This window comes from Cupressus sempervirens, chromosome 5 (genome assembly GCF_028749045.1).
Source record: "Cupressus sempervirens isolate cs-2001-9-10 chromosome 5, ASM2874904v1, whole genome shotgun sequence".
Classification (NCBI taxonomy): Eukaryota; Viridiplantae; Streptophyta; class Pinopsida; order Cupressales; family Cupressaceae; genus Cupressus; species Cupressus sempervirens.
The window spans coordinates 896,039,669-896,183,847 of record NC_143122.1 but is presented as its reverse complement, the minus strand read 5'-3'; positions in this window follow the sequence as shown (position 1 = coordinate 896,183,847).

Below are 144,179 nucleotides of genomic sequence, written 5' to 3'. Positions count from 1 at the left end.
GATCCATAGGAAAAATAATTATAACATCTCCATTAATATTGATGGTTGCATCATGAAGGTCTTGTAGGTATTTTTCATTCCAAAATCTATTGCAAATTTCATCTCCTACAACTTAGACTTTTTTGATGATTAGTTTTGATACAAGAAATATATAACATATGTCCAAATATACCCTACAACTAATAGAATCATGTATTGATGTGGTATCATAAAAAAATATACATTTTAAAGTTTGAATTTAAGAATAAATTTATTAAAATAAGTATGAATTCAAAGAATGAATATTTATCTTAGTTTAAATTAATCTTTTTCTATCATATTTATTTTCTCAATGTGTATTGTTAAGTTTTCAATATTTCATTCTAACAATCAAATTGCAATGATATATTCAAGAATTTTTTGTTTCTAGATTATATTTTTTGCAATGAGTAAACAACAAGTGTTAGGTGACTCAATATACCTTAAACATAATTATAGCAAGTGAAAAAAGAAAATCTCATTTTCACTTCTTTAATCTCATTCATATATCTAACTTTTGAATAAAACTCAATCTATCCCTTTTTATAACTTTTTCATATTTCATTCTTCTTCTTTTGTTGATTATAAAATGGATAGAAAGATGGATAGCAAGTGGATCATATGATAATTTTTTATGATATCACAAGTTTAAAGACATGTAAAATTTATTATATTTGACAATATACCAAATGCGTCACACATAGCTATAAAAAATTAAAAATTATATCATGTTGCAAAATTTATTTTATGTGGTAAGTCAACAACAAAAAACATTACTTTGTCTCATCATGACTTGATACCACAAGGATGTCTTCTAGTCATAATTTGCAAAAGCTATGTAAACCATCCTAGTGGCATTAGATTACACTTGACCAACTTGGACATTGGGATAGGTTTAGCTATAACAAAGGGAATCTAGGTTAATATTGCAACGTGAACAAGGACTATGTTTGTAACATGTATGGACTACTAATACCAATATTTATTGAGTTTCTATTTCTTTCACTATGTATTTTGCCTCCTTATTTATGGTCTCTTCTACTTCATCCCTGAAATTGGATAAGATAATTTTAGATTGTGTTCCTTCTTCAAAGTGTCTAGATAATGTGTATCCATGGGAGATCTCCCAAGTAATGACCATTGTACTACTATATTGAGTCTTTCAAACTTTTCTCTTGAGAGATTCATAAGAGACTCAATAAGTATTTTTTTATGGCGACAAAGATATCATTATTCCAAAATCTCCAAATGAAAAATGGAAGATCACTAGAGATAATAGAACAAAGTATGTAAGAATATTTCTTAAGATTATAGATATATCTAAATATGACTTATAAAATACTAACCTTTATGTGCACATATGGATTCATCACTTCTTTGGTAAAGTAATAGTTAAAGAATATATGTTTCATAGATTCAAACAACTTTTAAATAATAGAAATATTAATAATATCAGTTTTCTACAATTCATTTTTAATTATTTAGTTGCCGTGATTTTGATTATGTTAAAAAAAATTGTATCAACATTTTGGATCACACTTTTTGATTCTCTCTTACTAACTTGTAAAAGTACAAAGTTGTGTCACCTTTCAGGCTAGCTTATCAGAATGACTAAATTTGCATATTTCTATCTAATTTTTTTTTTCTTCAAACATATGATCTTGATAATTTTAGTCTAGCTAAGTTATATATGGTCTCACACTTTTCCAACTGGAAATGTCTATTAAATGCATGTTTTATACTAGTTAGTATCCAATTACTAAAGAAATACAATTATTTTAGAAAACTAAAATTTCAATAACTCTTACTATTTATTATAATATTTTTTAATAATATATAAACATCATTTTATAGATCTCAAACTCAAGAATATTCTCAAATAGAGTTCATAGTGTTTTAATTAGATATAGTATATTATAATTAAAAAATTCTACAAGTACATATTTTAACACTTGAGAAGATGTCAATTTTGAGAATGACAAAAATACTAAAATTATATGACATTCTTGAGGAGAGAGTCCTCTTGCAGAATCTATAATTTTACTTTTGGTTGGAATAGATTTATTTTGAAAAATGTGGTGGGAGTTGAAAACTATCAATTTGAATAAGTGAAAATTTCAATTGTTATAAAAGAGAAAATATAGGTCTAAAACCAAGTTTTATTTTTAATTCTTCTAGGTAATGTTGACATATTAGTCAAGTTTGTTATTAGTGACATACACTTATTCAGATTGCAAGCCTCTATCGAGTTTAATAGTTAATAGTGTTTGCGAAGCATTTTAGTTGTTGCCAAGTTCTACAATTGCTACCAAGTCCTTTGGACAAATTCTAGTGTTTATTGAGTAGTTACAATTACTATAAAGATTAGCTGTGTAAATCGAGCATCTCAATGTATGCCAAGTTTACTAGTGCAAGCCAAGTATGCAGTAATTATCGAGTTCATAGTTTATGTGGTGCAAGTCTAGTGTTAACCGAGCTACTCAGTGTTAACCAAGTGACTCAGTTTAGACCGAGCTTGAAGTGATAGTGTTTACTAAGCTATGTAGAGGAAAATAAGTGATTTAATTTATATGATGAGTTTCACAGTATCTACAGAGTCACAGTGTAGACCGAGTTTAGGAATACTTGAAAGTGATCATTATGGACTGAGCTTCTATGTCTACTGTCTGTATGATGATTTTGAGCATTGATAGTGGATGTTGAGTATCAAAACTTCACTGAGTCAATCTTTAGAGCCCAAGTGTCAACACTTGAGCTAACTTTGTACGATTTGTGTAAACTTGTATAGTGGTCGACTTTGTAATTTGTATAATTGGATTGGTGTATATTTAGTGTATTATGTCACATTCAATGTGAGTAGTAATGATGCATATATAATATAATATTAAGAGAAGAGTAGAAAGTGCAAATTACAAAGGATATAGTAGTATAAGGAGCTGCAAATATTCATCTATCATAGCAAGGTGATTTATACACTTAAAAGAATCTCACTCAAAAAATAAAGTTGTAGATTAGAGATTAACTACTACTTCATCTTAATAGGTGGATCAATCAAATCCTTTAACAAGGTAGAAATAATAGTCTTTTGCAAAACTCTTTACTAAGTGCATACTTCATTGTATGTTTGTAAATCCTTTTAAAAGGTGGACCTAGCAGTCCTTATTGCCCCTAATAGGGAAATCATCATAAGTGATCAATGTAAGCCTTAACAAGCCAACTTTATACTACAGTACTAAATCTTGTGGGTATCATCCCCACACCATTTTTACTTTCTATTTGGAAGGTTTCTTGTTCACAAAATCTTTTCGTCAAAGTGTTATGAATGCTTTCATGTCTTCAGTTTCTTATGCATACAATTAGATCAGATTATATTTGAAGAATTAAATGTTAATTAGATTGTTGGACTAAGAGTTGAATTTATTTAAGTTTTAGAATTTACTAATTCACCCCTCCACTCTTAGTAACTTAGCTTTGTTAAGAATATTTCCAATAATTGGTATCAGAGCATTGTGGTTTTCAGAAGAAAGTTTAATAGCTTGAGCAAAGATCAAAGCCATGGAGATATTCAAACTTGACAAAGCTATTGACAATGAGAAGCCAGATTTGAAAATAGCTATTGCCCAACTCTAGTAAGCAAAGGAACAACTCTCTTACTCCCTGAAAAGAAGAAAAGAGCTTCCAATTCAAATGAATGATAATCTCTACATTGAAGAAAATATTGAAGACCTACATTCAAGCAATCCAAATGAAGCAAATGAAGCAATCAAAGAACTTCTAGAAAAGAATGGTTCACTGCAATAAGAAGTAAGAAAACTAAGAAGAGAGCAAGAAATTTAGTCAATAAGGCTATGCAAAGTCATGGAAGAGAAAAAAAAGATAAGAGAAGAGATAGAAGGAAACAACAATGAAATATAGCACCAATCCCTTGAGAAATCATACCTCATTGATCAACTTTCCAATGCAAATGAAGAAATCATGAGCCTAAGATCTAAAAATAAAAGATTGTGAAATGACCTAAACTTTGAAAGACAAATCAATGAAAGAATGATGAAATCCCTAGTAGACATGAATCAATTGAATGAGAAAAATCTCTATAGAAAAAAAAGGAAAAGAAGGAATTGGATATAGAGAAGAAGGAGAATCATCCAAGCATGGAACTTAAAAGAATCAAAGACCTACTTGAAAATCACTGTGGTAAGATAGGTCATACTTTAAACAAATGTTGGAGCAATGGAAAATAAAAATTCAATGGAAAGTGCTACAATTGCAATCAGCATGGTCATAAGGCTAATGAATGCAAAGAAAAACCAAGATTTGAAGGCAAATGTCACAAATGCAAGAAGCATGAGCATAAATCATCAAAATGAAAAACTAAGATATTAAATCTAGTAGAACAAATTGTGAAGGATCACTAATATATTTGTCATCGATTTGCGATGGCTATGTGTCGAAATTATGATAGAAATGTGTCGCCACTGTGACAGTAATAGATGTCATTATTTTTTAGTCACAAATTACGATGTTTATCCTATACCATTGCAATTACGATGCCTATCTGTCACTATGCAACCACTTTATTGTGACATGAACACCATCACAATTCTTGTGGCCGACGTCGCAATTGAAATGAAAACCCCAAAAATTGCAATGATAATTGTTGTCGTAGCTATAGCAACCTCATCACAATTCTTGTGGTGGATGTCACAATTGTGACAGACACCTAAGCAATTGCGACGACAGATGGCATCACCGCTACAACAACCCCATTGTAATGCTTGAGGTAGACATCACAATTGCGACAGATACAAAGTAAAACAAAAAAATAAATTTCCTCAATTATATTTAGTTGTCAATACCTGCCCATACTGACCACCCCTGTCAATCAGTTGTCAATACAGTTATTTTTCCATATAGGCAAGGATTGCTAGGGTAGATTGAATTGAGAAAGAAGGCACTAAAAACACATTACAATAAGAGTTGGAGTGCAAGATTGATAACATAAGAAAAGAAGAGGAGTTATTTGTAGTCTTATCCAACTCACAACTTAGAGCTATTACAATTAGATCCTTCTTCTTCCTCACACACTTTTCACTCATCTCATCACAGTTTCATCCCTTGGGATAGAATCCTCCATCACTGTCCTTTGTATTACCACATGTTCATTCCTTTTCATTTTTCAAAAGTCTTTAGACCTCAATAAATACTTTGCATCATAGATTATATGTTATCTCATCTTTAGAAGGTCTTAGAACTCATCTTGCACTTTGCAATTTCTATCACATCATCTTGCATACCACCCTTAGGTGCATCATCATTTCATGCCACCCACCGCACATCGAAACAAAAATAAAATGAAGAAGAAAGACATGGATTTAAATCCTAGTATTGGTGTGGAAAGTGTTAACCTCATAATGGTTTTTGACACTTGAGTGCCAACACACTTAAACATATTTCACATTGGAAGCCAAGTACATTATGCATGCTGAGTGAAGATCAGCTGCCGAGTAAAAATCAGATATCGAGTAAAGATTAGTTACCGAGTGAAGTATAAGTGCCGAGCAGTACAAGGTGCCGAGTGTTAACAAGTGCCGAGTGGTTACAAGTACCGAGCAACATAAAGTGCCGAGCTACTTAAGGTGCCGAGTAATACAATTTTGTTAAGATTCTGAGCTATCTAGGAAACTACATGTGCTGAGTGTTTGCAATAATTCAAGAGCCGAGTAACTCAGTATATCAACATAAGAGTTTGTAATTGCATAAACTATGATGCAAACAGTTTTTACAGCCGACATAAGGTAAATCTCAAAGGATTTAATGATGAGATCGAATCTTTTATTTTTCCTATGCAATTTGCATGCAACCAATAAAAAAAAAAGCTAAAGGCATGCAACCAATCAGCAAAATATAAGTATTGAACGGAAAATGAAGATTGAATGTGGATCATAGATCCATACCTAACCCTAAACTTTCAAATGTCTTTATAAGGAAGATGAAACTTCATTGTAAAGTGCAATGAAGAATAAGATAAGAGGTGTGAGAAGACATACAAGGGTTCGCAAGGAGTTATATTTTCAGAAGTGAGGATTATTCAGATCGCAAAAAGGATCCAGATCAGAGAAAGCATAACAAGTGCCTGCAATCAGCAATCAAGGATTGTAATCAGTCAGGTTTATTGTACCTAATACTCTCTAGCAATTGTATTAGAATGAAAATCCTATGGTGATAGGTTAGCTTTATAGATATTTTGTAAGAACCTTTTGATTAGGTGATTAAATCCTTTAACCGGGTGACACTTCATGTTAAGTGTTTGCAAATCCTCTAACCAGGTCACTATTAACATAGTGTAAAGCCTTTCATAGGGCAGGCCTTTAACAGGGCAAACCATCAGAAGTGGTTGAACAATATTGTTGCAGTAATTTTTGTGGGTATCATCCCCACCCCATTTTTACCTTCTTATTCCTGGAGGGTTTTTGGGTTACCAAAATTCTTGTGTGTCGAGTTATTGATGCATGTGTTTTGTTACATGTTTATTTGATATGCATGCAATTTACTTTCAGTTAAAATTTTATTGGCTAAAGTTTGATACTTATGATTCACCCCCACTCTCATAAGTACTCTTTCCATATTTGAATATTCCAACAATTGGTATCAGAGCAATTAAGGTTCTCTTAAGGAAAAGCCTAATAGCTTGGAGGAAAAGATCTAAAGATGGAAGCTTTTAAACTTGGAAAGATCATTGAAAATGAGGTCATGGATGTGCAACTTGCCTTGCATAGCTTGGAGGAATTCAGAAACAAGTTGAGAAACTCACTAAAAAAAAAAGAAGGATCTAGCCATAGCTGAAAATGATATACACTACAAGGAGATTGATACCACCAACATATTTTCTAGTGGAGACACAAAAGAGTTTGATGTAGTAATAGAAAAACTGATGGAGAAAAATAAAATTCAAGTAGAAGAAATAAGAACTCTCAAGATGGAACATGAATCACAGGCCATAATGATATGTGAAATTACTGAACAAAAGAAAAGAGTAGTTGATGATAAGGTCATGATGGAAAATGACAAAAGGAATCTTGCAAACAGACTTGAAGAAAAATGTATTGAACTGACAAGGATCTCAAACATGCAAATGGATACACTTGCACAAATGATGAACCTTCATCATGAACTTAATGTAAAGGATATTGAGATCTCTACCTTGAAGATGCAAAATGAACAAATGTAGAATGAATTGAACAGGGAAAAAGAGATAGCAGAGAATCTCAACAAATCAAGTGAAGCAATCAAATATTTTGAACAGTTGTTGAAATCACCAAAATCTACCCATGATACATCAGGACTAGGATACAATAGCACTGAAGTTGGAGAATCATCAAAGAGTGTTGAACAAAGAAGTGATAAAGGTAAGAATTCAAAACTCACTTGTCATTTCTATAATAAGAAGGGACATACAGCTAATGTGTGTAGGAGCAGAATATTCAATCAATCAAACATACCCAAAAGTTTCTGTCACAAGTGCAACATGCAAGGACATATGACACAAAATTGCAGATTCAATGTCTCAAGGACACAAAGATTTGAAGGACATTGTTATAATTGCAAAAAATATGGACATAGGGCAATTGAATGCAGATCAAAACCTATGTGGACATCAAATCAACTAGCAAAAATAGAATGGAATGGAAGTCAATATCATTGGGATTAAAACACCAGGTACAATTGTCATTATTGTCAAGAATATGGACATATACCATAGAACTGTATAAGAACACATTTCAAAGGGAACTACAAAAAATGGTTGAATCAAACTAAGCATGCGGAGTACACAAGACTGATATACAAAGCTATATCATACATCAGTCCCAAGACAAAGAAGCCAAGCAATGTATAAATCTACATGAAACAAGATGTCAAGACAAAAGTAAATGTTGATGTCGAGCTGACTTTGGATGCCAAGTTAAAATACATGCCAAGCTCCCAACAACGATTGAGCTAAGAACCGATGCTGAGTTGAAAAACTCCAATAGAAGCCAAGTAAAGTGAAGAATAGTGGAAGCTGAGTTAGGTCAAAATTTCTTTAGAAGCCAAGTTGGCAGTTGAGCATTTAATGCAATGAAATTAAGGTATATTATCACAATTTTAATCAGATTTTCAAATCACGATTAAGAAGCAAAGGAGAAGAAAGAGAGCTAAGTGACTTCATAGCAAGAATCCAGTATTTCAAGTAGATTGCAACCTCATTCAACATGTTTTTCATCAATCTAAAGGTATTTTCGTCTGTGCCGAGCTACGTAATTTCATACCCATTTTTTTTATAAACCCTAGTTTACAAAAATGGCATCAAGTTCAAAGAAATTTGAAGGAAAAGAGTCATTTGAAGTTCAGTTAGTTTCAAATGAAGTTAAGCAACTAGATTTTCACCCTATCCCCAAAGTTGCTTATAAAAATGATCCAGTCAAAGCTCTTTCCCACATTCCCCCAAAGGTTGTAATGGTCCAAGATGTGAGGAAATGCTACAATTGCAAGATAGGAGCCCTAGGAGACATGGAAATTAGACAAGCTTACGATAAACTGTGTGTAGATGGAGTACTAAAAGAAGAATTTAAAATTGTTGAAAGAAAGGGTTTGACTTGAGTTTTAAGTCTCCCTACCGTATTTAAAAATGAATGGGTTAGACTTGTATTGAGCAGAATCTATGGAGGAAACTTATGGTTAGAAGATATGCCCATCAAATTGACAAAGGAAATTATACATAGAGTAACAGGGTACCCAACCCTAGACCGGTACAAGACCCTAAGAAGGGAATCAAACGAGGTCATCAAAAAGAATACTGGTGCTCAATGGAACAAGAGAGGAATGACAATTCATACTATAAAAGATCCTCTAGTTGAATTTGCTGTTAGAGTCATTGCTCACAAATTTTATCAATCCAGTAGACTCAACAGTGTACCATTCATTGCAGTAGATGTAGGTTACAAATTGGTGAAGAAGGATCATACTTATGATCTTGCAGAACTGCAATTGCAACAGATAAATGAAAATCTAGCTACCATAAGAAGAACAAAGGGCACACAATGCAAATTTGGAGCAATCCTAGTTTGCATATTGTTTTATGTATAGAATGAATTTCCTTCTTTTGGTAAAGTAGCATGGAGGAATGACAGAACCATTATTGCACAAATAAAGGAATATGTTGAGCAAATGGGAGAAAATTTTGATACTTTGATGACAAGCTATTTTGAGGATTTCAAGAAATCCATGAAGCAAAGGTCAAGGATACCAGCATCCTTAGTAGAAAAGCAAACTAATGATATATGTTTCTTAGTCGACATTGATTTCACTTAAATTCAAGCAGTAATACCAAGGGTACAATGACTAAGGCCATTTGGTTATGAAATCAATATTGATGAAGCATCAGCAGCAATAATTGCACTATTGACAGAGGAAGCAGATAAAAATGCACCACATTTTGGCACTTATGATGTGGTAAGATCTAAAATAAATATGGAATTAAAAACTACTTCCACACTGAAGAAGAAAGACAAATTGATCAAGAAGATCAAGAAGAAGTTTGGCAAGGAAATTGAGGCTGAGGCAGAAGAAGAAGAAGATGACAGTGAGGATGAAGATTAGCAGGAACAAGGACCAATGGAGCTAACCCGAGGTCTTGAAGAAGACAAGGAGGAAGGTGCAGAGGAAGGAGAAGCCAAGGAAGCACCTACTGAAGCTGAGCCAAAGAAGAGAAAGGCAGCAGAACAGCCTTCAGCCAAACCCAGAACAAAGAAAGCTGTCGCTCCATCACCTCAAAAGAAAACAACAAGAGCATCAACAAGAGTCTCTACTCAAAAGACTAAAGAGGAAGTTATGAAGAAGAAACAAGTCAAGGAATCACAGGAAGAGCTAAGGAAAAGAGGAAGGTATGTTGCTCAACCTAACACTGATGAAGAAGAGCAAACAGCAACAGAGCAAACAAAAAGAGTAAGCACTTCATCAGTTGATACCTTATGCAAAGAGATTGCAAATGGTGACTTGAATAACTTAAATAAAGTTGATTTTAATAAATTTACAAAAGAAGAACAAAATAAGATAGAAGAAACAGTGTATGGAATGATGGCACAGTTCAAGTACACTCCACTTGAACTAGATGGCCAATTGCCAAAGGACTTGTAAAAATTCATAGAAGACAGATGGCATTTTTGTCTAAAAATGGAGAAGGAGATGAGGGAATCAACCCTAGCCAGTTTATTTATGGATTTGACTAGAGAACAAGTTAGGAAAGCAGTCAAAAGGCATAACAACAGGTTCACACCCAAATACAGGGCATTCTTTATACTTCAAAACATAGTGGAAGAGGTTGTTCAAAGAACAATAAAATCATGGAAGAATTTGTATAAAAGGATTGAAGATTTTATTCAGGAAGAATACAAGGAAGAGGCAGCCATACCAATAGAAGAGAGGAAAAAGAGAAAAGGAGAAGAAGAAAAGAAAGATGGAGAGGAGGAAGAAACACAAAAATAGGATACAATGGCAACAACTGAACAAGAGGAGCAACCAGATCAAAGTGTGCAAGACACATAATTGCCACCCCCTAGCCCTCCACAAGCATCCATCTCACCTGCAGATACAATAACAATTACTGATGTTCTTGACACTTCTGGTCAGAATATCAATCCACTAATTGCAGAAGATCTGAAAAAAATTCTTGACCAATCAACACAACAAGCAATATTGTGTATAGATCCGGTATTGGTCAGTATAGATGAATTACAGAAACTAGTAGAAAATATAGTTAAAGATAAGGTGAATACACAAGAACCACCTTCTATCACAACTACTAGTAGTCAATTTGAAATACCAACAAGTATAATTGATGCTGCAAGACAAAAGAAAAGTGCAGCTATAGAACAAGGAAAAGAACAAACAGGACAGACTATTACATCTGATCCTACAGCACAAACACAAGGTGCACTTCCACAAATAACAATAATTGATTATGGTAGATAGGAGGAGGAGGAAATAGTAAAACCCACTAAAGAACAGGAGGCAATACAAACACTAATAAAATTACCTACCTCGAGGACTCCTTCACACTAGCCATTACAAATTTTTGTACCATCATCAAATACTACCAGAGTTGGAAGGGTACTTCACTATGGAGACCCTGAATTAGATGAAGAGATAGTCATACCAAGTTATGACTCAAAATCAATAACCATTGATCAAATAAATGAAGTGAAGGATGCACTAAATAGAAAGAAAAGACATGAAATACTCAGGAAGGAGTATAAACATAAACACACACTTCATGAGATCAAGGACATCTTTATGGATGCCTTCAGTTTGCAATCACCAGATGAGTCAAAGCATATCACAGAGAAATTAACAGATATTGTTGACCAGGTGACAAATGAAGACTTAGAAACCAATGCAAAACTTATGGAATGGTCAGAAAATAAATTTCAAGGGAGAGTGAACGAGAAAATATCAAGAAAAATCACACTTTCACAAGTAGAATTGGCAAAGCTTATTGATAAGGTCAAGAAGGTACTTGAGAATATACTCTCACTTTACAAAAAGTTATGTGATTTTTCATACTTCACACAGGAGACAAGCCAAAAGATACTGAGCTTGGAAAGAAACTTAGACATTTCAAGCATGCAACTACCAAGTGATTCAGCTCAAAGTGTGAAGCATTTTGCTCAATCACTTCACACAAACAAAGAAATAGCTGTATTAACAGAAGATGAGGCTAATATCAAGGCCAAAGTAATATAACTCCAGTCCTCCATTACCCCACATTTAGAAATACTTCATAAAGAGCAAGTAAATGCTGAAAGTGTACTCAAGAAAGATCTAAATCTTTCTACACTAGATGGACTTATTCATCTTGCTGCTGAGACTGCCATCCAACATAAGTCACTAGAAATTGCTTTGAACAATTGGGATGTAGCTCTCAGAATGATTATGTAGGTAAATAGCACATTCTTGGCCAAATATGGTCTTAACCCTTAAAAATTCTTTGACATAAGTGTCAAAAAGGGGGAGATAAAAAAAAAGGGGGAGTATAGGTTATAATGGAGTTATACAGAAAAGGGGGAGATACAGATACAAAGGAGGAGCACTGATATACAGATAAGACACAATCAACTCAGGGGGAGTTACAAAATTTTTGAGGTATATACTGTAAAACTGTAAGTTAAAAATTTTGATCAAAGTTTTCAATATGTACATACCAATCAGATTAGTAAATGTACTTATAAGATTAGCTAAGTGTTTTTGTCACTCATGTCAAAGGGGGAGATTGTTAACCTCATAATGGTTTTTGACACTTGAGTGCCAACACACTTAAACATATTTCGCATTGGAAGCCAAGTACATCATGCATGCAGAGTCAAAATCAGCTGCCGAGTAAACATCAGATACCAAGTAAAGATCAGTTACCGAGTGAAGTATAAGTGCTGAGCAGTACAAGGTGCCGAGTGTTAACAAGTGCTGAGTGGTTACAAGTACCGAGTAACATAAAGTGCCAAGCTACTTAAGGTGCCGAGTAATACAATTTTTTTAAGATGTTGAGCTATCCAGGAAACAACATGTGCCAAGCATTTGCAATACTTCAGGAGCCGAGTAACTCAGTATATCAACAGAAGAGTTTGTAATTGCACAAACTATGATGCAAACAATTTTTACAGCCGACATAAGGTAAATCTCAAAGGATTTATTGATGAGATCGAATCTTTTATTTTTCCTATGCAATTTGCATGTAGCCAATTAAAAAAAAAGCTAAAGGCATGCAACCAATCAGCAAAAGATAAGTATTGAATGAAAAATGAAGATTGAATGTGGATCATAGATCCATACCTAACCCTAAAATTTCAAATGTCTTTATAAGGAAGACATAAATTCATTGTAAAGTGCAATGAGGAATAAGATAAGAGGTGTGAGAAGACATACAAGGGTTCGCAAGGAGTTATATTTTTAGAAGTGAGGATTATTCAGATTGCAAAAAGGATCTAGATCAGAGAAAGCATAACAAGTGCCTGCAATCAGCAATCAAGGATTGTAATTAGTCAGGTTTATTGTACCTAATACTCTCTAGCAATTTTATTAGAATGAAAATCGTATGGTGATAGGTTAGCTTTACAGCTATTTTGTAAGAACCTTTTGATTAGGTGATTAAATCCTTTAACTGGGTGACACTTCATGTTAAGTGTTTGCAAATCCTCTAACCAGGTCACTATTAACACAGTGTAAAGCCTTTAATAGGGAAAACCATTAGAAGTGGTTGAACAATATTGCTGCAGTATTTTTTGTGGGTATCATCCCCACCCCAATTTTACCTTCTTATTCATGGAGGGTTTCTTGGTTACCAAAATTCTTGTGTTGTGAGTTATTGATGCATATGTTTTGTTACATGTTTATTTGATATGCATGCAATTTACTTTCAGTTAAAATTTTATTGGCTAAAGTTTGATACTTATGATTCACCCCCCCTCTCATAAGTACTCTTTCCATATTTGAATATTCCAATAGAAAGAACAAAACTCAATCCATAGACCATCCTAGTGATATCTGAGCCACCTCCCTAATAGATGAATGAATTGAGACCTATTGCATCAATCTTAGAGGTTTTCATGAACCATCTGAGAAACAAAATCCTTATCAATGTCATTATTTCCACTTGGCCTATGGGGATTACCATGACCAAAAGGGAAGGTGACAACCCTCCCAAGTAGAAATCCCTTCATGCTAATATTCCAAGCACCACAACAACCCCCAACCCTTCCATGAACAAATCATTTTTTGCCCATTACTAGTTATTTTTCCATGCCTCTCCTGTAAAGTAACCAACACATGCTACCATAGCAACAACCACAAATGGGGGAAGTCCCTTATATGAATTACTTTTTGCCATTTAACACCCAAGTACCATCTTGTGTAGGAGCACATTCATTCTATGTTGGATAGAATGTGGCTTCCTAAACCATTTCACTAACATATCAACCCCCGCAACCATAATAAATGTAATCACAATATCAACATATACAAGAACAATCAAAAGGTCACCCACTTATAAAATAATCAAACAACTATCCTCCATAGAAACATCCACAATAGTAGAAGCAATTCACCCTACAAGTGCAACATTATGTCCACCCACCACTTCAGTAACTTCCAACCCCTATCTAGGTAACAAGGAAATCAACATTTCAACCACTACAATACTCACATCCATACTCACCTACTGCATCAAACACATACCATGCATTGAGGGCATCAATATTGGGGGCACCAACTACAACACTTGTAAACCTAGAGTGGCATGAGATGAAGAGCATCCTCAAATCACTAAAAGATAGAATAGATTCTAAAGCCTTCAAGTTTGAAAGTGTATACCCATATCCATTCAACAAGGCTATAACAATGACATGCTTCCCCAAATACTTTTAAATCCAAAAATTTGGCAATTTCAAGGGGAAGGGGGATCTAGTCACACATGAAAGAATTTAACATGCATTTGTAGGAGGTGGTCTACAATGGTATTTTTCTTATATGTCTCTTCCCAAAAAGCCTTGGGGGCCTTACCCTTAAGTGATTCTATTAGATACCCTATGGGATTGTAAATACATTCACATAACTTTTAAAAGTCTATGTTGCACAATATGCTCACCATGTTGAAACATAACTAACATTAATTGATTTAGCCTACACAAAATAGAAAGGACATGAAAGAACCATTGACTTCTTACATAGATGTAAAACCCTCACAACATGAATATCTCACACCTTACCAGAATGACACCTCATCAAGATCTTCATTAGCAACACACACCCTAGGCTCATACATCATATGTACATTAGCTACTTGTAAATGTAAAAAGACACCAAAGAGAAAGGCATGGGCCTAGATCAAGGACTTATTGAAAATGGAGTCATAAATATATATAAGGAAAACACATAAGAGTGGGGTCACTCAAATGATAAAACATGATACTGGAAAAAAGAGAGTAATTGATGGATCCATAGATAAATGACATGTCAATGTGGTTATCGTAATGCCTAACACATCAAACCCACCTTATCAACAAACATTCTAGCAAAAAAAACCTATAAAAGATAAACCATGATTTATCAACAACCATATCAAGAACCTCAACAACAACAATATCAAAAGAAACGCATATATCATTCCACCAAGAACCAACAAATTAAATGAATTCCATAATATTTGTATTTGCGTAAAGGCCATGTATCCATAATAAGCCAAATAGAGTCTATACTCCCTTAGAGGAACCACTTGATGTAATTTTTAACAAATTCATCAAAGACAACCTCATTATCTATCTGTAGACCCAAACATTAGACATTAGTCAACCTAAGGCGACATGGTACAATGAAAATGACTTTTGTGGTTTTCATTGTGTTAAAGGACATCACACCATCAAGTGTATAAAAGTTAGGAAATATGTGAAAAACCTCATAGATTGCAAATAAATAATAGTGGGGGATTAGAAATTTGTTCAAAAAATTATAATAAATTAAATCAAATATAAGATTCCTAAATGGGTCAATACCTGCCCATACTGAGCCAACAGTAGCAGATCAGAAATGCAGATCCCATGTTAGTTTTCCTTTTTCAATTTCTCCAATTTTTGATGTTTTACATTTCTAGAGAGATTTTAAATGTATTTTAATTAGATATTCATTCATAACATTTTTGAAAGAGAAATGCCATTCTAAATACTAGATTTTTCATATTTGGGTTTACATGTATCTAACCAGACTCCTACTAAATATCATTGATAAGGTCTACCTCTTTATGGACTCTTTTGATTTTTCATTTCTTCCTAATTAACTAGAAATTTGGGTACTTATTGTCTTCAATCCATCTTCATACCAGAGTTATCTTCAACCTCCTTCAGAAATATAGAACTATGCATCATGAGTGATCAAACCTTTAATTAGATTTTGGTACTCCTGTGTAACCTCTCTATTCACTTTCAAATGGGCTATTCTAGATGTTGGTATTAGAAATAGTATGGATAGACTAATCTAATGCCCAAATATTACCAATTAACACTACTCAAATAAGAATGAGATTCAATTAAGTCTTACATAGATTTGAAATTACTTGTGAAGAAACTTTGAAGCCCCCCATCTGAAGAAATTACTTGCTGCCCATATTTGACTCGCTGTGATAAAATGCTATGTGCAATACATCCTGCAGTGCAACAAAAACCCATGGGTGAAATTAAAATTCTTAGTTAGGCACAAGAAAATGAGTTACAATGATTACCCAATGTCTACAATCATCAATCCCTTCACCTTAGCTAACATGTCAATTCTTACCCCAAACTCTTTCTCGCCAATGTGTATTTATGCACAGATGGGTATGCCATGACGGTATATGCTTCCTCAAGAGGCAAGGAATATTCCACATGGAAAAACAACCAACCGAGTTCTATGAAGGGAGCACTGAAAAACAAATAATCTAAGTGTTCCTTTAAAAAGCTCACCATCCCTTCCAAAAGCCACACCCTCTAGATTTTGACCTCCCTGTACCTAGCTGGAGAACTGCTCTGTGGGTGGACAACCCTGTTTACATTTATAAAAATTAATTATAAAATTGTTAAGATTGAAACAACATATAATCATTTTTCTGTATGGGCTGAATATGATGATATCAACATATTCTAATACTAAAGTTGTTTGTCAACAACTATATAGCTAACCTAAAAACCTGTGTGAATACTAAATAACCTAAATTCATTCATTGTTGCAACTTACATCATATAAGACAAAGGATCTATTATATGGTAGGACTCAACCTATGAATCATGGAAAAAATTATGCTACTTCATAAACACGATGATGTGAAGGATTTGCATGACATAACATGTCCAATGGCTTGTGCTCGTTATTTACCACTAGTTTATGTGTGCAAGGCCTTTCATACCAATGGTACAAAAGGTTTAACTCTATAATTCTAACTTCTCATATATCAATCACCATTGGACTTGGCATTAATGTAATGCATATGAAAATTTCCATGCTTAAAACTATATGAAATATATCCAGAATAAAAATAGAAATAGTAATAAGCTAAAAAGATAACGAAAACATTGATATTTATGTATATATCCACATTTTATTTTTTATGTAGATAAATGCCGACATCATGCAAGGTCAGTTTGGATGATGGGAAAGCCTCTCTCTGACATGAACTACACTATAAATGCATGTATATTCATGGACGTGTATTTCCCTTTAGTTAGGGGGTCAGAGACCCCAAAGAGAAGCATCATGCATCACATAAAATTACAGTATTGTGATGCTGAGAGTAAGCCAATGCTAGTGAGAGAATGATAATAACCATTAGGTGTTAACTATAAGAATAGGGAGCTCTTCTAGGAGGTTTGCAATAGTCACATTCTTATCCTCATAATTCTTAAGGAAAAGAATCTTAGTAAATGAATTCAATGTAGAGTTTCTATTGGGCTTGAGTAGTCCCATTACATTCAACATTACATATAAATTATAATCCCATAGTATCTCTTTTGACCAAGTACCTTAAGTGAGAAAAAGTGATCCTTTAAGACAACTTTATTTCTAAGCTACAATTATATTTAATTGAGGCAAAGCTTTAACAATTCAATTTTTTATTAGTTTTTCCATATCCTATAATATTGTCAAAACAAAAAAGACAACACAATCAAAGATTTTAAAAATTATGTAAAAATTTTTAGATCATAAATCCACATAGCTTGAAAGGTCTATATATTTTTAAGTATACAGATGATTTTATTGGTATAGCTTTGAAACATACCCATCATGTGGCCATGATGGGATCTGAATACTTGCACACACAATGACCATCACAGTTCCTATAGCCATGCTTTGAGCTGCAAGAAGCATCCATCACTCTCCACTACCCCTAAGAGATGAGATATTTTGCTCAAAAACTGCATTTTGAGATGCCACTGTTTCAGAAATATCAATACCATGAAGTGCGGGAACCTGCCAATCAAACAAGTTAAAAATTGGATGGATCTAAATAAGTACAGATAGAAGTTAAATTCTCTACACAGTTTATGCTTTTAGATCTATTGTTATGTTCTTTAAGGTTCATCAATCTGTGTGATGATATTAACTGCATTGCTAAATAACTAATTGCCATGACTCTTAAAATATTGTGTAAAGCAACAATGTGAAAAACAAGATACAGTGGAGTGATAGCATCATTTTATTTCAGAATTAGCTCATTATTGCAAAATGATGTCTTACTAAAGAATGCATAGAATGAACCACCTTTTGTGCTTCAAGCATGATAAATAGCTTCAATATTCTGTAGCCTTTTTAACATTTCTAACTCCTTAACAATCCCTATAGAATAGTTGAGAATGTTAACAGTTGCCTTGTTTTATATAGTGCATGAGAAAAATATATTAGATGATGACACATGGAATAGTTTTCTTGCTATCCATTTGTATCCTCTAATGCTAAATGAATTTATAGTCTGAAATAGAGTTTAACAACAATGTCACTAACCCAATTGAAGTTGGGTAGCTATCATCAGGTTTCTAAATATGATAGTGCTATTTGCATGTCTTGAAATTCCTTTTTAGCCTAATGATATTGGATGGAGAGCTCATAGCTGACATCAGATCCAACGACACTCAAATAAGGCTTCTCACATATTGCAAAAACTATTGGAGAATATTAAATTAATGTAGGCTAATTTTTAGTTTACAGTTTAGATTAATAAAAAATTAAATAAATTGTTAGTTGCCGGGAAGTTAATTTCCTGTAAGGGACTTTTGGTAGTCATATGGAAAATAATGTCTTTATATAGCCAATGCACATCATTGTAAAATTAATCCATTTGAGTTAATGGTTTGACCACATTCTATCTATCCTGACTCTACCATTTTTAAGATGGTATCAGAGCTTTTATGGTATAAGATCTATGAAGAAGAAATGAAGACTCCTCGCAAAGAAGTGTGCTATGTTATACATTATTTCTTTTCAAATGGCATTTTTCTATATCAATTATACAGTCACAATAAAACTACCACCTATTTTTCATTTCTCAACAAAAACTTAAACTTCAAAATGTCTCAAAAAAAGGATGAAGAGTAAATTATAAATGCACAAATGGTTTAGAAAAGTAATTAGAAGTTTGTGAGTAGACTGAATAGAAGTTCAACATGAATTGGCATTTTTTGACTTCGAGAAAGATTTGGAGGACCAGTTTAAAATAAAACAAAACTTTAATTATCCTTTATCTTGCTTTTAAAGAGCAATAATTACTCTTATGTGCTAGTGAATGTGAGACCAGGTAGATTTGATTGATACGTTTTGGTTTCGTTGGCATCATTATTATTTTTTCTCCAAAGGAAATAATATGATAGATACATTTATATATGAATGTGGAGGATATTATTGAAGCATAGACCAACACTAAATAGGCATGAAGATTGTGCTCAGAAAGGAGGAAACAACAACATGAAAATGCACTAGATTTTTCTTCATCATATCGTGTAACTTTCAACCTTTCATTTGCATAATTTATTGCCATCTGTTTCAAAGAAATAAATATCTTGAAGACAGTATGAGATACAAGTGGTTTGAAATAAAGAATTAGAAAATCAAGTGGTTTTATATTGAAAATCTAAGAATTTATGGTAGGGTTGCAGTCTTCTTTAGAAACAAAAGTTTGAATGGTTTAAAAAAAATTATGTTAAAGATATACCTAAAGTAACTAGATGAAAATATTATTATAAAGGTAATGGTATATGATCATTTGTGAAGTCGTGGAAGGGAGTTATCACAAATTTAAATAATACTATACCAGCTAATAGAGGTTTATTCACTTTTGAGGTCTCTTATCAGATCTTTTGTCAAAATTCAAAATTTCAATATAAAAAATTTTAAGAACTTGTACACATGCATCAATCGTAAGTTGATTGTATGATAATGTAGGGTAGACACGAAAAGGTTTTCTCAAGTGTCATCACAAGTATCTGTACTCTCATTGCCTTTCTATCGTTGCATGAGATCCAATGAAACATAGAGACTCATTGTTTCCCTAGTTAATTATGATAATCATACCATTGGTGATAACACAGTCCCAAGATAGTACTGAGATCCAATGATGCAATAAAAAAGCTACAAGTTTAGAACTTCATGACAGTTCAAAGCATGAAGCCTTAGATGCATAGTACAACAGTCTAAACATAGGACAAAATAGAGAAATCTTTAGTATCTTATTGAGCTTCACTTTGTTTCGAGAATAGTTTAATATTATCTACTAAACCATGTGAAGGTGGAAGCTCATTTGCCCCCACCCCCTTCCCCCTAACATCACTCTACATCCCTCTTTAACATCTAACATTCATTCATTCTTTCAACCATTAATAAAATGTAAAATTCAATCAATATCACATGATAACATTAAATCAATGGGTGACCACAAGAAGTTGGGTCACAATTCTGCAAAAGTCAGATCTACAGAATTGTACTTCTCAGAAATGGGTACCCGATTTTTTAAAAATTGGGTACCCGTTTCTAAAATTAAGCTTTGGGCACCCAAGCCAAATTTTAAAAATTGGGTACCTGATATTTAAAATGGATCAGGTGCCCGAGCCGCTTAACTATTGGGCGCTCGCCTTTTTAAGAATCGGGCCCCCAATTTTTTAAAAATTGGGTACCCGATTGCTTAAAAATTGGGTACTCGATTTGTAAAACTTTTATATAGCACTTTTTTGGCATTTTCGAGGTCATTTTCATGACCTCAAAAATGGGAGCCCGATTAGAGACGCATACGAGAGCCCGTTTCTCAGCCTTACCGACTACCCCCTTGCTGCTAGTTTTTGATACACATGTATTTTAATATGTTTTATACTATTTTACTTTATTTTTTTCAATTTTCAATTTAATATGTATGTTAATTTATTGTTTTTTCACTTTTCACATGTACGTAAAATTGCAAATTTACATTGTTAATGAACTTAAATGTTTAAATTTTTGTATTTGTTAGTTAAAATATAGTTTCGTAAATGTTTATTTAAAAAAAATTATCTTAGATGTTTTGAAATGTATTTAATTTATGTATTTATTACAATTTTGAATGATTAGATTAGATGTAAATTTATTGTTTAAACATGTAATTTTACAAATAAATATAACCTCGACCTAAAACCATATAACCTCGACCTTGTTTAAACTATTTAACCTCCACCTAAAACCATATAACCTCGACCTTGTTTTAACTATAACCTCGACCTAAATTTATTATTTAAACTATAATGTCGACCTAACCATATAAATAAAACCCTAAACATATTATAAAATACTTAATCACATAACAACCGGCCAAGGGATCCAAACAAAAAACTTAAAATGATTTTACTTAAATTGTATTGTACTTTTTTTCATGGATCGAAAATGGATGATGTAAACTATTTTATAAATGTATATTCTTTCAGCCTTTCATACCCTGCAACATGTACAGTGGATGATTGTGCATTCTGAATTAATTTGCCAAGTGGCATTCAGAACAAATGTATATAAATTATTTAAATGGATTGAATTGAAGTAGTTAATATGAACTTTCATGTGGACACATTATTTATTTTACTTATAGTAGTTTATAATTATTTAAAAATGAAATGTAAATGTGCTCATTAAGGAATGCAATCTCTTATGTCTTTTATAAATGTAAATTATTGTGTGTATGTTATTGCTTGCTTGGTAAAATTTTTGATTAGTTCTTTGGATCCCTTGGCTGGGCGTCATTTAGGATTAGTTCTATAATGTCAATTTGTATTGAATTTAACTCTAATCATAACCCTTACTAACAATCTTAGCCTAAGTAATCTTAATTTTCTAAAACCTACACCAGGTAATATATAAATAATTAAATAACTTTCATATCTTACCTTGAGTACTAATTTTATAAACGTCAAACCCTAAGATTGAAAGGTAACCCTGGCCCTTAACTAATTAATATTATACTTATAAACCAAATTGAATTAAACCATGATCATAAACCTAATTATATATCCCAAATTAAGAGTAGAAACCTTGAATTTAACCTTAAAAATCCTTTCCCCAACCATTAACCAAATTGAACCATTACCCTAGAAGATTGAACCAAGTTAAACGTTGACCTTAAGACTAAACCAAATCACCCTAAACTAGAACTCAATAATATATTGAACACTTCAAAGAAAAATTCAAACATAAATTTTTTGAATTAATGTTGGTTTTTCATCTAAAATCTCTATCTATAATTCTATATCTAAAACCAAATTTAGCACTTTAAAACTTAATTCAATTTATTAACTCTTGTCCTAATTGAAACCTAAGCATATAAACCTAATCAAACAATACAAACCAAATTGAACCCTAATCCTAAAACTAATTAAACATTGATATCAAGGTCTCAAAATGATACATCATAAAAAAATTAGAATAGACTTGAACAAATCAGGCATCTAATTAAGTAACCCTCCCTGACCATCAAGAGGTGGAGGTGTCCACATAAGTGCGAGTACGAGCCCGAACTAGACCCTTGGATGGGTAGCCTAAATGTTTATTACCTTTGCAGAATGGAAGGCCACATAACAAAATATTGCCTTATTCTATAAAAAGAAATACCCACCTCCTAGTGATATATATAGTGAGATCTTTTTCCTAATTTTACTATCAATTTTTCTGGTTAGAAGATGATGATAGTTCAAAATGATTTAGAAGATAGGGATAAAATGAGAACCATCATTCCTAGAATGAAGTTGCATTATTCCAAGTGATAAACCCATTTCTATCATAAATCAACTCCTCCATCCAAAAAATTAGTAATGAGAAATCCCTACGTTAAGTAATCAATGGAGGGCTCATAAAATTGATCAAGTGATCAACATAGGGCTCATAAAATCCCTAGGTCAAGTAATCAATTTATCCCCAAGGGGAGATAAGAATCTCATTAAAAATTAGAGACATGACACTCCTAAATGCGTATCATACAAAATAATTATTGCCAAGGTCTTAGCCTCTAGACTAGAAGATATCCTACCCAAGATCATTAACCCTACACAAAAGTGTTTTGTTAAGGATATTTATGCATATTGGAGAAATTGATAGCCTATTGGAAAACTTTTGATTGAGAAACATTTCTAGGATAGAGTGTAGGAATGCTCAAGTAATTGATTATGAAAATGTGTACAAAAGGGTGGAATGGAGTTTCACTATGATGATGTTGCAAGCCCTCCATCCAATATTAAATGTCAAATGGTGTCCTCTCTTATGATTGGTGTCAAGGTTTTAGTAAAGAAATTAATGGGGTTAGATCATAATTTTTAGGACTCTCTAGATCAATTATGAAAGGGTGTCCTCTTGCATCCTCTTTATTTTTTATTGTTGAACATTGACTCATTACATTATCTCCTTAGAGATAACCAGTTGTCTCTAAAAGTTAAAGGATCTACTCTCCAAATAATTAATAAGTATCTAATGTACATAGTTTGTTGATAATATATTTTTATTCTTTTTAAGCTAGAAGAGTGCAACATGAGTCATTTAATGATCAAATTGGACCTCTTTTCTTTGTATCTGGTAGTAAGATTTATGTCTCTACATCTATCTTATTGGGGCTAAATATTGAGTCCCTTAGCTTGTGTAGTAAATATGGTATTGGATGGAGATTTCATAATTAAGTGGTTAGGTACCTAGGGATTCCATCTGTAGTAAACCCTAACATATAAATGAAATGTGTCTTTATATCAACAAGAAAATCTTTGGAAAACTCAACAACTGGAACTCTAATTATCTCACTTTGGTTGGTAGAATTCAAGTATGTTAAAAGATTCTCTCCTTGAATATTGGGTGTAAGTTTTTCTTCTTCCTGCTCATTTTATTTAAATCAATTTGGTCTTCCATATAAATCTATTAGGACCATTTCATGGATAGCCAAGGGATTACTTTGGCAATAAAATGGATAGCCAAAGCTTCATAAGGTAATGAATTATGGATTATGATTAGAATTAGGATTATTATACATGGTTAGGGATAGGGTTCACATGTAAATTAGTTCATTACCTGACATGATCTACACTTATAGTTTGCAAGAAGGTTTTCAACTTGGTGCCATACTCTATTTTTGAGATCTTATGAAATTTCTTTTGTAAGAGATGTTTATCTCAATACCTGTATATGTACATAATATGATGGTGCTTCCCCATACATATATACTCAATAAACTTTACACATTATATGCAACTTCTTATATTTTCACCTTTACATCTTTTCCCCCTTTCTAATGTAAATCCCAAAGGTGAATTTTACATGGTTATTCCAAAATGTGACAAGAAGTCAGAACATACCTTTAGAATTAGTGCCATTGTCTTGTCCCAATTTTCTTGTAACATCCTGTTTGTGTGCAATGTAATCTAAACTTCTGCTGATAATTCTATCATCTGATCAACAATGGAGAAATTGTTAGCATGTGCTCTATGACATGAGTGTTTTAGACACCTTTCTAGAGACTACTTTTATTAGCCAACTACTTTTTGTAGAACTTCATATGACCAGGTTTACAACAATGATGCATGAGTTAAGTTTTAGATCTTGATTCTTTGAAGAATCATGAAGTTTTTCGTATCCTTTCTATATAGTAGAATTGTCCCCTCATTCCCAAAAGCCCCAAAATTCCCCTCATCCCTAAGTGACTTAGTTAATGGGGATGCCTATTTTAAGTGTTGAGATTTGTACTTGAGCATTTTTTACACCTTTCCAAGAACAATTTTTTACCAGCCAACTTCTTTTGTAGAATTTCATATGACCTACTTTACAAAAATAATGTCATGTGATAGATTTTAGATTCTTTGAAGAATTGTGAAGTTTGTTCCATCCTTTCTATATATAGCATAATTGTCTTTGCCTTTGTCCTTGGTATTTAATGTTTTTTCATGTTGGAGGTGTCATTGTTGATAGAAAACTACTTATGTTAAAAAGCAGATAATAGTTAGGATTCAAACTACAATCATAAATATTTTTTAATCAATTCATAATTCTATCTCTAAGCTTTCATTAGATAATTGTAACCTTAACTCTCGTCTTAGGACCATAATAAATATCCGATATAGGTAAATATAATTGTAACTAAAACCATAATCCTAGGTAAGTTCCCTAACATTAAAGGATCACAATCATTATAATAATCTTAAGCTTAGCCATCATGAAAACTGTTAACAGTACAAAATTGTAAACCATAACCTTGTCATAATCTTAACCTTGTTTCATCCTGACACATGAACATGTATAATCCATAATGAGTTCATACTTAAAAATTTAGTATTTAATGTTTAATTAGACTTAGGTGTTTAACTTTATAATTTAATTGATATAATTTTAATAAAGATATGCGCATTTATATAGATCTAGTTGATAAATTTTAGATTTAAGTTTTATCAAATAGTAATTTTGTCATATATGTATTATGTTGTGATGTATTTTTGATGTGTTTTATGTTTTATGTTGTTTAAATATATATGCAGATTATATTTGATGGACCCACCGCCACCCCCTCCCCTTCCCATACCCCCACCTTTTCCACCTCCATCTCCACCTCCACCTCCACCTCCACTCCCACCCACACCTCCACCACCCACTGCAGATGAGCTCTGCGAGACCATGAGACGTAACCTCAACGACCTCATGAGTGATATAGAGGCTATCCGACATGAGAGGCACCCCCCCCCACCCCCCCCCCTCTCACCTACTACGTCTTGCAGATAGCATGCAAGGCATTGTTGACTCCATTCATCATTTTGATTTAGACATTGATTCATTTAGATCATGGAGGGAAAGCATGTGTGCCTTCTACTCTGATGGCTTATCATATAGAGAGGTTTATAACCTACATATAGGTAAAGGAAATTTTCAACATTATTTTTTAAACCCTAAGATGGGTGAACCAATTAGTGAGAAGAAGCCTCACATTTCCATTAGGTGGTGTACACATCCGTGCATAGCTGCACATTTTTGGGAGTGGTGGTGGATGGTATTTGACCATCCACCACACGCTAATCATGAGGTGACCATGTACTTCCTTAGGAATTTATGGGCTGATTTTGAGTTGGGTTTGAAACCCAACTATTTTGATATGAAAGCATTTCAGGGGGTTGGTAGAGGGCTACCTCAGGATAGGCCTGGGGCAAAGCTAAGTGATAGAATGAGAAATCGCAGGCGACCTAAGGCCCTTGTACCTCTTCCTGCGTCTGTTGTGCCTGCTCCTCACCATCATCATGTGATTTGATCTGCTTTTACCCATTTGAGTGCCCTTTTGGGAAATTTAATACAGCAGTGGATGCAGGCAGTACATGCTCCTCCACTTGGACATGTTTGTACTAGCTGTGGAGGCATATGCATAGGCCCCCAGAGCGATCTTGGTGCAGAACACGATGGCCATTATGCTGAGGGTGCAAATTTTGATGATGATGTATACGTTGCCTGTGGTGATGGTAGTGATGAGATAGATGTGTCATCATTTGTTCACCTCATGTAGCAGGGAGAGCCTGGAGAGAGTCAAGAGCAACAGGTAAAATTTCAATTTCAATATAAATATAAAGTACACATAATTATTTACTTTCTAAATATATGTGTAATTGTATTAACTATATTAATTTGTACTTTTCAAATAACAGAGGATGGATGACATTGTTCCTCCTTGGAGGCAGTATAGTCTTTTTTCGAGACCTACAGATGTTGGCGTCCCTTATACGGTATGAAATTTGAATTACACTGTAAAAATGTACATTCAAATTAAAATTTAATAACATGTGCTCATATGTTCTTTTTATTTCATTTTGTAGGGATTGTCTGCATCAACAGATACTGATGTTAGTACAAGTCCTACTCCAGTTACCACTGAGGCACAGCCTCAAATACACGCGGTATGAACTTTTGACTGAAGAAAAATAATTTGTATTATTTTTATGTATGTACATTATTATTAACTTATAATTTGAACAATTTTGACTCACATGTATATATATTTTATGTGTTTTGATTTTACGAACAGGAGCATGGATATCATACTCATCCATATAGGCCTCGGTATAGTCTATTTTTGACTCCATCTTATGATTATCGTGCTAGCATACCTATAGACACATCTGTGACATTGGCCGCCACTCAATTATGATATATACATTATATATACATGTTTAATTTATAGTGTATAAAATATGTAGTGTACAAATTATGTACTTTGTAATTATATTCATGTATATTTAATTTTGACTAAATGTTTATGTATCCATAATTTTAGGAGTACGTCACCACGAGTGTTGCTAAGAGCATGGGACTTAGCCAGATGGAGGTATCTACATCGTCATTTGAGGTCAGTATTGTGATTTATGTACATAATGTATAGTTCATTATGCTCTAAAATCAAATTAAAAAAAGTATGTTTTGTAAATTACAGGACCTCACCATTGCTGCATTTGTAGTTTTGACAGTGCACCTCCTCTCGTTACTGAGCAACACCCATCTCATGTGGTATAATTTATTTCATTATGTAGTGAATATTTAATTTATTTCGAAGCTAGATTTTGAGACCCATTTCAATTAAGCAAATACACGATGAGACATGCCTCCTATTACATAGGGTGATACATCTACCTCACAGGGTGTCCGACATGACGAGACAACTCATATTACACATGATTATCCATTTGAGTCCACTTTGCATGGAGCAAAGAGGAAATTTGATTAGATAGATTAGGTCTTGTTGGCACCTATAGATTTTGTTTTTATGATGTATATATATATATATATATATATATTATTTATGATGTATGTACACTTTGTGTTAGGATAGTTAAAACTATATGTTAGACCATGTATTTTTTCACTTCATAGATCATGTTATGATGTATGTTAGACCATGTACTATTTTTTTATGATTTCTTATCATGCTTGTGTATGTAGTACATATATTACTATGTTTCACCATGTTTTAAGTATATTCAAACCATTTTCTTTATTCTGACATATTTTATTCATGAACATATGACACATTTTGTAACTATATATGCAAGATGAACAATAATTTTAACTATCTATAGAGCATTATTGGATAAATATCACATCAAATTTATGCATTGAGACAATTTATACAAATAAAATTGACCTGCTCCATTAAAAAATGTATTGATAATGTACCTAACAATGTATCATAAGTGATCTTAATGTGTTGTTTGGTAATTCAAGACTCATTATCACCTAATAAGACCTATTATGTGGTAGTAAACATATGAATACCTATCATAACATATAACAGACATAATGACTTATTAGGACTCCCATGTCCCCTTAAGACACACATGTATGGATAACGTACCTATCAATGTACATCATGTAAGTGATCTTAATGTGTTGTTTGGTAATGAAAGATATAATCAATAAAATGAATACAATGAGTAATGATCTTTAAATTATCATGTGCAAGTCACTTGTTTTTAATATTACAATCAATAGTAATTTGAAACTTCAAACCAACATTAATTTAAACATGCTTGAATGTAAAAGTACTAGAACAAAATAGGATGTCATTACTTAAATTGACAATTAATTTATAATAATTTATCAAGTGCACATACCTTTAACTTTCAAATAGAAGTAAACTCTCATTTTTGAATTAGTTTGTACAACATATTTCACAATATATGTAAGACAATGTCAATGATATATTTATAGTTCACTGAACTCATTTGAAACATAAAATTGGTTGAACGCATCTCTTCAAATGAGGTCCTATAAAATAAAAATGTAAAAAAAAAACACACATTTTAATAAAAACATAAATTAATATTCAAGGTATCTGAACTATTTAAATATATGTGTAATTTGTATGTACTTACTATGTGAAATTGCACAAGATGTTGATGTTTGATCCACTTTAACACTTAAATTTGCATAAATTGTAATTGAGACCTGAATAAGAGGTATATAAGTTCTCTAAATTGGTATTGACAACACAAACATACATGTAATTAAATTATATAAGTACATATATATAAAAATAATACAATAATGAAAAAACTTACATGTGTTTGATTTAAATGTAGTCATCCCACTGTACCATCTACATCCTCTCTCTTTTGCAATGCATCTATGATTTTCTCGTGCTCATCCATTGAAATTGTCCATAATACCTTATTGGTGGGTCTCCCTTTGTACCTTTCTAATTTGATATTTGTTGCCACAACCAAATGAGAATAGTGTAAAATCTTCTTTTCGGTTTGGTAGTCTTCAAATGTTGGCAAACTATGTCTTCTTGTTAGGTATCTATGTAGCTAGGTGCTAGCTACAACAACAGACCCGATTGGATACTCAAAACCATCATCGTCTACTTGATGACATGTCTTTTTTTTCTTAGGTTCCACACATCTAGCTAGCCAATACTCAGTCTATTCATCATTATCACTAGGTGCAACAATAGCATAAACATGTCCTACAAGATAAGATAAAGTATAGAAACACTTTAATCACTCGTGTACATATGAAAATTATATAAATTGAAGCATGGGATCACAAAAGTCTAATTAGATTGTGCATACCAGGTTCTATGAGGTCTGAAATATGATCATAGTCTTCTGATGCAAAAGTAACATTCTGACCTTCATTTACTATATCATCTTCAAAATGCATGTCAGTAGGTGCTAATGATCTTTGTTGCCAATCTTCAACCCATTCTGTATTCTCACATTCTTCCCATTCACCCGCAAGACAAAATTGACAAAAACAAGCAAGCTCCCTAATCCATATAGTCCAAGTGTTAGAATTTGAACTCCTAAATGAATGCCATTTAGCTGAACCCCTAATTGTATCACAATCATATCTCGAAGGGATATTATTTTCTTCAACTAGCTAGAAGAAACATTTGATTGTAGAGTTTTGACTTGATCCTATGTATAAATATTTGTTACACCATTCAACAATCTCATGTGCATTTTTGAATTTAGCTCTTTCCTCAAATTTTAATTGCTCTTTACTAAGGGCTCTCTTCACACATGCACCAACACCATCATGTTCTCATTTACCATGTCCAGCCTAAAAAAAACTCCACACATGTTGGATGCTAGTTTGCTTATGTGTCCTACTCAACCAATAGAACATTCTAGCATTCTTGAATTGTCCTGTACAATTATCTGACCATATCTAATGTTGTGTCATTTGAATTTGTCTCTCTTTTAAATTATCATAAAAGACCTTGAAACAATATTGGACAAACTTAGATGAATGGAGTTTATTATCACTTAAATAAAAATGGCACTCTCTCAATTATTTTTGATCCTCCTCTGTACTATCAGGTGCATGCCTATAAACTATATGAACATAAATTGTTACTTGCACTAAATTGTAATATTGTGGTTGTACCTCTTCTTGCGGTGCAAGTGTGTAGTTCTCTGCAAAGTCAACAACTGAAAGTATAGTACCAATTGGAAATGTATTCTTACATATGTGAAATTATCCATCAAGCCATCTAGAATATTGAGAGTGTTTAACATATTTTTGTATGATCACACTCTTAAACTCATCCATAAATGCATGACAACTAACTTTATCTATAACTAGATCACACCTTCTTCCAAACTTCCCATCCTTCAATGGATATTCAATAGTTTTGAATCTTTTTACCTCAACTAATTGTTGTCCAAAACTAGTCAAATCATTTTCATGCAAACATTCATCTAACAAAGAAAGATTGTCGCACATATCACATGTACTAGAAAGACATGCATTGAAAAAAAAGTATTGATCATTAGGTGGCTTACAAAAAAAATCTGATATGAAATCTTTTATAGTTTGAGGTGGTATTTTTATACCACATTCTTATAATATTTCTTTACTATGCATGGTACCACATATAGATTGAAATACATCATAATGGTAACGAAATTGAATATGAGTTTTACAAAAACATGTGATTCTTTCCTTGTTAATCCTTACATACCATGGTTTACTCTTTTCAAAAGATGTTTGACTAATGGTAATATTTAATACCTTACCATCTACAAATTTTTTAAACAATTCAGTTTGAGTCATGTCCAAAAGGTGTTTAGGATGTGGATCACGTATTTTTGACCCAATTCTCAATTTAAGAACATCTCTTGAATTAGGTGATACTCTTGTATTATCATGCCAAAAATTTTCAATCAAACTTTTGATTTCACTAGTACGTTTCATATCACATCTCGGGAGTCTACCACTAGAAGTCCATAAAATATTTGCTAGATCACATTCAAACTTAACCCTTCTCTTTACAGCTCTTTCTAAAGTCTTATGATTCACATTAAGATATCAGCTTATGTTGGTAATCAATCTTTTGTCAGATGTTGATTTGTTAACTAAAGCTGTTGTTATTGCTCGTCGTGTTGCATTCTTATCTTTAGACCGAATTCTCTTTCCGATAACATCAAAGGCACTAGCAACAGTGGATACAACTTGTTTTAAAGACTCATTTTTATTCTTGGGTTTTGCATACATTCCCAACCTTCTCATTAATTTTTGCATTTTAGACATTTTAATTAGTCGCAACATTAGCTGACATTGAAACCCAAATTTCTTATTATAAAAAAAATGCCTATACAATCTATTAGCATGTGTCCTAATTTGTCTCCATGAAACCAATCCCTCAAGATTATCTAACACATCATTAGGAATATGAAAATTATGTTCAGACACTTTACTATCATCCTGACATGTTTGTTCAGTAGTTGGTGTTTCTATGTCTACATTCATGCAATTTTTATTTTTAGACACTTTACTATTTTCACTATTATTTTGGATTTGAATATCATTTTCAAATTTTCTTCGCATTTCTTTTGGGGCAGGCATTTCAATTGGAGTGTTTTGTGCATGATCGTTTGACAATTGCTTCTCATGAAGAAAATCTAAATCGTTTAAATCATAACTTGCTTCTAAAAAATCATCAATTTCATCATGAGAGAAAATTTGAGGGTTTGGAGATACACCTGTATTGAACGCATAATTAGAATGTGCACTTGAATTTTCTTGTATTGGGTTCTCTTCTTTGACTTCTTCATCCATTGTGGTATCTTCAATGTCTTTTTCCTTTGAAACATTGTTCAAGTCTCTAATTCTCTATCTTCTCTCTCATTGACATTGTGCTTCATTCTCTTTATTTGTTGCAATCTCCTCATCTGTCAGAACTCTTTCTTTCTTCTTTCTTCATTGTTTTGATCCCATGTTTGCACCAGTTTTGAATTTGAATCAATAGCCTACAAATTGTATAAGAGGACAATAAAATAGAATAAGTGTGACAAAATTCGGTGTTGCAAGTCGAAACTATTGTTCAGTCATTTCAATCATTGAAATTGGTTTGATGGGGCAGCTTTTGGGACCCAACAAGTACATCGAAAACGGGCACCTGATTTCTTAAAAATTGGGCACTTGATTTTTTAAAACTTGGGTACCCATTTACAAATCGGGTGCCTAATTTTAAAAAAGTCAGTATAACGGTGTAAAGAAATTGAGCACCCGATTTATGAATTACAAATCAAGTGCCCGATTCATGAGACATGAGTGGGAATTTGGCATGGCTCCCGACTTTTGCATGGGGTTTTGCCTTGGGGAAAGGCATGGCATTGTGTAGAAGGATTGTCAGGCTGCATTCCAACATCCTACACATTATTATCATTGCTTACTTAAAATAGATATACTCACTTTATATTGGAACTTAACATCAAATAGACTAATTGGTAAAGTATTAAATTTGAAATAAATTTCATTTAGCTTATTTACTTATGGCTCAGATGCATCATTGTTAGAACATTCCACATTGATTTCAGCTCATAGTCATTCAGCCACAGCTCTATAGCCTTGTTGGAAGCCAATTCTCTTATCCTCTTCTGTGAGGCATCTCTTGAACTCTGAGCCCTACATTTTTGCATGGTATGGTGAATTTTACTTGCATTGTTTCATCAACCAATGGAGGGTAGTTAAAATATCAAAAGGAAATGGAAAATAGTTAGCAGGGTTTCCAACCCTTGTTACACCTTATTTTGGTCATGTTGGAGTTGTTATAAACTATCTTTGGTGTTTGGGAGTCCTAGAGGATCCAATTGCACTCTTGGTTGGGTGTGTAGAATAAAGGTCAAGTGTTGCAATCTGCCCTGTGACTGGTAACAACAAGTTTTCCTTAGACTTCATTTGTTTTGGGTTCTATTGATGTTTTACTTGGTTTCCATTTATGTTAGAGGGTTGGAGTTGTCCAAAACACGTGGTGTCAAGGTTGGGTGTATGAGGCCTTGAATGGTATAAGGGAGAAGTAACTAGTATGTAGCCTTATGTGATGAGTTGGGTCCATGAATTAAAGGAGCAGTTGTAATAGTAGATTAGTTCCTTTTTTGAAGGTGAATCAAGCCTTGAATGTTCTTGTGGAGAACAAAGGATTGGGGTGATAACTTGAATTTCTTAGTTGTTCCAAGGTGCTAGGAGTTTTTTGGTGCTTCCAAAGCATGTTACTCTGCATCATATATTGGTGTGAAGGAACACTGATATCCAAGTTGAGAATTAGGAGCATAGACAAGCTAGTCTATTCTAGCATTTCCCATCACATTATATAAAAAATTTGATACAATTTTTCATTTACTAATACTTACAACTCTTGGTTGAAGTTTCAAAAAATCACTAGAGCCGAGCTTGTGTGTCTAGTGCTTTTCTAGTCTTGCCTTTGTTGCCTTTGATGTGTCAGGAAATCTATGAAAAGTTTGAAATATGTTAGATAGTATAAATATAGAGGTTAATTAGTACATAATTAGATTCTCAATAGTATCACATACCTTGATGTACTCTCCACTAGTGTAATATTATTTTTCTTGTCATCTTTATACTTTCCATCCAAAATTAGAGCCTGCCACTCAGCCTCAAGAACATAGGGTAGACGCTCGTACCTGGGGTTATCTTGTAAATTTTTTATGTACTGGTCCCTATAATACTTCAAACATAAACTAGCTTTTTCAAGGAGCTTGTTTCTCTTGAATGCACGAGGTCCAAAGTGTTGGGTCATGCTCTCTAGAAGATCATCCTTCAATGGTTTGTCTTGGTTATTCCACCTTTTATGTAAAAAGAAACATGTTAGACTCATAAATGAAGTGAAGCTACCTTTAATATAGTTCAAGAAATGGATGAAAAGGAAAACTATTCTAGCAATGATATGAAATCAAAATACTGGTTTGGGGTTTTAGTTAGGATATGATGTTCCAATAGGTACACAGGGTGGGCCCGAATATTCGCAAACACTCATCACCAAGTTTTCTCCAAAAAAAATCATTCCCTACAAAAAAATCATGGGATCATTAGTCAATGAAGAGTGATCAAAAACTAAATTACTATAATATCACTATCAAATAATAATAACTTTAAAGTACCTGGAACTTTGGCTACTTTCAATGGAATGCCTTCATCGTTGCTGACGATCAATATGACATCCTTCACCATTCTCGTACTAGGAACATAAGAACATCTAGGAAATGATGTTGCAACTCCTACTGCAAAAAGTTTCATAAGTTTCATAAGTCTTTATCACGAAGTATAAAAGAACAAATGATAATTGATGTTAAAAAGTTATAAAAAAAAATTGTTTGTTGCTGTCATAAGAGAGAAAAAGAGGGATTTGTGTACCAGTAGATGGTACAATAGTCGATGCTTGTAAGCTGCATGTTGTCGCCTCAACAGTCGAAAAGATATTTGTGGTTGTCCTGGATGGAGGCGGCGTCATCATAGGATTCAATTGATTTGAAGTTGAAGAATAAAATTGTTAGAGCATGCATAAATATAGAATGTGTGGACTAGCATGGATAAGATTGTTAGAGCATTAAAAAAAAGGATTGTTTGAGCATGTATTGTCAATGATTATGAGCATTCCTATATATATTCAACGGAAAACACAAGTGTGGAATGGAACATGAGATCTACCTGAACCACCTGTAGCACCCTTATCATTGGAATGGGGCTTGAAATCATGCAAAAAACTCTGTAAAGACAATGCATTGATATTTTAATTAATGCCATAAGAGAGCATAACATAAAAACCATTATTGAACTCTTGTTATAATTAAAAATTTCATTAATACTTACTTTTAAGGTTTCAGAGGTGTGCAACAATTCAGACCCCCTATATTTTATTTCTTGAGTAGTAGGCTTTATGGTTGCCAAACGTATAATTTCTCTGCCAATTTTCTTTAGCAACTTTTAAATCAAACCGATCGGGTCATCAGTCTCTACTAAATCAATATAGAAAGGGTCCTCCTTAGGGGGGCCTACTGATTATGAACTATAGGTTCCTTTCCCTCCCTCCGACTACAGGCCCTTTGTGACAACAATAGTATTAGTATTATCAAAATTACTCCAAAATAATGAAGAAAATAACATTTTGCTTCTATCTAGTTTGCACAATTACAATGAGTTTTACCTGCTCATGTGTAGATGAGCCAGGAACATCACCAGCATCCCCTCCGGGTGGTTGCTCCATATTTTTCCCTTGTGTCAAAGATCAAGTATAAAAATGTTAGCCAATTTTTTTTTGACTAAATGGTATGTTTGAGTCATTGATTAGAAGTTGGTTTAATAGTATGTACCACCCCCATGATAGTAGCCTCATTTGTATCTATGTAGTTGAAATTGTAATCAATAAGAAGCTCTTCCCCTGCACATATTGATTTTATTGCATAGATGAATACACGATTTCCCTCGCATGCCTCAAATATGCAATTGGGTTGCTTTATAGTTGACCCAGGTCATGTACTATTTATAAAACCCGCAATATTCCCTATTGCTTTTGGCCTTCCATCAATGTATATAACCACACTTTTACTTTTATTATTGTCTTGCTGTTGTATATAATTTTTCGAGAGGGCATACCTACGCATACTTTTTTTATATTGAACAATATGCATCCAACTTTTGTAATTGTAACATGGTCCAACATAATCTATCAATTCAAAAACTTTGTTGTAAGACAACTTTATGTCATCCATAGAAAATAGGTCCAAACCATGTAATGATGATGGTGCTATACAATATATCCTCTCGTTAACATAAAAATCAGTGTTTATTGGAGGAAGTTCCTTGGGTACCCAATGTTTCTGTAGATGTTGGTACCTCAAGGGCACCTCGATGTCGCCTTCCATCTCATCATCATAAGAAAATGACCCCCCTTGAGCAAGGAAAAATTTCATGCATTTATTGAATTTCCTTCTAGTCCTTTGACATCTAGTTAATCTCCCTGTTCTAGATAAACTGCATGTCTCACTTTCCTCTTCTATTCCTATATTTCCCTCACTCGAGGAAGACACTTCTAACAAATACCTATTCGCTGGTACTTGCAAATGGGAGAGATCTTAGAAGGCATCAATCTTACTATTGTTAAGTGTATTAAATAGACTTTCTATAAGGAGTATTGACTTATACTTGTCGATCCATGAGACTGTGCAGGATGCTCTTGAAAGGGGTTCAATTTCCTGCAAATTTAATTCAATTATCATAAGTATAATCACATCATAATCATAATCACATCCATCATAAGAATCACATAAAAATTACAAACATTAAAAGGTACACAATATAACACTTAAATCAGGCTCACATTATAATCCTACTAGAGAAGTAGACCTAGTGAAGGGCTAAAATTGAGTTTTTGTATTAGCTAATGAGTTGAGGGCTTAGTCACCTTAGAGAAATGCTATTTGAAGTTGTTTGATGTGTGTGGATGTGGAGGAAACACCTAGTTAAGGTGAAGTCAAGTTTGGCGCCTATTGAGGCATTGTGAGCATTTGATAGTTTGTTTATTAGATTGCTTCGTTGAATCCATTGGATGGATTGAGGGACATTCATGGGATTATTCCAAAGATGTAGAACCTAAGGTGGCATAAGGATTTGGTGTGCACTTTGATAGGTTATGGAGTTGGCTTGGATCAAGGAGAGGGATCTTATGAAGATGCTTGGTTGGTGTTGTGAGAACACTATGGAAGTCCCTCTTGTTATCAATGATTGCAAGTCCACCTAGGGTCTCTACATCACCTATAGAGGCAGAATTATTAACCAACAAATTGGGTAAGCACTTATATTATGTTTTCCCTATGAATTTTATTCTAGGTACAACTCCCTTTTATAGATATTTAATGAATTCCCTTTTCTAAACTAAACACTTACAAATGCTTTTGACCTGAAAGAAAATAAGGCTCAATACATTCATGCATCAATATGTGTTTTAAATAGTTTTATTTAATTAATTTAGATTAATAGTTAATTTAGATTAATAGTTAATTTAGATTAGCAATATTCTATTTGTAGTTGAAACTTGTAGCTTTTAAATAGATAATGAATAAAATATGTAACCATATATATAAGGCAAACATATTTCTATCAAGAAACGAATATTAAATAGATTAAGGATTGATGGCATACCTCTAAGTTCCATCATCATCATCCTCATTTTCATCGTTGTCATCATCATCATCATCATCATTGTCATCATCATCATCATCCTCGCCATCATCATCGTCATCGTTGTCATCGTCGTCATTGTCATCATCAACATCATCATCATCAACATCAACATCATCTTCATCATCATCATCAGTAGCAGCATCATCATCATCATCTTCTTGTTCTTCTTCATGAAAATTTTTGTCAGGAACATCAGCCAATAACTGTCGATCGTGATCACCATCTACATCATCTTCTACTTCTTCGGTATCTTCTTCTTCCATCGCATTATACTTTATTGGCCTTCCTCTTGGTTCATGTCTAACAATAAATGACCAACCCAATTTATGTATAACCTCTAAGTAAAATACCTGCTCACATTGGCTTGGAAGAACATAGGGCTCATCCCCAACTGGCTCAAATGACCTTGTATTAACCATTGTAAATCCATTACCATGTTCAATAATAGTTCTATCAGGATCATTTGGATTAAGTCGTAGCCTGTACCATTTGACAATAAAGAGTACTAATTTGAAGGAACTAAAGTCACACTCAAGTATATCATCCAAAATGCCATAGTATTGATTTTTAGACTCTCGAGGATGTAAGTCATTTCTAGATAAATAGTAGTCACTTGAAAGACTACAATTATTCTTGAATCACAAGTTTTCTTTGTGTCATCCAACACTTTGACGCAAAATTTTTGACTATTACAAAACATAGCTTTGTGGTGTTTAACCTGCAATAATATGTGAAATATGTCAAAATTATTGTATCGTGAGTTGATAAACATACGGGTGATTAATAAATTTCTACGTACTTAGAAATCTCTTGAACCACGTGCTAAATCTATTTCCCTTTGCATAACATTGGAATCTCCATTACAATGATCTTCTTTAACCAATGAAGATACACCTTCCCATGTTAATGTGCGACCAAAATGTTGACATCGTTCAATGCATACCGTCATCCAATCAAGATTGTTTGCAATATACAAATGTAGTGAATCTCACTCTCGAGCACCTGTACAAAAAAAAATACAACTTACAACTGATTTATTTTGAAGATTAAGAAATAATTTATTACAATAACATCTTATAATTTATTACTTCTCACTTTCCTCAATGTACCTTTCCCCATCAAGTACTCCCCTTCTAATTTTTTTAAAGGCTTGAGATCCCAAATGCGATCTACATGGATATTTGATGCAAACTTAGGAAGATATTCAGTAATGTACACCATAGTCTGGTATACCATATATTCCTCTACCATAGAACCCTCAGGATGTGCTCTTTTTCAAACCAAAGCCTTCAAAGATTTCAAGTGCCTCTCAACCATCCACATTGACCTAGTGTGTACAGGTCCACACAATTCAATCTCCTCAACTAGGTGTATGGGGTAGTGTTCTTGCGCATTGAAAAAAGTTGGAGGTAGACACTTTTGCATTTCACATAGTAAATGAGGAATTCTTCTCTTCTAATAGTTTATATCTTCTTTATGGATTTATTTAGATGACAACTACCTACATTAAGAGATTCTAGTCACAAAAAAGATATAGATATGAGACTTTACAAAATAATATACAATAGATTACATAGCAAGAAAAACAAATCGTGAATATAATAAATATATACAACAAATTGAACAGATATTACTGCTTACCTCATGTATTCTCCAAGATTGTATATCACTTGTTTGATGTTATTGTTGAAGTGCTCTTGGAGAGATAGAGGAAGCACATACTGCAATAATTATAAACCAATCATTTCATTGTTTTCTAGCATAACATAGTGAATAGTACACGTAGTTTATGAATATATTGTAAATACAGAAGAACATAACTTACCTTGATGAAAGTATGCCAATCATGCATTTTGAGCCCTGGCCCAAATTCACTTTTTTTTTTATATGAGATTGTTTATGTTCACAACAAATCCTGTGGAAAATCAAATTTTTCGCATGACTTCTTTTATGGCATCACTTTGCTGCTCCGTTAATAACCAAGGAAGGGCACTTATATTAATCTAATCTCTATTGCAATTTGAGTGAATGAAATCCTTCAATGCATGATTAGATTCATGAATGCCATTACAAATTTTGACAATTTTTTCTTTTTCATGCCTTCCATCCTGTTATATTCTTTCCAATATGCATAGTATCAAAGAAATGCACAATTTGTAAGCGCTTGTAGTAGGGTAACCTACTAAATTCTCTGGTATAGCTTTTTAGTCCCTTTGGAAGGTTTTCAGTACTACCTTGATGACCTTCACTATCATCAATTACACAATTAGTAAATAAACATCACAATAGAAATATATAAATTACAAACATAAACCATTAGGTGGAATGACATTACCTCGACAATTAATTCTATTATATTCCAACTTCCATAGGCGAGGTGTCATTCTTCGTGGTTTTGATGTAGTCTCTTATTTCCCATTGAAAAGATGTTTTTCTGTACTTCAATACTTATGATTCCTATGGAGGAAGTGTCTACACTCATCAAACACCTGCTGTCCTAAACTTTTTGAATTATGAGATTTCATCTTTGGACCACAAACTGGACATGCAAATTTTCCCCTTGTTTGAAGACCTACAAGATAATGATATAATTGGATTATTAAATATGTTGATTTTTATAATTAGAATTATCATGTGCAACTTGAATTCACTATAACATACCACAAAAATGTGTTAGCCCTAGGGCATCATGTATTGTCCATGCAAGTATTGCATGGAGTTGAAATTGTCTTCGTCCTATTGGTCTAGACACATCATACACAGTGACACCATTCCATAACTCCACCAACTCATCAATAAGAGGCTCAATGTATACATTAATATCTTTTACTTGATATTTACCTAATTGAATGAATAGTAACATTATATAATTATTGTGGCTATTTTACTGCAAGATTTGTAAGTACATGTAATTAATAACTATCAAATGATAAGATACTTGGAACAATCATTGCTAACATAATGTGATCCCTCTTTATTGACATCCAAGTAGGAATTTTATTGTTGATAACAAAAATAGGCCACACCGAGTAAACATATCTCATCTCTCCAAATGGATTGACATCGTCTGCTGCCAATGAAAGCCTAAGATTAAGAGGTTCTTCTTTGAAGTGTTGCCACTTTTTCTCTATGTGCATAAATGTTGAACCATCCACAGGGATTCAAATAATGTCAGCTCGACTTCTATTGCTTGCATGATAATCCATAAATTGAGCCAAGCTACTACAACTGAATAATTGTCACATTCATGGAATAACGAGGATGTAACGAAGAACCTTTTGAGGCACCTTTTTTGTTAGTCGATTTGTTTGATATCTACTCGTATGACATATAGGGCATTGTGTTGCAAATTCATGTTCTTTATAATATATAATATGATCATTGGGACAAGCATGTATTGCTTCATACTCCATTCCAATATCTTTCATAACAGTAGATAATTCTCGATATGAGCGAGGTAGAATATTCGATGGTGGTAACAGAAACTCACCTATCAATCTACAACAAAAAATATAAGTTTTTAATATAAAAAATATTAGTGGTACATTATTCACCCTTTTTTAACTATAAAGACATATATGACATACCTTAACATACTTGACATTGTTATGTTGGATAAACCATTCATAACCTTCAAGTTCAACAACAACAATACAGTAGAGAGAAGAGTTGTTTGAAAGTCTTTGTATAGGGGCTCATATGCCTTCTCAAGTAGAGGTACATCGAGGCTATCATCATCATCATGATAAGATACGCTTGGACTAAATGTGTCATGGATCAATGTATTTATACCATCATCTTCAATTGTGTTTTCTGGTGCATGATCATCATCTTCCATGCGATCATTATCTTCACCTTGGATATTCACACCTCCATGTTCCTCCACTTCAAAAACCATATTCTTTGAATTGTTGTGGTTCATATCATGTACTTCCCTGGGGAGATCAACCTATATAAAATTGATTAACATAAATAAACCATGATAATCAACTCATCATCAAGTGATTTCACATGTATATAAATTGTTAAAATGATATAATGAACAACTTACTAGTGGATGATAATCATGCCCCCCTTCAATGTGACCATTCTCCCTACAATGTCTCTTAACTATTTTGATTAGCAGTCTTCTACGATTTAAGCCCTCATAAATTTTTCAAGGACAATAACATTTTCCATCACCTTTTCTTTTCAATTTAGACCACAATCTAGCGATTGTCTCCCTATTTTGTTCTTCACTTATATTATTGACATGATTGTTCTTCGCAAGAAGCAAAAATTGGGCTATGAAAACTTCAGTCTACAACTTTCACAAACTAAGCAATACTGTCAAAAGTACAAAAATCTTCTTAGACCTAGCTAAATACTTTAATATTTTAAAAATACTTTCTTTGACTTTATTCCTAAGACATTTTACCCAATCACCTTTTATAACATTCAGTCAATTGCTCTAGGCAAATTCGTCGATAATTTTATTTGTAAAACTTTGACCAACTACTTGAAGGTCTTATTTCAGGAGACCTTACAACATTAAGCCAGTAAAAGTAATTTCAAAACATATAAGCTAAAAGTCTTGTTAAAATATACATTAGATTAAAAAATATACAATTTTCATACCCAAGTGCACAACTATAACTTGTGCAATGGTCTTCTTGCTTAACTATAGAAGCTCTCCAACAATCAAATTATACAAGCTACAAGGCCTAACAGAAATTTCAAAACATATAAGCGACAAGGAAAGACATATTACATGACATGGCAAAAGGAACAAAATTTACAAGCTTTAGCAAGACATATTAAATGACATCATAGTGCTAGAGAGATCACAATTATATGAGTCAAACATAGTCATGAAAAAGCACATAAATTAGTTATTATATGCAATTAAAAGATATATAGTTGGATAGGGACATCCATAGGGCATATTGACACTTGACAAAATAGTTGCTTGACACATCTTAAGTTGCTTTATCTTATGTATTATCTTTATAGACTTATACCAAAACCAACTATACCTAGGAAACAATCAACATGGCGAACTAATATCAACCATTTTGTAAAACTAATTAATTCCGATGTTGATTCAGACATTGTGTGTTGTATTAGACCTTCATTACCCATTCACGCTTGGACCATAAATCTCTCCATTCCCAAATAATCTTGGTACAAATTGCCTCATTCCCCTTGATTGTTAATGTTTTGCCTAGAAGTAAAGATAAATAGAAACAAAGAACACAAAAAAGGTACAACAGACACAAGACATTTATTCTGGGAGAACACTTTGGCTTGAAGGGAAAGACCCAACCACACTAGGCAAATATATCTTTTATTGATATAAAAATGTTCAAGTACAATGCTTTCAACTTGATACGTTATCTCAACACACAAAGCAATCACATATATATAATTGAGAGACTCTTCATATCACAACCAATGTTCTCTTCAATTTCCAAATACAAGTCTCTTCATATTTCCAAATGCATGACACATGTCACTTCATATAATATTATCTCAAATATCCAACTATAAACATAATCCTTAGGTATTATCTCAATTTCAATACATAGAGATAAATCAGAGATAAATATTTCTATCACAGCTAAAACCTTTAACATTGCTGACGCCAGAGTTCATTGCAAGAAAAAACAAGTGTGTGATATAGTTTTTTTAAGGTCAGGTGCATTAATAAGTACAAAAAAATTACATAAAAAAAGCCAAGAGATTGCAATAAATTGGGAGGAAGAAGAAACCAATGAATGCGTACAATTTTATTTGTGAGCATTTACAATAGGTTGCTAGGAGTAACTTAAACCTCACCATTCATCTCTATTGGGATTATGCAAATGCCTATTAATTTCAACAATACCTCTTAATTTCCACTTGCAATAATATTCTTCCTTATGGAGAAACTTGGTTTCTTCTAAATCAATTTGGTATTTTGTATTGAAACAATGCTTAAAAGTGCATATTAGTTTATGTATTCATGTGTAATGTCAACATTATGTTCTTTATTCTTGACAGCAATAAAGTGGATAGTTTCTCCAATATTAAGGGAACCATATGAACAATCAATTCTATACACAACTAAATTGAAAATTCACAAGTGGTTCTCTCTAGACTATAATCATTCATAGCAAAGATCACATTCCTAATCATCTAGTGAATTAGGCATTATATTGATGTTTTTTCTTAGTCCAATTCTCTAAACTCTACATTGTCACTATTACAGATAAGTTATTGTTATTATATAATCTTGTGATGGTGTCTGTTAAATCATAGAAAAAATTGAAAGACTTATACTACATTGACTAATACTATTGTATTTGCAAGAATCTAATTCTCCTTTGCAATTAGAGATTACCTGTAATGGGGCAGACCATCAAGGTTTTAAAATGATGGCTCACCTTCCCGATCAGACACAACTTGCTATTGCACCTCCATTTGTTATTCCTGTGTGACCATCTCGTATAGATACCCCAATCGAACATTTTCAAGAATATTCCCATGGGATTCTAGCAGTTAAATAGTTTGTACCTCAAACTCTTAATAGTATAGAATCTAATATTCAAGGTTCTCCAATTCGAGAAGAAGGTGAAGTTCCTCAATCAAAACTAGATCCTGATACAAGAAGGTGACTTTTTATACTACAACATGGCCAAGATACTAGGAAACATAATTCAATTGATCCTCCTATACCTATTAGACCATTGCAAATTCTAGTACCTCCAAATCAAGTGCCTGGTGGATGGCTTGGAGCAGAAGAAGAAATGAGTCCCAGGAAACTTACAAGGCCAACTCAAGGACTAATTGTTCAGTTTGATTCTCTTTCTTTAGAAAAAAAATTCAATAGCCTTCTTTCAATCATGGTGTAGAGAATTCTCCTGCCATTGATAGGTGTCTACGCGAGGCTAAAAGGTGACTTTCTAAGGAGGTGGGCATTTTAATTGTTGCTACATTCATGTATTGACTAGTATGTATTTCCAATTTATCTAAAAGTGAATTTGTTTGTAAGGGACTTGCTTATTAAAATTTCCTTTTAAGTAGGGAATTTTTGGAGATGACAGAGTAAAAGGTAATCATATGGTTCTAGATTCATTTTCCCATTCAGGTATTTATTTTGTAGGAAAGATTTTAATATTTGCCCAAATATAGAAAAGTTCTTCTTCTAATAACTATCATTTTGATTGCTATTATTTAGTAACTTTATTCTTTATATTTATATTTTTATTCCCATGTATCCATGCATGTATATTGGATGTGAAGCATGTGGCTAATTTTGACATCCTCTAATAACTTGGCTCAACCTTTAAATTAATATTTTTGAGAGCTTGGTAACATAACTGCTCTTAAGAAGAAAAATATCTATGTTAATCAAGCAGTGCAAGAATATGCACACCCTCTTTACTGGAGATCTCTAGTTGGAGTTTGGATTGGGGTAAGGTTGTACAACATGGTGAACAATAGATAAACGAAATATCCCCTTGTGGACTCCTGCAAAGGGGGTCTCTCCCCCAAATTGGTGTTTCATGAGGAAATGACCATAAAAAGCTACACAAAATCAATTGGTGCCAAGCTTGACATAAATTAGGTGTCAAAAATTTAGAAAAAATGTCAGATGAAATGTGAAGCAAAAATTTAGTGGAATTGCGAGTTTTGCAAAATTTATCTGTTATTTTCAGAGAGAGAGATTTGACAAACTTAAGTTAATGTATATCCAATTATAATGCAAATTCTAGTTCTGACTGGTATATGGAAATGCTGGTGGATTTTTTAAACTAAAGGTCTTATTTTGATTGAGCTAATCAGAAGATGAAGAATCTTCCATGAACAAAGTGCCAACTAATAGCAATCCAGGAGGAGGTAACATACTCAATGCTTCGAATGTTGTGGGAGTTTTACAAGAAATTGCAATGAAATGTGGAACAAAGGTATTCAAGTGGGATTTGTCACACTATCATTTGCTTTGTATCATGATTGTCTTTGTATCTTGTCTGCTGCTAGATTTCTAATTAGCTATTTCTCAGGTGGAATTTAATTCTCTTTTGGATAAGACAATGGAGCTCCAATTTACTGTGGAGGTTAGTTTTCTTGGTTGCTGGTCTTTATAGAAGGAAAATAGTGCATAATAAATGAATTGGTTCTAATTACATCCCCATGGAAGTTATATTAATTTTAATTTAAAGATAATGTGCTCAATACTGCAAATTGATTAAATTAGTGCTGACATTATTTATATTTGTTACAACAATTCTTATTGAGTTCAAGTCTTGTTTAGTGGAGAAAAGGTAGGAGTAGGTATAGGTAGAACAAAGAAGGAAGCACAACATCGAGCATCTGAGGAGGCTCTTAGATACATGGCAAGTAAGTAGCAAAGTTTCAAAGCATTTGAAGAAAGAAGCACACACTCAACATCTGGAGATGCAAGTCAATGTAATTTGGAAATTCTAGAAATCTTTTCTCTATATATTTACAATATTCATAGCATGTGCTGAATGGTTCTTGTAAACTCGGTCCAAGCTTCTAAAGAATAAGGGATAGCCAGATTATTTTATTTTAGATTTGGTAATTTAGCAAGTAGCTATCAAAATTGCAAGGTGATTGTCTCCTATGATGTTGCTAAATTTATATACCTTATGTAATAATATTTCAAAAAAAATAGTATTGTTATCTACAAGTAATCTATATCCTGATCAAGGATTAATTTTCAGATTGAGTGTAACCTTTTCTAATAAAAAGGAATAGCCGCATATTTCATTTTAGATTTGTTAAATAAACAAGGATCTATTGCAATTGTCAAGCTACAGGCCTTAACATATTCTATTTTTTGGTTAAAAAATTCATACCTTATAACTTTTAAAATTTAAAATAGTATTCTTATCTGAAATGCAATGCATATCTTGATCATGTTTCAATTTTCACATCTAGTTGAAGCATTTCCAAGAAAAGGAATAACCTTATTATCTCATTCTAGATTTGTTAAATAAATAAGGATAAAATAGTATTCTTGTCTAGAGAAGCAATTTATATTTTGATCATGGGTCAATTTTCATATTTTTTTATGCAAGAGGTTACTCAAAGCTCTCAACATGGCTACATAGACTTAAATTTAAATTTAGTTGTATATTATTCTTTGGTGGTCAATTTCCTAGTATTGGTGCTTGAAGCCCTTTCACAAAGTGATATAGTTGTATTTATTAGGTTTGATCAATGTCTTTCCAGCAAAATGTTCTGTTTTCTTTTTCTGGTTAATATTTGTGTGGTGAAGCTTTTGACATGATTTAAATCAACTAAAAGAATATGTCAAATTCGCTTATAGACTTGAAGCAACCTTAGAATTCTATTGTTTGAGATAGTGCTTGACTAACTGGTTAGAGGACAATAGTACAAGGAAAAACCATAATAAATGAAGTTTTCCTCGTAAAAGTGAAAATTCTTTTGTATGACTTGTGACAAGGGAAGTGTGGATACTCACAAAATAATACAAGACCTATGGAGCAAAACTGAGCAAACCCTATGGGGGGTTGGCCTGGGAGGCTTTCCACTCTATCTACTTCTTTAGTGGCTCCATTGCTCCCCTTCACCAGCAAAACCAAAGCCACCTCAGTTCGAAAATGGCCTCACCTCAAAACCAAAGCCACCTCACCTCAAACTTGCCCTTGCCTCCATCCATTGACATTGCATCTGGTAGCAGAACGGGTTCATGTTGTATAAAAAATGAGCAACATTTTCCTTTTTTTTTCTCTTATATCCTGTTAGTGTCGCAATTGTGATATCATCAGGCTATAATTAAAAAAAAAACCCAAAAACACATTACATTTTCCTGCCGCCGCAAATTGACCCCTAATGTATTAATGGATATATTGGTTGGGACTACAACACTTGGTGTAGATGTCATTATTGTGGAGAATTGGACACATTGGAATGACTTGTGTAAAGCATCATTTGAGAAAAAGAGATACTACTAAAAGATGTTTCATTTGTACAAAACTTGGTCATCTTGACAAAAATTGCACAAATACTAGTAGAATTGAGGATGAGAAGAAGAGAAAAGCTGATAACATCCAAAAATAGATGAGATAGCAATGGGTTCCAAAGTCTACTAAGAATGAAAGTTCAAGCAATGATGAACAAGTCACTCAAGAATTGAGTGTCTCCACAATCTCTACTTTATTTCTCTAGGGAGAACTAGGACTAGGTTACCAAAGAAGACATTCAAATTAGTACCAAACTGAAAGGATAGAAGATCCATATCTATATTCAAAATACAAAGAGATCACCAAGTGAAAAGGGTACTAGTCACTACTGAGTTACCTTCTTTAATGAGTGAGGTTGGGTCACAGACTCTACCAAGCAAGGTTGGGAGTAAATAAAATTTCATATGGCTACCGAATGATGGAAGACTTTGCCAAGTAATCAATGCAAAGAAGTGGATGAAAGTCTATCAAACTTAATCTATCATTCATACTAAGCATTTATGGAAATTTTTGATAAAAGGAATGAAATTGAATCCATTTTCACCATGAATTTTCAAGACATATTGTATTGTATGATCTTCAAAGCTTCCAAGCAATTTGAGTGAATTGTTACGAAAAGATTTCAAATTTTCTCAAACCCTATCGAGCAAAGATGGCATCCAGCAACAACAAAGCAAAGTGAGGTTCTAACATGCTAGTTCATGGTGAATGAAAAGCTCCAAATTTCAAACTCACCCCTGCAATTGCCAAAACCCAGATCCAAGTGGAGCATAGTCTCAAATCCCTCTAAAGGTACTATTGATAAATGATATGCATTCTCACTTTAATTGCACAATATAGGATTTTGGCACTTTGGAAATGGATGAAGCCCTAGGATAGTTGTGTGTTAATAGTGTCTTAAAACCCTAGCATCAACAAATGGAGACAAAATGGTTAACACAGATTCGTCATATGCCCTATAAATTTCAAGTAAAATGGATTAGGTATATTCTCAGTTGGGTGCACAATCGTCAGTTATGGTTGGAGCAGCCAATTTTAATCACGAAGAAGATGATCCATAGAATCACTAGCCTCCCAATGTTTTCTAAGGCTAAAACAACCAAAACCCTAGGTTACGCTAAACTTGAGAAGAAAACCCTAATAAAATGGGATGGTAGAGGCATGAAGATAAGTGGTGTGACTAATATGGAACTAAAATTCAGCATTCATATCATAGCACATAAGATCTATAGCTCTAGCTGGTTGAATAGTGTGTGTTGTGAAGTAGTTGACCTTGCTTACAAGGTGGTCAAAAATAATCTTTCACTTGACCTTGTCGAGCTTCTAGTGAAATAGTTCAACAAGAACATGGAAAGCATTCAGATGTCAAAGAAAAACCTGTGCAAGTTTGGTTCTCTATTGACTTGTTTATTATTTTATGTTCAAAATTCTTTCCCTTCAAAAGGATCAATTGTATGGAGAAAAGATTTGCCAGTTCTCTACCAAATTAATGATTATATTGCTGAGATAGGAGAGAACTATAATAGTATCATGGATAACTATTTTGATGCATTTAGAGAGAAAATGAATAATAGATTCAAGATTCAAAATAAGTTAGTTAAACATTACAAGGATGATGTATGTTTCATGGTAGATAGTGATAAGGTATACATCCAGACAGTGAGGCCTAGAATATCATGGGTTGGAACCTCTTGGATATGAGGTTAATATTGATGAAACTAAGGATATCATTGAGGAACTTATAAATGAACCAGTTGATCCCAAGGCTACATATTTTGGTACTTATGATGAAGCAAAAGCTAGGATAGAGCTAGAGATCAAGCTCTCTCAGGCGGTAAACAAAGGAAAGAAAAGAATTGCTAAATTAAAAACAAGCTCCACCCTTTTGCTGACCAAAGGAAAAGGTGAGGATGAGGAATCAAAGGATCAAGAAGAATCTAAGGAAGAATAACCATTAAAGAAGAAGGGCAAGGTAATTACCACCAAGCCTGCCAAGACATCCACTACTATATTTACAAGAAGATCTTCAAGAAAGAAAGTTGATAAGGAAAGAGGAGATGTAATATTCAGGAAACCTCCACCCACCTTCCAAGATAGACTAAAAGAACTATAGGAAGGAGTAGGTATAAAAAATTTCAAAGCATTAAAGTATGAAAATAGGACAGAGGAAGAAAAGAAGTAGATCAAAGACCTAGTGATGGAAAAAATGGGTAAGTAGAAATACTCACCAGACCAACTTAATTCTCAACTCCCTAATAGTTTTTGGATAAGATTAAGCCAAGATGGGAATTTTTGATGCAGATTGTAAAGGATATATATGGGAAAATCCTGAAGCATCTTATTCCAAGCTTAACAAACAAGGAGATTAAGGAATCTCTAAAGAAAAATGAGGAAAAATTAACTCTAAAGTTTAATGTTTTTCTGGTTTTGATAAAAGATATTGAGCATGTTGTAAGGAATGGAAAACATACATGGAAGAACATATATCTTCTTCATAAACTAAGTGATTTTGTTATTGAAATAAAAGATGATGATGATGATAATGATAAAGAGACAAAAGATGAAGAGGAAAATGTTGAAGAAGCAACTCATTTTGACAACATTGATGATGAAGAGGACTAGGAGCAAGAGGGCACCAAAGGAGAAGAACAAGATGATGAGGAAACCAACTCAATCAAGATTGCTACAGGGGTTATAACCTCACTTCCTCATTCTCCAAGAAAGGTATTGACCACATCAAGCATGAAGACGACCTTTGCAGGATTGATTGCGACAAGCACTCAAAGAACAACTAGCCAATCAATTTTTGCACCAACTTAGCTACATACTTCATTGACCAAAGTGACCTCTACTTCATCTACCAAGTTGTAAACTCTTCCATCTTCTATTTTTTTTGCAACATCAGTTTTGAATTCATCAATTTTGGCTACTGCAGGTATTACTTTAGGTATTTCTACATTAAGAGTAGTATCAAGTTTTACACCTAGTCCTAGTATGTCTACTATTGTCTCTATTTTGGATACACACATAATAAGTGCAAGGAAAGTTGAGACCAAGGCTCAATCGAACACAAAATTTTTGGTCAAAGGAAAGGAGATGGTGGAAGAAATAGACCTAGATGAGGAATTTGTAATCCTAAATGCAGACATTTGGTGAACTCCTCCAAAAGAAAGCAAAGTAGTAGAGGCTTAGAGAAGAAAGAGATAAGGAATTTAAAATCATTGAGGATGCCAAGAATATTTTGGCATAGGTAGCAGGTATAGAGGTTGATTCTTCACAACCAATTTTGTACCAAATGGAAAAGGTAGTTCAAAAGTTCAATGAAGATATAGATGGACAAGATAAGTTACTATGGAAGGCAAAAAATAAGTTTGAGAATAAAGTGTTGGAGCACATTGCTCAACAAATTTCTTTTTATCCAGTAGAAATTTCTACCATTTTGGGTTCACTGGAAACTTCATGTACAAATGTATCAATACTTTTTGGAAAATTGTGTGATGTTACAAATTTTACTACTAAAATAATGGAGAAATTGTCCAAGATAGATGAAGACCTCAAGGAAAGTGCTCAACAACTACAACTTGACCCTAGTTCAAGCTTTGTACATTTCAATAAGATTAAATTTTTGACTGAGTTACAGGTAGAATTGCGTAAGGAAGAGGTCAAAATTAGATCTACCTTAGCAGATATTCATAACATGATTCTTCCCAACATGGATGCACTTTAGAAACCTATTGCACATTTGAAAACCCTTATCCCTGACAATAACTTCTCCATAGCAGACCACATGATTGAGTTGTTAGCATAAGCCTAGATTGCACTACAAACATGTAAGGTCTTGCAAGACAATTGGGAAAAAAAATTGGCGATAATACTCAAGGTACATTCAAACCTTTTGTCTCATTTTGGTATTAACATGTAAATATATAGAATAAATCTTTGGCATTAATGTCAAAAGGGGGGAGTATATACTATGAATAAGAAGATACAGAGATGATATGGAAATAATAAGTTATGGGGGAGAAAATTCTTTGTAGAATTGATACATAAGTTGTAAAGGAAATGAAGGAGATAGATGTGTATAGAAATATACATTCTATTTAGCAAGGAAATGTATTCAAATGTATAGTATACTATATAGGAGCCTTACCATGTAGAAATATATATCTTACAAAACCAATTTTGAAAAAATCTCTAAAATAGTATACTCTATTGAGCTAAGAATCATTAGGTGATGGATAAAGTTATTTAAGAAACTTTTTAAATTTAGTTTTGGCTAATAAGTGTTTTTGTCACTAATGCCAAAGAGGGAGATTGTTGAAATATCAGTCAAGTTTGTTATTAGTGACATACACTTATTCAGATTGTAAGTATCTACCAAGCTTATTGTACAGTTAATAGTGTTTTCCAAGCATTTTAGTTGTTGTCGAGTTCTACAATTGCTACCGAGTCCTTTGGACAAAATCTAGTGTTTACCAAGCAGTTACAGTTACTGTGAAGATCACCAATGTGAATTGAGCATCTCAGATATGCCGAGTTTACTAGTGCAAGCCAACTTGTGTAGTGATTACCAAGTTCATAGTTTATGTGATGTGAGTCTAGTGTTAACTGAGCTACTTAATGTTAAACAAGTGACTTGATTTATATCAAGCATGACGCGATAGTGTTTACTGAGTTATGCATAGGTAAACAAGTAATTCAATTTATATGACAAGTGTTACAGTATCTACCGATTCATTAGTGTAGACCAAGTTCAAGACTACTTGAAATTGATAAGCATGGAATGAGCTTCTACACCTACCAAGTGCATGATGATGTTGAGCATTGACAGTGGATGTTAAGTATCAGAACTTCACTGAGTTAGCATTTAGAGCCCGAGTGTCTACACTTGAGCCAACTTTGTAATATTTCTATAAACTTGTATAGTAGCCAACTTTGTAATTTGTATAATTGGATTGGTATATATGTATTGTATTGTATCACATCCAATGTGAGTAGTAACAATGGATATGTAATGTAATCTTAAGAGAAGAGAAAAAGTTCAAATTACAAAGGATATGACAGTGTAAGGATCTGCAAAGATTCATCTATCACAACAAGGTGATTTATACACTTAAAGGAATCTTACTCAACAAATCAAGTTGTAGATCAGAGATCAGCTATTGCTTCATCTTAATACGTGGATCAATCAAATCCTTTAACAAGATAGACTTAACAGTCTTTTGTAAAACTCTTTACCGAGTGCATACTTCATTATATGTTTGTAAATCCTTTCACAAGGTGGACCTAGTAGTCCTTATTGCCCCTAACAGGGTAGATCATCATAAGTGATCAATGTAAGCCTTAAGAGGCCAACTTTATACTATGGTACTAAAGCTTTTGGGTATCATCCCCAACCTAGTTTTACTTTCTATTTAGAAGGTTTCGAGGTCACCAAATCTTTGTGTCAAAGTATTATGAATACTTTCATGTCTTCAGTTTCTTATTCATGGAATTAGATTACATTATATGTGAAGAATTAAATGCTAATTAGACTATTGGATTAAGAGTTAAAATTATAGAACTTTTAGAAGTTACTACGTAAAAGCACAGATCTATGTCACCATTTGTGATACCAAAACATGTTTTGGTCAAATCTCATTTCTGTATCAAAACTCAATTTTTTTGAAAAACTAAAAATACCCTTTTATAGATCTCAGATTCAATATCATCATTATATAAATTTTTGAGTGTTTTGATTAGTTATAATATGTTATAATCTCAAAGTATTATAAGTTGATATTTCAACATTTCAAAAGATGCTCCCTCAAAAAAGGAAAAAAAATAGTAAATCATATCAAAAAAATTAAAAAATTAAATTTATCTCTAGAGGAGAGAATCCTCTTCATGAATATGTAATTTTTTTCAAAAATGTATAGATTTGATAGGAAAGTTTTGACAGGAGGAAAAAACTGTTGGATTCTGATAAGGTCAAACTTGAGTACTTATAACAAAGAAAATATACATAATATATATATATATTTTGTGCACTAGCTATACATGTCATCTATAAGATATTTTTAAATCAGAACAAAAAAAGATGATTTGCATATACTTGTTTGACGGGAACTACACCCTATATTTTTAACAGTTAAAAAAGGGACTTCAAAATAAAATGAAATGAATAAATTCCTACTCAAAAAAATTATAAAAATTATAGGCGTAAAATTCATCCAATTCTACACATTTCATCAATTTACATCATCTTCATATTTTAAACACAAATACCATTTTTTTTGTCACTAATGTTGAACTGTCACATTCTGATATAACGTTTCTTTACAAAAGGTGACATAGGTTTGTGCTTTTACCCTCTCAATAACATAGCTTTGTTAAGAATATTTCCAACAAGTACATATGTTATCTATAACATAATCTAAGATCATAAGGAAATACGTTTATATCCATGTAGTTTTGTGGTGGGAACTAGAGCCCTAATTTCTAGCATTTTTCAGCAATTAAATGTTATCTTTAAAAAATAGGAAAATATATAATTTCTTGTTCAAAATAATTAATAAAATTTATAAACCTAAACTTTATCAATTTCTACACATTTCATTAGTGTACTTCATTTTCAAATTCTAAATAATAATAATAGTTTTATGTAAATGAAGGTGAACAACTGTACTTTTGTCAGATTCCTTGGTTCCTGCAAAGGCGAATATGTGATCTACACTTGCACAGAGATTTCCAAAGAGAAAGATCTTCAAAAAGAAACCAGTTTTTGATATTTGTGAAGGTGCTCCTCTCGATTTATATGTCCAAATGCAATCTACCCAGATGCAAAATAGCGTGATTCAACATAATTTAGATTTGAGAATTCATAGAGCCCCCTTCATACCAAAAAAGATTTGGAGAAAGAAAACTCAAGGTAAATTAGATCCTAGCCTTCCAAATTTTGCACCTAATCCGTTGTATGACATTAGTCAAGAGAAATATCATAATTTTTTGGATCAAGATCCTTTGAATCCTTCTCAACAATAGTTGCATGTTACTTTTTCAAATCAAATGTTGCAAAGCTCAATCTCTACTCTTTAGAAGATAGCTCTCATAGGTAAGTTTTCTATTGCTTCTTTATCTTTTATGGATAGCAAGAATTGGGCTTTCACATGTTAGTTTGGACTTAAAGATATTTTTTATCATGACTCCATCTCCAATTTCTTTATTGCTATTTTTAATTTGAAAGATGAAAGAGATACTATTAATAAGCAAAAGGGTTGGTTTTGTCAAGGAGTGGGGTTTTACACCATGTTGTGGATTCCAATCTTAATCCAAGAGATATTAATATCCAATTCTTTCCACATTAGATTTATTTTCCTTCCTTGCCTTTGGAATATCGTGATCCTGATATTGTGGAAATTATAGCTAACAAGTTGAGTTTTTTTTGAAACATGATTTGATTCCATATAAGTGCCCTCAAATGGAAGTCAAGGTTTGTTTATTGAGTAATATGCATATACCATTTCCTAAATCTATTGCTCTCATATCCAAATGGGGGAAATGGATATAATCAATTAAGGTGCAGGATTCCTCTATGATTCACAAATTTCAACATAAACTTGATCACTTCAATTTTATGTGCCAAACTGGCCAAGAGGATGTTTTACAAGTTTGTCTCGATCAATGTTCAGACCCCAATATTCGCTCTCAGAAATTTTCTTTGATGGACTGTCACACTTTTGAGGCCAATAAAATTCTCTCCATGTTAGGAGATCAAGATAATACATCAGATAGCTTGCACAATATGCACGCAGCGAACATGCATATCGGTGAATTTATGCCAATCTCATTCATGGTTTATCTTCAACAATTTCTTTAGATTATGGCTTTCTTCTAGTGTGCGTGCTTCAATAGTAAAATATTTTTTCTGAAGTTTGTCCCTTCATGTTCAATGGATTCATCTAAAGATGTGAGATCCAAGTTACTCCCTTTGATAGACTTTCAATGTTGTCTACCTCCAAAGTCATTCAATTTGATCAATTTTCAGAACATAAGTTTTTCACTTTCATTGCTAGGGTGGCCTATTTGGTGCCTCTCTATTCATCCTTCTCCTATGATAGTGACTTTTATTTGTGATCAAATTTTGTCTAAAATCACCACTTCTATTATTTTTTATATTGCCAAAGAAGAAGGTTTGCAAGTTGAGGATTACAATTCACCTTTGATTGACTCCCTGCTTCAAGAATTTCAAATTTGGAATAAATTGATCCCAAGTCAAGCATTTGAAAATTAGATAGTTCTTAACCAATTTCCTTAGGATTTTGGCACAGGAAATGTAGATTTAATGGCAGAAGATCCCTTGGGACTAGAGGCTAATCTCTATCAGCTAGTGCAAAAGTCTACGGTATCATTTCCTAAAGAACCTCAGTCTCACGATCTTCATGATCTAGATAATTTAAAATTCAGCCTCTATCAATTTTGCAATCTTTGTCTACAATACTTCCTACTGCTAAAACACCCAAGGCATGAGGTAGACCAAAGGGTTCTAAGATAAGAACAGAAATTGCTACAGGTATTCAAACAACTTTGGACAATAGCTTCACTGTTATTAAAAGATCAACAAGGAGAACTAGGAGTTCTCCTTGTCTCCAATGAAAATCATTTCTTGGAATGTCAGAGGTTTAAATTCCTTTGACAAGAGGCAAAGAATCAAACAAGTTATTGATTCTTTGTAGGCAGATATTATTTTATTACAGGAAACTAAATTGTCCCAAAATAACTTTGATAAAATAGTTGCTAGTTGGAAAAAATGGAATTCTTTTCATATGCAAGGATTGGGTGCTTCTAGAGGTTTAACAGTCCTTTGGAATCCTCTTATAACTAATTCAAAGCTCCTCCAAAAAGAAAACAATTGGCAGATGCCTCATATAACTATGTTTGATATATCTTTTATCCTCATTAATGTTTATGGACCTGCTTCATCTAAGGATAAAGTATATTTATGAGATTCTATCACATGCTCTCTTCAACTACAAGAGCATCTGCAAGTGGTTATTGGAGGTGATTTTAATGCTTTACTGTCTCAATCTAAGAAAAATGGAGGTATTATCCCTCCTCCTAAAATCATACAAGATTTTAATGCTTTTGTGGATAACAATAATATGATGGATGTTCACCCAAATAATGGCTTATTTACCTGGACTAATAAGAGATCTAGATTTGCTAATATTGTTGCTCGTCTAGATAGATTTCTCTTATCAAATGATTAGCAGTTGAATCGTTCAAATATTTCCTCAAAAATCCTTACACTGCCAGGATCTAATCATTTTCCTATATCTTTAAGCCTCATTTGCAACAACAAATGTTTGGAGCAACACTTTCACTCTTCATTTAAATTTGAAAGTATGTGGCTCAGACATCCAAAGTTTCTGCATAGTATCCAATAGTGGTGGAATGAAGTTCCTATGGAACATCTTAAAATGCATCAGCTTGCTATGAAACTTAAATATGTCAAATCCCAAATTAGGCTCTGGAATCAAAAGGTTTTCAAAAATGTGTTCTACCAAAAAGAAGAAGTCAAGGAACAGTTAGAAGAAGTATATAATCAGATCATCCAATAGAGAATGAATGAAGAAACATATTCTTCTCAAAAGAATCTACAACTACAATGGGAGGACCTATGTGCTAAAGAAGAGATTTACTAGAGACAAAAATCTCAAGAATTATGGCTCTAGGATGGAGATAGAGATACAAAGTTTTTCCATTCCTCAGCTAAGAAAAAAAGAATTAATAGTACAACTTTCTATATCAAAGATGCTACCTCTGGTGATCTCCTCTCCAATGAAAATCTTATTAGAAATGAAGGTGTCAAATTTTTTAAAAACCTTCTTGTGCCTGACGTTTTGCCTAATCCTTCTATGTCACGATTGGATGAACTTCTTGCCTCTATTCCTAAACTAATTTTAGATCAGGACAATGATATTATGATGGCTCCCTTCACTATTCAATAAATTTGAAAGGTTGTATTTTCATTTCCGCCTGAAAAAGCACTAGGTCGAGATGGTTTTACTACATTGTTCTACCAAAGTTGCTAAATATAATTGGATGGAATTTATAGGCGGTTGTTGAAGAATCTAGAAGATCTAAACTTATGTTGAAATATTTTAACACTACCAATATTTCTATTATTCCAAAAATTAAGGATCCCCAAACTCTTCCAAATTTTTGACCAATTTCTTTATCCAATTTATCCTATAAGATTATCACTAAAGCTATATATCTTAGGATTTAGCATCTTATTCCACATATTATTTCTCTAGAACAAGGTGGATTTGTCTCGGGAAGGGAAACCATGGAAGGGGCACTTGTGGCTCATGGAGTTCTCCACTCTATTAATTCAAGAAATTTTTCAAACTTTGTTATTAAACTAGATATAACGAAAGCTTATGATAGAGTTTGCTGGAAATTTTTGCTTCAAGTTCTTGCTAAAATGGGTTTTTCAAAAAATTGGTGCAAATGGATTAAGGCATGTATTTCAGCAGCTTGGTTTTCACTGTTCATTAATGGTAAGCCTGTGGGTTTTTTTCCTTCTAAACAAGGGATTAGACAAGGGGATCCTTTATCCCTAGCCTTATTTATTATTATGGCTGAAGTGTTTAGTAGGGCCATTTCACATCAACACATGTTACAGAAATGGAAAGGAGCTCTTATTTCAGGTACAAACATATATATTACACATTCTCTTTTTATGACTGACACTCTTTTGTTTGGATTTTCAGATGTCTAGGAAGCTCACCATATTCTTTATACCCTTGATATCTATTTAGCTATGTCTGGTCAAGCTATTAATGCTTAGAAATCCAAGATTTATTTCTTCAATACTAAGAAACTAGTTTTTGACAAAATTAAACTGATATTGGGTTTTTCAGAAGACTTTCTTCACTCAGTATATTTGGGTATTCCTTTCTTCATGGGTTCAAATAAATCTTCATATTGGTCCTTGGTTATTCAACATATTCAGAGTAGAATTGCATCTTGGAAAGTTAGATGGTTGTCACTGGCAAGAATAATTTTTTTGATCAAATCAGTTCTAGTTGCAATTCCTAATTATTTCATTTCTATCCTCAAGATTCCACCTAAAGTGTTACTTACAATTCAAAAATTGATTAAGGGTTTTCTTTGGTCAGGTAATATGAATGAATCTCGTAAGATTCCACTTATTTCATTACAAGATATGTCATAGATTTCAATTGTTGGAGGGGCGGGTATTTTTTATCTATGTATTATAATTGAAGCATTTGGTGGGAACTTGATTTGGAACATGTATTGTAAGTTTCAGTCTACGTTGTGGAAAATTATGTAGCAAAAATATCTAGATAACAATGATCCTTCTAGAATCCTTACTATTTCAAATCCTCCTAAAGGCTTGGTCATTTGGGACTTCATGATAGCTTCGCACAAAATCATAGTAGACTACATCTCTTGGGAAGTCAATAATGGCTTAAGTATTAATTTTTGGAATGACTCCTAGAATGGTCAAATTCCACCTTCTAAGAGTGGAATCTCATTGAAAGTTATCCAAGTTGCTGAGCTTCACTAGGGATCCCAATTTAATCATTATGTGGAATTTATCTGTGAATTTTCAAAGAAAATAGTTTGGAAGGATCCTAATAAATTACCTCTGTCACAGTAGGAAATCATTCAATTTCAAAATATTTTGAATTCAAGGAAAGTATTTCTTTCTAAAGCCCATGATAGGATTTTTTGGGCTCCAGCTAAGGATGGAAATTATTCAGTGAAAGAGGGGTACAAAATTTTAAAACTGAATGGTTTGAATAAACCTACCTCTAAAGCTTTTTCATTTTGTTGGAATCCAGTTGTTCTTTCTAAAGCAGGTTGTTTCTCATGGCTAGCACTTAAACACAAGATTTTAACAGGTGATAGATTGAATAGACTACATATTGCTCCTCCTTTTAAATGTACTCTTTGTGAGGAACAAGAAGAAATTGTGGATCACCTATTTGTTACATGTTCATTTTCTTATCAATGTTGGTACTTCATTTTGAGTAAACTTAATTACTTTACTCCTTTGCCAAACAATCTTTGGGATCTCTTTCAAGCCTGGCCACTTCTTTATCAAAAAGTACTATTTGCAAATCTCTGGAAATGCATACCAGCCTTGGTAGTTTTGGCTATCTGGTGGGAATTTAATAAGTGTATTTTTAGAAAGGAATCCCAAACATTAGACATTCTTTTGATTGGTATTGAAAAATCAATCTTGGAAGTGACTAATTCTAGTCTAAAAGTGATTAAATTCAACCCAATTGTGACCCATTGGGATTCCCAAATTGTCCAACAATGGTAACAATTATTCATACCAAATGGGTGGAAAATTAGCCACTCACCCACATATCTCTTACCTAGAGAGAATTTTTGGAGACCCCCTTCATATGGTTTTTGGAAGTTGAATTTTGATGGAGCTTCAAGAGGAAATCCAAGTCCATTGGGTTTTGGAGCATATATTAGAAATTCTTTTGATCAGGTTGTGGCTATCATAGTTTTTCCTTTGCCCATTGATACTAATAATGTAGAGAAGGCCATGCCCTATTGGTTGGGCTTATTTTAGCTAAACGAGGTTGTTTCCATAGGTTACATATAGAAGGGGATTCTTCAATTATTATTGATGCTTGTATCCATAGGTGCATCATTTCTTGGAAGCTAAATTATGTTCTTAACCAAATTAGGAGACTTCTTGATGAATTTTTAGATATTTTCATTTTGCATATTTATTGAGAAGGGAATAAAGTTGCAGATTTTTTTTTATCAAATTTGGGTTGTGATGGGGTTACTGCCTCTACTTTTTATCCTTTACCTTTTATTGAGAAATATAAGGTTCTACAAAATCTCATTCAAGATGACTCAGAAGCCTCTATCCGCTCAACATATGAATTTAATTCTTCAAGTGCTGAGTAGATGCCGAGTCCAATAAGAAGATAATTGATGCTGAGTAATGTAGATTAATATCAGATGTCGAGAAAGTATCTAGGTGCCAAGCTGAGTAAGTTACATTCTAGTGCTCAGTTAGCTATGTTTTGGCATTGAGTAAAGTAGAACTATAGAATGTACTGAGTTGGTCAGTTCACATAGTTGGTTGTGGAGTTCATCAAGTAGGTAATTGAAGTATCCACTCGACATCTAAAGTTCATGCTTTAGGTGCCAAGTAGATGTCGAGTCCAATAAGAAGATAATTGATGCTGAGTAATGTAGATTAATATTAGATGCTGAGAAATTCTTTAGGTGTTGAGATGAGAAAGTTATACTCTAGTGCCGAGTTACCCATGTTCTGATGCCAAGTAAAGAAAAATTATATTAGGTGCCAAGTTGGTTTGTTCACATAGTTGGTTGTTGAGTTCATCAATTAGGTAATTGAAGTGGAGTAATACTGATAAGTATCAGATGCCTACATTTAGGTGATGAGTAAAAATAACAGGTGCTGAGAATATTTGATATCCTTCAGGTGCCAAGTTAAGTTGCCGAGTTTAGGTGTTGATCTTGTTCTACTTTGAATGTGATATATGCCAACTGAAAAATAATAGGTGCCAAGAACATTTGATATCCTTCAAGTGCCGAGTTTAGGTGCTGAGAGAGTCTTTAGGTGCTCAGCTGAGCAAGTTATATTCCAGTGGTGTGTAAGCTATGTTCTGGAGCCGAGAAAAGTAGAATTGTATCAAGTGTCGAGTTGGTCAGAACACATAGTTGGTTGCTAAGTTCAACAAAAGGGTAATTGGAGTGGAGTAATTCTGATAAGCATCAGATGCCTATGTTCAGGTGCCGAGTGAAGTAGAATTGTATTAGGTGTTGAATTGTCTAGAAAGCATGGTTGATCTTGTTCTAGTTTGTATGCGATATATGTCGAGTGAAAATAACAGGTGTCGAGTGGTGTCGAGTTAAGGTGCCAAATTTAGCAGGATTGTTTCAAGTATCGACCAGAGTTCTTGGTTGCAAAATTCAACAAGAAGGTAATTGAAGCGGAGTATTGCTGATTTAGTTGCCAATTTTCAGGATTTAATTGATGAGGTTAACTCGGATTTGGATTGGATTCATGGAAATTCAGAGTTTTGTTCTAGCTGGGGCCCTATTCTTGGTGGGCTTGGGTCAATTAAAGGTGGTTTTGTGTCTGATTGGGGAGATTTGTAAGATGAGTGCTAAGTGCTAATTGCTAGGTTAAGTTTTTCATGAAGATAGTGCTTGGAAAAGTCTAAAGAAATAATTGTCTAGGTACTCTTTGGTTCACCATTTGGTGGTAGTTGATACACCCCTTGTAATTATTTGCTTAAACTATATAAATCTATGCTATATTAGGGATGATGTTGGGTTTTCTTCACTGATTCTTTCCTAGTTGACCTCGTTGAATCAGTCTTAATAAAATATTATAGTGGCTTGCCACTTTTTCCTAAAAAAAAGAAAACTATACTTTTGTTAGCCTTTTCCTTTGTAAAAGGGTGACACAAGTTTGTGCAGCTCCTAATGTATCCTAATGATTGATCACAATTTGTGATCTAAAATGTTGATTCAAGATATTTCACACAATAGAAACAAGAAGCACTAAACATAAATATAAATTTTTACATATCCAAATTAGGTCTTAAGATATATATTATACAAATAAGAAGGCTCCAAATGAAGATTTTTTTCCCTCAGCTTAATGGTCCTTGTCCACAAGTTGTTTAGGATAACCTTCCAAGGAGATGAATCACCCACAATATTCTAGTGGCAAAAAATATAGGATACCATGTAAACTTATCTATTAATTGAGAATGTATTGTTCAAACTTTGACAATCAAAAGGGGAGATCCATCAAACTAGAAAGAAAGATTAAGCATTCTTCATTTACAATGTAGTTTGCATGAATAAACAAGGCTACACAAGCCTCCATCAATACTATGAATGTCCTCAATTGATTTTGGGAGATCTCACATTTGGAGGCTAATTAATTCCAAGATAAAAATTGACCATATTGTAATATATCACTAAGAGCCTTAATGCCATTTTTAGCAGAAGTTCTAGTTGAACATCCTTGAAGGAGTGAAAGTGATTTTTTTTGCAATTTACATTCCAAAAAATTGATTTTTCTTGAGGCACTTTATTAATCTTAGAAATAAATTTTTAATAATAAATGTATCATCTTCAATAGTCACATACCTTCCAAAATTGATATAAACACAGTTGACCTAGTTGGCTTGGCATTAAATTGCCTAGAGATGTGATCATTGATTGGAAGACCTCCCTAATTAGGTCTTTAATTAGGAACATAATTAGACATTTTTGTATAACTAATTTCTTTCATGGTTCATTTCATTGTAGGTAATTGAAAAACCTTTTTTTTCTTCCAATGAGATACCTTCCAGGATCATGTCCTTCAACTCCAATCATCTCCTAGTTTTTGACATAGTGCACTAGACCTATATCAACACAATTTTGTTTCCCTTACCATTACCAGTAGACCATAAAAAATATCTTTTTTTCTTCTATATTTGGTTGAATTTATAATTATTGAAGAGACAAGAATAAGAGAAATAATTTTTTTATAAAAAGATGATGTTTTCTAACAAATCTAAATTCTACCTTCCACTATGAGGTACTGGTTATTCAAAATTTTGAAGGTCTTGTAAAATATTTTCTTTAGTTAGTTCCATATTTCCTTAATATTTGGTTTACTATAAAAGAAATGTATTCCTAGATACTTCACTTGATACTCTATGCCTTCGTACATTAAAGGGTATTTAGTGAACTAGGAATAAGGGTGACCATGTAATAACCAAGCATTGAAGGTTCAGATGGGGAGATATTTCTCCTAGATGCTTCATAAAATAAATTACTTTTCTCATCTAGGCTGCTAGATTGTGTTTATCAAGTTCAACCAAAATTGTAGCATTATTAAGAAAATTTGAAGATTACATAAATGCTCCACATATTCTCCATTTTAGGAAGAGTCATGATTTTAACCTTTGGAAATATAAACTCATCAAACTTGAAATATAATATATAACGTCAACAATAATGATAAATAAGGCATGTGCAAGTGAAAAACCCAATCTTATTGATCTAGTAAGAGCAAACCTCTCTAATTTGAATCATTTAACATCTACCATTGCCTAATAATTCTACACCAAGTTTTGACCATTAGAAATATTGATTTGGAAATCCAAGGCCCACAAGTATTATGAAGATAAAGTTCCATTCAATATGGTCCTAATATTTTTTTAAAATAATTTAAGCATCTAGAAATAGATTTCTTTGATTTTTTATCCTAATTCATAGCATCTCAATAAGTGAACATATATATATATATATATATATATATAACTTTCAAAATTGTAATTTTTAAGGAGTTAACAACATTGGAGACAACATTTCTTTTTGGATAAAATCTTTATAAATATCTTATAGGATACTTTGCAAGGGTGATGAGGGTCCAATTTTGAAAAGGGATATATACAAACATCTTTTGGTATTAGGGGTTTGAGGAAATAATCAATTTTCTCCCTGAGAGTTCTCTCATTTATTGTTTCTTTAAAAATTATAAATAATTCTTCCCCAATCAACACTATATTCTATTTTTTAAAATTTTTGTAGTCCAACCTAATATTTGATGGTATTTTCACCATACAAAATATACTCAATAGTTTTGTTGACTTCCTTTCTCTTAAGGATCTAGAAAAAATGCTTGAGTACCTTATCCATATGGTCAAGTTGGTTCATTATAAACTCTTGTTTTAAGACTGATAATCCTTGTATTTTAAACCCCTTAAGGCATCTTTGGCATAAAAAAGTAGCTTCTTTAGTATTAACATTGGAAGATTTTTCTTATGTATCCTCCTCATACTTGAGCTCACTATGAAGATTTATTTCCAAGTTTTTTAGGTTAATATTAAAATTTCAAAAAATAATGTGAATTTTTTTTTGAAAGAGTGGTTTTGCATTAATGATCCATCATTTTATTTTTTTAAATTTAATATAACAATAATTATTATAATTGCATGTTTATTTACTTTATCTCATTGATACTTAATAATATATTCACTTTTGAAATTGAGTAAATAGGTCATTAGTTTAGCATAAATAGGTCATTATTTTAGCTATATATAAAAGAAAAGTTTTAAATTTCACGAGTCTTAATTAAATAAATGTCATTTTTCAATTTTACATATACCTAAAAAGATTAGTAGTTCACTAGTAAATATCATGATATCATCTATTTCATTGATAATTAATAATATGTTAAGTTTTTATATTGAGTAGCCATTTAGAAAAACAACAAGTTATATAATGATAAATAATTTACCTTAAATGGGTTGTTCATTTAGCCAAGTGCATCTCAACATAAGTTTGTGTTGGTGTAAATAGGTATTTACTATTTACACTTTACTTAAGTTTACTTAGGTTAGTGCATTATTTTATTATTTTACATTATCTTATTATTTATTTTTATGAGACACTTAGGAGTTTGCACAACTTCTCGAGTTGTCATGTTGAAAACACAGAAGTACACAACTCTAATTATGCACATGGTGTCTACAACATAGGAGTTTGCATCATTCACTAAGTTGTCATGTAGACAACATAGTTAAATTCACACTCCTAATTTAGCACATATTGTCTACAACACTGATTTGCATGTCACACCATTGTAGGCTTATCCTCTTATCATCACACTTACTTTCGTGCTTAATGGAGGATAATTCATATTTGGTGGACATGTGCCTAGTTGTAGGACTTATCGTGATACTGATTCCAAGGCATTCTAGATGCATCTCAGAGGCCTTTATATTCAGGCACTCCTAGTGTACTTGCACATAGTATTGAATACTATATAGTTATTCTGATCATACTCTAGTCTAATTTGTGCTTATGTTTTGAGTTCCTTAGTCTTGGGTAAATTTTTCTCTAAGGCAGATTCTTACATAGTATCAAAGCTAAGGGAGATAATCATCACATAGCCATTGGAGAACTCATTGCTTCATCTCTCTAAGGGACCTGATTAAGATCCAAAGAATCAGCAACAATTAGGAGCATCTAAAGCCGCAATAGACCTTGCCATTGCATCTTGAGTGATGATTCATTGAAAATTGACTATAAGTTTGACTATTTTAGGCCATAGTCAACCAGGAGGCAAAATTGTTTTGTAAATAAAAAATTGAAGGCTCGATTTGCAAAGCTGAGTATGATTTTTTTCGATCTGATAAATTCATTATTTGAATCTATTAATTCTATTTTTTCCTACATTTTTTGGAATATTTTTTGAAATTATTGGCCAAGTAGAGAAAATCTTTTTGCCCAGGCACCAGGCAATCACACCCCGACCCTAAGAAATATGAAATATTATATAGGTCACAGGAATATTTTAATTTAGTAGCAGGCTTATTTATTAAATTCTAGCATAGTAGTGTTCATACACTACCCTCGGTGGTTAACAGATTAATGGTTGAGCCTTTTAAACTCACCAACGGGCAGGCCTTCTTAAATAGGTAGTTTTTGTTAATTGTTATACCTACACAGTCCTATTTAAAACTAGGAGGGCTCTCTTTCCCCACACATGTGGGATAAAAGAACACAGTCCCTACTAATTTTATAAATACTCCAACGAGTTAAAAAAAAATTGGTGGCCACAAAATCAAACAATCAGGCGTTAAGTTTCACCTATACATATGGCAAGCAAAGCTTTTTCCACACATCAAAAACCTACCCTACACGGATCAACTTCCCTCCACATGTCTGAAGATAGGTGGGTCCCCTTCATTGTGCCACGAGACATTTTTATTTGCTCACTCAACAAGCCTCCTATCCTGGCACATGTCAGACTCTACCAGCTATATGACACATCAGCCACTGACACAAATAGTCGACATGTGGTAGATGCATAGCCACCCGTGACATGTTAATCACGTTGAATCAATCGACGACTAGTCAGCAGAGCTGTACAACGTGCACAGTCATCCTGCCATGCAAGCATTTTTCATATAATTTGGTACAATTTTTGTACTCTCCATATATGCCACATCATCTGTATAGGGTGATGTCATCAAGGCTTACACTGATGTTGATGTTAGCAAATCATGAGCCTAAATTTGACAATTGTGTGACCGTCATTCTAGGGTATTTTTGAACTGCTACGATAGCTATTTGACTATCAAATTTAACACAGTGTTTTCCTCTGTAGATCCCTCTTCAAATGTAGTTTTGATTTGGCAACTCGACTTCAAATGACCATAACTTAGTCATCTAGAATCCAAATCAGGTGTGATGTTTTTTGATTTTGAGTAAAATTTTTAGAATTTTTTAGTGGTACAGTTGTTTTCTAGTTTTGGTACACAGATGTGTTAGAATAAGCATTTTTTTGGTGATTGTACCTAGCTAATCCTACTTTTTGCAACTTCAAATGCATCGTATAGGCTCATCTAGACTCCTTTTTAGGTTCCATTTTTTTGAAAGTGTATTTTAAAACTATAGTTAGACTGTAGTCTTATTTGGACAAAAGTATCACTTTTAGAGATAGGTCTTGTTTTGCATTGTATTGCTTCACAATTTTTGTAATTTTGAGCTACATTGTAATAATCCAGATTTGTACTCTATACAAAGGTTGTAATCAGCAAAATCAGAAAGTGCACTTTGTCCATTTTGGCAAGTGGCCCATTGTAAATGCATTATATATAAAGTGCCAAAATCATTTATTTGGGAGGGGATTTTTTGATTGAGTGAAAATGGGGGGTGTGTATTGTGTACTATTCTCCTTGATCTTGTATTATTGCATTATGGGTTCTTTTTCAAAGTTAACTCCACATAATTATGCTACTTGGAAAGAAAACATTAAAGAGCCATTGGTAGAAAAAGTTTTATTTTGTTATGTCACTAGTGCAACAAAGAAACCTCCTGTTGATGCTGATGAAGCTTGGAAAGAAGACCGGGAATCTAAACAAGAGGTAGTCCTAGGAACCTTGTTGAAAAATATCTCTGATCCTGTCAAATTTCACATTAGGAAGCTTACCAATCCTATAGAGGTTTGGGCTAAACTTGAAGCTTTGTATGGGATAGTAGATCTAGACATGGCTTACACTATAGAGGATAAACTTCTCAAGTTGGATCCTAGAAATTTTGACACCTTCTTGAGGACTATCTTACCCAAGTAGAAATGTATAGGGCACAAATTAAGGATTGTGGTGAACCCATCAAGGATGGAAAGATGATCAAACACATCATGACTCATCTTCCACCTGAATATGCTCCTTTTGTTTCTAGCTTCAATACACATAAATTAACAATGGTTAGTGCCTATGTTAATTCTTCATTCAAGAAATTCTCATAAATGTTGATCTTAGAACATGACAATCTAGTGGGTATGGGAATTATCAAGTCTTCAAAAACCAAAGCCTTGGTAGCAAATGAAGGTAATTGACGTGGTAGAAACTCCAACAAAAAGCAGAAGCAGTGGAAGGCTAAGCCAAAAGATGACACACAATAGTCCTCCTCAAAACAACAATCTTCCTCAAATCAATCTTCTTCTACTCAACATTCTTCTTCACAATAAGGAAAATCTTCTTCCAAAAATAATCAAAAGGGGAACAATTCCAAAAAAAAGGAGAAGAAAACTTGTTCCTATTGTAAGAGGAATGGTTATGATGAACATGAGTGCAAGGATAAGAAGATTGATGAATTGGTCAACATTATGAGGAAACACAAAATTGATGTTCCAAATGCATACAAGGATAATGGATCTTCATCCACTTCAAAGGGGAAGGGAAAACTTTAGTTGTAAGTAAAAAAAATGTTGAGGAATGGGTTCTTGATTCAAGAGCAACACATCATATGGGTGCTCCAAGAGAGCAGTTTTTCTCTTTAAAACCATCAAATGTACCTTACATCTATGTGGGCAATGATACTCAAGTTGAAGTAGAAGGTAAAGGAAATGTTGAGTTGGAAAATGGAGTCTTCAAGGATGTACTATGGGTAAAAGCATAGATCTGTGTCACCATTTATGATACCAAAACCTATTTTGGCCAAATCTCATCTCTCTATCAAAACTCAATTTTTTTTCAAAAACTAAAAATACCCTTTTATAGATCTTAGATTCAATATCAACATTATATAAATTTTTGAGTGTTTTGATTAGTTATAATATGTTGTAATCTCAAAATATTATAATTTGATATTTCAACATTTCAAAAGATGCTCCCTTAGAAAAGGAAAAAAAAAATAGTAAATAATATCAAGAAAATTAAAAAATCATATTTATTTCTAGAGGAGAGAATCATCTTTACAAATATGTAATTTTTTTTAAGAAGGTATAAATTTGATAGGGATGTTTTGACGAGAGGAAAAAATTATTGGATTTTGATAAGGTCAAACTTGAGTACTTATAACAAAGAAAATATACATAAAAAATAATTATTTCTTTTTTTGTGCGCTAGCTATACATGTTGTCTCTAAGATATTTGAAAATTAGAACAAAAGAAGATGATTTCCATATACTTGTTTGATGGGAACTACACCCTATTTTTTTTATAGTTAAAAAAGGGACTTCAAAATAAAATAAAATGAAAAAATTCTTACCCAAAAAAATTGTAAAAATTATAGGCATAAAATTCATCCAATTCTACACATTTCATCAGTTTACATCATCTTCATATTCTAAATACAAATACCATCTTTTTTGCCATTACTATTGAACTGTCACATTCTAATATCCTGTTTCTTTATAAAAGGTGACACAAGTTTGTGTTTTTCCCCTACTTGTTCCTAATCTTAGCACCAACCTTCTTTCCATCTATCAAATAACTCACTATGGGTGTGGCAACAAAGTAGAGTTCCTCTCCGACATAGTTGTGGTGAAAAATCTCAAAGATGATTCAATGGTGGCGGTTGGAAAGGAAAACCATGAGACTAGACTTTATTCTTTCTCACATTTTGTGCCTAAGTCCACATCTCTTGCCTTGTTGACTCATTCAAACACACAAAGTAAACTATGGCATGAAAGATTTGGACACCTTAATTATCACTACCTTCAGCAACTCAGTAGGAAGGAAATGGTCATTGCTCTACCTCAAGTCAAGTTTTTAGAGGGTGTATGTCTAGGTTGTGAAGTAGGCAAGCATCCCAAAGAGAAATATGACAAGGGGAAGTCTTGGAAGACAATTGTTGTTCTAGAATTAGTTCATAGTGATGTAGCTAGCCCTTTTCTAGTACCATCCTTTGGTAAGGTCCTCTATGTTCTCACATTTATTGATGACTTTTCAAGGTACACTTGGGTTTTCTTTCTTGGTCATAAGAGTGAAGTCTTTGACAACTTTATCACATTCAAAGCTCACGTTGATAAAAAATTAGGGAAAGCCATCAAGATCCTAAGGATAGATAATGGCAAAGAATATGACAACTCTAGACTTATAGACTTTTGCACACATGAGGGGATAGATCTTCAACATTTAGTTGCATACATGCCATAGAAAAATGCTATAGCTGAAAGAAAGAATAGAACCCTTAAGGAAATGACTACTTGCATGCTTCAACACATGTCTCTAGATCAACTATTTTGGGTTGAAGCCATATGTTGTGCCAACTATATCTAGAATAGAAGTTTGCATAAGGCCTTAGATGGAATAATACCTTTTGAGGCTTGGTGTAGCAGGAAACCAAGTGCTAAGAACTTCAAAGTTTTTGGTTGTCCAACATGGGCAAGGATACCTCCACAAAAGCGAAAGGCATTAGAACCGCAAAGTAAACCATGCATATTTGTTGGGTATCTTGACCACCTCGAGGCATACAAACTAATGGATCTAGAGACTCATGAAATATTTTATGAGAGGAGTTTTCATTTCAAAGAGACATGTCCAAGTTTGGCTTCTTCAACTCCTCCTTCTTCCTCCTTCGTGGATAGTGATCATAGTGATGACAATGACTCGGAAGATGAGATTCCTCCAACTTTTACTTGTAGGACACCACCTTCACAGGGTCAAAAAATAGTTGAGGACATTCCTCCTTTTTCTTCTACTAAACCTCGTTGGGCACAACAAACTCTTGATGCAACAAGTTCATTGGTGGGAAATCCTTCAGACACTCAATGGACTAGGTCACAACACAAGTCATTTCCACATGCATATATAGCCATTGCTTCAGATCCACAGTCTTTTAAGGAAGCATTAGGGATTCCAAAATGGGATAAGGCTATGGAGGAAGAATATAATTCTTTGATGAACAATAACACATGGGACTTAGTTCACCTTCCTAAGGGAAGAAAAGTGGTTCAATGTAAATGGATCTATCAAACCAAATTTGCAGAAGATGTGGATAAATATAAGGCTAGACTAGTTGCGAAAGGTTTCTCACAGGTTCCAGGTATTGACTATATATAGACTTTCACACTAGTTGTCAAGATGAATTCCATTTTCCTGACACTAGCAATTGTTGCAGCTCAAGGTTGGGTTGTACACTAGATGGATGTTAAGAGCACTTTTTTGAATGGTGATCTTCATGAGGAAATTTATATGGAGCAGCCATAGGGGTTCGTACAGGATTCTACTATGGTTTGTACATTGAAGAAATCTATTTATTGTCTTAAGAAGGCTCCTCGAGCTTGGTATTCCAAAATGGATTCCTTCCTCCTCTCAGCAGGTTTCACTAGATGTCACTTTGATTCGAATTTCTACATTCTTCAGAAAGATGAGTCACACTTAATACTAGTGCTTTACATTGATGACTTGATCATCATAGGGAGCACTTCATCCATTATTTCCAGTGTTAAGACCTCTCTATAAGATATATTTGCCATGACAAACTTGGGTTTGCTACATTACTTCCTTGGCATTGAGATCACATAGTCTTCAGAAGGGATTTCACTTTCACAACCCAATTATGCTCTTGACTTGCTTTCTCAATTTCACATGAGTGATTGCAAGCCTACTCCTACTCCCTTCCTATCAGATATCAAACTAGAGGCTAAGTGTACCACTCCACTTGTTGATGCTAAATTATACATATAGTTAGTTGGGAGCCTTATCTACTTGACACATACATGCCCTGATATTGCTTTTGTAGTTGGTATGGTTTCACGCTCTATGCAAGAACTACATGAGCTTCATTGGAAGGCTACCAAGCGCATTTTGCACTACATCAAGGGTACAGATACACATGGGATACATGATGCAATAGGTACATGACTTCAATTGGTTGGATACATAGAATCAGACAATGCAGGAGACTTAGATTCTCGCAAGTCTACTTCAGGGTACATATTTCGCCTTGGTTCTGACCCTATTTGTTGGAAAAGTAAGAAGCAAAAAAAGTTGCTCTTTCTTCCACAGAGGCTAAGTATCTAGGAGCTGTCAATGTAGCCATAGAGGCTCTTTGGTTACAACACATCCTAGAGCAGTTTGGATTTGATCTACCTAAGCCGACAGTTATTCATTGTGACAATTAGAGTGTCATTGAAATATCTAAGCATCCAGTTCAACATTAGTAGACTAGGCACATTGAGGCTCATATGCACTACATTAGAGAGCTTATACATGAGTAGATCATTACACTATAGTATTGTCATATAATAGAGTAGGTTACTGATATATTCACCAAACCCTTCACCAAGGTCAAGTATACTCATTTGCAAGATCTCTTGGGGGTGTAGGATGTTGCAGAAAGGGAAGTCCCTTGAGTTCTTTCTTCTTCTTCTTCTGGGAGGAATTTTTTCCTCATATGAGGTCTTCTTCTCTCTCATCTTCTTTGTTGTACTCATCTCTCTTTTTGGAGAAGGGTTTTTCGCATGAGGTTTTCCCTCTTTCTCTACTTTATGAGAGATTGCATTGCATCATTCTATAGCATTGCTTTTGTACATGGGTACCTAACATGGCCTTGTAGCTGGACCACATCTTGCATTAGTGAGCTTAAGTGCATTCCCCTAAGTTGCACTTAAAGGGGGTGTTGGTGTAAACAAGTATTTACTATTTACACTTTACTTAAGTTTACTTAGGTTAGTGCATTATTTTATTATTTATTTTTATGAGACACTTAGGAGTTCACACATCTTCTTGAGTTGTCATGTTGACAAGACAGAAGTACACAACTCTATTTATGCACATAGTGTCTACAACACATGAGTTTGCATCATTCACTAAGTTGTCATGTAAACAACATAGTTATTTGCACTCCTAATTTAGCACATGTTGTCTGCAAAACTAATTTGCATGTCACACCATTGTCAGCTTATCCTCACATCATTGCACTTACTTCCATTCTTAATGGAGGATAACCCATATTTGGTGTACATGTCCCTAGTTTTAGGACTTATCATGATGCTGATTTCGAGGCATTCTAGATACATCTCAAAGCCCTTTATATTCAGGCACTCCTAGTGTACTTGCACATGGCATTGAATACTATACAGTTATTCTAATCATACTCTGGTCTAATTTGTGCTTGTGTTTTGAGTTCCTTGGTCTTGGATAAATTCTGCTTTAAGGTAGATTCTTACAGTTTGAGATGTTGTAAATCAATTATGATGTAATGGGTCCTAATTATAATTACACTTTATTTTTCAATTTTCATAAGATTGATAGCTCGCTAGAAAATATCATGATATACATGTTCTATTATGTTTTATGTTTCATCTATTTATTAGCATTTCAAGAAAAGGTACACTATGGCTAATTTTCATGTATTATTATGTTGCCACTACATGTACATGTTGGTAATAGTTTTGCTAAAGAAAAATGGCTAAACATTGTGTCATAATCATTGTTGAATAATACAAATGGGCTTTCTTTTAGAGAATGGTTTTCTTTTTTCAAAGGCATTATTTATATAAAATTTGTGTTGTAGTATAGTTTCTTGTGAATTCAATTTTAAAGCTATAAAATCAATTTTACATAAATAGGCCTCTTTGTAAATCACTATTGTAAAGATTGTTTGTCCCATACTAAATTTAGTAGATGGTAGATAGTCCTACCATCATAATTATTGATATATTTCATGTTTTTGATTAAGAAAAGTAGTAAGAGGGTGTTGATCCATGGTACAATAGTAGACAATAAGTGCTATTGAATAACAATAACAACACCTAGTGCCAGACATCCATAAACCCAATCATCAGAGGGCTGCATCTAGACCTACCTCTTTCAAAGACAAAGGTCTAAAAGAGACTATAAACAATGTCAATATTGACAAAGGTCAACTTGGGACAAACCCATCCAAAAATTGTAAAATTTAACCAAAAACAATAACAAAAGACCTGGGTTTGTCATTTAAAACTTCCAGCATACATCCGACCACAGGAAGAAAAGAGTGAAAAAGACACTTTCATCACCATAAGATTTCATAACCAAACTCAAGCAAAAAACTAGTTGTCCATTCTTCTCTATTAGAAATAAAGATCCATAACCATCTAGACCCCTTGTTTAGGTCAACACTGTCAAAGATCTTTCAACCCATTGTAGTCTCATTTTCCACATTAATAGTAAAAGGGTCCACCTCAATAGAAATAGGGGGAAGATAGATCAAAATATCATGGCTAGGGTAGTGATGCCACCATCCCCCAGCCCATTCACAAGTGGTAGCCCTAGAAATCTTCCCCTCAATAGGAGTCTAGTCCACTTCCAAAATATCGCACCTTCTCTCCACCTCAATATGAGAAAGCTTCACCTCCATAGAAGCCATGCAAGAAGTGAACACAAATATCCAAGTCCACCACTTGTATAATTGTACATTTCTCATAACCAGAGAACTCTCGAGAGCCTATGAATAGGAGAACCAACACTCAGAGATAAGAACCTAAAACAAGAGAGCTAGAACCTGGTAGGAACCCTAGCAACTAACCAAAGTCCAACGAGGCACCCAGGGCAAATAAAAACATAATTACAGCTAATAACCAACAAAACTATAACTGTCATAACAGTATATAAAGTCTTTGGATCCATGGACCCCATAACTGAACAGAATTAAAAAAAGACTTAGATTTATTTTTTCCCTTTTCCTCTTGCATGAAGAAGAATTTGGGCCCAGTCGTCAGCAAGGAACTTAAAGAGTAATTTATTGTCCTCCATGTCCAAGCCAGCTTCCTCCTTCTCCCATGCTAGCAATTGGAGGGTAGTTGCAGCAACATGAGTAACTTTAAGTCCAAACTTGGAGAAGGTGAAAAACCCCTCCTCCAAAGCTTTGACTCTTTCCTCTAGGTTTCTGTAATGCTCCTCCACCATCACCGTCTCCTCTTTATGCTCCTTGACCTTTTTAGCAGCAACCTCCTTCATTTTCTATCCCTTTTGTTTATACTCATACTTGCTATTAATTTAATGTCTAATATTTATTTTGCAAAATTTTAGCAGCAATTATAATTTTTTTTAATGTTGTTATTTGTTAGGATGACTACCCATAATTAAATGGCATATCCTATTAACTAATCATGTTATGCCACACAACTATATAAGTATGCCCCTCTCTTACTTGTTAATTTAATATCTAATGTTTAAAGTAAAATTTTACCCATAATAACAATTTTAAAGTTGTTATTGATTGTGCTGACTACCCATAATTGAATGAAATATATCTTTTATTTTGAAAAGCAATCAATCATGTGATGCCATATCATCTATAGAAGAATAGGGTGTCTCTTACTAGTGTTTTAAGATGTTTTGAATACCTTTGATGTGACCTTATATTTGATTTTTGGACGTAAAACTTTCTCCATAAAGAAAGGACTTGTTAAGTAAGGCAATGTAAAAAAAAAAGGAACAATTTGAAATCTTTAAATAAGATTTTAAAAAAGATACTTAATTAAGATCTTCAACTAATAGATCTTAAGATCTCTCTTATATATTTTTAAGAAGAGTTATATATTGAATATTTAAAAAGTAAAATATAAATATTTTTATAGTATTGATACGATGCGAATAGATCATTTATTTTAGACTTTAAAACCACCCATATAGACATGTACGCATGTAAAGTGAAGGATTAATAGAATCCAACTATGAGTCACAATGTAATGTAGAGTTGGTGAATAGGTATGGATCACTAATATTGTGGTTGAATACTCCAAAATATAGGTACCTATCAATAACAAGTGCCACATTGTGGAATGTACTTGCCGTTATAGTAAACTGTAATACAAATAGAGATGTAAGATTAGTAATAGAAACAAATTAACTATCATACCTAATTATGTCAAGCATTATAACCTAGAAATGAATACAAAAAATAGATGGCTTTCTTCGGTATCCCTAATTGTCTCAAGCAATAGTAATGAGAAATGAATAAAAACTTTGTATTAGAAGAGACACAACTAAGTTAGAAGTACATAATTATATAGTAATATAATTTCTTTTAACTAAATAATTAACAAATTTATGCTCAACTTTTACTTATAATAATATTGATATACTTCAAATTTTAGTAACTTCAACTTAAACAACATTAAGATAAATATATTAATTAAAAAATTACAAATGTTAAAATAAAAACTAAATGTTAAAATTTTTATTTAATTTTGTATATTTATATTTATATTATAAGTAGTCAAATTTTACATAAGAAAACCTTTCTAATATTATTTTTAGATCATGTTGATAGTCATGTTAAATTAATAAAAAATACAAGAAAAATTGGAAGTATAAAATTTATGTGAGTTATTTAAATCTTAGAAATATTTTCAACAAACCAAAACAATCATTCAAATATAAATAACTATAAATGTTTAAATGCACTAAAATTTAGGTGAAAAAATGCATTATGGAGATTGTCCAAGAAAAGCATCCCTATAACACAAATTTGTGTGAAACAATCACATTTGAAATAAATAATATTTTTATTTAATAAAATTATAAAATATAAATTATAACATATGAAAAACTATGATCATTTTTAAAATGCAAAAAATAATGCATTTTGATTGCTTCATGTTAATCGAATAGTTCACACAAAATGCAATAGTATTTGCCTACGACAAGCACAATAATGAGGTTCAATATAAAAAGTACCTATTTCTTACATAAACATGCTTTATTCTTCACATGTATTATTATGCGACACTTTTTAGTGTCCATGGCAGGCATTCAATTTATATGCCTTTTTTTATATATATTATTTGTCGGCAGGATTTGTGTTAAGGGAAATGCATTGTCACTCATTTTTTTCCTAGAAGAAGTTCCTAAAAATATAGCATATGTACTAATAGTTCACACATGTACTATAGTTCATCATTTTGCTTATTGGTCCATTTGTGCAAAAAGTATTTTTTTGTGAACTATGTAAATCTAGGAAGCCAAAACATTATCTTTAAGCTCTTCAACTTATAGAGGTTCACCAAAAAATTGACAATTTTTTGATGAATCAACCTTTCCATTCACTTATAATATTAAGATAAATATTCACAAATTTCAAATTAGAAGATTAGATTGTTTTCCTAAAGAGATGGTTGTAGATTCTTTTCATTTTATTTTAATTTAATAATAAAGTATTTTAAGTAGGCCTTATTGAAACGAAGGCTTAAATACTTGGTTGGTTTTTCATGTATGGTTTTTTTTTTTATATTTTATGTTTTTGATAATATTTTATCATATTAAAAATTTAGGTAGACCTTATTTTCTTATGTTTATTATGAAGAAAAGTATTTAGCTAAGTGAAAATTTCATTTATTTGTGTTAATTATATTTTTCATAAATCATCGTTACCTACAATAATTAATCCTTACTAATTTTACTAGATTACATTATGACACCTCCCAAAGTTCATTTTAGAAGTTGTAAATGGGGTGAATGTATTGTTCTTGATGTACTTTCACAACTTTTTATTTTGATAATATACACAAATTTTTAAATGATCTTGCATAGCGAAATATTTTATTGGAGGAACCTTGTAGTGCTATAAGCCTTCCAAATTTTTATTTATTTTTTTTCCCCTATAAATCATGCTCAAACATATAGGGTCTACAAAGAAATTGTTCAAAAATTCATTTTAACATCTCACTTCTATCTAAAGAAAAATCTTACAATATTTAATAACACACTTCTATCTAAAGAAAGAATTTGCAAAAACTATTTCCTAGCAAGGCTCATGTTATATTTGTAGTTCTTTGTTTATCTTTTCCCATAGTCATGAGCATGTGTTGCTAAATTGGACCATGCTAATATACTCTTAAAGCTTGAGTTAATTTTCTTAGACTTCTTTTATCTCTTTAGTATTCTCTTAATAGTACTATGACCTCTTCAAGCCATTCTATATATTAAGACCACAAACCAAAATAAGGTGCTCTTCCCAAAGGAACATGTTTGGTGGCCCATGGCCACAAAACAAGGTATAAGTTGATTTTCTTGAATTGAATAAGTTATTTTGTTTCTTGGTGTGGTCTGCCTCTTCAAGAGATTCTAAATTATTTCCATTTTTGCAAGAGCCATGCATGTTGGCATTATGTTATATTTTTCATTAGTCACAACACTTACTCAATTTTGAATTCTTACTGTGTTGGGTGATGCAATGCGCTCCCCTACCCACAGGTGGTTAATTATGTGGTGTTCCATGTTCACTAATAGTCATGGCTTTTGGTGCAATGAAAAATGGGCCCTACAAGTGGTATCCGAGTGAGGTTGTCTTTTAGTTATCCTCTGTAGGAAAGTCTCATGGTTAAATGGGAGTCTCATGGTTGAGTGGGAGCGATGGTAGATGAGGGTAAGCTGAGGGTTGACAGGTTTAATGGGCAGAACTTCTAGTTATGGAAGATTCAAATGGAAGACTATCTATATCAGAAGGATTTATGGAAGCTGTTGGAAGGCAAAGGCAAGAATCAGGGAACTATGTCAAAGGCTGAATGAGATCTTTTGGACAGAAAGACACTCAGAAGCATTCGGTTATGCTTGGCACCATTGGTGGCATTTAATATTACAAAAGCAAAGATGATAGAAGATTTGATGAAAACCCTAGCGACACTGTATGAAAAGCCCTCCGCTTCAAACAAGGTATTTCTCATGAAGCATTTATTTAATATGAAAATGGTACAAGGTGGATCTGTTGCAGATCATTTAAATGAGTTTAATACTATTACTAGTCAGTTATCTTCTATGGGTATCAATTTTGATGAAGAAATTAGGGCTCTCTTGATTTTGTGTTCTTTGCCTGAAAGCTAGAATGGCTTGGTAATGGCAGTGAGTAATTTTGTTCCTGGATCTAGTACCCTAAAATATGATGATGTGATTGGTGTTGTTTTGAGTGAGGAAACTCATAGGAAATCCTCATGTGGATCTACATCAGGAAGTGCTTTGAATGCACAAAGTAGGGGAAAAATGACTAAAAGAGGAAGTAACTCTGGAAATCATGAGAAATCAAGAGGAAAGTCAAAGGGGAAGAGGTCTCAATCGAGAGGACCAAATGATTGCTGGTACTATGGGAAACCAGGTCACAAAAAGAAAGATTGTTGGAATCGAAAGAAAATTGAAGGAGATAAAGCAGATGGAGACAAGCAGGAAAATGTGGTAGGTAACAAATCCAAAGAGGATGCTTTGCTTCTATCTTTAGAGAGTGTTGATGATTCATGGGTTTTAGATTCTGGTGCTTCATTTCATGCTACACCTCATAGAGGTTATTTCATTGATTATGTCCAAGGGGATTTTGGGCTTGTTTATTTGGGGGATAATGAACCCTGTCAGATTGTTGGAAAGGGAAAAATTAAGATTAAGTTATAGAATGGGAATCATTGGCTCCTACATGAGGTCAGACATGTTCCAAAACTAAGTAGGAATTTAATTTCAGCAGGGCAACTCCATGATGAGGGTTGTGTAGTTACTTTTAATGATAAAAATTGGAAGGTTTCAAAAAGTTCCCTTGTAGTAGCAAAAGGTGTGAAAGTAGGCACCTTATATCTTTGTACAAGTCATATTGTTCCTACTACTTTGATTGTTCTAGAGAAAAATGAATGTTTAGGAACAATTGTTGCAGTTGAGCAGGAAGAACAAATAGCTGTTGTAGATTTTGATACAACGCTGTGGCACAACAGACTTGGGCACATGAGTGAGAAAGGTATGAAAGTACTTCATTCAAAGAAAGTTTTACCAGGTCTGAAATGTGTTAATATGGATTTTTGTAAAATTTGTGTGTATAGAAAACAAAAGAGAGTGAGTTTTGTAAAGACTAGGAAGGAAAAGAAAAAGAAGAAATTAGAGCTTGTGCATATAGATGTATGGGGACGAGCTCAGGTATCTTCCCTTGGTGGATCTCATTATTATGTTACATTTATTGATGATGCAACTAGAAAAGTATGGGTTTATTTCCTTAGATAGAAATCTGATGTATTTCAAACTTTTAAGAAATGGAAATGCTTGGTTGAAAATGAGACTGGTAAGAAATTAAAATGTCTCAGATTTGATAATGGTGGTGAGTATTGCAGTCATGAATTTGAAGATTATTGCTCCACTAATGGTGTTCGTAGATAGAAAACTTTTCCAAGGACTCCACAAGAAAATGGAGTCGCTGAATGCATGAACAGGACTATAATGGAGCGCGCAAGGAGCATGAGGTTGCATGCTGGGTTGCCCTTACACATGTGGGTGAAGGCTATCAATATTGCAATATATTTGATTAATAGAGGTCCCTCTACTCCTTTGGACTGTGGTATTCCAGAGGAAGCATGGACTGGTAAGAAGGCGAGTTATTCTTTTCTCAAGAACTTCAGTTGTGAAGCTTTTGCTCATATAGACTCTGAAAATAGAACTAAGCTAGAAGCTAAATCAAAGAAATGTGTCTTTTTTGGATATGACATTAATGAATTTGGTTATAGGCTTTGGGATTTTGAAAATCTTAAAATTGTTAGAAGTCAGGATGTCATATTCAATGAGAAAGTGTTGTACAAAGATCTGTTGTAGCAACATGAGAAGAAAGAAGATGATTATGTAGTGCTGGATAATACTAAAAAAGCTGATGTTCCAGCCATTCCTCATGATGTGCGACAACTGGAACAAAAAATACCACACACACCAGTGAATGTTAGACGATCAACGAGGCAAATTAGACCTCCACAAAGATTTTATCCCTCTTTGTATTATATTTTACTTACTGATGCTGGTGAACCTAAAAGTTATGATGAAGTCATGCAGGTGGATACTAAGATTTAGTGGGAGTCTGCAATGAAAGATGAAATGGACTCTTTGCTACAGAATAAGACATGCGATCTATGCAAGTTGCCTATAGGTAAAAAGGCTTTATAGAATAAGTGGGTTTATAGGTTGAAAGAAGAGGAAGGAGGTAAGAAAAGATTTAAGGCCAGGTTAGTTGTAAAAGGATTTGCATAGAAAAAGGGAAATTATTTTGATGAGATATTTTCTCCTGTTGTTAAAATGACTTCTATTCGTATTGTTTTAAGTCTTGTGGCTACTAAAGATTTACATTTAGAGCAGTTGGATGTTAAAACAACCTTTCTTCATGGTGATTTGGATGCAGAAATATATATGGCTTAGCGACAGGGTTTTGAGGTCAAAGGTAAGGAGAACTTAGTGTGCAAATTGAAGAAAAGTTTATATGGCTCGAAGCAAGCACCTCGGCAATGGTATCTAAAATTTGACAGTTTTATGCATGACCATGGATATAACAGGTGTCATTCAGATTAATGTGTTTATTTCAAGAGGTTGGATGATGATAGCTACATTATTTTATGTTTATATGTTGATGATATGCTTATAGCTAGGTCTAACATGGATCATATTAAGGGGCTAAATCGCTAGTTAGCACATGCATTTGCTATGAAGGATTTGGGGGCAGCAAAACAAATCCTTGGTATGAAGATTTGCAGAGATAGGAAGAACAAAACATTGATGCTATCTCAAGCTGATTATGTTGAGAATGTGTTGCAACATTTCTCTATGGAGAATGCTAATGCTGTCAGCACACCTATACCTGGTCATTTGAAATTGACTAAAGAGATGTGTCCAAAGACATAGGAAGAGGAGAATAAGATGTCCAAGGTACCCTATGCTTCAGCTGTAGGAAGCTTGATGTATGCTATGGTATGCACTAGGCCAGATATTGCACATGCAGTGGGAGTTGTTAGCAAGTATATGAGTCATCCAAGATTTGAGCATTGGAATGCTGTCAAGTGGATTCTCAGATATTTGAGAGGAACATCCAATAAGTGTTTACACTTTGGGGGCTCTACTACTGATTTACAGGGCTATGTTGACTTAGATTTGGCTGGGGATATTGATACCAGGCGGAGTACTACAGGTTATGTCTTTACTTTTTGTGGGGCAGCCATGACCTGGGTTTCTAGGTTACAAAATATTAATGCTCTATCCACTACAGAGGCAGACTATGTTGCTACTACAGAGGCAACCAAGGAGATGATATGGCTTTAGTTCTTCTTGGAAGAATTGGGACATCCTTAGAAGGATAATTATTTGTTCACCGATAGTTAGAGTGCCATTCATCTTGCAAAGAATTTAGCTCTGCATTATAAGACTGAACACATACAATTCTGGTACCATTTCATTCGATCAGTTTTGAAGGATGGAAAGTTAAAGCTGGAGAAGATAAATACCAATGAAATTTCAGCAGATATTTTGACAAAGGTTGTAACACGGGAGAAGCTGAACTCCTCTTCAGCTTCGGTTAGTCTTTTAGACTGAACATGAATAAAAGAAAAATAGAGTCCAGGGTGGTTTGATCTAGTGGGAGCCCCATGTGGTAATAGTGTTGGTATAGGATCAGTCTCCAAGTGGGAGATTGTTGTTTAGTGTGGAGCCTGATCAGTCTCCAAGTGGGAGATTGTTAGATTGTGGTGACTTATCAGGAAAGTATTGTACATACTTCATAAATAGTGGGGTTCGGGGCCGTGGCCGACATGGTAGCTGACATATTATGGCCGACATATGGCCAACATGTTATAACCCTAAAGCAGTTTAATACTTGTATAAAAGGGCTTAGGGTTGGGTATTTTTTCATTATTGTGATGCAAAATTGGTTCTTGCAGTGGTATTGAGCTATAAGGGATTACAAATTATAATCAGGTTGTAATCAATGGATTCTAATAAGATCAAACTTGCTATTTGGTGGACGTAGCCCAGGGGATTAGGTGAACCACATTAAATCTTGGTGCTTTGTGTTCATTTCTATGTGATCTATTATTTTATGCTATTGGTTATATTTGCATGTAGTTTTTTATTTCTGTCCATGGTTTATCCTAACAAGTTGGTATCAGAGCTTGATTTTGGCCTAGTCATGGGTTCAAATCTCCTTGGTGCCTTCCTGACCCGCGTAAGCACCTATTATGCACGTCAAGGGGGAGATTTTTGGGTGATGCAATGTGCTCCCCTACCCACAGGTGGTTAATTATGTGGTGCTCCATGTTCACTAACAGTCATGGCTTTTGGTGCAACAGAAAATGGGCCCTACATACTGAGCATCCAATGGTTACCTTGTAAGCTTAGCAATTATATAGTTTACACTAAGCATTCCTAAGGGTACCGAGTACATGTAGGAAATATGAAGATCAGTAGTGTCTACTCAGTTTCTTAGTATCTACCGTGCTTCATAGTGTCTACCGAGCACTAAGTTTGTGTCATGAAGATTTAGAGAAAATCGAGTGTTGGAAGAAATAATGTTTGTTGAGTAAAGCAAGGTAAACTTAGTTTGCAGTATCTACCGAGTGACACTACATCTATCGAGTCACCAATGGCTACCAAGTTTAGAACTACATTGAGTGATTAGTATGCACCGAGCCCTCACTTCTACTAAGTGCATGACAATGCCGAGTAATGCAGTGAACGCCATGTATTAGAAGGTCACCAAGTTAGTTCAGTGAACTTGAGTTATTTACTATTGGGCTAACTTTGTAATATATTTATTCACTTGTATTTTGGCTGACCTTGTAATTTTGTAAATTTGAAAGGTATATATGTAAAATGTGTTGTAAGACATCAAAGATTAAGGAACAATGAAGTAATGTGAAGCAATTTTGAAGAGTATCTGTGAGGGATTTTCAACAGCAGTTCAAGGAATACAGCAAGGTCAATACAAAGGCAGAAATGTTATATTCATCACATAAGGTGATCAATGCATAAAGGATCTTATCAACAATCTTTTGTAAGTATATCCACTGTATCATCTTAATTGGTGAATCAATCTTCTAAATCGTCTAATAAGGTAGACTTAACAATATTTGTATCTCCTAACTGAGTTCATACTTCATTGTATGTTTATAAATCCTCTAACAAGGTGGACCTAGTAATCCTTTATACTCCTAACAGGGAAGATCACTAGAAGTGGTCAATGTAATCCTTAACAGGCCAACTTTATGTTGTAGTATTGAAGTTTTTTGGGTATCATCCCCACCCTAGTTTTACTTTCTAGTTGGAAGGTTTTTGGGTCACCAAAATATTGTGTTCTCTTGTGCAATGAATGTTTTATATTTTAGAACTAATGTATGCAATAGCATAGATGTATATGTGGTAAATATAAAGGAAGGTTTTTAAAGTTACTGATTCACCCCTCCCCTCTCAGTAACTTGTCATTTCTTGAATATTTCCAACAATTGGTATCATTGTTGTGTGGTTCTTAGAATAAAATTTTGGCAACTTGAGCAAAAATCTAAAAGACAAATGGAGATTTTTAGACTTGACAAGGCATTTAAAAATGAAAAGTTAGATCTAGAGATGGCCATAGCTCAACTCAAAGAAGCAAAGAAGCATCTTTCCCAATCCCTAAAAAGAAGGAAGGAACTTGCAAGACAAATGAATGAACATTAGTATGTTGAAGAAAAGATTGAAGACCTTTTACCATCAAGAAACTCATATGAAGCTAATGAGGCAATCAAGGAACTCCTAGGAAAGAATGGCTCTCTACAGGAAGAAGTAAGAAAACTCAAAAGAGAACAAGAAATTCAATCAATCAGGCTATGTGAAATTTTGGAACAAAGGAATAAGGAAAATGAAGACTTGGAGGCAAGAAACAACGAAGAACAGAATCAATCCAATCAGCATGAAGACCTCATTGATCAAGTCACTAGAGCAAATGAAGAAATCAAGATTCTCAAAGCACAGAATGAAAGAATAAGAAGTGATCTAAATTATGAAAGGGAAATTAATCAAAGAATATTGAGAGAACTGAGATGTGAAAAGAAAATTGTTGAAAAATTAAAGAATGATCTAAATACTGAAAAACAAATCAATGAAAGAATATTGAAATCACAAAAAGACATGAATCAACTAATTTAGCAAAATTAGCAGAATCTTATTAAGCAACAAGGTAAAGTAGGAATTGGATACAATAAAGAGCAAGGTGAATCTTCCAAGCAAGGTGCAAAAAGGAATCTAAAACTCTCATGCAATCATTGTGGAAAAATTGGTCATACATCAAACAAAAGCTCGAGCAATGGAAAAAGAAAATTCAATGGAAAATGCTATAACTTTAATAAGCATGGTCACAAAGCCAATGAATTCAAGGAGAAACCAAAATTTGAAGGTAATTGTCAAAAATTCAAAAAGCATGGTCACAAGGCATTTCAATGTAGATCCAAATCATTCAATCTAGCTGAACAACTTGTAAAGGCAATATTTGGATGGGACTACAATACCTGGTGCATATGACATTATTGTGGAGAATATGGACACACTGGTATAAATTGTGCAAGGCATCACCTAAGAAACAAGGAAACTACTACAAGGTGTTACACGTGCACTAAACTTGGTCATATAGCCAAAAATTGCATGAATATAGGAAAAATTGAAGATGAAAAGAAAGCAAGGGCTAACAACATAAGGAAACAAATGAAGCAGAAATGTATCCCCAAATCCATTGAAGACACAAGCTCAAATCATGAAAGTGAAGTCACTCAAGGAGTGGGTGACTCCGTACCCTCAAACTAAATTCCTAAGAATGCATTGAAGTTGTACTCAACAAGAAAATCATAAGAAGTTCCAAGAGATATGAGGAATGCAAATGATCCAATCAGTATTCCAATTACACCAAGATCATAGAAATTTTATCTTTCACCAAGTTGCATCAGACTCTGCTAAGGAAAGTAATCAAAGACCTTACTAAGGAAGGTCGGGAGTAAAAGGAATTTGGTTTGTCTGTCAAATTGATGCTCTTGTTGAGTTAGGTCAATAGATGAAAATCTGTCATGCACTACAATAGTATGGTACCTAGCATTAATGGCAAAATTTTCATCAAAATGGGCAAAAATCATCTTCAATTTTCATCATATCCTCAGAGAAAAGATTTCTCCAAGTGCATCTCAAGCGATTCCAAGTGATTTTGAGAAAATTTGTAGTTAGGAAATTTGTTTGAAGATTTCCATCACTTACCAAGTAGCAATGGCATTTAGAAGTACCAACAACAGTAAGATGCAAAGAGGATCAGAGATGTTGGTGAAGGGTGTAGAATGGAAAGCACCAAATTTCAAGTTAGTTCCTGTAGTGGTGAAGGCACTCGACCCTAATGGAACAAAATCACAAATTCCACCAAAGGTACTTCTAATTAACGATATCCACACTCATTTTAAATGTTCAATTCAAGAGATAGGAACCCTAGAATTGGATAGTGCTTTAGAAGAAATGCGTGTTGATGGCTCACTAAAACTTGAGCACAAGAATTTGGAAACAAAAGGGTTGACACACATATCCCACCTACCAAGAAGATTTTCAGATAAAATGGATCAAGTATATTCTTAGCCATGTTCACAAGGTTAGCTATGGTTGGAATAGCCTGTATTGATCACCAAAAAGATGATTCACAAGATTGCTAACCTTCCTATTCTAAGAAAAGATAAATCCACCAAAACCCTAGGTCGAGATGAACTCCAAAAGAAAACCCTAGTCATGTGGAACAGTAGAGGCTTGAAAATTAGCACCATTATTGACGTAGAGCTAAGATTTAAAATTCATGTAATTGCTCACAAGATTTACAGTTCTAGTGATCTGAACATTGTACTATGTTAGGCAATAGACTTAGCATTCAAAGTTGTGAAATTTTTTTTTGAATTTGACCTGGAAGAACTGGTACTAAGGTAACTAAACAAGAATATGGATAGCATCATGTCATCAAAGAAAAATCCCTGCAAATTTGGTTCTTTCTTAACATGTCTTTTCTTTTATGTGCAAAAGTTCTTTTCATCCAAAGGTTCTGTTGTATGGAGAAAAGATGTTCCCATTTTGTATCAGATAAATGAGTTCATAGTAGAAATGGGTGTAAACTTTGATAGTGTAATGGATAATTATTTTGAAGGCTTCAAAGAAAGAATGAACAATAGGTTCAAGATTTCTCCTTAACTTGTTGAGGACTATAAAGATGATGTATGTTTCATGGTAGACTGCAATAGAGTATACATTCAGGTAGTCAAGCCCCGAGTTGCATGGGTGAAACCTCTCCCTTATGAGGTCAATATTGATGAAACTAGGGACATCATTGAACCACTGGTAAATGAGCTTGTAGATCCCAAGCAACCAGTCTTTGGTACTTATGATGAGGCAAAAGCTAGAATTGAATTAGAAATTAAGCTACCTGAAGCAATCAACAAAGGTAAGAGAAAGATTGCTAAGATGAAAACCGTCACTAGTCCCTTAATGCTTACCAAGGGAAAAGGAGAGGATGAAGAAGAGGATCAAGAACAAGAACAAGAAGAAGAGAAAGAATCAAAGAAAGAGGTAGAGCCAACAAAGAAGAAATGGAAGGTTACCATTACTAAACCTCCAAAGGCCTCCACAACTATTTTCACTAGGAGAGGCAAAGGAAAAATTAAAGGTGAAGTAGTATTCAACAAGCCCCAACTTACCTTCCAAGAAAGGTTGAAATATATGGAAGAAGGAGATGGCATTATAAACTTCAAATCTTTAAAGTTTGAAACCATAACTGATGCAAAGAAGATGCAGATTAAGGAGTTGGTACTCACCAAAATGGGAAAGTGGAAGTATTCCCTAGACTAGATTGCTCCTTGGATCTCAAAAGAATTATTAGTAAGATTACAACTGAGGTGGGAATCAGTCACTCAGAAAACAAAAGACATCTATGAACAATCCTTGAAGAATCTATTACCAAATCTCATTGAGGCAGAAGTAGAGGTAGCCATGAAGAATAATGAAGGTAAAATGATGATTAGATTTTACACATGTTTGATTCTAATTAAGGACATTGAACATTTTGTAAGAGATTCAACAAACATGTGGAAGAATATCTATCATTTGCATAAGCCTAGTGATGATCTAGTTGTGATGAAGGATGATGATGATGATAGTGATGATGAAGAAGATGACAACACTCCATGTGATACTGATGATATTGAAGATTATCAAGCACTAAGGGTTGATGATGAAGAGAAAGGGGAAGAAGCTAAAGAGGAAGACAAGGAGGAAGAACATGAAGAAGAATACCCAATGAATATTGCAGCAAAAGGCATTGCTTCCCTTCCTCACTCTCCACCTAAGTCGGCAACATCATCAGGGTTGGAGACAACTTCAGTAATATTGATTGCATATACATTAGAAATATCATCTACTCCTACCACCCCTCAACTCCAAGCATCTCCTATGGAAGTATCAATTACCTCATCTATCGAGCTACAACCCTCTTCATCAACACTCGAGCAATCAATCACAACATCATCAACTGTGCCAACTTCTTCTGCTCCATGTATAGTAAGTGCACCGAACCATTCTACAATTTTGTCTACAATAGCTCAAACTACACCAATCTTTGTTAGTACTTCAATTATAAATATTCTAGTCGATACATTACCCATTGGTACATCATTTTTGGGAAGCACATCAATTTTGGATACAGTTGGTACTTCTCTTAGTGTTCCTCTAGTTGGACCAATTCAAGCCTTTTCTACTAGTCCATCTATATCAACTATTGTTTCTATTTCTAAATCCAAGGAAGTAAGCACTGAAGTAAAACCTAAGACTCCTCTAAAACTTCTACTTACTGGTAAGGTAATTGATGAAGATTTAGACTTGGATAAAGAAATTATTATTCCTAAGATAGATTTGGACACTGCCTCAGCCAACTAAATGAGAATGGTCAGTTAGCTTTTAGAGCAAAAGGCAAGGCAGAAGTAGCTAAGAGAAGAGAGGGACAGAGAATACACAATAATAGAGAATGCCAAAAATATAATTACTGAAACTAGTTGTGTTGATGTTGATCCATCTCAACACATTTTGTTACAATTAGAATAAGCTATAAATAAGTTCAATGAGGACACCTCTGGGCAAGAGAAGCTCATTGAAAAGGTAGAGAAGAAATTTGACAATAAGGTGCTTGAGCACATTGCTTAGCACATTGTAATAAAGTAGGTAGAATTATCCACAATTTTGAGCAATCTTTTACAAATGTAACATTACTTTTTGGCAAGCTCTGTGATGTTACAGAGTACACCAAGGATGTTAAAGAAAAATTAAATAAGATAGATGTGGAAATGAAGGATAGTGCTCAAAATTTTTAGCTTGACCATAGTTCAAGCTCTTCACATCACATGAAGGTGAAATTTTTGTTAGAAAAGAAAGAAAAGTTACTTAGAGAAGAAGCTAGGATCAGATCTACACTAATTGACATCTAGAATATAATCCTTGCAGTCATGGACCAAATGTAGAAACATGTTGCCTATTCCAAAACATTGATTCACGATAACAATTTTTCTATAGCAGATCATATGATTGAACTTTCTATAGAAGTTCAATTGGCTCTCTCCACCTACAAAATTTTCCAAGATAATTGGGATAAGACATTGTCTCTTATTCTCAACATACACTCCAAATTTATCTTTCATTTTAGTATCTCTATTTGAATTTATTGTATATATTCTTTGGCATTATTGTCAAAAAGGGGGAGTGTGAGATGAACAAGAGAGAAAGGGGAGTAAAAAGGACTTGTGAAGAAATAAAATAGATTGACATATGTACAAATAAAAGCTATATATGCCATATGTATGTGGAGACATGTAAGATATGTATAGATAGTAGATTTACAAAGATCAACTTTGGTAAATCAAAATTAGAATATCAGTTAACATAAGGTTTGGTTCATAAGTGTTTTTCTCACTAATGCCAAAGGGGGAGATTGTTGGCATTATGTTATATTTATCATTAGTGAAAACACTTACTCAATTCTGAATGCTTACCGAGCATCTAGTGGTTACCTTGTAAGCTTAGCAATTATACAATTTACTCTGAGCATTCTTGAGGCTACCGAGTAAATACAAGCAATGTGAAGACCAATAGTGTCTACTGAGTTTCTCAGTATCTACCATGCTGCACTGTTTCTACTGAGCAATAAGTTTTTATAATAAAGATTCAGAGAAAACCAAGTGTTGGAAGAAATAGTGTTTGCAAAGTAAAGCAAGGTAAACTCAGTGTGCAGTATCTATCGAGTCACCAATGGTTACTAAGTTCATAACTACATCGAGTGATTAGTATGGACTGAGCCTTCACTTCTACAGAGTGCATGATGATGCCGAGTAATGCAGTGAATGCTGTGTATCAGAAGGTCACCATGTATTGGGCCGACTTTGTAATATATTTATTCACTTGTATTTTGGCCAACCTTGTAATTTTGTAAATTTGAAAGCTATATATGTAAAATGTGTTTTAATATATCAAATATTAAGGAACATTGAAGTAATGTGAAGTAATTTTGAAGAGTATCTGTGAAGGATTTTCAACAGCAATTGAAGGAATATAGCAAGGTCAATATAGAGGCAAAAATATTATATTCATCACATAAGATGATCAGTGCATAAAGGATCTTATTAGCAATCTATTCTAAGTAGATCCATTGTTTCATTTTAATTGGTGAATCAGTCTTCTAAATCCTCAAACAAGGTAGACTTAACAATCTTTGTATAAATCTCCAAACCGAGTGCATACTTCATTGTATGTTTGTAAATCCTCTAACAATGTGGACCTAGTAGTCCTTTGTGCTTCTAATAGGAAAGATCACCAAAAGTGGTCAATGTAATCCTTAACAGGCCAACTTTATGCTATAGTATTGAAGTTTTGTGGGTATCATCCCCACCCTAGTTTTACGTTCTATTTGGAAGGTTTCTGGGTCACCAAAATATTGTGTTCTCTTGTGCGATGAATGTTTTATATTTCAGAACTAATGTATGCAGTAGCATAGATGTATGTGTGTTAAATATAAAGGAAAGTTTTTAAAGTTACCAATTCACCCCTCCCCTCTCAGTAACTTGTCATATCTTGAATATTTCCAACATGCATCCCCACGCAGAGCCATTCTTGGGACTCAAAAATGCAAAAGATTTTTGAGTGCCTAGTAAAAAACTTTTGCAAATATAACCCCTATAACACTTTTGTGCATGTGTACTTGATTGTCATTTTGAGGCCTATGACATGTTTTAGGTGTTCCACACATTGTATTGAGTATATACATACATATCAAGTTGTTAGGTTGCAATTTTGAATCATTTCATGAGGTGTCATTTGGAGCATGTGAGAAATTTGCATTTATGCCTAAGTGTCAAACAATATTTGGAGTCCTAGTTTGATAGTGAATATTTTATGACTCATTGAGTATTTTGAAGAAATGGTAATGTCATTGCATTGTAGTCATAAATGGCATTCTATGTCGTCAATTCGAAGACATGATGAATCCATTTGATAGGATTTCCAAGCTGATTCCATTTTCAAAAACATAAAGCTATCCAATTGTCATTTGTGACGGATAATCTGAAGTCTGATTTGATTGATTACAATATTGACCCAGTTGACTAAAATGTGAAAATTCCTCCACCTTTGTATTCTAAGGGTCAAATACATGTTATGTTTTAAATTTGAACTCCTAGATAATCCATTTGATCAGTTCTCAAATGTGATTCTATTGCAATTTTAACATGTTAATGTAGATTGAATGTGCAGATTGATTAGTAAGCCTGCTTGTGATGCTATAACTTTGAATCTGTGATAGATGAGCATGAACTAATTACACCACTATAATATATACTAAAAATACTCCATGTATGCCAACTTTTAACTCTTGACAAATCTATTTGCACACTTTCTCACGTCCATTCCATATGCAAGTACCTTTATTTTATTATTATATGTAGCCCTATAATTTTTGGAGGCCAACTTTATGTGCTTGGAAATTGTGCCCACTTTTTCATCATGAGATAAAAATGCACTTGCATAATCTCCATATCAAAATCTACTAGTGCCTCATGATTTAGATTCCCAAGTGACTATTTGACTTGTTTTTGAAGTCAAATCCAAATGCAATTTTTCTTTCTAACTTGTTCACTTGCAGTAGAATTTTAAAGTCTGCAACTTTGATGATTCAAATCTTTTGACCAGAATACTGTCATGAGGTGAAATATTTTAGGCGTGATGTATGTGGACTAGAGAAAAAATGTGCCAAGTGTTAGCCTTCGGTGAGGTGGTTTAGTCAATGTTTAAGGATAGTTTGAGGTCTCCATGGCTTGAAAATGGATAGTTCATGGAAAAGGGAGAAAATAAGTGTTAATGATGAACTAGTGATCAATTCTCAATCCAATGAGCCAAATGGACTAGTTTGAAAATTCAAGTGTTTATGTTCAATTTTTCTTTAGTGGGACCATCTCTGGGGCCAGATTGATGTCATCAGATTGCTAATATAATGTTTATGAAACAAAGATGCCTTAAGAAGCTATAAATTAATATGATCATTAGAAGCATTCAATATGCATGTATCATCATTTGAGATAAAATAGAATTCATTGGCTATACATATGGTAAACATAAAGGAGGGAGTGAGCACACCAGTGAGATTTTAAGGCTCACAAATATTAAAGTATACTTCACCAATAATCATTTAAGTGGAAGTGACATCTAGAACCTTTCTCCATTGATAACTTGTTATAAACCTCTTATAAATTGGATGGAATCCAATTTTGGAATAAGGGGCACTCAAGCAAATGAATCAAACCAATGTTTTATTATAAGCTCTTTGTCAATGAAAAATTATGCAATACCTTATTTTGATATTGACCAAACTGGAAGCCCACCATTGTTGGATTCTCTCCCAAGTCCATGCACAACTATAAAAACTTGCAAATGGATTGTTCCAACATGCCCGATCTAATAGATGTGTACTAAATCTTTTATCAAATCTAATATGCATGGTTTGTGGGGGATGTGCATTGACTTGCTTAATGTGAATTAGAGAAAGAACAAGCCAATGAATTTATAGGGCCAATAAATTAATTGGCTGATTAATTTTTTTGCAAAATAGTCAATGGAGATTATGTCTGCAGAAGTAATGGTTGCAAAAATGTGTTGCAGGTTAAACTCAAAATGAATTATGCATCACTGATATCATGATTATGAAATGGTGTTTAGAGCATCCTATACTATCACCTAAAGAGGATTCTCCCCAAGCTTGGTGCATACATAATTCATTGAATGGGAAGTTGAATGACAATTTCATGGGGAGCCATCCATTTAAAATTCCCTTTCAATCTAGGTATAGAAACATGCTAAAATAAGTTGATCACTTAAACTACACTCCACATAGGTTGTGGTAGCCCAACTTGATATGCCTTGAGTTTTTTCTATTTGAGACAGAGGAGGAACTTTTCCTCATAGTAAATTTGCATACAAATGATTGTAGCTTTGATTGGACAAAGGATATGACTATTGTGTGTGTTATGTGTGTAAAGAAAATGAAGTAGAGTTATATTAGAAAACCTCTGTTATATCCTTGTTGCAATAGTGACAAGTCATGTTAGCCATGCATGTAAGAATTGTCTGCAAGTAGTTGAAACGTTTAATGCAACATTTGACTTAGTGAAGGTTCCATATGTTGGCATGCATTTTGATATTTCAAATTGGTTTCTGGTGCCCTCTTTAACTAACTCTTGTATTTTAAACATTGTATGTATCATTTGTAAATGTGAGATTGAAAGTTGAAGCTATAGAGTGTTGCTGGTGATTAATCAATAAAACTCAAAAAAACAAAAAAAAAAATCAATTGCATTTTGTGTATTCTCCATTACTAGCGTTTGATTATTATTTGCTTTGTTTCTCTTACTCTATTTTAGTTTTTTTTCTCTTCTGTTTCCCAATAACTAGTATTAGAGTTAAAGGCTGGAGATCTAGGATAACCAAGGGTTTGGTAGCTATAAGAATTTGTTGTAGGAAAAGTGAGAAGAGCATGAGGAAGGAATTGACTGAAAGAGATTGATTGTTTTAGGAAAACAAGTAGTGTTTGTGATCATATCTTGTAGAGAAAAAGGGAAAACTTTTCATGTTCATGTCTTGCAGATACAAAGGGATAACTAGTCATGTCTAACAAGAAAAGGAAAAATAGGAAAAAGTGAAGTGATGCTAGACAATAGTTAAATTGTAAGCACCAAGAAAATTGTAAGGAGTTTGCTAAAGGGTTTCATTTAGGTTAAGTGGAGTCAGCAATAGTCAGTGACATGGAGAAGTTAAAGAGGGCTAACTTTTCCTTATGGAAATCCCAAATGGAAGACATATTTATCTTGAAAGATCAATACTTTTCAATTGAAGTAGTGTAAAAAAACCCCACAATAATGATAGATGAAGATTGGAAGAAGCTGGATAGAAAGGTTATTGCATCCATCCATCAATAACTAGCCAAGAATGTGTATTTTTAGTGTTGCTAAAGAGAAGACAATAGAGGATTTATGGAAAAAGTTACATGATTTGTATGAGAAGAACATAGCTTTAAATACATTTTTCTTGATGACAAAACTATATAATGTGAAGAAAAATGATTTCAACATAATCATCGACGAACTTGCCTTCGTTAAAATTTCTTTGGATGATGGGATTAGAGCTATTCTACTAATGTGCTTCATGCCAAATAGCTGGGGGAGTCTTACTATAGAAATCATCACTTTTACAACAACTAAAAACTTGAAGTTTGATGATGTTTACAATAGCCTAATGAATTAGGAGTTAAGAAGAAAGACAACCACAAAAGGTAAGGGAGGAGAATCCTTAACTACAACTGATCATGGTAGGAAAATGGAAAGAAGCCATCAAGGGCATTCAAGGTCAAGAGACAGATCAAAGTCTAGAAGGGGTAAGATGACATGTTTTCATTGTGGAAAGACAAGACACATGAAAAGGGATTGTAAAATCTTGAAAAAAGTGCAAAAGGAGCAAAAATTTGAAAAAAAAAAAAAAAATTACCCAACAAAAATGAAGGTGAGACCAGAGCTGTAGTTTTAGAAAATGATGTTTTAATTACTATTTTAATGAAAGAGGTAGGCTTATATAACTCTAGCTATAGTGTTGATTGGATTATTGATTCTGGAGCATCTCATCATGTAACCTCAAATTAGGATAATTTTATTATGTATAATTCTAATAATAATGGTAGAGTGCACTTGGGAGACAATCATTTTTGTAATATTGTTGGAGTGGGAGATGTTTAAATGAAGACAAAGGATGGGAAAAATATTTTCCTGAGACAAGGTGCATTCCGAAGATGCATATGAGTTTAATCTCTATGGGATAGTTGGGTGATGAAGGCTACTCCACAAGTTTTGGAAAGAGTGATTGGAAAATTAGTAAAGGGGCACTTCTCATGGTTAAAGGGTGAAAGATAGGAACTATGTATAGTTTAAGTGCAATTACAAAGAAATCCAATGTTGTTGTTACTACTGCAAAAGAAGAGATTTCAGTAGATTTGTGGCATAAGTGTTTGGGGCATATGAGTGAGAAAGGCCTAAAAATCCTCATGAACAAGAATTTTCTACCAAGTTTCAAAATATTATAACCTTGATCTTTGTGAGTATTGTATTTATATGGTAAGCAACAAAGAGTTTCATTTCTTAGAGATGGTCATGAGAGAAAAACACATTTTTTAGAATTGATACAGTCTAATGTATTTGTTCCAGTAAACATTAAATCATTAGGAGAGGCCTCATATTTTGTCAAATTCATAGATGACGCATCTAGGAAGGTTTGGGCTTATACTATGAAAGGTAAAGATGAAGTATTTAATATATTTTAAAAGTTTCATTTTTTGTTTAAAGAGAGACCACTAAATTGTTGAAGTGTTTAAGAGATGACAATGATGAAGATTATTGTTCTAATGCATTCAACAAGTATTGTAATAGATTTTACATGAAGCATGAGAAAATAATTCAACCAATAAATTGTTGAAGTGTTTTAGAGCTAATAGTGGTGAAGATTATTTTTCTAATGCATTCAAGGAGCATTGTAATAGATTTTACATGAAGCATGAGAAAATAGTTCCTTAAGTGATCCTCAACAAAATGAGTTTTCTGAAAGATTGAACCACACTATCTTGGAAACGGTGAGGAGTATGTTGTCAAACTCTGGATGAGAAAAAAAGTTTAGGGTAGAAACATTTATGACAACTTGTTATCTCATAAACTAGTATCCTACTACAACATTGGATGGTGGCATTCCTAAAGAAGTTTGGATTGGTAAGAAATTAAATTACTCTCATTTAAAAATATTTGGATGTCAATAATTTGTGTGTATTCACAAAGAGAGTATAACTAAGTTAGATGATAAATCTATAAAATGTATTTTCTTGGGATATGTGAATGGTGAACTTGGTTATAGATTATGGGATCCTATCAAACATAAAAATTTTAGAAGAAAAGATGTTATATTTAATGAGTCTAAGATGTTCAAGATGGTTGCAATAAGTGTGGAGGTAAAGAAATTTTTTTATAGGATTGAAGGAAAAAAAAGGGAATATCCCACCAATGCAAGAAATTCAGCAACAAAATCATGATAATGATGGACAAAAAGAGGAAAATGTTGAACAACATCAAGAGATCTTGCAAGAGCCATTAAAAGAAAATTGGCCTAAATAAAAATTGGTGTGTAGATCAGCTAGAATTCATAAGTCTTCATAGAAGTTTATAACCTTCCAATTATATCTTGGTAAGTGAGGAAGGTGAACCTGCTGATTTTCAACAAGCATGTGAAGATGAGAATAGTAAAGAATGGAAGAATGCAATGAAGGAAGAAATGAGGTCATTTCTAAAAAATATAACTTGGGATTTGGTTAAGCTTCCAAAAAGAAGAAGAGATCTACAAGACAAATGGGTATACAAGATCAAGCATGAGGGTGACAAGAAAAAGAAAAGATACAAAGCAAGGATGCTAGTGAAGGGATTTGCACAAAAGGAAGGTATAGATTACACTAAAATTTTCTCACCCATTCTTGAAAATTCACCCATTAGAATTAATCTTTCTCTTGCTGTTGCTTTAGATTTAAAATGTGATGTTGGAATTCTTTTAGAATAATTGAGAGTGGGGGTTGGGGGGGGGCGATGTGAATTAGCTCTTCAAGGTCCTAATGTACAAAAGAAAACTTTTCACAACTCAGTGAACCCTTAAAACAATCTCAACCATGCATGCATTCATTATGTGTTAACCAAAACTAATATGTTGCTATAACATTAACATGCAAAAGTATAAAGCATAAAACTTAATATACCCATCAATACACTTGGCACAATGATTTAACATGGAAATCCAATTTGGAAAAAACCACAAGTAACATGCTACTCATTTTTCACTCTTCTAAAGTGATGCTCTATTAAAAGCCAATCCTATTAATTGTTACACCACACACTGTTAAATGTGACTTGATTAAGGGATCTCAATCACCCTATTAAAAGTGAGCCTTGTTAGAGGACTTTAGGTCATTCACTTGGGATGACACCCTATTAAAGGATTTTCTAATGAATATTAAGTCAAACTTTCTTCAAAGGATTTACCCAATCTAAAACAATTGTTAGAAAGTAACAATATAGGTTTGATCTAATACAACTTACAACCTTACTTGCAGATTATAGATCACTATTCACTCCTCAACTCTTCTTGGCTTCCAATCTTTGTAGCTCTGACAGGTTGTTCACCCTTCAAGCATTCATCGTCTTCTATCCTTCTTTCTTAACTCACCATTTTAGACTTCTTCTCTTGTGTCACGTAATGAAGCAAACCATCTTCCTTCTCCTTGTTATATTTTCATATTCAAAACTCTCCAACTTCTGACCCTTATCTCACTTTGCTTCATGACTAGACATCCCTACATATATGAAATTAGAACTCCTTTCCCGCTCATTCTCCATCTCAAAAATTATGGTTTTAGATGAATTAGGTAAGATACAATATATCTACCCCATATCTTGTCTTTTATAGAAGCTTCTCCTAGAATCCATTTGAATTCACCTTCAAAATGGTTTACATAAGATTCTATGCCTCCAGCTCATCAATCTTATCTTCCTCCTAATTTACAAGTTCCAAGAAAATAAACTTGTTAGCTTTTAATTAGTGAATCTTTGATCTTTTTCATAATGCAATAGTTCAGTATTATCAATTTGCTGATGCTCAACACATACTGCATTGCTCAACATGTACTGTAAAATCACTTAGCATTAATTGGATTTTACTAGTGCTTGACATCAACTGAAAATCACTTAGCATCAACTAACTTGCTTGACACCTATTAGTTTACTCAGCAACCACTAGAAATTACTTTCACTCGGTTCCAACTGACTTTTTGCTCAACTTACACTAACTTTGTTTAGCATCTTCTAACAACTTGGTCAACCTTAGCAAATTAAATTTGTCCAACCTTCTTCTTTTGAACTTTCTAAGTGTAGCCAATCATTTTATAACCTCAAAGTAGATCATCAACACATTATGTTACCACTGTCTTAACTGATTGTTACAATTCAATACATAAACATAATTGAACCTTTCTCTAGATACTTTTGTTACATCTCATTGATCAAATTTTCCTCATCTATCAACTAAGTGATAGTGCATGAAACATTTAAGCAATTATCTTACTTCATGTAGCAGGTTTGACATCAATGACAAGACAATGATTGAAAGAACACTATATTCTTTCAGCAATCTTTCCATTCAAATGATCTTTTCAATCATATACCAATAATCTCCCTCTTTGGCATTGATGGCAAACCAAACTGATCAGCCAATCAAACAAATGATGAACACCTTGTTCTATCAAACTAACTAGGTTAAAACAATAATGCAATACCAAAAAGAAAGCTTGTGAATAAAAATTCTCCCTCTATCACCAACTCCTTCTTAGATTACGAAATATAACACACAAATTCTCCCTCTAATTCTATCATGGATTATCAGAACATATGAATATCAATATCTCTCTCTTTCATTTTCCACTTTCTTTCTATTTATTGCTTTGTCCCTTGACTTTTAGCTTTTATCAAGTCTTTGATCCTTCTAATTTTCTCCTTCTTGATTAGTATGCACTTGATCAGTATGCACTTCTCCCTCTTTGACAACAATGACAAAGACATATACTCAACTCTTCACATCTTGATATATGCTGATATAAGCTTTTATAGGCTTTTCAATTTTCTCCCTCTATCATCTTGCTTGTGATTGATTTTGGAATTCCAACTCTTGTGATTATTTTAGACAATTTCCTAAAGTAAATCCACTGCATCAATGTGTATGAAATGAGTGTCAGCTTGTTTGATGCAAGATACTATTACCTCTGGTTTTACCACCAAGGATTTAGATTCAAACGCACGGTTTATTCAACGGTTAGTCTCAAAGTAAGTGTTTTAATGTTACAACCTGCAAGTTTCTGGCCGTCATATCTAAGCAGACCAACGGTTCGCGCCATCGCGCTATAAGGGAAATGTATGATATTTATTATAGCGCGATGATGCCCTGATGACACGTTGCAGGGGTGGGTCTGACATTTTGCGGGTCAGAAAAGGTTCCCTATGCCCTTGGCACTATGTCGCTATCGCATATCGGCCATAAAATCTCCATAGCGACATAGCGCCCGGTGGAAATATTCATAGCAGCGAGTTTCAACAACCAGCAAAATCAGGTGTTGCGGTGAAAAATCAGAAGGAACCACGTGTGCCAGGTCAGAGTTCCTCTCGGCATGGCTAACATAGTCGAGGCTTACGTTCACGACCATTGGATCAACTCGGTTCAACGGTAAGCACCATCGCGCTATGGAGGAGTTGCGTGAGGGTTATGACAGCGACATCGTGCCCTGGTGACGCGTGTCAGGTGGGGCCGTGTCTCAAGGCAATGCCAGGTGTATCGACATGGAGGGCAGAAGCATGAGGTACGATGAGTCCTCACGATCGTCGAATTTGGTCGCATCAATGGATGGCGCCATCTCGCTATGGCGAAGATGTGCGGATTTTATCATAGTGACATGGCGACCACCCACCACGTAGATCGATAGGACCAGGTCTCACCAAGGATCGCCAGGTGTTGTCCAAGGTGTGGTGCAGTTACAAATATGGTAATGAGTGGGATGGGTCCAGTCGTAGGTCGTAGAGTACAGTAGGTCAGAGGTTTCATGGCAGCAGGCAGACAGGTTCACGGCCTAGAGGTTTCAAAAACATAGCAAGGCGCTATGGCGCCAACGGAAAACCCATGCATTTTCTGATAGCGACATAGCGCCCAAGCGAAAAGTTCACCATGGCAAGAAATGATCAGACAAGGGGTCCCAGCGAGTACTGTGCAAGCGCAGTCAGCATGGCGAATCAGATGGGGACACACATAAATCTCAGGGCACACTGTCAGTGGGTGCTATGGCGCTATGGGAATTTGGCCTCGATTTCCGCATAGCGACATGGCGCCTAGCAGACACGTGGTCACTCTGTAGATCAGGTCTTGGGTTGCCAGCTAGTCTTCATCGAACCAAATAAGGAGGTGCCATGTGTATGAGTCAATGCACGGCATACAATGGGCCCAGTAGTCTCAGCACGAATGGTGAGTCTTCACAATCATCAGATTCGCAGGGATCTACGACTAGCGTTGTCTCGCTATCAAAGAACTGCTCGAGAGCTAACATCGGCGACATAGCGCCCATGCACCACGTCTCCTGGTGGGGCCACATTCCATGCTGCCGGTGCAGTTAGATTTAAGTGACCAACAGACCAACAAGGAGACGCCACATATCAACGGGCCCAGTGAATCACAAAAAAAGGAGGATCACAGGAGGGAGAGTTTTGTGACTATCGGATTGCAAAGGATCGACGGTAGGCACCATCTTGCCATGGCGAAGCTGCGAGTTTTTTAGCATAGCGACTTGGCGCCCTTTTGCCACGTGTCGGTGGGGTCAAGTCTCACCAGGATGCATCGCCGAGGTGGTGCCAAACAGGATGGGCCCAGTTGCGGATTGGAGGGTCCATGGCGAATCAGGAATTGCCACATATGCCAGGTCAGGGCATGGACATATCGTGGGACCAGTTTCTTGATGCAACCAACACGTTGCAGAGGTGGGTTCTACACCATCAGATCTACAGGGATTAACAGTGGGCGCTATCTCGCCATCGAGAAACTGCATGAATTTCATGATAGCGAGTTAGCGCCCGTGCGCCACGTGTCTTGGTGGAACCATGTTTCATATAGCTGGCGCAGTAAGGACTAAGCGATTGTCAGACCAATGAGGAAGTGCCACATGTGTCGTGGGCCTAGTGATTTACAAGGGAAGAGGTTGTAGAATGACAAGTCTCCATGATCGTTGGATCGAGGCCGATCGACGGTAGGCACCATCGTGCTATGGCGGAGATGTGCGAGGGTTATGTTGGCGACACAACGCCTTGTCGACACGCGTCCTGTCGGCATAGTCTAGGATGGCGGTTGGTGGTTAGTGTAACTGTCACCATCATGATAGTATTCAGGGTGGTGCAGTTAGTCTAATGAAGGGTGGTCGACCGTAGGAGGACCTCTAGGTGGCGAAATAAAGAAATGCAATTGGCCCGCGCAGCCTAGTTGATGCATAGGGAGCCCGGTTGACCTTTTGACCTCGATGAATTCATGAACCAGGAGGTGAGGATAATCAATTTTGTCGTGCGATCTGATCTCCATGATCAATCTTGACCTACCAGAGTAAATGTAAAACACAGAATGACACTCCACCTACCCGTTGATCCATCTACCAGGTTGGAGCGTAGTTATGACACTGTTTTCAGTCTTCTCAAGACATTATTTGCGAAAGAGATCAAATTTTTTGGAGATTTTTTCCATGATTGTCTTCCATGGTACTCAATGGCAGGTAGTTGCAGGGTCATTTCAGCCAAAAAGATCTTAGTTACGCCTGAACTATAAAGGCAGATTTTGTACATTTTGTAAGGGTCGACTCTCCCTAATTTTCTCTGCTACTGCTTGCAGACTTGCAGGGTAAAAATCCCTTTGTCTTTGAGCTAGATAAGCATCCTGTATCATCTCTTTTAGCCATTAATGTCTATGTGTATCGTTTTACCTCTCATTGACGTATTGTTGAGATCAGTGGTCTGCATACTGTATCTATCTTTGGCCTATTGAATAATATACAAGTGAAATCTTCTGTTCCTGGTGTTATTTAGTTGGTTTCCTAATCTATATGTGGTTATTGGTCGATATAAGTCCGAATGAATGTATGAATTTGGATGTTACCCTAGTTCCGTAGTGCATATATGGGCAGAAATGAGTCTGAACACTCCGTTTTGGTGCATCATCGCCTTAGATTAGACTAGGTAGATTTGCTTTAGTGCTCTCTTTCTCCCTTTTCCTTTTTAGAATAGATAGGCACGCCCTAACAGTAAGAGGAAGCCGACCTTCTCCGGAGACTCAACCTTGTAGTTCAAGTCCCACAGCTTGGAGGTTGTTTCTATGTTTTACTAGGTTGTCCTCGCGCATAGGCCTTGGACAAGGGTGAAAACCTAAGTGACAACAGATACTTCCTCTATCTTTTACATAGCCTTTGATAGGGGTATCACCCCTAATTTACGTTTCAAATACTCATAAGCATCCTTAGGTAATGCTTTGGTGAAAATATCAACAGTTTGCTCCTTTGTGTTAATATATTCCATCTTCGCCTCTTTGTCTTGAACCAATTCCCTTACATAATGATACTCTATTAAAATGTGCTTTTTCTTTGTATGCATTACAAGATTCTTTGATATATTTATAGCACTTGTATTATCACAAAAAAGTGTCACTGGTTCAATGATCTCTTCCTCCATTCCTTTTAGTAGGTATTTGATCCATACAATATTTGTGCAATTAATAGTAGTAGCAACATACTTTACTTCAACAGTAGATTGGGAAGTACAACTCTGCTTCTTGCTAGTCCATGTAACAAGTCTTCTGCCTAAGAAGAATGCTCCTCCATTGGTGCTCTTTCTATCATCAATATTTCTAGCCTAGTTAGCATCAATGTAGGCTTTTAGTTCAAAGTTTTCATTCTTCTTATAGTATAAACCATACTATTCTGTTCCGTTTAAGTATCTCATTATTCTTTGCACGACCATCAAATGATTCTCTCTAGGATCAGTAGAGAACCTAGCAACTATCTCCATAGCTAATGCAATATTAGGTCTACTATGTACTACACATTGCAATTTTCTAATCATGGATTTGTATAATGTTTGATTGACCTCAACTAAATCATCATTCTTTGATATCTTGAGTATTGTTTCCATAGGTGTACTTACTAGTTTTGAATCCTCAAGTCCAAATGTCTTCAATATCTCCTTGAAATATTTTGACTAAGTGATATATACACTATATTTCATTTGATAAACTTGTAATCCCACAAAGAATTTGATCTCACCAAACATTGACATTTCAAACTCTTGCTTCATCTTATTTGCAAAGTCTTTACATAGAGCATCTTTTCCTCCAAATATGATGTCATCAAAAAATATTTTAGATAACACTATACCTTTTTCTTTATCTATCTTCATGTACAAATTTTCATTATCATCCGTCCTTTCAAATCCAATCTTAACAAGATAAGTATGAAGTCTCTCACACCATGCTCTTGGTGCTTGTTTCAATCCATATAGGGCTTTGTACAGTCTACATACCATGTTATTATTTTTTTTATCCACAAACCCTTTTGGTTGTTCTATATAAACCTCTTCTTCTAATATACCATTCATAAATGTAGACTTAACATCCATCTGATAAACTTTGAAACCTTTATTTGTAGTATAAGCAAGAAGAATTCTTACTCCATTCTTGCAACAAGGGCAAATGTTTTCACCATAGTCCATTCCTTCTTCTTGTGCATACTCTTTGCAAACTAATCTTTCTTTGTTTCTTATCACTTTTCCCTTCTCATATAACTTGTTCTTGAATACCCACTTTGTGCCAATAATATTCTTGTCTTCTGGTTTAGGAACTAGGCTCCAAGTTTTGTTCTTGTCTATCTGCTGAATTTCCTCTTCCATAGCCTTGTACCAATCATCATCTTCGAATGCATCTCTTACTATCTTAGGTTCCTTCATGCTTAACATACAAGATTCACTTCTCAACCTATTTCTTTTCACTAGTCTTGCATCTTTGTTTCCTATGATTTGATCTATAGGATGGTGTCTTTTGACATATTTAAATAGTCTTGGCTCAGTTCTTGTAACTGCATTCTATCTCTCAGCTTCAACATCTCTATCAAGTGCTTTAGCATCTCTTTCATGTGTGCTAATTTCAGAGTCAAATTTTACATTCTCTTCATTTTGTAACTCGACATCTGAATGCAACTTGACATTCATAGGATGTGACTCGAAAATTGTTGAAACTTGCTGCTAGTTTGTTGTATGATTTGTAGCATCTTCTTCAATAGGCATTCCTTCATAATAGTATACAAATATCTTGTAATCCTTTGGTTCTTTTGTAGTTTTAGCCTCATGTGCTTCTGTAAACTCATCAAAATTCACATTTGCACTTTCCACAATTTGTGAATGTTAGTAATCAAACACTTATAAGCTTTACTTCTTGTGGAGTAACCAAAGAATATACCTTCCTTTCTCTTTGCAAATAGCTTAAAATATTTTACATTAGGTGGATGACCGTACCATAGCTCAAAAGGTGTTGAGTAAGTATCTTTCTTTACTTCCACATGTTTCAAGGTGTATACTATAGTACTTACATCTTCTCTCCAGTATTTTAGAGAAACATTTTTCTCAATCATGAGTGTTCTAGTACAATCCATTACAGACATATTTCTTCTTTCAGCAATTCCATTTTGTGGAGGGGTCCTAGGTGCTGATGTCTATCTCTTGATTCATCTATCATTGTAGAACATCTCAAACTCATGTGAAGTGAATTGACCTCCTCTATCTGATCTCAAGAATTTGAAGATCTTACATATTTCTTTCTCAACTCTTGCTAGATACCATTTAAACATTTGAAAAGCATCTAATTTTTTTTTCTAAAGCATGATTGCCATCATTCTATATTAATCATCAACAAGAAACATTATATACCTATCTCCTTTGTAGCTTTGCACTTTAATAGGTTCACACAAGTTAGTATGAACAATTTCAAGTATTTCCTTAGAGGTATAAGTTTTACTTTTAAAGCTTGAATTTGTCATCTTGCTTAGCTGACATTGTTTGCACATTATATTTTCTAGTTTCTTCAACTTAGGAAATCCTCTAACTCTTTTCATGTTGCTGATACTAACTAGATTATCAAAGTTAACATGGCATAATATTTTGTGTCAAAGCCATACATCATCAAATTTTGCAATAACACAAGTAGTATCTTCTATATCCAAATAAAATAGATTACTGCTAGGTTGATCTCCTTTTCCAATCAAGTTTCCATTAATATCATATATCTTGGCTAATTTATTTTCAAACTCAAATTTGCATCCCAAATTATTCAATTGTGACACACTCAACAAGTTATAATTCAATCCTTCAACATAATAAGCATTGTCACATGAAATCTTGTCTTTGAGTTTGATGGACCCTTTTCCTTTTATTAAAAATGGTGCATCATTACAAAATATTATACTATTTCAATAATAAAAGGTTAAGGTAATGAACTTACTATTGTTACCAGTCGTGATGTGAGCATCCACTATCAATGACCCATTTTTCATTCTTGTTCACACAAATCATAAGTACAGTAGCCTCATCCTCATCTAATTCATCCTTCCTTGCAACATATACCACTTCATCATCATTTTCATCAGAGTTATGTTCATCAATAATGTAGCATGACTTCTTGTCTTTATCTCTATAATCTCTTCCATCATCTTCTCTTCTATTTTTGTGCTTGTTCCCCTCTTTCAAGTTCTTCTTCTATATACATATTGTTGTAATATGGCCAACTTCATTGAAATTAATTAATATGATAGGCAACTTACCTTTGAATTTACCTTTTCCTCTGTGAAATCTTCTTGCCATCAACATTTCCAATTGTTCAATGTCTTCCTCATCTATTTTGCTGTCAATGGTTGCATATTTTTTTTTTCTTTTTTTCTTCTTTGACTTTACATCCTTAGAATCTTTTAGTAGTAATTTTTCTTTAAAAGCTGATTCAATCCTCTTTAGCCTATAGTTATCAAAATTAGATAACTCAAAAGCAGTGAGTCTTCTTGCTAGACCTTCAATGGTTAGATCATTTCCTGGCATACATCTTAATTCTTGGATTGCAAACACTCTGATGGCATACACAGGCAATAGTGTTCTCAAGACTCCACTTAATATAGTATCATCATCTATTTTACTAGTAGCACCTTCTATTGCACTAACAACTTCTTTTATTCTAGAAATATATTGAGCAATGTTTTCACCTTCTTCCATTCTCATGTCATCAAACTTACCTTTGAGGCTCTCTGAATTGGCTCTTTGAACATTTTTTTCTCCTCCATAGATGATGTGTAGGGCATCCCACATCTGCTTTGCACTTTTCAGGTCTTTTATATCATCAAACTCAACATAGCTTAGGGTAGAGGCAATTTCCAACATTGCCTGATTGTGCTCTTTCTTTTTCTTCAAATCTTCAATAGTAAGGGCTCCTACTAGAACAACATGTTCTACTAAAATGAAAGATTGTGTATAAACCCCAAGTCCTCCATGGTGTAGCTTCACCAAACCTTTCCAAGTAGAGAAGTTATCTCTATTCAGCTTGGGTACCTTTCTTTTTGACATCCTAATCTTTATGCTTTTATTACCTTAAAACTAATCCTGTTAAGCAACTGTGCTCTGATACCAATTCTTGGAATTCTTTTAGAATAACTATAAAGTGTGTGTGGGGGGGGGGGGGGGTGTGTGAATTAGTTATACAAGGTCTAGATGTACAAAAGAAAACTTTTCACAATTCAGTCAACCCTTAAAACTTTCTCAACCATGCATGCATTCATTATGTGTTAACCTAAACTAATATGTTGTTGTAACATTAACATGCAAAAGTATAAAGCATAAAACATAACATATCCATTAGTATACTTTACACAATGATTTAATGTGGAAACCAAATTTGGGAAAAATCACCAGTAACATGCTACTCCTTTTTCACTCTTATGATGTGTTGCCCTGTTAAAGGCCAACCTTGTTAAAGGTTACAACACACACTATTAAATGTGACCTAGTTAATAGATTTTAATCACCCTATTAAAAATGAGGCTTGTTAGAGGACTTTAGGTCATTCACTTGGAATGCTACCCTGTTAAAGAATTTTTCAATGACTGTTAAGTCAACCTCTCTTTAAAGGGTTTATCCAAATCTAATACAATTGTTAGAAAGTAATAGTATATGTTTGATCTGATACAACTTACAACCTTACATGTAGATTATAGATCATTATTTAGTCCTCAACTCTTCTTGGCTTCTGTTGGTGTTCTTTTTGGTAAAGAACATACCAAGTAGATTTAAAACTAATACCAAGAAACAAAGACTAGGAATATGACTAAGGACGAGCTAAATCCTATATTCAACAAGGCTAAATCTTAGTTCTAGGCCAATTAACAGAGTCATATCAGGACTCACTTCACTTTAGGCTCTGCAAAGCCAAGGTGGGCAAACCTGAGGGATTTGTCTAATTTATCTTGATACTTCATTACAAGACTACCCTCTATAGCAGATATGGTCAATATTCTTCTTCAATTTGCTAGTAAATCTCCTGATCACAGTAGCTAATAATAACCAAGGAAAGTAACCACAAATAAGCCATGGCCTACACTTATAGTTCTTCAAAACATAAAATGGGAAAATAATATTCATTTTGATTTGATTTCTCAGCACAACTAGGTATGCAATAACAAAGAACATGCATCCTTCAAGCTGACTAGTCCCTTATCCATTGGGCACTAACTGAATATTCACATACAGATGGATACCTAAAATATGCTCATATATTCAGGTATATGGTCTATCTTCTTGACTTGCGAACAAACATCAATATTCATTAAAACTCTCGTACTTATGGTGATATCCTTTTGGTGTAACCTGCAATCCTATTAGTATAAACAAGCATTTACTTGGAGCTTTGTTCCAACAACAAATCTATTCTGATATACAACCTTAAGGGGATGTAACTAGGTTCAATCTCTTAGTTCTTAAACACAGAACATTACAAATAACAACAACAGGAGATGAGAATCATAATGAAACTAAAAGATGAGGCTCTTTGTATTAATTTCATTGAAAAGAATACAACATCTGTATACAAAAACTCAAAAGATACACATAGAATGACTGTGTAATACAAAATGCCTCAAAAGGAATACAATATGTTGTTCATAATAGGAAGAATCACTGAGAAAAATGGTATCAAAGATCTGAGAGAACTCAAGATTGGAACCATGAATGGTCTCTCAGTCATAAAAAGATGGAACCCCTCAAATGAGAAAGAAAGGGAAAGATATAGACAAGGACGAATTCCTAGATTGAATCTGAAATTGACATCTGTCCACTGGGAATTCAATCTCTCTCAACTGAATCACCTCTTTCATCTCTCTACCCATCTGATATGATCTTGTTTCATCATTACACTCTAACTGATTGGAAAATATCTTTGTTCAAATGATGAAAGCCTTTTGATTCACTAAAATATCTGATTTGCCTCAATGAAATACTAATGAAATTGAGATTCAACTGATTTGAAAATGGTTAAAATCACCTCAAACTTCATTTTCACCGCCTTTTAACCGTATTCAGGTCATTTCCATGCTAAAATCCAAACTAAACTCTCATTTGAAAATGGTTGCAATTGAGGTACCTAATAGAAAACCTCGTGTAACTTGAACCGAAGGATTTTTGTGTAGAAACTAACCTTGGAATCAAAAAATTTTGACTTTCACAATTTCGACGATATATGATAAGGCATATCTAGCCTTCCAGAAACTCATGTTATCTCAATTTGAAAAATGCCTTCCTAGCATGGCATTCCCTTGGTCTACACTTCTGATACTTTAAATTTTGAAAAATTGAAAGATTCTAAAGTTTAACTTTAGCATTAAAAACTTTGAAAACTAAAATTAACGTGGCCCCATGCTTTTTAGGAAAAAATAAAATATTTTTATTTTTTCACTCTCAATCTTTTCTTTTCTTTTTTGGGCCCACTTGGTGCCACCCGGACTGCCACGTGGCAATGCTTGATTGGTCGGCCAATTTCTTTATCACCCACTTACCTCACCCTTGGCCCAGCCACGTCACCTATCTTGTCATCGCTGAGCAAGCCCTCCTGCCACTTGTCAAAAATGCGCTTCCCCGCATTACTTAACTACCTACAACTTCATAATGCGAAGATGTGCGCTTCCCTACATTACTTAACTACCTACAACTTCATAATGCGAGGATATGCACGTCGTCGAATGCAGCCATGTGGTGCAATCTATTGCAATTTGAGTTTTAGCACCATGTCATTGTGAGCATTACTTAACTACCTAAAACTTCATAATGCGAGGATATGCACGTCGTCGAATGCAGCCATGTGGTGCAATCTATTGCAATTTGAGTTTTAGCACCATGTCATTGTGAGCACAGCTTCGTTTGAAATTTTGCTTATGTCATTAAATTTGATGTCATTTATCCAACCATGGGCCCCACCCTCTGACCTGCGGCTTCTCAAAAGCCTCTGCCTTCAATTCACATTTTATGGAGCGTGCTTTACTATTTAAAAAAACTTAAATTCTTCCCACTCAAACAATGTGGGACAAACTTTTTTCCTCTGTTTAACTGTCGCTTACTGGCGTGTCTCCTTTGAATTGATAAAGGTAGCCGTAGAATCGTCGTCAAAGAGAAAGGCATGCTATCCCACCACTTCCAAAACCAAGTGACCTCTTTCATTCCCCACCACATGCACAAATCCCCTCTTCTTGCCCCTGATATCACTCGTCTCCTCCACTGTGCTGCATTTTTTCTATGGCTGCATGGCTATTTTGTCTTTCACCTATGGCTTTTCTTTGTTATATTGCAGTCTTTCTTTTTTATTGCGTGGAGAGTTTTGAAAATGTTGGAGCACCTTTTTAATGGCGTGATCTGCCATGTCTACCTCTGGTCTACCTTCCTCAGCGGCTCTATTTTCTTTTCATGCGTTGGATGGCTTACCTCTTTCTTTTATGGCACAAGCTCCTTTGTATATGCTGTGATTTTTTTTTATGCCTTCACACATTTTTTCTACGTGTTCCTTTGTGTCGGTGTCCGACTGCGACATTGTATGGCATGGATTTGTTTTTGTATGCATGGGAGAGTTCCTCTAATGCGTGGATTTCACTTTCTGCTATGCTATCAGCTTGGACTACCTTCCCCTCTCTTCCTTTGAACATGCCTCTTACAACCTGAACCTCATCATCCTGTACGCTATTTGATTGCTTTAAACTCTGCATGAGTCTCCACTGTTTCTTTTTTCAATGTTGCTCTAGCTTGTTTGGTAATCTTCTATGACATGGTGCAGCACATCCCTGATGCCTTCCTACTTCCTTCAGCACTACCTTGGACTCTTGTGTCTTGTACAATGTGGCTAGGCTCTCCATTTTTATTGCATGGACAATGGTCTGTCTGTCCAAGACTGCATGAGTTCTGCCTAAATGAGTTGGTCTATATGAGGATATCTGCTCTTTTTTTATGTCACTGACTTCACTTGCTTTTAACTGCGTGATCCTTTTAATGGATGGCTTTCTTTTGTGATCCGCTGAGCGTCTTCTTTTAATATCGCTGAATGCCTGCAAATGCATCTTCCCTTCTCATTTGCGTGGATTGTCTTTGTCGATCCTGCACTTTGAATCCTTATGGGCATGTCTCCTTTTTTATATTAGCAGTCTCTATTAACTTGCCTACGATTTTTTTTGATTTTTGTAGCCTCTTCCTTGATGTGGACACCTTATTCTTTCATGAAGTCCCATTTAACTCCAGCCCCTGCCCTTACATATCGATCATCATCCAAACGTCGATTACCCAATTGCAAATTTGATGTGTAATAGTGTTCATCATTCTCTTCAACCACATCCTTAAATTTAATTGGAACAGGCTTGAATCAAGCAGCTCTCAATAGTAGGCACACACTCTCCTCGGACATTTTATCATGCACACTGCCATCCAATGCCTTGTAGACACAAAGGAAAGAAAAAAGGAAGCTTGCATTGGGGATACCAATCTGGAAGAAGATAAAGATATCCCACTATTAAGTTTATCTCAAAAGGAACATGAAAGATTATCCAAGTGATTTATAAGAGCATCCACATTTAGTATTTGACCTATGGCGTTTATAACCTTATAACCTTTGGAACATGAGTGATCCTCATTTCTCACAAAGATGTCTGAAAACAAGTCCACCTATATTTTGATTTAAGAAAGCCAAAAATTCAGATCACAATGTGAGAAAATAAAAACTTCCCTTTTGTTTCAGATCTTCAAACATAATCAAGGAAAGACCAATTCAATCCCCAAAACGTCTTATGAATCTGATCAATCGGACCCCAAAAGCGGGTCGGGCTAAATTTTTTTTTTTTCTATGGACAACTGATCTGTAGACTGATCCACAGACCCTCTCAAATTGACTGGAATCAAATTTGACCACAAATTGATCATTAAAAACACATTTATTCTGGTCTTTGAGAACTTGTGACTTTCTAATGATAGGGCCTATAGGCTGGTCTTAAGAACTAATTCAAACATCTGACAGAACACTAAAACTCAAGATATATCATCTCTTTGACACATTCAATACTCCTGTCAGATCTCGTAGCATAACAACATCGAGGTCAAAAGATATCGACCCCCAAAGTTGCCAACTTAAATTCACTTGTAAATAAACACGTCAAAAAGCTAGAAATGGGTTTGGATTTGGCTTTGAAAACTAGGCAAATGAGCACATGGGGAAATAAAAACTGGGGCATTCATTCTCTATCATGAGGACATTATGAATATGTGATTTGGGCTCATGACAAATAACTGGGCACAAATGACAGGCGTTCAAAGCAGGCTACTCAGAATTTTGCAGACTGAAACAATGGCAGAAAATGATTTTTTTTTTTTTTTGCAAATGTAATTGACCTGGAAAAGTGTGCAAATGGATTCGTCAAAGCTTGCAAATTGACACACTTGAAGAATTTTCAGTGGACAACACAGGGGTACAATCCATTCGATTAAACCAATCACAGATTGGGAGTTATAACATCACGAACAGGGCTTTTGATAAATCTGCAAATGCTGACACTAGTAAAACTTTAGAAATTCCATTTGGAATCACATTTGAAAACTAGTCAAATGGATTCTTCAAGACTTGAACATTGAAGCATAGGAAGTGTCTGATGTCTACAATGTAATGCAAAAGGAATTTTGGCATTTTAGTCAACTGGTCAAAAGTTACAACATGTCAAACAGGGATTCAAAACCTAGTCAAACAAACTCGAAATGGCTCAAAATCTGAAACATAGGCTCTCAGGTATGGATACTAGACATTCCCAAAGCAATGAGTCCTAGCACATTTTTGGGTACAAGTTATTCGATGACAAACACAACCTCCTGTCACTGTTTGACACAGGGTAAAAATGCAGATTTGACACAAGCTTAAAACGAGACTTCACCAAATGATTCAGAATGATGATTTGACCTCATGGAATAGGTAGACAGGCTTAATGGAAGGTGTTAGAAACATTAAACACCATTTATGCATTAACTCAACAGTGAGGTATATAGGCTTCACAAAGCATCTATAGGCCTGAATTTCTCAATGGTGCTCAAAATTGACCATGCAATTTTGAGCGCCAATAGCTTCCAATCTTTGCAACTCGAATAGCTTGTTCAGCCTTCAAGCATTCATCCTCTTCTGGCTTTCTTGCTTAGCTTGCCATTGTAGGGTCACTTAATGAAGCAAACCCTCTTCCTTCTCCTTGTTTGATATTCACATTCAAAACTCTCCAACTTTTGACCCTTATCTCACTTTTCTTCATGACCAAACACTCCTACATATAGGAAATTAGAAATCCTCTCCCACTCAGTATCTATCTCAAAAATTAGGGTTCTAGATGGATTAAGTAAGATACAATGTATCTACCCCATATCTTGTATTTTCTAGAAACTTCTCATAGAATCCATTTGAATTTGCGTTCAAAATGATGTACATAAGATTATGTGCCTCTAGATCATCAATATTATCTTCCTCCTAATTTACAAGTTCCAAGAAAATAAACTTTTTGGCTTTTAATTAGCAAATCTTTGATCTTTTTCATAATGTAGTAGCTTAGCATTATCAATTTACTGATGCTCGACACATATTGTGTTGCTTGGCATCTACTATAAAATGGCTTGGCATCAATTGGATTTTACTAGTGCTCGGCATGAACTTAAAATTACTTGGCATCAACTAACTTTCTTGACACCTATTAGCTTAGTCAATAACCACTAGAAATTGCTTTCACTCGTCTCCCGCTGACTTATTGCTTAGCTGGCACTAACTTTGCTTGGCGCCTTCTATCAACTTGGTCAATCTTAGCAAATGAACTTTGTCCAACCTTTTTCTTCTGAACTTTCTTAATGTACCCATTCATTTTATAACCTCAAAGTAAATCATCAATATATTATGTTACCACTGTCTTAACTAATTCTTACACTTCAATACATAATAATAACTCTCTCTAGGTACTTTATTTACATCTTGTTGATCGAATCCTCCTCATCAATCAAGTGATAGTGCTTGAAACATTTAAGAAACTATCTTACTATCATGTAGCAGTTTTGATATCAATGACAAAATAGTGATTGAAAAAAAACTGTCTTGTTTTAGCAATCTTTCAATTCAAATGATCTTTTCAATCATATACTAACATGTGAGCCATTAGATGGTAAGAAAACCTTTCTTCATGGGGAGTTGGAGGAACAGATTTATATGGAGTAGATAGAAGGATTCAATGAAAAAGGTAAAGAGAATTTGGTTTGTAGGTTGAAGAAGAGCCTCTATAGGATGAAATGATTGACATTATGGTCAAGTTTCTTTATTAGTGATTCACACTTAGTCAAATGGTTAGTAGGTACTAAGCTTATCTTGAAATTTATAGTATTAGCCAAGTAATCTAATTTATATCAAGTTCTATAGTTGCTACAAAGTTCTAGAATGAGTATTTAGTTCACATTGAGTAGTATCTATTGAGTTGATAAGTAACAATACAAATCGAGCTTCATAGTATTAATCGAGTTGCACAGTGTCAATCATGGTCTCCTGTGTTTACCAAGTTTGCAATATTAGTGATGTGAATCCATTGTTGACAGAGCCAAGAAGTGTCAACCAAGTGATTTATTTTATATTGAGCTCATAGTATTAGTGTTGATCAAGCCATGCAATGTCAACAAAGTGATTAAGTTTATATGCCAAGTTTCATAGTATTCATCTAGCCACTAGTGTTGACCAAGTTTAGAATACTTGAAATTGATTAGTATGAACCAAGATTTTACATCTACTGAGAGCATGATGATACTGAGTCTTTAAAATGGTTGTTGAGTATCAAAACCCCACTCAGTCTATCTTTAGAACTTGAGTGCCAACAGTTGAGTCGACTTTGTGTATTTTGGTGAAACTTGTGTTGTAGCCAACTTTGATGAATTGTAGTTTGGATTGATATATATGTAATGTATTGTATCACATCAAAACATTATAAGAACAAAAAATAGAAAGAAATCATATGAGTAGAAGTGTGAATTAAGAAGGCTACAAGCATTATAAGGAGCATCAAAGATTTATCTATCACATCAAGGTGATCATTATACTTCAAAGCAATCTCAACCAGCAAATCAAAGTTGTAGATCAAAGATCAACCACTAGTTCATCCTAATAGGTGTATCTCTTTATCAAGTGCATAGTTCATTGTATGTTTTTTGAATCCTTTAACAAGGTGGACCTAGTAGTCCTTATTTCTCATAATAGGGAAAATCATCAGAAGTGATCAGTTATAAGCCCTAACTAGCCAACTTTATACTATAGTACTAAAGCTTGTGGGTATCATCCCCACCCCAATTTTGCTTTCCATTTGGAAGGATTTTGGGTCACCATAGCTATCTAGACTACAAAATGTTGTGACCCTCTAAAAAAAAAACACTAAATATGTAGCTACGACAGAAGCTCACAAAGAGATGTTATGGATATAGTTCTTCCTTAAAGACTTAGGAGTAAAACAAGATAAATATGCATTATATTTCGATGGCTAGAGTGCCAATCATTTGGAAAAAAATATAGCATTTTATTCACAAACCAAGCACATTGACTCGAGGTACAATTGGATCAGGAAAGTGCTAGAGGAAGAAAAATTGCACTTGGATAAGATCCATACTGATGAGAATCTAGATGACATACTCACAAAAATCTTGCCACGAGAAACGCATGAGCTGTGTAGAGATTTAGTAGGTCTAGGGTAATTATATTGTTGTTTGGTGGACATAGCCCAGGGATTGGGTGAACCACGTTAGCTCTTGGTGCATTGTGTTCATTTCTGTGTGATCTATTATTTTTCTATTATTGGTTATATTTGCATGTAGATTTTATTTATTTCCATGGTTTAATCCTAACAAGTGGTACCAGAGCAAGGTTGTCTTTTAGTTATCCTTTGTAGGAAAGTCTTACAGTTAAGTGGGAGTCTCACAGTTGAGTGGGAGCGATGGCAGATGAGGGTAAGCTAAGGGTTGATAGGTTTAATGGGTAGAACTTCTAGTTATGGAAGATACAAATGTAAGACTATTTGTATCAGAAGGATTTATGGAAGCTGTTGGAAGGCAAAGCCAAGAATCAGGGAAATATGTCAAATGACGAATGGGATATTTTGGATAGAAAGGAACTTGGAATCATTTGGTTATGTCTGGCACCATCAGTGGCATTTAATATTACAAAAGCGAAGATGAAAGAAGAGTTGATGAAAACCCTAGCAACATTGTATGAAAAGCCCTCTGCTTCAAACAAGGTATTTCTCATGAAGTGTTTATTTAATATGAAAATTTCTGAAGGTAGATCTATTGTAGATCATTTAAACGAGTTTAATACTATTACTAGTCAGTTATCTTCTGTGGGTATAAATTTTGATGAAAACATTAGGGCTCTCTTGATTTTGTGTTATTTTCCTGAAAGATGGAATGGCTTGGTAATGGCTATGAGTAATTTTGTTCCTAGATATAGTACCCTAAAATATGATGACGTGATCAATGTTATTTTAAGTGAGGAAACTCATAGGAAAACCTCACGACCGGATCTACATCAGGAAATGCTCTAAATGCACAAAGTAGGGGCGAAATGACTGAGAGAGGAAGTAATTTTGGAAATCGTGGGAAATCAAGAGGAAAGTCAAAGGGGAAGAGGTCTCAATCGAGAGGACTGAATGATTGCTGGTACTGTGGGAAACCGAGGAACAAAAAGACAGATTGTTGGAATCGAAAGCAAAATGAAGGAGATAAATCAGATGGAGATAAGGAGGCAGATGTGGTAAATAACAAATTTGAAGAGAATGCTTTGCTTCTCTCTTTAGAAAGTGTTGATGATTCATGGGTATTAGATTCTAGTGCTTCATTTCATGCTACACCTAATAATGGTTATTTCATTGATTATGTCCAAGGGCATTTTGGGCTTGTTTATTTGGGGGTCAATGAACCTTGTCAAATTGTTCGAAAGGGTAAAATTATGATTAAGTTGCAGAATGGGAATCATTGGCTACTACATGAGGTAAGACATGTTCAAAGGCAGAGTAAGAATTTAATTTCAGTAGGGCAACTCAGTGATGAGGGTTGTGTAGTTATTTTTAATGATAAAAATTGGAAGCTTTCAAAAGGTTAGGTTGTAGTAGAAAAAGGTGTGAAAGTAGGAACCTAATATCTTTGTATAGGTCATATTGTTCCTTCTACTTTGATTGTTTTAGAGAAAAATGAATGTTCAGGAACAATTGTTGTAGTTGGGCAGGGAGAACAAATAGCTAATGTAGATTCTGATACAACGTTGTGGCGTAATAGACTTGGGCACATGAGTGAGAAAGTTATCAAAGTAATTCATTCAAAGAAAGTTTTACGAGGTTTGAAATGTGTTAATAGGGATTTCTATGAAAGTTGTGTGTATGGAAAACAAAAGAGAGTGAGTTTTGTGAAGACTGGGGAGGAAAACAAAAAGGAGAAATTAGAGCTTGTGCATAGAGATGTATGGGGATTGGCTTAGGTATCTTCCCTTGGTGCCTCTCATTATTATGTTACATTTATTGATGACGCAACTAGAAAAGTATGGGTTTATTTCCTTAGACCAAAATTTGATGTATTACAAACTTTTAAGAAATAGAAATGCTTGGTTGAAAATGAGACTGGTAAGAAATTAAAATATCCTAGATTTGATAATGGTGGTGAGTATTATAGTCATGAATTTGAAGATTATTGCTCCACTAATGGTATTCGTAGATAGAAACATGTTTCAAGGACTCCACAAGAAAATGGAGTGGTTGAATGTTTGAACAAGACTATAATGGAGTGCGCAAGGAGCATGAGGTTGCATGTTGGGTTGCCCTTATACATGTGGGCGGAGGTTGTCAATACTACTATATATTTGATTAATAGAGGTCCCTCTACTCCTTTGGGCTGTGGTATTCCAGAGGAGGCATAGATTGGTAAGATGGTGAGTTATTCTTTTCTATAAACCTTTGGTTGTGAAGCATTTACTCACATAGATTCTGAAAATATTACCAAGCTAGAAGCTAAGTCAAAGAAATGTGTATTTTTTGGATATGGCATTAATGAATTTGGTTATAGGCTTTGGGATTTTGAAAATTAGAAAATTGTAAGAACTAGGGATGTCATATTCAATGAGAAAGTGTTGTATAAAGATCTATTGCAGCAACATGAGAAGAAAAAAGATGATTATGTAGTGCTGGATCATACTCCAAAAGCTAATGTTCTAGCCATTCCTCATCATGGGCAACAACCAGAACAACAAATACCACATACATCGGTAAATGTTAGATGGTCAACAAGGAAAAGTAGACCTCCACACAGATTTTCTCCATCTTTGTATTCTATTTTACTTACTGATGCTGGTGAACCTGAAAGTTATGATGAAGCTGTGTAGATGGATACTAAGATTTAGTGGAAGTCTACAATAAAAGATGAAATGGACTCTTTGTAGAAAAATAAGACATGGGATTTAAGCAATTTTCCTATAGGGAAAAAGGCTTTATAGAATAAGTGGGTTTATAGGTTGAAAGAAGAGGAAGAAGGTAAGAAAAGATTTAAAGCCAGGTTACTTGTAAAAGAATTTACACATAAAAAGGGAATTGATTTTGATGAGATATTTTCTCATATTGTTAAAATGACTTCTATCCGTACTATTTTAAGTCTTGTGGCTACTCAAGATTTGCATTTAGAGTAGCTTGATGTTAGAACAACCTTTCTTCATGGTGATTTGGATGAAGTAATATATATGGCTCAACCATAGGGTTTTGAGGTCAAAGGTAAGGAGAACTTAGTGTGCAAATTGAAGAAAAGTTTATATGGCTTGAAGCGAGCACCTCGGCAATGGTATCTAAAATTTTATAGTTTTATGCATGAGCATGGATATAATAGGTGTCATTCATATTACTATGTTTATTTTAAGAGTTAGGATTCAATGATAGCTTCATTATTTTATGTTTATATGTTGATGATATGTTTGTAGCTGGGTCTAACATGGATCATATTAAGGGGCTGAGATGCCAATTAGCACATGCATTTTCTATGAAGGATTTGGGGGCAGGAAAAAAAATCCTTGGTATGAACAGTTCCAGAAATAGGAAAAATAGAATATTGATGCTATCTCAGGCTGATTATGTTGAGAAGGTGTTGCAACATTTCTCTATGGAGAATGCTAAAGCTGTTAGAACACCTTTACTTGGTCATTTGAAATTGACTAAGGAGATGTTTCCTAAGACACAGGAAGAGGAGGATAAGATTTCCAAGGTACCCTATGCTTCAGCTGTAGGAAGCTTGATCTATGCTATGGTATGCACTAGACCCGATATTGCACATGTAGTGGAAGTCATTAGTAGGTATATGAGTCATCCTAGATTTGAGTATTGGAATGTTGTCAAGTGGATTCTCAGATATTTGAGAGGAACATCAAATAATTGTTTACACTTTGGTGGCTCTACTACTAATTTATAGGGCTATGTTGGCTTAGATTTGGTAGGGGATATTGATACCAAGTGGAGTACTATAGGTTATGTCTTTACTGTTGGTGGAGTAGCCATGATTTTGGTTTCTAGGTTACAAAAGATTAATGCTCTATCCACTATAGAGGCAGAATATGTTGCTACTATAGAGGAAACCAAGGAGATGATATGGCTTTAGTTCTTCTTAGAAGAATTGGGACATCCTCAAAAGGATAATTATTTGTTCACAGATAGTCAGAGTGCCATTCATCTTGCAAAGAATTCAACTCTGCAGGATGGACAGTTAAACCTGGAGAAGATACATACAAATGACAATCTAGCAGATATGTTGACAAAGGTTGTAACAAGGGAGAAGTTGAACTCCTCTTTAATTTTGATTGGTCTTCTAGATTGAACATGAATAAAAGAATAGTAGAGGCCAGGGTGGTTTGAACCATTGGGAGCCCCAAGTGGGAGATTGTTAGATTATGGTGACTGATTAGGAAATTATTGTACATACTCCATAATTTAATCGAGATTTTATTGAGATTTTGGGCTGACATGTAATTATTAATTATACCCTAAAATGGAAAATAATACTTGTATAAAAGGGTTTAGGGTTAGGTATTTTATTATTATGTTGTAATGCAAAATTGGTTCTTATGGCGGTATTGAGCGGTAAGGGATTACAAATTGTAATCAGGTTGTAATAACTGGATTGTAACAAGATTAGACTTGCTGTTTGGTGGAAGTAGCCCAGGGATTGGGTGAACCATGTTAAATCTTGGTGCCTTGTGTTCATTTTTGTGTAATCTATTATTTTTCTATTATTGGTTATATTTGTATTTAGTTTTTATTTCTGTCTGTGGTTTCATCTTAAAATATATTACTACTATTGAAGTTGTGAGTGTTGCTGGTGATTAATCAATAAAACTCAACCAATTTTTGTGAAGTACATTTTGTGTTTTTTCCAATGCTAGCGTTTGATTATTATTTTCTCTATTTCTCTTGCTTTATTTTAGTTTTTTTTCTCTTCTATTTCCTAACAAAGTGAGAAAAAGAAACACTCATTAAATGTTGTCAATCTTGTTGGGGTGATTTCTAAATAGATAAGTTTTCATTTTCAATGCATTGGCAAGATTATCTTCGCTCAAGATAGTGATACCTAAGCATCATTTCCAAATACATCTTCTAAGGTTGGTAATTTGGAAAAAGATTAGCAAAATGGTGAGAAGTAGTTTGCAGGGCTTGATCCACATTAGAAATCATTGTCCAATCAAAGAGCATATTATTGCTTTTCTCATGCCAATAGATGACTAGAAGCACAATATGAAATTGCATTTCTTCTAATATAGTTAAGGTTACAAGTATAAATTTTGCAAGGGAAGTAATAAGAAAAGCCCACACCCGCTAGATTTATGTAGATAAAATAAAGGGCATATATCTCACATTCATTGTCAGTTGGTTTTTACCTACATTTTTATACCAATGTAGAGCACTTGAAGATAGAGAAAGTCTTGTAGAGTGGGTTCGAGTATAGTTGGAGGGTGATGATAACATAATTTTGACCAAGGAAGCATTGGCATGGCAATAATGTATGCAAACTGAAGACCGATAAGAAGGTGCTACATAGCACACCAACCAAGAAGGTCACTTGGTAGGAGAATACATGTGGTGAGTGGTTGCAATGTCACTATCAATGTGGTAGATCAAAGTTTTCATCATGACACCATGATGGGTTTCCATGTGGTAGTGCAAACCAAGAGATGATGAAGAAAATATTGACACATGGCACAGATTGAATGATTATCTCTATGTTGCAATAAAAACTTTCTCGATTGTTAACCATTACAAAATTGCATAATGTTGACATGTTCCATAGTCTAGGTGCAAAGTGGTGAGGTGGTTAATCTGTGAATGAATTAGAGTGTGCCAAATGATAGTGATGTGGTAGGTGCCAAGATGGATGATGACAAAGTTGCTAATGAGGATAGATGACCCAATAAGAATGTAAGACATGTCCTTTTTAGTTTTGCAAAGGTTTGACTAGGTCAAAAATTGTAGGGAAAAAGCCTAGCTAGTATTAAATATTGAGTATAAATTAAATATCATCATATATGTGCGTGCTTGAAGAAAAATAAAATTTAAGGGGGATTATTAAAAGGGTATTAAAGGAAGTGGGACCAACATGCAAGATAAGTCTGGCTAGTTAGATTCAAATGGAGTATTAAATTCCAAATGGGATTTGAGCGCACACATATAGTCAGCAACTTCAAATGAGTACCTAGGACATAGTTTTCATCCAAATATAGGACTATTATATACCATCAAAAAGGTCTCAGAGTGTAGATTCTATTTTTATCAATCAAAATATGTGAAGGTATCATTCATTGAAAGTTATTCTTAGATTTTTTTACAATAAGAACCTTCTCAAACTATTTTCTTGTTTCTTCCATAATAGTTTAGATTCAATTTGTGTGAAAATGATGATTTGAGTTGTCTCTAAACTTGGAAAGAATCATGCTACCACAATTAATTTTCCTTGCGAATCATTGGTTGGAATTTTGGCAATGATTTTGTAAGAAGATAGGTGTTCCATTCAAAGGGATTTTCTCATCATTTTAGAGAGATATTTGACAAGTTTGTTGAGCCAAATAATGGGATTTGTTTTGGTTTTTAGTTGTGTATAGATGAGAGATTCTTTAGGAAAAAGAGAAAAAGAAAATGAAGGTGACAATTGACATCCAACAATCAGATCTGACCATATTCATTTCCCTATATCTTTGATGTAGATAGTCTAGGGTTCCAAAAAAATGAACACCTAATTAAGGTCCTAATCTTGAATCATCCAATGGTTCTTATTTCTTGTCCTTTCAAACAATCCAAGCCTCCAAGGCTCTTCCCCCAACTTGCCTCCTAGGTGTAGTTGATCTGGTGTAGACTTAATCTCCCACTAAGCACTAGACCTACTTTCCCTTCTCTCTTCTAGAACTCTAATCATCACTTAGGATCTTGTCCCTTCACTCCCTTGGAGTCCACTATTATTTTAGGTACCCTCCATAACCTTCTTGACCTTATTCCATACTTTGGTCACAACAAAAACCAAATAAAACTCACTTTCTTCACATAGGGGTAATTAAGCCTCGTGGCTTCTACGTCTAGTAACCTATTTTGCACCCATAATTTAAATTCTTACAAAAAATGCCATGATTAATCTCGAGAATCTAAAATATATCCCATATCACTCCTAGATTCCAAATTTTTAGAGCTTCAAAACACCCACAACCCTGAATTTCCTTAAGCCCTAGTTTCTAGCCTAACTTCTAGGCATCCAAACTAGTCAACACTAAAATGCTTCTAACTTCTTCCAAACTAAAAATCAACCTTCTAGTCTACTTACAAATTTGAGGTAGCATACTATTAATTATAGGAACACCATTTTTTAGACCAATCTTGATCATGGGTGTGCCTTGTAACAACTTCCACAAACTGTACTGGCTCACATACTCCTAGTAGTTAGCCTAGGGCATCAAACCATAGCTTGGAAGCCAACCTTAAAAATGAAAAGAAAAAAAAAAGGCTATATACAAGGTATAACCTAACATCATACCATGTTTCATGCATTTTCCACCATGGATGTTTAGGTTAGAGCCATTAATGCGAAAAACAACCCTGTGAAGAAAGTTCTCAATTTAGATAGCAAGAAAATGTTGCAACTTGAAAGCTTGATAATTTAAATCCAAGTCTTAATATGAAATAGAAAAAGGAAAATTTAAACTAAAATAATCATAAGCTTGACCTCCTATACCAATCCGTACACAACTGTACTACACCATTAAGCAATGACAAACTCAAGAAATTATTTGTATAGTAGTCACACATGTGCATAATCTGATGTTAAATCTTCCAACCTTTCCAAATATGATCTTCCATGGTCATATACCTGAGCATGGTAGTTATAATCTCCAAAACTACCATTTACAATTTCTTGCAAAAATTACAAAAGTTGCTCAAGCAACTTTGCAACTTTTGAGCATTTTTTGCTCCTTAGGACTTTTGGCCAAATGGGTCCACCTAGGACCATTATAGGACCCTAGATAAGATATCTATGACATATTTAGGAAATCAACAACCTTAGTTACTCAAGCCTAATCAAATTTGACCTATTGAATAAATTTTGAGCAACCTAGGACCTAGTGAGCAACTTGGCTCTTACATTTGGACTAGTTGCACTCCAAGGACTTTTGGAACTTATTAAATGCACACACACACATGCTTGCATGTGCACACACACAAAAAAACACACACACACACACACACACACACAAACACACACTTAACTAACCCCTAACAACTCCAAAAACCAAAATTAGGGAGGTAGCCTACACCATACTCCCCTACGACAAAGAACTCAAGTCCCTTGAGTTAGGAAGTCTTCAAGGGTGACCCAATGCTTTAATATATTAGCTTTAGTCATCTAGATCGCCTCGGCATTAGGTAATACCTTCCATTTCATGAAATAAATCTTATAGGTGCCCTTTATACTCTTCTTGATCACCTTAGAATCCACAATGTTGTCTAGTTGCAAGGGTTGGGAAGTTGGCAAGTCTTGAACCCAATCTCCCCTTCCAAGTCTACAAGAGTGTGTTGATCAGTACTTACATGAGTACCTTTGTAGGGAAATAAGTCACATACATTAAAAATAGGTGATATCCCTATGTTAGGAGGGAGTTCAACTTCATAGGCATTGTTGCCTAACTTGTGTAGAACTTTCAAGGGCCCTATCTTCTTCATCAACAACTTGGTGGGATGTCCCTTTGGTAGTATTTATTTCCTAAGATTAGAAAGCACCAAATCCCATACTTTGAATTGCAAGTCTCTCCTTGCTTTTTCTTTCTTGGTCTTGTACTTTTCCACTTTGTTTAATAATGCCTTCCTAATTTGGTTATGTAGATCTACAAATTACTCTCCTTGTGCACTCCTCTTGTCATATAGAAAGAGATCACTTAATTCTAGAATTCCCTTAGGGTGAGTCCTGTATACAATTTCAAATGGGCTCTTTCTAATGCTCCCCTTAATAGAGTTATTATCTGCATACTCTGCCTACCCTATTATATGATCACATGATTGACCATGATATTTGGTCAAAAATCTTAATAGGTTGCCCAAAGATCTATTCACTACCTTAGTTTTCCCTTCAGACCGAGGGTGGTAAGCTAAAGAAAATGACAAGTTGGTTCCTAGCATCTTCCAAAGGGTCCTCAAAAAATGCCCTATGAATTTACTATCCCTATCACTCACTATGTTGAGTGGAAAACAATGTATTTTATAAGGATTGTGATAAGAAGTGCAAACCATGAATATTGGTAGAGAATGTTGTAAGAAAACAAATCTTATATTTCATTCTTATCTCAATTATTTTATGCAATGTCTTTCTTCTCATGACACCATTACCCAAAGAGGATAAGACATTGATCTTAGCTATACAATATTACAATTTCTTTCTATTTGATTCAAGGGTCTTGATGAAATTATTCTTTAATCAAAGTGACCATTTTACTTTTATGTTTGTAGATATGAAAGGAAGACCCTCACTGAGCTTGTGAATTCATAGTTTTTGTAACTAGCTATTACATACTTCTTACATATAGAAGAATAAGGGTATTACATTCTTTGTTAGATTCAGATTTATGTTTGAACACTAGTGACATTAATGAATCTAAGGTTTACCCACCTAGACATTATTTTTTCATAAGATTCCTAAAACCATCCAAAATTTTAGAATGACATCGCCTTACAAGAAGATCAACCCCCTTTCCTCAAAAAAATACTCTCCACCCTGTAGAAAAAAGTGTGCAATAACATAGGAGTTCAAAAAATTTGAGATTGCTAAACCAAAGAGCTCAACAATATTCCATCTCTCATCCAAACAAGTAGAAAAAAGAGAAGACTAAATAAGGTTTCTTAAGCCCTTTCAGAAGCAAGTTACTACCTCCATAATGGGTCACTTCAACCTCAATAAAAAGTGCAAAAGAGAAATAAGCGAATAGAATGAGACCTTAACCCTCTCAATAGCTATCAAAACACACCACACCTCAAAAGGGAAAAAATAATCCTCCATTGGAGCTTAAATGAGAGTAATCCATAAACAAGATATGAAGCCAACATACTAGAAAAGAGAAACTAGACATGGGCTTCAAGAAGGGAGAGCACATCCCCAAAACTAGCACCGATTCTTAATAAGAAAAACCATAAGCTAGAATATTTCCTTGAAAATTAATAGTACATGTTTAGCCATCATGAAAAGAAAAAAACAATATCCTTAACAAAAAATATATATATGTATGTATATATATATATATATATAATGTAATCCAACAATGTAAGAAATTGCTGCACGGTCCAACCCCAGATGAGAAAAAATTCCCATCATCTAAAATGTGTACACGCACCATATTCTGACTAAAAATCATAAGAAAACTACAAAAGAATGTTGGTAGATGTGAAGACTTAAACACATGACATGGTGATGAAAAATAAAATGTTTAGCATTCATGAGAATTGGGGAAAATTCCTTAATATAGGCCACCTTAAGACCTCTCATTTCATGAACCTATGAAAATTAGAGAAGTATAAATTAAATCATCATGATGGGGGAATAACACTCCAATGAAACATTCTATTATTATAGTCCACCACATCTTTGGTCACCATAAATCCATGATTTGAAATAGTGTAGTTCAAACTTTTGTCTCATAATCTACAATGAACACACATCCTAGGAGAGGCCAATTGAACCTTTGTAGAGAAATAATAGCGACACATGATAAAAATGGTTATACAAGAGAAAACCCAAAACCACTTTTTGACCAAAGAATTGTTAGATTGTGGTGATTGATCAGGAAAGTACTATACATAAAAAAAAATTGGGCCCTATTTTATTGGGATTTTGGGCTAACATGTAATTATTTATTATAACCCCAAAACAACATAAAATAATTATATAAAAGGGTTTATGGTTAAGTATTTTATTATTATGTTGTGATGTAAAATTGGTTCTTGTAGTGGTATTGAGTTGTAAGGGATTATGGATTGTAATCAGGTTGTAATCATTGGATTGTAATAAGATTGGACTTTCTATTTGGTGGACGTAGCCCAGGGATTGGGTGAACCACATTAAATCTTGGTGCCTTGTGTTCATTTATATGTGATCTATTATTTTTCTATTATTGGTTATATTTGCATGTAGTTTTTACAATTGTTAATGCTTTAATCCTAACAATTAGTATTAAAGCCTAGTTGTTTTTCAGTTATCCTCTATAGGAAAGTTTCATGGTTGAGTGGGAGTCTCACGATTGAGTGCGAGTCTCATGGTTGAGTGGGAGAAAAGGTAGATGAGGGTAAGTTGAGGGTTGATAAGTTTAATGGGCAAAACTTCCACTTATGGAAGATGCAAATGGAAGACTATCTATATCAAAAGGATTTATGGAAGCCATTGGAAGGAAAAGCTAAGAATTAGGGAACTATGTCAAATGATGAATGGGATCTTTTGGATAGAAAGGAACTTGGAAACATTTGATTATGCCTAGCTTCATTGATGGCATTTAATATTACAATAGCAAAGACGATAAAAGAATTGATGAAAACCCTAGTGACACTGTATGAAAAGCCCTTTGCTTCAAACAAGGTATTTCTCATTAAGCGTTTATTTAATATGAAATTGGTAGAAGGTGGATCTATTGCAGATCATTTAAATGAGCTTAATACTATTACTAGACAATTATCTTCTATGGGTATCAATTTCGATGAAGAAATTAGTGCTCTCTTGATTTTGTGTTCTTTGCCTGAAAGCTGGAATGGCTTGGTAATGGCGGCGAGTAATTTTTTTCCTAGATCTAGTACCCTAAAATATGATGATGTGATTAGTGTTGTTTTAAGTGAGGAAACACGTAGGAAAACCTTAGGTGGATCTACATCAAGAAGTGATTTGAATTCACAAAGTAGGTGCAGAAAGACTAAGAGAGGAAGTAGCTCTAGAAATCGTGGGAAATCAATAGGAAAGTTAAAGGGGAAGAGGTCTCAATCAAGAGGACCAAATGATTGATGGTACTGTGGGAAACTAGGTCATAAAAAGAAATATTGCTCGAATTAAAAGAAAAATGAAGGAGATAAATCAGATGGAGACAAGGAGGCAAATGTGGTAAGTAACAAATCTGAAGAGGATGCTTTGCTTCTATCTTTAGAAAGTGTTGATGATTCATGGGTATTAGATTCTGGTGCTTCATTTCATGCTACACCTGAGAGAGGTTATTTCATTGATTATGTCCAAGGGGATTTTGGGCTTTTTTATTTGGGGGATAGTGAACCTTGTCAAATTGTTGGAAAGGGTAAAATTAAGATGAAGTTGTAGAATGAGAGCCATTGGCTACTACATGAAGTAAGAAATGTTCCAAGGTTGAGTAGAAATTTAGTTTCAGCAGGTGAACTCAATGATGAGGGTTGTGTAGTTACTTTTAATGATAAAAATTGGAAGTTTTCAAAAGGTTCCCTTGTAGTAGCAAAAGGTGTGAACATAGGAAACTTATATCTTTGTATAGGTCATATTGTTCCTTCTACTTTGATTGTTTCAGAGAAAAATGAATGTTTAGGAACAATTACTATTGTTCAGTAGGGAGAACAAATAGCTGATGTAGATTCTGATACAGCACTGTGGCACAACACACTTGGGCACATGAGTGAGAAAGGTATGAAAGTACTTCATTCAAAGAAAGTTTTACTAGGTCTAAAATGTGTTAATATGGATTTTTGTGAAAGTTGTGTGTATGGAAAATAAAAGAGAGTGAGTTTTGCAAAGATTGGGAAGGAAAACAAAAAGGAGAAATTAGAGCTTGTGCAAACAAATGTATCAAAACCGGCTCATGTATCTTCCCTTGGTGGCTCTCATTATTATGTTACATTTATTGATGATGCAACTGGAAAAGTATGGGTTTATTTCCTTAGAAAAAAATTTGATGTATTTCAAACTTTTAGGAAATGGAACTGCTTGGTTGAAAATGAGACTAGTAAGAAATTAAAATGTCTCAAATCTAATAATGGTGGTGAGTATTGCAGTCATGAATTTGAAGATTATTGCTCCACTAATGGTATTCATAGATAGAAAAATATTCCAAGGACTGCATAGGAAAATGGAGTGGCTAAACACATAAACATGACTATAATGGAGAGCACAAGGAGCATGAGGTTGCATGTTGGTTTGCCCTTATACATGTGGGTGGAGGCTATCAATACTATTGTATATTTGATTAATAGAGGTCCCTCTACTCCTTTGGGTTGTGGTATTCTAGAGGAGGCATGGACTAGAAGCTAAGTCAAAGAAATGTGTATTTTTTGGATATGGCATTAATGAATTTGGTTATAGGCTTTGGGATTTTGAAAATTAGAAAATTGTAAGAAGTAGGGATGTCATATTCCATGAGAAAGTGTTGTACAAAGATCTATTGTAGAAACATGAGAAGAAAGAAGATGATTATGTAGTGTTCGATGATACTCCAAAAGCTGATGTTCTAGCCATTCCTCATAATGTGCAACAACCGCAACAACACATACCACACACATCGATGAATGTTAGATGGTCAACAAGGAAAATTAGACCTCCACAAAGATTTTCTCACTTTTTGTATTCTATTTTACTTAGTGATGTTGGTGAACCTGAAAGTTATGATGAAGCTATGCAGGTGGATACTAAGATTCATTGGGAGTCTGCAATGAAAGATGAAATGGACTCTTTGCTAAAGAATAAGACATGGGATTTATGCAAGTTTCCTGTAGGTAAAAAGGCTTTATAGAATAAGTGGGCTTACAGGTTGAAAGAAGAGGAAGGAGGTAAGAAAAGATTTAAAGCCAATTTAGTTGTAAAAGGATTTGCCCAAAAAAAGGGAATTGATTTTGGTGAGATATTTTCTCCTGTCGTTAAAATGACTTCTATTTGTATTGTTTTAAGTCTTGTGGCTACTAAAGATTTTCATTTAGAGTAGCTTGATATTAAAATAGCCTTTCTTCATGGTGATTTGGATGAAGAAATATATATGGATCAACCACAAAGTTTTGAGGTCAAAGGTAAGGAGAACTTTGTATGCAAATTGAAGAAAAGTTTATATGGCTTGAAGCAAGCACCTCGGTAATGGTTTCTAAAATTTGTCAGGTTTATGTATGGGCATGGCTATAATAGGTGTCATTTAGATTATTATGTTTATTTTAAGAGGTTGGATGATGATAGCTAAATTATTTTATGTTTATATGTTGATGATATGCTTGTAGCTAGTCTAACATGGATCATAATAAGGGTCTAAAATGCCATTTAGCACATGCATTTTCTATGAAGGATTTGGGGGTAGCAAAAAAAATCCTTGGTATGAAGATTTCCAGAGATCAAAAGAATAGTACATTTACACTATCTCAAGCTAATTATGTTGAGAAGGTGTTGCAATGTTTCTCCATGGAGAATGCTAAAGCTGTCAGCACACCTTTGCCTAGTCATTTGAAATTGACTAAGGAGATGTGTCTTAAGACACAGGAATAGGAGGATAAGATGTCCAAGGTACACTATACTTCAGCCATAGGAAGCTTGATGTATGCTATGGTATGCACCAGGGCAGATATTGCACATACAATGGGAGTCATAGAAGGTATACGAGTCATCCTTGATTTGAGCATTGGAATGTTGTCAAGTAGATTCTCAGATATTTAAGAGGAACATCCAATAAGTTTTTACACTTGGGTGGCTCTACTACTGCTTTATAGGGCTATGTTGAGTCAGATTTGGCAGGGGATATTGATACCAAGTAGAGTACTATCGGTTATGTCTTTACTGTTGGTAGGGCAGCCATGAGCTGGGTTTTTAGGTTACAGAAGATTAATTCTCTATCCACTATAGAGGCAGAGTAAGTTCCTACTACAAAGGCAACCAAGGAAATGATATGGCTTCAGTTCCTCTTGGAAGAATTGGGACATCCTCAAAAGGATAATTATTTGTTCACAGATAGTCAGATTTCCATTCATCTTGCAAAGAATTCAACTCTGCATTCTAAGACCAAACACATACAGTTGCGGTACCATTTCATTCAGTCATTTTTGGAGTATGGAGAGTTAAATTTGGAGAAGATACATACAAATGAAAATCTAGCAGATATGTTGACAAAGGTTGTAACGAGGGAGAAGCTGAACTCCTCTTCAGCTTCAGTTGGTCTTCTAGACTAAACATGAATAAAAGAATAGTAGAGTCTAGGGTGGTTTGATCCAGTGGGAGCCCCATGTGGTAGTGCTATTGCTACAGGATTAGTCTCCAAGTGGGAGATTGTTGTTTAGTTTGGAGCCTGATCAGTCTCCAAGTGTGAGATTGTTAAATTATGGCGACTGATCAGGAAAGTACTGTACATACTCAATAATTTTTTTGCCCTATTTTATCACAAGTTTGGGTTGACATGTAATTATTAGTTATAACCCTAAAACAACATAAAATAATTGTATAAAAGGGTTTATGGTTAGGTATTTTATTATTATGTTGTGATGCAAAAAAATTTCTTGCAGCAGTATTGAGCTGTAAGGGATTACAGATTGTAATCAGGTTGTAATAACTAGATTGTAATAAGATCAAACTTGCTGTTTGGTGGACATAGCCCAGGGATTGGGTGAACCACATTAAATGTTGGTGCCTTTTGTTCATTTCTCTGTGATGTATTATTTTTCTATTATTGGTTATATTTGCATGTATTTTTTTATTTTTGTCCATGGTTTAATCCTAACAAGAATGGGCATGACATAATTTTGAATAAAATTGAGATATAGACATTGATTGAAATAAAACACCCACACCAAAAGATCAATCCACCATAAAATTGACATCATAAACAATCCTAAGAATGACCACAAACTCCAAGGTCCAAAGAAAGCCAACATAGAGAATTACACTATCTCTTCAAATAGTGAGCACAAATTATAGAAATAATAAGAACACATAGATAAAAACAAAATGATAAGCCCAAATAACCACCAAAAAGGAAAAATCCACCTTAAATGGCTCAACCAACACCCCTCAAGATAGTAGGAGTCAAAATCAAATGGTTGAATGATGATAAATGGAAGATACATGAACTAGTTCTTTCTTAGCACACCAATTTTATCTAAACCAAACCAAGGCTCTCACATGAAGGGACAAATCAAGACATAACCATCATGCAATGAAACCCACAACTAGAAAAGCATGCTGCCTAGGTCAAAGGTAGTCATAGGAAAACCAAAATCCTCTAAAACTCCACCAATCACATCATAGTGATGTAACCCTCATCCACACAAGGAATAGTGAAGAAAACTCAACAAACAACACTATACAATAACTTGAACTAGATGCAAAAATAATCTCCCCTAACTAGAGGCAAAAGCTCAAGAATCTAGATAAAAACACACACACACACACACAAAGAAGGGGAAAATATACCATAAAAAATGAAACATAGATAGAATTTTTAATGTAGACATGGAACCTCCAACAAAAGAAAATGTGAAGACATCATTGTTGAAATAATCTTTGTCGCCCACATCTACACTAGGATTTTTTTTTTAAATTTACCCAAAAGGGGAAGGACCATATTATCTCTATTTAAATATAACATCTTAAAGTCATGCTTAACTTAGATATTCATGTATTTAGAACTCTCTACACATGTTATAGGTGTTGAACCTTTGTAACCAAAATCATGGATTTTATCATCCTCACTTAGTGAATTCAACCAAATCCAAATACCAAACAATGTGAATCCCCTTTCAAAATATTGAGGAATGTTGTATCATAGAAGTTATTAGGAAGAGAAATTGCAATGATGGAATAAAAGGTCTAGTTAGTGGTGGACCTCACAACCAAACTTGTAGAATTCACTATTTTATTATTTTATTCAGAAGGTGAGAAAGGTTGGTGTTTAAAATCATATTAATGAATTTTTTAAAGAGGTAATAAAGACTTGAATTAATAGATAAATTTTTTAATATTCTACTATTTTTTTTTGTCAAACAAGTGGTGATTTAGTTTCTCATCCAACTACTTCTTAAAAATGTAGGAGGTCCAAGATTCCAGGTTTTAAGGTTAAGAGAGGTGAGTCTTTTATAGAAAAATATTATAAGAATAATCAATAAGGTCTTAATGAGCTCCATACTAATTTCCTTGAGTTTTCTTTCATGAAATGTATAAGGTTTTATAGACCTCAAAAGGGAATATACTGTGTAGGATGCTACACATATATTTCCTAAATAAATGCTCTTCATTTTCAAGGAAGAATAGGTGATGTAAGGATGTTTTTTTGTTGTATGTAATACCATATGGACTACTAGCTATTTTTTTCATAGTGATCATAAAAAGGTTAGCATGGTAGTGTTATCTCATACCCTAAATGACAACAACATTTTGATGATAAGGTTAGAACTTGCATATTATGATTTTATGGGATATTTTTAATACAAATAACTATTCCTTTGGATTACCAATATTTATGGTTAGAATGATGTTTTTGAAGTATTAGATAGCAACCAAAAGAAAGGGGGGCTAAACCTAGGGTACAAAAAAGGATGATAGAAAACAACTGGACATTACCACCCACCTATCTAACTGAAACCACTTTGAAACTTCAAAAAGAAAATATAGAAAAGGTCCAAACTAGAGAAATTATTACCGTTAGCCCTATTACTAACAAGCATACAAAAATGAAAATAATACCAATAGCTAATGGACTTATTTCTTCTATCGATCCAGTACTTGATCAAATACATACATAACAAAACCCAATAGGGAACCAAGTTCATCAGGGACCGAAACATAAAAACAACAATAAAAAAATAGAACCATACCTAGTTGCCCACTTTCTTTCCACCTCCCTCATTCCTCTTCTCCTTAGGTTCTATCCTATTTATGTCCACCCCCTCCTCTTTGATAGGTTTCTCAAGGAGAGATTTGAGCCAATCCTCTACTAGGAAGCCATAAATGGAGCAAGTGGTTTCTCTCTTCTTGAGAAGATCCTTCTCATCCTTGTTCATTGATATGTAAACTAGGATTTACCAGTTTTACAACTTAATCCAAATATAGATTTAATCCTTGATCCAGGTAGTAATCGCGTGGTATGTATTTTAAACCATTGAAATTAAAAGAAGATTAAAGCTTAAACACTTAATTTAACAATGTGTTTAATTACATAAAATAACTAAATTGAAAGAAATGAGAGAATAAGAAAGAGCATAAAGAGACACGAAAAAATTGATACAGAGTTTGTTTGGGTAGGACTATGTCTTTAGATTCACTTCTTAATTAGGGGGCTGCTTTACTAATTCTACAAAGAAAAACACTTTGTTAAAAAATCTGAGCTTTGAGCCTTCACATTCTCTTTCTTCTTTTACAATTTTTGGTGTAAAATAACACCTTGCAAATTCTCTCACAAAAAAAATTCTCTCCAAGAATTTCTTACAAGAATTTCTCCTTCAACACTAATTTCTTTCCCAAGGACTAATTCCCCACAAGAAGTTCTTCTCCCAAGTCTAAATTCTTGCCCAAGACTTTGACCAAGAATTACATTTCACCTTGAGCACCTTTTGGTGCGATTCAAAATGCATCAAGATCATATAAAGAAGCTCTAGTCACTAATGTTCATACCATGAGATTCTAGGACTGTGAAAATTTTAGGCATTCTCAATCCACTTGAATCATTCATCTGTAGGAAATAGAGAGTGGTGGCACAAGAGTGCATGACCTTCATGGAGCATTCCACAAAGGTTTCATTTTCTTTTTAGATGCCAATGTGGTTATCCACGAGCTATTTCATTGAATTCTATAACCTCTCTAGCCTCACCTTTCTATGGTTCTAATATTAGATATGTATCCCTTTTTCCTCCCCAAGTTTGGGAGTTTGTTTCATGGGGGAGGTGATGTATTGCCACTCATGGGAGCATGTTTCATGTGGGAGGTGATGTCCTCCCACTCATTTTTTTTTAGGGAAGGTATAGCTTCTAGGGTGTTCAAGATGTGTGAAGGGCAAGAAGGCCTATAGACAACATTCTTTCCAGTGTTCTGGTGAGGCCTATTCCTCTTGATGGTTTCTTCTCACTCTTGATTGACTCAGAGATAAAGTCCTATCTAGGGGGGAAATTGAAGTTCACCATTTGGAGTCATTTGCTACCCCTCCAAGAAATTTTCTTTCTTCTCCTTGTGTTAGTATTAGACTCAATAATGCTATTTTTAACCTTTGAACTAGGGATTTTCTTGGCTTCGCTATGACTAGAGCTAGGGGTAGGATATGTGGATATCTGGGGAGTAGAAGTAGCCATTGGGTTGACTAGAAGTGGTGGATTTAAGGCAAGGTGGTATTTGAAAAGTTCTTGCATGAAACCCTGGTGGATGATATAAAAGGGTCTATCCTCTTCTCTCTTTTCCTAGCCTTAAAGATCAGTCCTCCATGGAATACATAAATAGGCATGGAAAGGAAAATAGGTCATGGTTCCTAAAATGGTTGAGAATGTGGAAATGGAATTAATACAACACTTGAAACTGATCTTCAAGGGTAATTTACCTCATAATGGTGTAGCAAATGACATCCCATGGCATTGTAAGATCCTCCCTGGAAAACCCACCACACGTATGAACCGACTCCTCATTAGGTCTGAAAAAATTTCTCAAACTAGTTTCATTGGCCACCCTAGCCTTCTTACACCAATTATTGCATTCCATGGGAAACCCTCCAACCTTAGTAACTAGTTCCTCCATGATTTCCAATGACATTCATGCTTAGAATGATGTTGGAATAGATAGTCTTTTACAATAAATCTTAAAATCATTATTAAATATTTTTTGATTCATGTATAATTATTTTAATATTTTTGTGCTAGTATTTAATAGTTAGGTAACTCTATCTATGAGTAAGATAACTGACAAACATGAAGCTTAGTGTTACATGAACTAGAAAGATTATATCATTTTGATTTTAATATTGGTCGCCATAATTCTAGATTTTCTTGATGCACATTATAATACATTTACTATAGAATGTAAAGTGGCTTGATAGAGTTATGCTATCAACTAAACACATATTTTACTTCTTAAATTACTTTTTATCATTTTCAACCATTTTTATAGGTTTTGTATTAAATCACAATTTATCATATCCATGTCATTTTTTCGTCCAATAGATCATTGTTATGCCACGAAACTACTCTTGTCCATGCAAATCAAATTTACCTGAAGAACATCTTGATAATACTATAGTTTCTAGATTGAATGATCAAATTATTCCACCAAGTGTGATTCTATCTTTCACACAATAGTGGAGAATAGCTAGGAATTTTCTACCAAGGTACATATATAAAATTACCATCATAGAGGTGGGCATAATTTTTGTGAGTTGGAATAATGAACAATTCACTAACATGGGAACTATGGTAAAGCTTTGGACACATAGCTCTAATAAAGAATAATTATAAGATTAATGCTCATGTTCTGTAGCTCAAGAATGAGGATATAAGGTTCTAAAAAATAATAATTTTACCACTTTAGAGATGACTAATATCATTTTTTAAATAAAAACTATTACTATTCCTCAAATAATTTTCTCCTTCCCATTATCAATAAATTGTCAAGGATTACAAAAATTCTTCAAGAGAGACCATGTCCTCCAGGAATGCACATATGATCATTTTTGGCTCCCCACTTTGTAATAGTTCACTATCTACTCACCCTTTTTTTTTTGAAGCATGAAAATTTTCAATAAAATCATCTAGGACACACTATTGACTAGTTATTTCATACTTATTTTAAAGTTTATAACTTTATATAATTAAAAAATATATTAACAAGTAATTCAATAGAACATTTAAATCTACTAATCAAAAAGATAATATCAATTCTAGTAGGACATCACACTATGAAGGTTTCACAAAAAGTAATTTCTAAAATAACATCATTGATTCTTTCAAAGTCACACAATTGGATTTTCTATTTTAATAATAAGACACTATTTAAAAAAATATTTTTTATAAAACCTATGATCATATTGAAAGGCTATTGATTATTTGTATGCTTTAGGGATTGGATTTTGGTCTTAAATTCCTTCATCACATTATAATTGTATTTTTATGCAAACTTCACTCACTTAACCATTAGGAAAATTGGTACTTGTTTGTTCATTAAATTAGAAACATTTATGAAGTTATGCATATGAATAATAAATTTGTGTGAGGTAACCACATGAAGACACACATGCGATTAATAAAGTGGAATAATCAATCATAGAATTCATCATGTTGACAATATTTAGTTAAGCTTATAGGCTTCTCCTCGTGGAGAAATTTTGATCAGTTTGTTCAGACTTTCCAATAGTCTAATGACGTAAAGAAGAAAAATTAGTGTTAGAAAAAGAATGTGGTGCAAGGGCACCCTAATAAATACTATAAAATACAATTTTAAAACTCTCTTGAAGCCTTTTTAAAAATCCTTAGGATTAGTTAGGAATGATGGCTATTCATTTTGACCCACTTATGAGACCTAGTTCCAAGATTAGCGCACTATAAGCCCTTGGTCAACTATGGTCAAAGGTGTCAAATAGGAAATTTTTTTAGGTTATATCAGCTTTCATGATTTTACATGTTATTATCCATGTTGGATCTATTAAAACAAACTTTAATTTTTAGGAGAAAAAGTTGTACTAAAAATACAAAAGTTGCTAAGAAGTTGACAAGCAACTTTTAGCAACTTTTTGAAAAAGTTGTATTTTGAATCTCCAATGGTCATATCTATTTCAAATAGTTTTTGTAACCATTGGGAATGCCTACATAGACCTTCCAAGTAGGTGGTAGGCATAGAATGTGTAATTTTTCCTTGAATCAATAAAATACACTAAGTTTTCTAGCAAATCTAATGTTCTGGCAAGTTGTATGGATGCACTCTGACACACACCTATAGAAATATGACATTGTTAAATAGCCCAATGGATAAAATTTCATTTACACTTGGAATGTGTTTCTAATTATTTGTATAACTTTAGATATCCTCAAATTATTGATCACTACTCTAGTTTAGTATCTATACCTAGGGTTTCATCTATTTTCTCATATAACTCAAGATTCCACCATGGGAATTTAATGGCCCTAGATGGAATCCAAGTTTGGAAAATGTATTCTATTATTCTTTTAGTTTCAAGACAAAAAAAGGAGATAGGAGAGAGAAACTTGATGCCCTACACATGCAAGATCCATTTGCATGCTAGGAATCTGTAGCGACATATTCCATAACTCGAGATAGGGATGGTTCCAAGGAGTAGGATTTGGTTTGTGTTCATTTAATGTGAGCCCCCTCATGTCAAAATTGTTTAACTTTTTTTTTTAATCAGCATTCTTGTTAATTCCTTTGTTATGGGCAAAAAAATTGCTTAACTACCCCAAGTGAGATTTCAAGTCCTACTTGCATCATTCTCAATTTGGAATCCCAATTCCTAGGCATGTTACATAAACCCAAAATAGGTATTTGAATCTATGACTCACTCCTTGGGTTTTGTGGATATTTCTAAAGTTAGATCAAGTTTTCAGTTTTGGAGGGGCTACAAACCTTGCCTAGTTTGAATCTACCACTTGATTTATGCTTCTTAGGACATAAATAGACCATGTCTATGATTTAGCATCACCCCTAATCCTTGTTTGTGTTTGGGGAGTTTTGTTTCAAAATAAGCCTTTTTAATGCCCTTATGAGCAAACTAGTGATTAGTTTTCTTGTGATAGGTTTTCTTTGTGATTTAGATGCCTAGTATGGTTTTGAATTGTGATAACCTCATCCACCTTGTTGAAAACTTGTGATAAGTGTTTGGGGTATTTTGGCTTGAAAGGACACAGTTTTTATCAATCCTTTAGTGAAGGGGATCCTAGGAACCTTGTTTCTAAACCCACTACTTGTGACCATTGCATCAGGTGGTATCAGAGCATGGCTCTTACTAAAGATGAGAAAGAAATACCTACTAGGGTAACACATGTTGAACTAGAAAAAATAGTGAGAGAGAAAAGAGAAACCAATGATACTCTTGCAAAGAGGTTGAAGGAAGTTTAAGGAAAGTTGGACAAATAAAGAAGCACACATTCTGAAGAAGATAATGATACAATGGTTGAAGATCTTGATGAGGATGATGAAGTGTCTATTGAAAAAAGGCCTCTCTTGAATGCTCTCAAATCCATGGAGAAAAGAACTATGGAGGGGAAGTTGGAATTTCTGACTTTCAATGGAAAAATGAATGTGACATAGCATTGGATTTGATAGAGGGCTTGACAAGTTTCTATGAATGTGAAGACATTCCAAAGAACCAGATGGTAAAGATGACTAAATCCAAGTTAAAGGGAGCAACCCTAACTTGGTGGAACTTGATCCAAGAAGAAAGGGTGAAGAACAGAATAAATATGATCTCATCATGGGATAGAATGGTGGCATTAGTCAGAGAGACTTATGTACCTAATGACTATGGAGTCCAACTTCATAGAAGGAAGCAAAGATTGAAGTAGAAGGACTTAGATGTAAGTTCTTATATTGAAGAATTTTTAAAATTGTGCATGAAGAGAAATGTAGTAGAAGATGAAGAGGAGACACTTTCTAGATACATGAATGGTTTGAAAGTACCCATTCAAGAAGAGTTGAGTTTGCATACTCCTACTTCTGTAAACAAATGCTACCAGTTGGCAATAAAAGTGGAGGAAAATTACAAGGGGGAACAAGAGTAGAACAAAGGAAAATGTAATAAAAATAAATCCTTCAAATACAAGAATAACTCTTGGAACAAAGGGAAGTATAGCAACAATAGGGCTACTGATCAAAATCCAAAAGAACAATATTAGAATGAGTCAAACTCTAGAGGAAACTATAGAGGGGGCATATCCTTTAGTAGAGGAAGAGGTGGTAGAGACAATGGCCCTATCAAATGCTTTAATTGCAACAAATTGGGACATCATGCTAGTAGATGCCTTGAGGAAAGAAATAACAATAACCAAAGTGAAAGGAAGACACAATTGTTCCACGAAGACTATTTTGAACTTGAGGTTGAAGAAGGAGCAGTTTTAATGATGAGACAAACCTTCTTACAAGTACCACACATCCACGAGCCACCCTAAAGGAAAAACTTGTTTAGAACAAGGGAAAAATGTCAAGGAAATGTATGTAATTTATTTGCTGAAACTAGCTCTATAGAGAATTTAGCTTCTAAAGAAATGGTGCAAAAATTAGGATTGAAGAAAACACCACATCCTTCTCCTTACAATGTATCATGGCTAACTAAAGGACAAAAAATGCTAGTTACTAAACAAACCACAATAGAGTTTTCTCTTGGGGACTTCAAAGACAAAGTCCTATGTATCATAACAGAAATGGATGCTTTCCATCTCCTCCGATGGAGACCATGGAATTATAATCATTTTAATATTTGTGTGCTAGAATTTAATAGTTAGATAACTCTCTCTATGAGTAAGATAACTGACGAACATGAAGCTTAGTGTTACATGAACTAGAAAGATTATATCATTTTGATTTTAATATTGGTCACCATAATTCTATATTTTCTTGGTGCACATAATTAATACACTTACTGTAGAATGTAAAGTGGCTTGATGGAGTTATGCTATCAAGTAAACCCATATTTTATTTTGCTATTTTTTTTTTATAATCTTTTTCAATCATTTTTATAAGTTTTGTATTAAATCTCAATTTATCATATATGTGTCATCTCTTTGTCTAATATATTATTATTATGCCATGAAACTTCTTTTGTCTATGCAAATCAAATTTTAAAAAGAAACATCCTAAAAATACTATAGTTTCTAGATATAATTATCAAATTATTCCATCATGTGTGATTCTATTGTTTACACAATAGTGGAAAATAGCTAGGAATTTTCTACCAAGGTACATCTATAAAATTACCATCATAAAAGTTGGTCATAATTTTTGTGAGTTGGAATAATAACTGTTTCACTAACATGGGAACTATGGTAAATATTTGGATGCATAGCTTTGATAAAGAATAATTATAAGATTCATGCTCATGTTCTATAGTTCAAGAATGAGGATATAAAATTTTGGAAATATAGGAAAGGCTAAGTTACTAAGAGGGAAGGTGTGAATTAGGAACCAATAAAACTTATTCTTATTTCACCAATTAATCCTTCATATATATTCTAATATAATTTCATGCATGAAAAATTGAAAGCATTAAAATAGTCATAACACTTTGACACAAGATATGGTGTTCCTATAACCTTCCAAATAGAAAGTAAAACTAGGGTGGGGATGATACCCACAAGATTTAGTACTGCAATATAAAGTTGTCCAGTTAAGGCTTACAATTGATCACTTTTGATGATTTTCCCTATTAAGAACAATAAGGACTAATAGGTCCACCTTGTTAAAGGATTTAAAAAAATACAATGAAGTATGCAACTGGCAAAGAGATTTACAAAAGACTGTTAAGTATACCTTGTGAAAGGATTTAACTATTCCAGTTGTTAAGATGAACCAGTGGCTGATCGCTGATCTCCAACTTTGAGTTTCTAGTTGAGATTCCTCTAGAGTGTAATGATCACCTTGTTGTCATAGATAAATATTTGCTACTCCTTATTTTTCTTCTAGTCTTCTTAGTTCACACCTCTACTCTAATTATATTTGCATCATATCTTATGTTGACATTTTAGTCAAGTTCATTTATTAGTTACACGCACTTTTTTAGACAATGAACAACTATCGAGTTTATTGTATAGTTAATAGTGTTAACTAAGTATTTAAAACTCTACCAAGTTCTATAGTTTTTACTTACTTCAAGGAAGAATATTCAGTTTACACCAAGCAGTTTCTACTAGGTTGGTGATTATTAGTGTAAACTGAGCTTGTTAGTGATTACCAATTTTCTTAGTGCAAATTGAGTTGTGTAGTGCTTACCGAGTTCATAGCTATAGTGATGTGGATCCAGTGTTGACTGAGCCACATAGTTTCAACCAAATGCTTTAGTTTATACCAAGCCCATAGTGATAACATTGACTAAGCTATACAATGTGAATCAAGTGATTCAGTTTATATGTCGAGTTTCATAGTATTCACTGAGTCACCAGTGTTGACCAAATTCACACTACTTAGAAAAGATCAGTATGGACCAAGATTCTACATCTACCAAGTGCATAACGATGTCTACCAAGTGCATAATGATGTCAAGCATTGACAATGGATGTTGACTATCAGAACCTCATTGAGCTAGTCTTCAAAACTTGAGTTCCTACAGTTGAGCTGACTTTGTGTATTTTGTGTAAACTTGTATTATATTTGACTTTGTTAAATTGTAATTTTGATTTGTATATATGTAATGTATTGTATCACATCCGAATAAGTATGAATGTAATTTAACAAGTAGAAAGATTAGAAGTGTGAAGTAAAAGGCTATAACACTATAAGGAACACCAAAGATTTAAATATATCACAACAAGGTGATCATTATAGTCAAAAGACTCTCATTCAAAAAACCAAGTTATAGATTAGAGATCAACCATTGTTTCATCCTAACAAGTGGATCAGTTAAATCCTTTGACAAGCTAGACTTAATAGTCTTTTGTAAATCTATTTACTGAGTGTATACTTCATTGTATGTTTGTGATTCCTTTGGCAAGGTGGACCTAAGTGTCCTTATTACTTGTAACAGGGAAAATCATCAGAAGTGATCATTGTAAGCCTTAACAGTCCAACTTTATACTGTAGTACTAAAGCTTGTGTGTATCATCCCCACCCTAGTTTTACTTTCTATTTGGAATGTTTTTGGGTCACCATATTTTGTGTCAAAGTGTTATGAATATTTTAATTATTTCAATTTTTCATGCATGCAATTAAATTAGAATACACATAAAGGATTAATTAGTAAATAAAGATTAAGTTTTATTGGTTATTGATTCATCCCTCCCCTCTCAGTAACTTAGTACATCATATATTTCCAAAAATTTGTATCAGATCTTTATGATTCTCAAAGAAAATGTTTAATATCTTAAGAAAAGATCAAAGGCAATGGAGGTATTCATATTTGGCAAGACTATTGACAATGAGTAACTAGATTTGGAATTGGCTATTGGGAAAGTCAAGAAAGAAAAGGAGCAACTCTCTCAATCCTTGAAAAGAAGAAAAGATCTTTCAATTTAGACAAATGAAAAACTCTACATTGAAGGAAGAATAGAAGACATTCATTCAACAAGCAATTTAGATGAATCTAATGAAGCAATCTGAGAACTATTAGAGAAGAATGGAATACGTCAGTTGAAGTAAGAAAGCTAAGAAGAGAGAAAAAAATTCAATTACTAAGATTGCATGAGTTCATGGAAGATAAAAACAAGATAAAATAAGAGTTAGAAGGAAAAAATAATGAAATTCAACACATATCCCTTGAGTAGGCAGACTTTATTGATTAGCTTACAAATGCAAATAAAGAAATCATGAATTTAAGATCAGAGAATGAAAGATTGTAGAATGATCTAAACACTGAAAAGAAAACCAATGAGAGGATGATGAAATCTTAGGTAGACATGGATCAACTAAATGAGAAAATCAAATACAGATAGAAAGAAAAAGTAGGAATTGGATATACAGAAGAAGGTGAAACATCTAAGCAAGGAGCTCAAAAGAATAAAAGACCTACTTCCAATCACTATGGTAAGTTGGGTCATACATCAAACAAATGTTGTAGCAATGGGAAAGCTAAATTTAATGGAAAATGCTATAATTGTAATCAACATGGTCATAGAGCTAATGAATTCAAAGAGAAACCTAAATTTGAAGCAAAATGTCACAAATACAAGAAGCATGGGAACAAATCCTCTAAATGCAAAACTAAGATATTGAATCCAAAAGAATAGATTGTAAAAGCTATATTTGGTTAGGACTACAACACTTGGTGTAGATCTCATTATCGTGGAGAATTTGGACACAATGGAATGAATTGTGTAAAATATCAAATGAGGACAGGAGACACTAGTAGAAGATGTTTTATTTGTACAAAACTTGGTCATCTTGACAACAACTATATGAATACTAGAAGAATTAAACATGAAAAGAAAGCCAAGGCTGACAAAATTAGAAAGTAGATGAGATAGCAATGGATTTCAAAATCTTCTAAGAATACAAGTCCGAGGAATGAAGAATATATCACTCAAGAATTGGGTGACTCAAGCATTTCTACTTGATCTCCCACAAGGAGAACTAGAACTAGGATTTTGAAGTAGACATCTTACATTAGTTCCAATAAGCTAGAAGGAAAGATTCATATCAGCATTCAAGATGCAAAGGGATCGTCAAGCATTTAAGAAATGCCATCCTTTACAAAGCCAGGTCAAATTATAGACCCTATCGAGCAAGGCCAAGAGTTACATAGTTTCATGAGGACAATGAGTCATCAATGTTCCTACTAGGAATTTAATGAAAGCCAAGTAGAATATAATATATCATCAACCGAGTGATCATACTATACATTTATAGTGATTGAAAGGAAAAATTTTATAAAGCGGATGAAATTGAATTCATTTGTCACCATGAATTTTCAAGAGCTATTTATATGCCATCGAGTGATCTGTGTAAATAACTATTGAAGATTTATGTATTCTCACAAACCCTATTGAGTGATGGCATCCTCTAGCATCAAAAGAAAGAAAGGTTTAGAGGTGTTGGTTTGAGGCAATGAATGGAAGGCACCAAACTTCAAGCTTTATCTAGCGGTTGCAAATACCCTAGAATTGTATGAGTCAAACCTCTAGGTTATGAGGTTAATATAGATGAAACCAAAGATGTTATTGAAGCATTGTTAAATGAACATGTTGATCCAAAAGCTACATATTTTGGCACATATGAGGAAGCTAAAGAAATAATTAAACTTGAGATAAAACTCCCTTAGGTGGTCAACAAAGGGAAGAAGAGAATATAAAAGTTGAAACAAACTGGATCTACTCTCCTATTGATAGAAGATAAAGGAGATGACATTGAGGAAGATAATGTAGAAGATGAAGAGAAGTGAGGAGAAGAAGAGCTAGTAAAGAAGAAAGGTAAGTTTATTATAACCAAACTTGCAAAGACATCTACGGCAGTATTTACAAGAAGGACATCTAAAAAGAATTTGAAGATGGGTGAAGAAGCAGAGGATATAATTTTCAAAAAGCCTCCACCCACCTTTTGGGAAAGATTGAAAGAAATTTATTCTAGAGCCGGCATAATTTTTCTTTAGATAATTGAAGTATGAAACAAGAACTGAAGAGGCGAAGTAACAAGTT